Source organism: Cottoperca gobio, chromosome 8, assembly GCF_900634415.1.
Source record: "Cottoperca gobio chromosome 8, fCotGob3.1, whole genome shotgun sequence".
Lineage (NCBI taxonomy): Eukaryota > Metazoa > Chordata > Actinopteri > Perciformes > Bovichtidae > Cottoperca > Cottoperca gobio.
Window position 1 is genome coordinate 16,979,598 of NC_041362.1, and position 143,159 is coordinate 17,122,756.

At 42.5% G+C, this 143,159-nt stretch overlaps 7 protein-coding genes across 13 annotated transcripts in view; 4 read left to right on the forward strand and 3 right to left on the reverse strand.

Moving 5' to 3' along the window:
* Nucleotides 1–253: 253 nt before the first annotated feature.
* wbp11 (WW domain binding protein 11) lies at nucleotides 254–7,116 on the forward strand. The gene is made up of 12 exons (XM_029438646.1): nucleotides 254–448; nucleotides 1,024–1,110; nucleotides 1,226–1,257; nucleotides 1,372–1,465; nucleotides 1,684–1,880; nucleotides 2,290–2,423; nucleotides 3,184–3,350; nucleotides 3,501–3,737; nucleotides 4,515–4,640; nucleotides 4,745–5,026; nucleotides 5,185–5,370; nucleotides 5,872–7,116. Exons 2-12 carry the CDS (start codon nucleotides 1,047–1,049, stop codon nucleotides 6,552–6,554), a joined length of 2,202 nt encoding a protein of 733 aa, XP_029294506.1. The 5' UTR covers nucleotides 254–448; nucleotides 1,024–1,046; the 3' UTR covers nucleotides 6,555–7,116.
* Nucleotides 7,117–7,719: 603 nt separating this feature from the next.
* On the forward strand, nucleotides 7,720–14,494 carry ddx47 (DEAD (Asp-Glu-Ala-Asp) box polypeptide 47). Its single transcript, XM_029436761.1, has 12 exons — nucleotides 7,720–7,902; nucleotides 8,112–8,205; nucleotides 8,639–8,827; nucleotides 8,915–8,986; nucleotides 10,810–10,928; nucleotides 11,118–11,189; nucleotides 11,369–11,485; nucleotides 11,632–11,778; nucleotides 13,064–13,201; nucleotides 13,294–13,364; nucleotides 13,492–13,621; nucleotides 14,090–14,494. The coding sequence occupies exons 1-12, from the start codon at nucleotides 7,771–7,773 to the stop codon at nucleotides 14,282–14,284; spliced, it is 1,476 nt and encodes a 491-aa protein (XP_029292621.1). The 5' UTR covers nucleotides 7,720–7,770; the 3' UTR covers nucleotides 14,285–14,494.
* A 615-nt stretch (nucleotides 14,495–15,109) lies between these two features.
* On the forward strand, nucleotides 15,110–71,314 carry LOC115011751 (myosin-10). 6 transcript variants are annotated; one of them, XM_029436971.1, is made up of 43 exons: nucleotides 15,110–15,357; nucleotides 16,913–17,290; nucleotides 23,885–24,041; nucleotides 43,679–43,706; nucleotides 45,831–45,933; nucleotides 46,954–46,983; nucleotides 49,459–49,551; nucleotides 51,481–51,544; nucleotides 51,888–51,986; nucleotides 52,919–53,062; nucleotides 53,182–53,277; nucleotides 54,010–54,128; nucleotides 54,348–54,500; nucleotides 54,689–54,862; nucleotides 54,946–55,119; nucleotides 56,750–56,864; nucleotides 57,738–57,800; nucleotides 59,676–59,869; nucleotides 60,137–60,258; nucleotides 60,422–60,491; nucleotides 60,584–60,744; nucleotides 60,859–60,967; nucleotides 61,091–61,222; nucleotides 61,312–61,518; nucleotides 61,621–61,758; nucleotides 61,859–61,982; nucleotides 62,119–62,290; nucleotides 63,481–63,693; nucleotides 63,826–63,970; nucleotides 64,089–64,295; nucleotides 64,963–65,067; nucleotides 65,162–65,314; nucleotides 65,406–65,654; nucleotides 65,792–66,004; nucleotides 66,097–66,309; nucleotides 66,817–66,978; nucleotides 67,066–67,194; nucleotides 67,342–67,430; nucleotides 67,830–67,953; nucleotides 68,679–68,887; nucleotides 68,978–69,086; nucleotides 69,208–69,380; nucleotides 69,866–71,314. In XM_029436971.1, the coding sequence occupies exons 2-43, from the start codon at nucleotides 16,946–16,948 to the stop codon at nucleotides 70,026–70,028; spliced, it is 6,042 nt and encodes a 2,013-aa protein (XP_029292831.1). In that variant the 5' UTR covers nucleotides 15,110–15,357; nucleotides 16,913–16,945; the 3' UTR covers nucleotides 70,029–71,314. The 6 variants fall into 6 exon arrangements, with proteins under 6 accessions (XP_029292831.1, XP_029292830.1, XP_029292833.1 ...); XM_029436970.1 differs by lacking the exon at nucleotides 57,738–57,800 and having other exon boundaries at nucleotides 59,589–59,869; XM_029436973.1 differs by lacking the exon at nucleotides 46,954–46,983.
* A 2,513-nt stretch (nucleotides 71,315–73,827) lies between these two features.
* LOC115012355 (serotonin N-acetyltransferase-like) lies at nucleotides 73,828–75,191 on the forward strand. Its single transcript, XM_029437934.1, has 3 exons — nucleotides 73,828–73,996; nucleotides 74,307–74,461; nucleotides 74,556–75,191. The coding sequence occupies exons 1-3, from the start codon at nucleotides 73,840–73,842 to the stop codon at nucleotides 74,922–74,924; spliced, it is 681 nt and encodes a 226-aa protein (XP_029293794.1). The 5' UTR covers nucleotides 73,828–73,839; the 3' UTR covers nucleotides 74,925–75,191.
* A 4,073-nt stretch (nucleotides 75,192–79,264) lies between these two features.
* Nucleotides 79,265–92,486, reverse strand: LOC115012582 (envoplakin-like). Its single transcript, XM_029438269.1, is given in 23 exon segments — nucleotides 79,265–80,456; nucleotides 80,458–82,953; nucleotides 83,067–83,159; nucleotides 83,269–83,397; nucleotides 83,494–83,577; nucleotides 83,672–83,822; nucleotides 83,936–84,129; nucleotides 84,243–84,381; nucleotides 84,493–84,671; nucleotides 84,784–84,956; nucleotides 85,559–85,656; nucleotides 85,769–85,923; nucleotides 86,016–86,162; nucleotides 86,633–86,743; nucleotides 86,848–86,943; nucleotides 87,050–87,157; nucleotides 87,456–87,617; nucleotides 87,723–87,761; nucleotides 88,411–88,542; nucleotides 88,641–88,764; nucleotides 88,950–89,104; nucleotides 89,580–89,679; nucleotides 92,446–92,486. Coding segments are annotated over 23 exon segments (6,081 nt in total). The 3' UTR covers nucleotides 79,265–79,481.
* A 5,159-nt stretch (nucleotides 92,487–97,645) lies between these two features.
* Nucleotides 97,646–103,278, reverse strand: ddx5 (DEAD (Asp-Glu-Ala-Asp) box helicase 5). Of its 2 annotated transcripts, none has more exons than XM_029437469.1 (13): nucleotides 103,124–103,276; nucleotides 102,241–102,436; nucleotides 102,029–102,125; nucleotides 101,820–101,953; nucleotides 101,641–101,706; nucleotides 101,168–101,309; nucleotides 100,931–101,091; nucleotides 100,667–100,839; nucleotides 100,460–100,570; nucleotides 100,287–100,348; nucleotides 100,143–100,202; nucleotides 98,588–98,809; nucleotides 97,646–98,399 (listed from the first exon to the last, which is right to left on the reverse strand). In XM_029437469.1, the coding sequence occupies exons 1-13, from the start codon at nucleotides 103,168–103,170 to the stop codon at nucleotides 97,981–97,983; spliced, it is 1,890 nt and encodes a 629-aa protein (XP_029293329.1). In that variant the 5' UTR covers nucleotides 103,171–103,276; the 3' UTR covers nucleotides 97,646–97,980. The 2 variants fall into 2 exon arrangements, with proteins under 2 accessions (XP_029293329.1, XP_029293330.1); XM_029437470.1 differs by having other exon boundaries at nucleotides 98,228–98,399; nucleotides 98,575–98,809; nucleotides 103,124–103,278.
* Nucleotides 103,279–105,121: 1,843 nt separating this feature from the next.
* Nucleotides 105,122–143,159, reverse strand: part of smurf2 (SMAD specific E3 ubiquitin protein ligase 2) — a 51,304-nt gene continuing 13,266 nt past the window's right edge. The window contains 19 exon segments of the mRNA XM_029437478.1: nucleotides 105,122–107,053; nucleotides 107,241–107,316; nucleotides 108,439–108,640; nucleotides 108,748–109,006; nucleotides 109,671–109,819; nucleotides 109,821–109,850; nucleotides 110,765–110,879; nucleotides 111,148–111,251; nucleotides 113,041–113,242; nucleotides 118,674–118,727; nucleotides 118,841–118,999; nucleotides 120,759–120,843; nucleotides 122,721–122,935; nucleotides 123,489–123,572; nucleotides 123,813–123,897; nucleotides 124,979–125,044; nucleotides 127,773–127,906; nucleotides 132,712–132,820; nucleotides 135,397–135,435. Coding sequence (XP_029293338.1) covers nucleotides 106,954–107,053; nucleotides 107,241–107,316; nucleotides 108,439–108,640; nucleotides 108,748–109,006; nucleotides 109,671–109,819; nucleotides 109,821–109,850; nucleotides 110,765–110,879; nucleotides 111,148–111,251; nucleotides 113,041–113,242; nucleotides 118,674–118,727; nucleotides 118,841–118,999; nucleotides 120,759–120,843; nucleotides 122,721–122,935; nucleotides 123,489–123,572; nucleotides 123,813–123,897; nucleotides 124,979–125,044; nucleotides 127,773–127,906; nucleotides 132,712–132,820; nucleotides 135,397–135,435 — 2,267 coding nt within the window. The 3' untranslated portion in view covers nucleotides 105,122–106,953.

Consider the following 143,159-nt stretch of genomic DNA (forward strand, 5'->3'; position numbering starts at 1 on the left):
TTGAACTACAATAGCCCTTTCACTCTGTTTTTAAGATAGCAAAGAATGAAAAGTATTTGAAACAAAGCCTATTATTAAAACATCTCAATTTATCGGAAAAAGACTCCCTCATACAGTTCTATATTGCTTTTTGTTTTATGGTTGTGTTTTTTTGTATGTTTGCTATGGTTGATTCACGTATAAATAAATGGTGTTAAAAATAAATGTAATTGTAATATTTGAAAAAGAGTCGCTACCACGGCGACCTGTTTGATGACGTCAAATTAGCCTCTTCCGGTCTTGCTCGGCAGTAAACATGGCGGCTGGCTAACGATTTTGCTACATGCATTCAGTCCTGAATACTTTGGATTTATCTTTCTTAGCGTACACAATACGTTTCAATTGACTTTTGATACACAGAAGGGCGTGTGTAGGGCGTTGCGCTCTACGGGTTTTATTTGAATAAAAGGTAAAGTTGTGCCTCCTTTGCTGCTGTCGATGCTAACACGGCACTAGCTACAAGTGCACGCTAACAGTTAACGTTAGCATTTGTTTGCCAAATGCTGCAAGACCCGTTAAGATTAGATATCTATAACGGACTTTTACTGATTATATAATGTTTGATAGCCGCTTAAAACGCACACTGTGTTTGAATACGTTGTATCTAACAGAGATATCTGTTAGATTGACTTAGCTTCGGTGTTAGCCATACGTTGACTGTCAACTTTGTTAACTTGTTAGCTAACAGTAGCTAACCGTCATATCCAACGAGGCGTACTGTGTGTATTTTTCCAATAAGCAGTATATTTCCATTTAGCTAAAATGTTACTAGTAACGCTTTCAGAATGGCAATTCAATGTATGAACAGTTAACGAGTATTGTTATCAGTAGTAACTTTAGGAAGCTAAATGGACCATCCTCTCAGAGATGCTCACACATTGTGAAATGAAAATCTAAAGTAAAGACGTGCATAGCCTTTCAGCGGACACGGGTGGGAAATAACATTACATCTGTCATCATTGCTGAAATTGTAATGCTTTGCAGGGTGAAGTAAACGAACCGACACAATGGGGCGACGTTCAACCTCCTCCACCAAGAGTGGGAAGTTTATGAATCCCACCGACCAGGCCAGTAAGTACCGACCATAGACAAGAACCGACCTGCTGAATGAAGGCTGAAGCACGATCAGTCTTTGGTTGTCAGGTGTCAGAATGATAACTATACTTGTTATGTACCTCTCTTACAGGAAAGGAGGCCAGGAAAAGGGAGTTAAAAAAGGTACTTGTGGTTTTGAAACATAAGATTACATTTTAATGTCTCTTTCATCTTAAATACAACACTTATGTTATTGTGTTGCTAACATTTAGCTTCATATCTAAATGCTCCTTATAGAACAAGAAGCAGAGAATGATGGTGAGAGCGGCGGTGCTGAAGATGAAGGACCCCAGACAGATCATCAGAGACATGGAGAAGCTGGATGAGATGGGTGAGAGGGCTGAATTTGTATTTTGCTGTTTAACTGGTTTTTGTGCAGTTATAAATTGCTGTACACATGTTTACTATCCATAGTGAGTTTATTGTAAAATTAGAAGGAAAGGAGGTTCATATTTCTTTCAGGATTTAAGACTTTCGGACTATTTCAACACTCATTAGCCATAGCTTTTGCTAAAAAAATAAAGTTATTCTGTTACACATTTTCGACAGAGTTCAACCCAGTTCAGCAGCCCTTGCTGAATGAGAAAGTGCTGAGGGATAAGAGGAAGAAGTTGCGTGAGACATTTGAGCGCATCGTCCGTCTGTACGAGAGAGAGAATCCCGACACCTACAAGGAGCTACGTAAACTGGAGTTGGACTATGAGACCAAACGGGGGCAGCTGGCTCTCTATTTTGACTCAGTCAAGGTGTGTTTATGTGCGCATTTGCTTGGGTTCATAATGGTGTTTTGTATTGGCTGTATTACAAGTCAAGGACTTGTATAAATGTATGATTAAATGAGAGGCTGTAGTATGCACACTTTGATAAAAGCGTGTTTACCACTGGTTGGAATGTGATGCAGCTATACGGACATGATTGTGGTTGCAGGCATAACGCTTGTACAGATTTTGATCAATCTTGACCCATTGTGGTTGAAAGATTGGCATGAAGTTAAGGAAATTATTTATTCGGAAGCACCAGCATGTTTTTGTCTTTTGTTTCGTCCTTTGTAGACAGAATGTTGAACTTCAATACTTAATTATCTGCTTTGTTTCCAGTGCTTAGGCTTTGTGGTGACTCTATTTACTATTTTGTGTTTTATTCCCTTTTTTTCAGAATGCCGAGTCAGTGGAGGTCGACAGTATCCCTTTACCAGATATGCCTCACGCCCCCTCCAATATCCACATCCAGGACATCCCTCTACCAGGAGCTCAGCCTCCGTCCATACTGAAGAAGAACGCCACTTTTGGGTAGGCATTGACCTGTGTGTATTACATGTTTCTGTGGGTAAACTTTAGAGATGCACCAATCAATTGACTGCCGATAAGACTTATAAATCAGATTTTTTGCCATGGGTCAAATTTACATAGGTGCCAAATGATGTTGAACGCGAAAGAATGTCGGACTAGCGCGTAACATCAGACGCGATCCGTCCACAATGAATGCATTAAATATGCACATCTGTTGCGTCATGTAAACAAACCGCATACCTATCTGTGCGTTCGAGATCAAACTTTCAGTCTCCCTGACTGTCTCCCTCCAGCCAGCTGTGTAACGTCACAGCAACACACCCACACATGCATTGTGTCTGCAGTGGAAGTTTTGATGTGAATAATATCAGGTGTTATACAGATATGTTTACTTGTTTTCTTCCGTGAAAGTAAAATATGTTCAGGTATATTTTATTTGTCCACTAACCTGGAGCACTGAGATTTGTTTGAGTGAGGAAAGGTTCTGCAACTTGGAAGTTTGGAGAACATTTAATAGTCAATGTTTTATCATGAACAAACAATTGAGTTTTAATTTCCCATGAAAGAAATGTTTGTGTATGCTGTCAATTATAGTTCTTATAGAAAATCACTATCGGCAGGTCAGACTTAACAAATAAATGAATCAGAAATCGGAATCGGAACAAAAAATTGCAATATGTCCATCTCTAGTAAAGTCAGTATATGATGCCACTGAGGTCATCCGTTTTATGAGGGAATTCTGTTTTGATCTATATCTCAGTAAAGGACCTCTGTCGGCATCTTCTGGACCCGTTGTGGCAACAGTGCCAGGCGTGCCACGTTTACCTCCAGGGAGGAAGCCCCCTGGACCCCCACCTGGGCCCCCACCTCCACAGGTCCTGGCACTGTACGGCATTCCTGCTCGACGAGCTTTCGGCACAGACACCGGTAACGCACAAGCGCTTAATGACTACATTTGTGAATGCCAATTTACCTTTTAATAATAATAATAATAATACTTTGCTTTCATAATTGTGATGCTGTTCTCATCTCTGCTTGTTGCCCTTACTAATTTTATTTTATTATTTTCCTGAACAGAGCCTTCCATTCCCGGTTTAGAAAAAGAGTTGGCGATGGAGTTGGGAAGAGATCGGGACAGCGGCAGTGAGAGCGACAGAGATCGGGATGATGTGGAAGACGACGAAAGCGACTCCGAGGAGGACAGCGAAGAAGAGCGAGATGAAGGGGGAGACGGTGACCAGAGAATGAGTGTGGACAGGCAGGATGATGAGAGGGAAAGAGAGGAGGATAGAGACCGAAATGAAAGACATGCTGGTGAGTGTTTCAGAAGTCCTACAACTATATTTCACTAAGTTCTCAACTTAAAAAGATTTCCTTCATGTTTAAATGAGTGGTTTCTGTTTTTCTGTATTTTATTTATTGTGTTTAGGTTTAATGAAGCAGCATTGCACTATTATCACTACAGCTTTTTAGGAAACTAGCAGGTACATTTCCCAAACAATTAGTTGTATTTTGGGTTATTAGAGAGAATTGTGCTGTTATTTGGCAAAAGCACCAAAGGGGTGTGGTAGACATATCTGCATAATAAAGTTCTTCAGTCAAGGATCGGTTCTTGAGTATTTATTAAGAGAGTACATGCACAAGGCACGAATCTGGGAGAGCTGAATTAAGAGTGCTGTGTAGCGTCTGCTTTTATCTCAGTAAGTCACTCCCAGCTAGATAAAGTCTCCGACAGTTCCAGACACGTGAATCTGAGGTCATCCGTGTAAACTTTCACCGTCAATATGTTTTATGAAAACTTATCCATTTATGGTAGTAAACAGTTATACAGATAAAGAAATAACTCTTTCTATTGCATTGAGAGCACAGCTTAAGGCCGCCAGTACATTTTCCACTTGTCTAAGCACGCTCCTAAATAGCACATGTAAATATCCATTATAGGGGATAAATATTTTCTGGGTAATATAATAAAGTAATTTTGTTTTTGTTTTTCTGTGACATGTGATGGCACTGTGCAATGCATGACAAAGTATACAGATTAGATACACTAATATATGCTTTTAATGAATGTTTTAATGTCGATTATTTTAGGTCGCAGTGTACGTTTCGCAGACATGCCTCCAGAGGCACCCCGTGACGGAAAGAAGAAGAAAAAGAGGGTGGTGAAGAAAACCAAGGCCATTACCCCTCTGCAGGCCATGATGTTGAGGATGGCAGGTACTGTAGTGTACCAGTGTCTGCTCCATACAGTCTCATCTAATCTACCACATCTAAATTTTGTATTTCCGATAACATGGCACAATATTTTCTTTTGTCTCCAGGTCAGTCAATTCCTGAAGACGAGGAAGAAGAAGAGGTAGAGGAGGAATACACAGATGAATCAGACAACTCCGACATCGAGGACAGGGGACCACCAGGGGAAAGTCAGCCCCACCTTATGCCTAATCAGCGTCTACCCCCTCCTGCTGGACCAGTGGGACCGCAAGGGCCTCCACACTTGCAAGGTCCACCAATGACAGGGCCTCCACCACTGGGTCCACCCCCAAATCCTCCCATGAGGCCTCCTGGTCCACCCTCTGGCCCGCCTCCTGGCCCACCACCAGGTGAGTTGCAACATTTATTAGCTAGGATACTAGGCTCCAACTCTGAACTTGTCACTAGAATAAATCCCCGTGCCTGTGGCTTTAAGGATGTGCTGATTGTTCTAGGTATCCACATGTACACTATGCAGCATTTAGATTATATATTCTGTCATCTTTAGGTGCTCCTCCATTCCTGAGGCCTCCTGGTATACCTGGAGGCATGAGGGGTCCAATGCCTCGTCTTCTGCCTCCTGGACCGCCGCCAGGTCGGCCCCCAGGCCCCCCACCTGGTCCCCCTCCTGGTCTTCCACCAGGTCCCCCACCACGAGGACCACCTCCCAGACTACCACCCCCGGCACCACCAGGTAGGCATATGTATGTGTGTGTGTGTGTGTGTGTACAGTGTATAAAGGCACATATTTCTGTGTGTGCATGCACACGTGTAGTATTTTCAATCAAAAGGTAAACCTAGTTTGTATATGTTGTACATATTCTGCTGTGTGCATGAACACATGCTGAGCAAACATGACATAATTCTTTGTCGAACTGCATTGCCAGGAAATGTTTATTCATTGTAAATGCCATTGCTGCTCAGCTAGTGTGAAACTAAGGCTGTAAAAATAGACTCCTGTGTGTCTCTCCCGTACTACACACCCATCAGTTCGAACCCATGTTGTATTCCTCAGTTTGCTTTGGGCCTCTTGGTAGTTTGTCATTTGTCTTTGTCTTACTTTGTATATTTACTTTTGTCTATTTATATATACTTGTCTTCACTTGTCCTGTAATGACTTAACCTTTAAAACATTTTTTATTTTAATTTACATACATACTTTATGCTTCAAAATGCATCTTGTGTCTTTTTACAGGTATCCCCCCTCCGCCCCCAAGAGCAGGAGGGCCCCCGCGTCCACTTGCCCCGCCACTCTCTCTCTTTCCTCCACCTCTCAACTCCAACGTGCTCAGTGCTCCTCCCAACATTGTCCAGCGACAAAAAGGCTCAGGACCCAACCTGGATGGCTCGCAGAACAACATGCCACCCCCTGCCATGCCCATGCCCATGTCCATGCGACCGGGTGTCATGCAGATGCCTCCTCCTCCAGGGACTGCTTCCGCCAACACGGGTGTCAATCCTGGCGGAAACCCCTCCAGCCACCACCACGCAGCCACCATCGAAAAGCGAGCCAACATCACATCCGTCGCAGCAGCCGGGGGCAGCCTGGCAGCGGGTGCTGGCTCCGGTGGGGCCACCATCTCGGCAAAACCTCAGATTATCAATCCAAAAACGGAGGTCACCCGCTTCGTGCCCACGGCACTGAGGGTGCGTAGGGACAAGGGTGGAGCAATGCCCGGGGCAGCAGCTGGGCCCCATGAGAGGCTAGGAAGGAGGAAAGATGAAAGCATGTTAGGACAGGGGCAGAAACAGCAGGCAACAGCTGCTTCCATGGGCTACGTCAACCCCTCCCAGATGAGTGCTGTGTCTCAATCCAACATGAAGAGTAAGGACCAGATGTATGAAGCCTTTATGAGGGAGATGGAGGGACTCCTCTGAGACTCTGGAGGGTATTGGGGCAGATGTTCAGTGGGGGCGCTCTGAACAAAAGGAGTGTATTTGTTTTCTGTGCAGAGTTCTAGACGTAGCTGTCTTCAAGGCAGTCAGCTAGATGAGTTTCTCTTCAGTAAGCCAAGGAAAGGCTTCTACACTCAGCACTGGTCTCACCAGGCTCATTTCATTTGGACTTTTATTTGTTGTTTTAAGGAGAATGTGAATTTGATGTATGTAAGAAATCTGATTATGTGAACATTTAGATTGTTTGCTTTTAGGAGTCAACTAAAAAAAGAACACTATTCTCTACAATGAAAAAAATCCAGAGACGACAAAGTGCTTTTTTGTTCTCCAGTCTGTTCATTTTTTTTTTCCTACAACTGCGTTTTTCCTCCGGCCAATTATTTTGTGATTTGTCATGACCAGAAAAAGCATTTTGTATAATTGTTATTTTATCTCCTAAACATGTTGGACATCAAAATAAAGGTGTGGAATGTTTTGTCAACCACTGACAAAATACATGTCTGAAACTGTTTGACCTGCAGCTAAATAAATACTTTTTACCTCATGTTTCAGTGTGGTGTAATAAAGGAGACAATATAAGCAACGCATGAATACAATAATTATACACATTTTATCGTAATTTGTGTCCGGATAACTTATATCTGGTTAAGATTCTCCTGAATTCAGTCAGCGATATACAATTCTTGCTGATATCTCCTCCAAACTACTTGTTTTAATATCTTATCTGTATATATATATATTTATATAGGAATCTTATGTATAAAATTGGAAATATTTAGTTTAATTGCGATTTATATATTTATGTATGTTTTTTTACACACTGACACTATTTCAATTCAGTTAACCATACAATAATACAAATAAGCAGTGACAATAAAAATGTAACAAAAGTAGGTAAACATAAAGGCATACAGAATATAAAAACAATGAACATTGAATGAAATAAAAATAAATGCAGATACAACCAGGGGTCGACATAAAAACATTGTAACTTAAGTAAAATAATTAAATTGGGAGCACAGGTACAGTGTTAATAGTTTTCTCTATTTTTGTCCTTAAATACAGCTCTATTTCTTTCATAAAACATACAATTGATGTATTAAAACAACAATTCCCATCATCCAGTGCGGCTTAAAGCCGTTTCCGCATCTGCGCACTCCGGAGCTGACGACACGTTGGGTCGAATGAAGCATCCAGCATGGCGGACGTCGTAGAGGAAAGCGTGAAGCAAAACACAGATGAAATACTCGGTGGTTCGAGTAGTGATGATGATAACAATGACCTTATTAGCGGTGAAAACGTTGAGGCAGTGAAGACCTTCAAGGATTTGGTAGGTTTATTTCCCAGAGAGCGAAGAAGAGACTTGGTTTTAGCAACATAAACAAACCGCATCATTTCAATTTAAGCTAGCTAAACTAAGCTAGTTTTATTTGCACTTTTATCGTATTAGATATGCTTGTTATATGACACCGTTGTAATTGTGTGGCAAAACATCAGCAACTTACAAAGGTCGCTACCCGATGTCTTTGTCGTCCACAGGGTATTACTGAGGTTCTCTGTGAGGCTTGTGATCAGCTGGGATGGAAGATTCCAACAAAGATTCAGATAGAAGCTCTACCAGTAGCTCTGCAAGGTGAGTGATCACATTACACTCTTACTGTCAGCTGAATCCATTGGAGAAGGTTGCTACCTCTATCTATCTAACTATCTAACTATCTATCTATCTATAAGTTATTGGGATCATTTTTGTTCCCTGTGTACAGCCCATCAAATGTGCATACCCTAAAAACCAGTAGTGGAATCAGATCTTTTACATAAGTACAAGTAGCAATGTACCGCAGTGTATTTATAATATGTGTATTTCGTTTTGAATATAGGACTTTTTCTTTTAAATAAATTATTTAGTTTTTTAATGGAGTACTCAAGTGCAATTACTTGTTCTACAGTACTTAAATGCACATAGTTACATTCCTCCACTGCTCAATACACTTGTGGTGTAATTCTTCACCACCTGAATGCAGTAAAGAACTTCTATGTTTGTCTGTAACATTTTTCTTGGACCACAGGGAGGGATATTATTGGGCTGGCAGAGACTGGCTCAGGAAAGACGGGTGCCTTCGCTCTGCCCATCCTGCAGTCACTGCTGGCCTCGCCCCAGAGGCTCCATACACTCGTCCTCACCCCGACCAGGGAGTTGGCTTTCCAGATCGCTGAGCAGTTTGAGGCCCTGGGCTCCAGCATTGGTGTTAAATGTGGTACGTGTCCATTAAAGGATAACTGGTTTGCAACAATGCAGATGTCTTTATGGGGTTCCTACAAAACATGTCTCTCTTCTGTTGCAGCTGTCATAGTCGGAGGAATCGATATGATGTCCCAGTCCTTGGTGTTGGCCAAAAAACCACACATTGTTATTGGTAAGACCATAAATCTAATTATAATCAGATGTTTGTTTACACAGGTGTCATAAGCACATCAACAGTCAATTAAGGGCTGTACTAAATAGTTAGAAGCCTCAAATGCTTTTAAAAAACTTTTTGTCCATTTCATATTATAAGTCTTATGCTATTTGTAGAATTATATTCCAGTAGTGGCTGTGTAGGATCGTTTCCAACTCGTGTGATTCAAACATTTCCAATAACTCAGAGCGTTTAAGTCTAGAAGTCAAAATTTATTGAAAAAAGATATCAGTTTCATTTTAAAAATTCAAAACATGTTTTTATCTAATGCAGTGTTACTCATTGGGCGACTCGCCAAGCTTTAATTGGTGGCTCGCATGACAGGAGGCTAAATAAAGGGGTGATGGATATGATTATGGAGTCAATACAGATTTCATAAAAACAAGCAGGGCTATTACATACAACCCATTAAAACACTGAAAGTGTCTGCTCTATTAGCCTACAAATAATAATAATTGATATGTAATAATAATTGATAAAAGATGTAAATATAGACTAGAAACAAGATATTTAAACTTGCTCGGCCGACACTGACTCATTGCAGAGTTGCCAGTTTTGGCGGTCTATCAGCACTATAATGGTGAATGTACTCTTGGACAGGTAGATACATGGTGTGCTAGTATAGAAATAAATAAACTTACGGTCATTAAAAATATGTTAACATAAGCATGCTTATGAATATGGACATTTGCTAAAAAATCATTTATATTCGCTAAATTGGAGCATTTAAATTGGAGGATACTACGACCAACCTGGCACTTCATACTTGTGTTAGCTTGGCTCCGGTCGACTCGTTTCACCATTTCATGCTAGTTAGCACGTGTTTCTACAGACGTAAAATGGATCGATTTCTTATTAAAGAGTTGCACACCAGGTGGACAGAAACAAAGCGTGACAAACGAGGAACATTAAGATTTGTCTTTGGAGCATCAAACCACAGCGGAGTCGAGAGGAAGATGCTGGAGATGTGGTTTGTGGACAGACAACAGCTGCTCCCGTTAAAAAGAAAGGTACGAGCCATACAAGACGAGTAAAGGAAAATTCAAGACAAGTGAACAGAGGAGTTTTTATTTGTCCTCCACGAGTTGAAGCCTTCGTGCTTAATGTGCAAACAGACCCGCTCTGGTTTCAAGAGAAGTCATTTGGAGCCGCATTTCTAAACGACGCATCCAAAATTCAACGAAACTTACGCACCTGGAAGAGAAATTAAGAAAATAAATAGAGCAGCTTTCTTCTGTTTCTGGACAACAAAGACTCGTACACAGGACAACTAATACAGCTGAACGATTAACTGAGGCATCTTTTGAGATCGCATGGATTTTGGCTCGGGCAAAAAAACCTTCTCAGACTGAAACATTGTGAAACACTGATTTTTGGCTTCAGCAGAAATATTGTTTGCAGAGTTTGACAACATCATCCCAGTATTAAGTTACCTAACGGCACCATATTTTAACTACAATAACAACAAACCTTTTCGGCTATGACATTATTATTGTAAATGACTTGATTCATTACCAAAAGAAGTTATCTGCATTCGCTTGGTGCTCGGCGCTCCATCAAGACGTCAGTCCCTTTCATACCAACGACTGAAGAAAGAAACGATTAATTAACGATACATATTTGGGGTGAACAGACATTCAAAGCTGAATTTCAAAACCTTAATTGAAGCTTTCAAATATAAAAATCAAACATTCGGTAGAGCCTTAAGTCAATAAATTATAAGTTGTTTCAATATTCAACAATTGTTTCACGTTGATGAAGTGAATGAAATGTGTTCACAGCAACACCTGGTCGGTTGATTGACCACATGGAGAACACAAAGGGCTTCTCCCTACGAGCTCTGAAGTTCCTGGTCATGGACGAAGCAGACAGAATCCTCAACATGGACTTTGAGACTGAGGTGTGTAGATGGAAACTCTTTGGTATCGTGCAACAGTTTGGGCCCACATTTTGCTTCAATGTGTAATGTTCTCTGTATTTAGCACGATGAAACATAAAGAAGTGGGAACGTTCTTTCATTTAACTTGAACATCGCAACAAACATAATACAATGTGTGACACCATGAGCACGTCTTCTTTTTTTTGTCAGGTGGATAAAATCTTGAAGGTGATTCCCAGAGAGAGGCGCACATACTTGTTCTCTGCCACCATGACTAAAAAGGTAGAACACAAACGGACTTATCAATACTTTAATAGCTTTTGATTGTGGCTAGTTGACGCAGCATGTGCGCTTTAGTGTTTCTAGTGCTGCAGGTTTACCAGGAATGATCTGACACCAGAGCGTGCTAGTAGAGCCAGCATGCTTTACTCATGCGCTGACACTCTTTGTTTTGGTTACAGGTCCAGAAACTACAGAGAGCAGCTCTGAAGGATCCTGTGAAGTGTGCAGTATCCACCAAATACTCTACAGTAGACAAACTGCAGCAATACTACATCTTCATACCATCGAAGTACAAGGTAGGGCACATCCTCCTTTCATGCTTTAATGTCTGAAAACTATATGCTGCAAGCTGTTCTCTTAATACTACAATCCCTTTATAATGGTATGTTACTTGAGTTTCTAACGCTGTTTTGTTCTTTTTTTCATGTGTGTTCTGTGGCAGGACTGTTACCTGGTGTCCATCCTGAATGAGCTGGCCGGCAACTCCTTTATGATTTTCTGCAGCACATGCAACAATGCCCAGCGGGTGGCGCTGTTGTTAAGGAACCTTGGTATCACTGCTATCCCTCTTCATGGCCAGATGAGTCAGGTAGAGCTACCCACACACACACACACACACACACACACACACACGCACACACACAGTGGACAGTGTTGCACAAGTACCTCTTTGCATGCTCTGCTTCTCTCTGTTCACATATTTGATGCTGAATCTTCTCTTCTGCCAAACAATCCTTCATAAGGCTTTATCAGTCATTATAGTGCATACACCAACACTAGTGTAGAGATGTCCACTGCATTATTGTTTTATTTAACCAAGTGAGATCAGTGACCTCTTTTACAACAGAGACCTGCCCAAGACTGCAGCATAAGAAGTTACAGACTACAAATCAGGCAGAGAGACCAATTGAAGTGAGGGGAGCAGAGCACATATGTTTTCTTACCCAGTTCAGTTTGTGCACTTGGAACAGACAACAAGACCAAATCATGTGAACTAAGACTATACAGTCAGAGTTCTGTGCAATCAAAGTGCAAATGTATGATGGGAGTTCATGCAGAATGGCTTTTTATAGATGAACATGCATCAGTGACTGAGCCGTTGAGAGTTCAGAGATGGCCCTGGAGTAAAGCCTTGCCTGTATTATACAGTAAAAATCCTTGTTTGATTTCATCGATCAGTCAATCAACAGAAATGTTTAACAGTTTTCTTGCTAGTATTTTTCATAGGCAAAAAGTTATTTTAATGGGATTTTTTGCTATTTGCTGACATTCTTAGGCTATTAATCGAGGAAATAATTGGTTGATTAAGTGATAATGGAATTAATAATCAGTTGCGACCCTGCTTTAGTTACTACACTGTTAGGAACAGCATTCTTTGGGGACATAGTGAAGGAAAGTTATTGGGCCAAAAAGTATTTTTTGCATTTTTAATGAACATCAACAGATCATTGTCAGTATATTTACCATAAACAGATGTTTGCAGAAATTGTAAAACATTAACACTATCTTCTAAAGTAGAGATCTTTAGTGACGAGGATAGACAGCAGCCTTTTACTCATCTTTTTATAGCCTTCATGTCCAATAGCTTTGTCTCTATTAGGACTGAGAGAACAGCACCCTCTTCTGGTGTTAAGCTTTACAGCTGTACAACTTTCCCCCACCAAATCTCACATGGAAGCACAGGTTCTGCATTGTTTTTGTTAGTTTACTGTAATAATAATCACTCCGTCATTTATGTATTTACAAAGACTTTCACATACCGTATTAAGCTTTTGATGAAGCATTTCCATCAGTGCCGAACGCCCCTCTGCAGTGTTTTGCTGTGTATTTCATGCCTTATTCACTCTCTGGATCTTCCTCCCTTTGATCGTCAGAATAAACGTCTGGGGTCGTTAAACAAGTTCAAGTCCATGTCTCGATCGGTACTGCTGGCGACCGACGTTGCGTCCAGAGGACTAGACATTCCTCACGTTGACTGCGTCATCAACTACGACATCCCCACTCACTCCAAGGTACGCTGGTGCTGACGTTCAGCATTGCTGGTTTATTTGATCATTTAATTTGTTTAATTTGAATGGATCTTTGGACCTGTGTGCCCTCACAGGACTACATCCACAGAGTCGGACGAACAGCCAGAGCAGGGCGGTCCGGGAAATCCATCACATTTGTCACTCAGTAAGAACTTCCTGTTTCTCACCAGTGGCCACACTTGATATTTGATTAGATTCTTTTTCTTTTTTCGGGATAAAAAAAAAAAGTAAATGAGTGGACTGCATAAAACAGACATATTCTGTTATCTTAGGTATGATGTGGAGCTTTTCCAGCGAATCGAAAGCCTGATCGGGAAGAAACTTCCGGCCTTCCCCACCCAGGAAGATGAAGTGATGATGTTGGTGGAGAGGGTGAGCGAGGCCCAGAGATACGCCAGGATGGTAAGTCATCCTTTTTCAGATATTACCTCAAACATTGAAAACCATGTTGTTGTGTGTAAATTAAGCTGGGTAAACATTATAGTAGTATACAACTTGTGTGTGTGAAAAGAGATAACTTGAATGTCCTCTCAAAGAGACACATTTAATATTCTATATTGTTAGGAATATACTCATGATTGTTTACCAGCTTAAAGGACAATAGGGGCACGTCTAAGGGTATGAAATATTTAGAAATATCCACTTCTGTATATTTAATAGAGTTAAACAACATGCAGTTTAAAGTAGTCTCAACTAAAGATTATTTTAATTGTCGTTAATCTGTCTATTATTTTCTCGATTTTTTTATTTTTAAACTTTTTTTGGGGAACTACAGCTTTAAAGAAAGATGGATGTCATAAATCAACTGGATTGTATATTGAAATAATCAACCACAAAAAAGTGAAGAAAAATATGTCTTGTCCTCCACAGGAAATGAAGGAGCAAGGTGAGAGAAAGAAAAGGCCCAGAGGAGGAGATAGAGACGATGATGACACAGAACAAGCAAGTGGCGTGAGGAAGAAAGTGAGAGGAGGAGCAGGAGGAGGGAGTGTAGGAGGGGGTGGAGGAGGAGGAGGAGGAGGAGGAGGAGGAGGAGGAGGAGAGGAGGAGGAGGAGGAGGAATGAAGAAGAGGGGTGCAGCAGCCTGGAGGGGAGGACGCTGAAGCCTCGTACATTAACAGACTGTACATAACAATACTGTGCTTTTCTTGTTTTTGATCCACAGTATGTTTTCCAGCATTTGGTATGGAAGCTATTTAATATCAGAAAACATGATTTTCCTGCCTCTCTAATGAGACTTTTCCATTTGTAATAAAACACTTCTGTTAAAACCAACATTTGTGTTTGTGGTAGAGTGACGTATGACTGCAAGAGTTTTGTTGAGCTTAAAATGCTGTTGTTATTGCTTTCCGACACCAGAGGGGGGTGTTTGAGTTTACAGCAGGAGAAGGGGAATTATGCCTTTTTATTTATTCCCTTTGAATGGGATAAAGCCACATGTTTCTCAAAAAGGATTTTTCTTTTTTAAAGGATATTTGAATGGGAATACCTGTGAGGTATCTGAAGGTACCAGCATTTTCAGCAGTGATGATACAACTTATATTGGAACTTATTTGTAATGCAGGCAAGCAACAGTTGCAATATCGATCATTTTTTTCATGCATGTCATTGGTTTGCAGATTGGAGGGATGGTTTATTTCAGCCAATGATGCCGGGGGGGGGGGGGCGCAAAGTGAAAGCTCAATTGTCTCCAGGCTGTATCTAGTGGGTGTGTGCAATGCATAGATATTTGGGGGATAGATTTTAAAAATCGTTTGCTGGAGCATCATTTCCACATGCAAATGCGTATCAAGGGGTTTATTCGTGAGTTAAAATAGATTATGACAGGCGTCAGCACACACACAACCCACATTTGTGCTCTGGTGAATCATCCCAGAGGGTGTTAAAGTGTGGTGTATTGATCTGCACGGTCACTCTCTATGTGAGCACGGTCCATCGTAGGCGGGAGCAGCAACGGTCCAGTGTGCTCTGTTCAGGAGGGGCCCCAGTGTAGAGGTAGCACTGTGCCTGTGTGGTGCATACCGAAGCCTCGGTACCTGCCTGCCTTTCGTTCAGTTGTGTGGAGCAGCTAGTTTCATACAGGGAGATATCAGACTGCTCGGTGAACAGGACCCGACTGCTGCTTCGCTTCACACCAGGTAAATGAGTTATTATTTCACCGCGAGGACGGGGATAAGAGAGCGCGTGCGGGAATATTAGAGCGTCACTGCGGGTGAACGGGGCAGTCTCCAGGAGGGAGAATGGATGGAGGTGTCCCTGGAAACTTCCTGTGACTTTAAAGTTAGTCATTATTTAAGTAACGTAGTGAGTTAAAAACTCACATTTTAATGTGAGGTAGCCCACACTTATTTCCTCCTATAAATGTTAATGAGGTAACAGACACTCATAAAACATAACAGAATAAGTGGTATTTAGCTGTGTTAAGCTAGCTTTATGACCACAATTTTTGTATTAACATAGCCAAATAGTTTTATTTTCTTTACTTAGTTTATGTTTATCCTAACGGCCGTTCTCCCGTTGATAGCTGCACTTTTCGCTTGCGTAATAACGTTATTCACCATATCATGGCTCATTCCGCTTACCTAATTTAGCTACAGTAGTTAGCTTGGCGCAAGTTTATTACTGCAGATATTAGCCTAATATTTGTAAACGGCAGCAACTTTTCCCCCTGCTGGTTTCTGTTCATGCTGTGCTTTGTTGGGCACTTGTCATTACACAGGCACCTTATCTGTTGTGTAAGCTCCATCTGTGTAGACAAGTGCAGGTTGTAGATGTAATATGGAAGACGGGATATGCGTTATTATTTTATATAGCCTACCGCAAGATTTCTAGACGAAGAAGGGGGCTCGTGATGTGCCGTTCACGACGTCGCTCCGTCCCGTGTGATCCGCCGTGAGAGCGGTGAAGCCTACGCAGTATGCGCATTGTGCACACCATCAGACCTACACTGAAACATGGTTATAAAATGTAGTCCGACTTTTTGTTAAGCACTAGTCATGCTCTGAACTGCTGACATACGGTTCCTCACTGTGTGTTTTGCATTACTTTGTTATATTAGATATACAAGAGATTTATTATATAAATTATATATTTATTCATGCCTTGGTCATACAGTTAAGTATATTTGCAAAAGAAATAAGAATTACACAGCGTGCACAACATTTTAATAACACTAATCATGATAAAGTGAAGGTAAGAACCATTATCCATTATTGAGTCTGTACTGATCACAGAGTGAGATGTCGAGGGCTATTTAGAGAGTTTTAAAAGGTACATGAGGTGTGTATTATGGTTCTGATATTTCATATCCTACATGAAGAGCTGCAATGATTAGTCGACTAATCGATTAGTCGATAGGTGGAAAAATAATGGCCAAAATTTTGATAATTATTTGTTAAAGTCATTTTCATGCAAAAATGGCAGAAAATGAAATCTGCTTTCTCTGTTTTATATCATATTAAAATGAATATCTTTGGGTTTTGCACTGACACAACAAGACTTTAAAGACATCACCCTGGACCTTGAGACACTAGGATGGACATCTTTCACAATTTTCTGACATTTATAGACCAAATGATTTATCTTGAAAATAATCAGCGGCAGAGTAATCGATGATGAAATTAATTGGTACTTGCAGCACCAGTACATGTAGCCTAATGTCTGAAATACCAAACCCTGCTCTGTCTGTTCTAGGTGACCACGTTGCTCTGGTAAACCCCAGGTAAGATGTCTCATCGGAGTGGGCAAGAGGACCCAGAGCGGTACCTGTTTGTGGACCGGGCTGTCGTTTACAACCCGGCCACACAGGCCGACTGGACGGCAAAGAAGCTGGTGTGGATACCCTCAGAGCGCCATGGCTTTGAGGCGGCCAGTATTCGTGAAGAGCGTGGCGAGGAGGTGCAGCTGGAGCTGGCCGAGAACGGTAAGAAGGTGGTGATCAACAAGGATGACATCCAGAAGATGAACCCGCCCAAGTTCAGCAAGGTGGAAGATATGGCCGAGCTCACCTGCCTGAACGAGGCGTCCGTGCTGCACAACCTGAAGGACCGCTACTACTCGGGACTCATATACGTGAGTGACTTAGACCTTTAAAGATTGTCTGCGTTTTTGTAACAGTTTATACACACAGGGGAATGATTATCCTTAAAACTCCCAGATCCCCTGATTCTCACAGCTGTAGATTGAATTTCACCCCTAGTTGTTATAATTTAGAAATGATGGGCAGCATTTCTGCTCGTATGCACACTAGTCTTAACTTTTAGCCTTCTGTCTTTTGCACTCTTGTGTGAGTTGTGAGATATTCATCAGTCTATATTTAGGGACTGAGAGGCCATTAAGCCTTTTGTTCTGTATGAATCATGACCACACACACACACCCTATGATTGACAGATTTTGCTAGTCTTTCAACCATTGCCAGAGTTTTACCTCCACTGGATCATCTCTCCTTAGTGCCCCCCCCCCTCCCCCCCCCCCCCCCCCCCCCCCCCCCCCCCATGGCTTCTCTCTCACCTCAGCCAAAGGCAGGCCTCTTCCATAAACACGACTGGTTTCAGTTTGTTTGTCCTGCTCTGGGCTCCTACCGGTGGGCCTTATTTGATCACAGAGATGACTTGACTTCTCTCTGTTTTTTGTGGTAGTCCCACTGCGTTAAACTAAACACGTTCGGCCAAAAATGTAGGGTAACAGAATTGTTTTGTAACCTTGTCTTTTACCCTTGAAATCTTGTGCCATGTAGACACTAATTCAGATACAATTTGAAAATGCTGTTTACATGCAGAAGCTTTAAAAGTTCACCATCAGCTTTAACCCTGAGCCAGTAGCTATAACCCAGACAAGACAACCATGTATCAGTGTTTTAAAAGCTCAGCTTTCCATATCCACATGGCAGTACAAGACCAATGTTTTTAAATGTATTCAGCTTGTAGAGTAGTTTGGAGAAGCTCTGGTATCTGCGGTCAATATAGCACGTACTAAGGAATGTATTGCTTCAATGGACTACATTCACCATCAACCCTGATCCGACATTTACATAACATGTGGGGAATTTTCATTTAAAGTGTTGTATCTCTTAATTATATGCTTCTTTCTTCATTTATTACAGCCAACATGTGTAGTGTTCTGTATTACTGCATTGCCACTGTTCCCATAATCCAATTACCCTACAGATGGAGCTGCTCTGTGAGGATCTAGTTGTGATCTTGACCCATTTAATGACATGTTTTCCAGAAATAGAATGTGGGTTGGTTATCACCTGAGACACTGTTTCAGGGCCTGCAGGGGGAAACATGATAAAAGCTCACCACTAACTCTCAGATGAAGTCGATCCCTTTTTGTATGTTAATGCGTTACATGTGTAAAGAATGTGCTTTACATACGAGTCAGTTTAGCCATATAGAGTAAGAACTGAATGCTTCATTAAAGATGGTATTATCCATTTCCCATATGCCAGTCCCCCCTCTTCTCTCCGTTTTCTCTCACATACCTTCGTGTCATGACTTCTTCTTTTTCATGGTTCAGAATTGGCTTTGGAACTTCTTAATTTGCCCCTTGGCTAAGAAAGATTTAAAACATCTGTCTGACTGTGTCAGGTTTTTATCAGGAAGATAATTTTCCCTATTGAGCGCGCTCTTAGAAGAAGAAACCCCCTAAGTTCTAAATCTTTTTCCAGTGTATTTGACTTATCCCCCTAGAGCTCAGCTACATCTACTTCAGACATAATATAATACCTCCTCAGGCTGTGTTCTTAGTTGACTTCCATATCTGAATCTTATAGTGTGATCAACATCTGTTAGTCTGCTAATGGACGAGGCCAGTCCACAGCAAGTCTTTATCTACATCTTTACCTCTTTATAGGTTTGGTTTCACTGGACATGCATGCTGTGGTCCATAGCTCAGTTCACTTCCAGATATTAAAGAGGCTATCCATCACCTTGTAATTAGAACAAATAATGTGCACAGTTGAAATCTCTAGCAATGTTATGTGCTTTTGTCCTCCATTGTTGAATCTTTGAAGATAAAGGTTAATGTATTGGAGCATAGATGCTTTCGCTAAAAGCCACCAGACTCCATTGACAAAAACAGTAATTTTATCTTGCAGAACACGGGGGCGGCTGGTCTACCGCTGCTTCTATCGATTAGTTCGATTGTGTTATTGTGTGACTTTGGTTTGTTTGGAATCGCCAAAGTCACACAATAAAATAAAATGACCCCTGGTGGCTTTGGCAAGAGCATAGATGGATACAACAGCTTCAGTTCCCTTTGCCCATCGGACGGCTCCATCAGTGTGAAGTTAGTCAGCCTGTTGAGTCAACTTATTTATTGAAGCAGCTTGCTATCTGTATGGTGGTGAGTCACAGGCGAAACACAATGCTACAGGCTAGGCAAACCCATACGAGCAGGGCTACAAGCGGGCCTTTGTGTCGTTAGATAAGCCTCAGCTGTCAGAAAGCCTCAGCATTCTTTCATGGCAAAAAGATCGTCTGTCTGTCTGTCTCATGCTGCCCACTTCAGCTCTGCTGCTGCTCAGTGTCTGTCCTGTCTTCACCAACTCTACTCCCTTTCCCACACTCACTCTCCTCCTCCCTGCTTGTCTGGTCCTGGACGATATTGATATGGACTTTGTGTCTTTCTTTCTTGCCTCTTGACCTCATCTTATTTCTTACATTCTTACTTTTTTTTGGTATTTTTTAATATTTCTCCAATGCTAGATTTATACAAACTTAAATATCTCAATATTTGTTCTATTTTCTAATGCAGGATCTGCTGCAGGGCAACACGGTAAAGCAGCATAAGGAAACAAATGAAAACAAAAATGAACAGTCATGCTTATTTTCATATCCCGGTGGAGAGAGAGTTTTTACGAGTTTGAATTAAAGCCACATGTGGTCTCTCTTTCTGCGGGGCCCTGATGTAACCATTTAACATTCTACTTTGCTTTTTGTGTCGCCATGATTTTGACAGACACAAGCACGAATTCCTGAGTAAGAATTGAATATAGAATGCCACTGACTCATACTGCAGTATACGTTTTAATGGCCACCCTGCCTGCTCTACAATTCTGCTAGCAAGAATTTCCAACTTATTAAAGTTGGGAAAAAGCAGAAAGTGTCCTGCTGCTGTCGATGTGATTTGATACCATGCATGTCAGTGTATTGATCATATTTCAAAAGCCGAGTCTGGACTATTCGCAAGCTTTGTTATGAAATCATTAGAGTGAAGCGCTGTCAAGGGAATGGTCAAGGTCTCCTCTCCTCCACACAGATTAATGGCACCGAGGTTGCCTCTGTGTGCACCCAGAGTGCTCTGTGCAGCCTCTGCAGTGGAGAGGGGCCTATCCACATCGGCACGCTGCCTGACTGATCAGAGATGGCAGATGGGGTCGGCTGTTGTGTCTGCTGTTGCTTGTGTGTTGCTCAGCTGTTACTAGGCCACAGCATCCCCTCCCCTGGATCTGATTTCACAGTGGAAATATCACCTTCTATTTCCTGGACGGGGCCAGGCATGCCGGTTTGGCAGGCGGTGTTGAGTTAGTCGTAGGCTCTTCTCTCTGGCAACAGCAGTAGTAAATGTTCTTTTTTTGGTGCATTGATCCTGCGATATTTTTCTCAATAATTCCTGGAGGGGAAGCAGCAGCATTCCAACAATATTTTGATTTTGATGCATTTCAATTTGATTGGTCACAGAGATAATAAGGGACCTCTAACTGTAGATAAAAGCCACAGTCAAGTCCAACCACTGTTGTTATTTTTATAGATTTTGTTTCCCAAGCAATGATAATAAATAAAACCTAACACTGATCCACCATTTCAACTCCGGAGACTATTAAGCGCTCTATGCAGGTTTATGCATCATCATGATGCATAAAGAGACATGATGCATCAAAGTATACTGCCCCCTTGAACCCTTCAGACGCCTGGGACGGTCAGCATTGAACCCACAGGCCAGGTATCTCTCTGCAGCCTCACCTGCTGCCCCAGTGCTGCATGTCGCAGAACTGAAAGAGAACAGAACACAACCCGTATTTATAGCAGCTCCAGTTCCCTGATAAGGGGAAATGAATTTTTCATTAGCTTCGAAAAAGGAGAGTGGAGAGTTAAAATTTCATCAGGGCCTCTCTCTCCGGCTGAGCCCTCTCCTCCCCTCAGGTTGAGAGCAATTTACAGGAAGGCTGAGAACACGGTTCACTGTTTGTTGCACCTCTGCTTCTCCACTGGATTGGACCTGAGGGAGCCCTGTCAGCGGATCATTGCTCCACGCTTCATTTCAGCCTCCCTCTCCTTCCCCACCTGCTTTTCTTCTGTATCAGCGGTGCAGATGCTGAGTGCTGACTGAGGGCACTACCTGAGCTGTTATGTAACAGTTACAGTATGCTGTCTTGCTCTCTGGGGCCCATTTGTGAGCCTATGCCTGCTGAGTCACTCTTGGCCTTGAATGTAGTTTTAATTATGAAGCAGATGTCTGATGCTTTGATATGAAAAGACCACTGCAGGACCTCTAAATATTACATCTTTGAGCTATTGTACTGTTTTATGGTATGATAGCATTTATTGGCAGCGTGAGCAACAGCAGAGGATAACGGAATAGACGGCTCTGGAAACTGAAAGCTCTTTAAAACAGAGGTTTAGTCATTCATTGCAGACTGCAGTCTATAGAGAGCCCCAAGCGCCATGCTGGAAGTCAGAAGAAGAGACTACTCCTGAAAGAATTTCAACTTCATCACAAAACATTTCACAGATCATGCTTCTGATTTTGCTTTTCCACATCGTTTAATTTTGCAGAGCAAATGTTGCTTATAAAAAGGTGTCACTGTAGAGTGTATGGATGGGCCCAGAAGGAGACAGAGCAAACAAACATGTCTGTCACTCTGACCGTGAAGCCAGCAGGGAGCCAGCTGCCTCTGATCCCCTGGGCCTGCAGTCAGTAGGCCCGACTGCCTCGTAACATCCATCAAGCATGTGTGACTTTTCTATTGGGCATTTACAAATGTATTACTAATTGTCTAACTTACTTCCAGTTTGAGCTCTACATTACTTCAATATGGTTATGACTTTCTTTTACTCTTATTGAAGATTTAAGGGCCCTATATTTGTATACATATGCATGAAACTGTAGGGATAGTTTGGATGTTTTGAGGGGTTGTATGAGATACTTATCCAGTGTATAGGTCAGTGTATTACCTACAGTAGATGAAGGTCGCCACATCAGTACCAGCATGTGAGCAAAGCAATGTACTGCTGTGGACATGCAGCAGCTAAACATATGTTAGCCACCTAAAAAAACTAACAATATCAGTTTAAGTGTTAGCTATATATGGAATATTTTCACAGCTTTACCCTTTCAGACGGGGAACAGCTGTTACAGTATCTATGCTCTCTTAAAAGCCACCAGGCTCCATTGACAAATACAGTAAGTTTACATCGCAGAACACAGGAGTTGCTGGTCTACCGCTGCCTCGATCTTTTAGTTAGTTTGTGTTATTGTGTGACTTTGGTGTTTTAAAGGGTTAGTTCGGATTGATCTAAGTTGCACAATTACACAAACTAACTAACAGATCGAGGCAGCGGTAGACCAGCAACTCCCGTGTTCTGCGATGTAAAATTACTGTATTTGTCAATGGAGCCTGGTGGCTTTTAAGAGAGCATAGATGTGAGGAACACTTAAACTGATAGATTTTTTTTTAAGTGACTAAAACACAGCTGCCCCTGTCCACAGCAGTACACTGCTTAGCTTCTTCTAACTGGGGAATGGCCGAACCCAATCTACTGTCTACAGATAAGTACCTCGTACAACCGCACTGCAAAAAATCGGAATTATCCCATTTGGTTTACATTCAAGTAATTACACGCTATGTGGGTAGGCTAGGTAAGTAGATGGGCATTTGCTTAGGCGCCTAGATTAGCCCAACATGCAAATGATGAAAGTCATACTACTGGTAAGCAGCTCTTTCTCTGTGTCTATAGGGGGAATGCAATGCCCCTATAGCATCTGCAGAATGAGACAGAGCCATTTCCCCACAAGGGCCTCTCACTCATTCTCCGCTGCCTTGCCTCCTGGTCGATTCAGCCTACAGCATAGCTGAGAAGCCACACATACTATCTGGGGGGACATTTTCGGGCTAATTATACATCCAAATGCATCACCACAAGTCAGAAAGTAGGATAAACATTTGCAGCGAAAGTTACATAAGCTTGTATGATATTCATACACATTGTGTGGTGCAGTGTTTGATTTGGACACTCGTATTATGACTCTCAGAACATTGTGTTGCTGCACAGGAGAGCGGAGTCTGTTCAGTGTTTCACTTAGTCTGTCTGACTCTCAATCAGTCTGCTCTGCATCTATCACTGTGTTGCATGCCTGCAATGATGATGTAAGCTCCTAAGAAATGGGTAATGACAGGTTTTGCTGCACTGATAGAATGCAGATATGATGGTTTAAACAGCTCTTAACTTGCTTGCTCCTTTTCAGTGTTTGTTCTTTATATCCACCACACAGTCTGAGAGAGTTCATTTAGCCTGTTTTGAGCAGGATTTGAACAATAGCCAGCTCATATGTTTGTATATTTATTGAATATATAGAATTTCTGATGTTGAGCTGCAGCCTCTCTTTGTTCCTTACCGTTTATTAATTTCCCATCTTTGTCTGTTTTGTATATTTTATTACAGACGTACTCTGGCCTGTTCTGTGTGGTTATCAACCCTTACAAGAACCTGCCCATCTATTCAGAGAACATCATTGAGATGTACAGAGGGAAGAAGAGGCACGAGATGCCTCCACACATCTATGCCATCTCTGAGTCAGCATACCGCTGCATGCTTCAAGGTACGGCAGACCGTTGTTTTCCTCAAATTGATCTTTTATCTTGCTTTTAAAACACAACTCACTGTTATTATTGGTCTGAATTGACAGTTTTATAAAAATAATGTGTCATGATGATCGTGCATGATAGTGCTTTACAATGCTTTATCGATGAATCTAAGAATAATTAAGTGTTTTTTCAGTTGTTGCATGACTGTTATCGTCCCGGTGCAGTTAAGATGGAAACCTGCGTGTGCTCATTTAGCAGGGAGTTTAGCTCACTTGCAGGCAGCATGGGGTTTGGCTGCATTGCCCAGGCGATTAGTGTGTGAAGAAAGTGTGTGAAAGGTCACAGGGTCAGAGAGGATGTGACATCATTGATCATGTCTGAGAAGTCTGCAGACATTGACGGGGTCAAGTAGAAGATCTTTCCAGCTGTATCACCAGTGTCAGGTGCTTAATTGTTAACTGCATGGTAATAAGAGGCTGTTCACACCATCCATCAACACTGTAAACTCGGCAAAGGATTTACGATTGAAGTGTAACGTTGCATTGTTCATACTAAGCTTGTTTTCTGTAGTTTTGGCGAGTGGTATGCTATGCTTATGTAACTTTCTGTCTTTTCTCCAAACCATGAACTCAGGTCTTTTTTGAAGCACTGTAACTTTTTTCCAAGCCCTCAAGTTCAAATTCAAAATCAATTCATAGAGATGTCGTTATTTAAGAAGTTGGATTTGTGCAGCTGTACATCCTTATTTGGGGTTTGCTCACAAAGAAAAGGACAATAGTGAGATTAGGGATGCAGGATATAAAGTCTCTCCTGTAGTGGAATAACATATTATAACTGTTATTGTGATAGGCCCACTGGCAGATGCAGACATAACATTTTTAAAATGTACACATTCACTGGGCAAAATAAGAATTTACTTCAACTCAGGTCACATGTAAAGCATATTATATTTATTTATTAATTAATATCACATTGGAGGAATCTTTCATTTCTGGCCGATGCCGATAATTTCATTGTTCAAGTCTCTATCTGCCGATAACGTAGGTCTGGGCGATATGGATAAAATAAAATATCACGATATAGATATTGCGACAATATTGTAGTGTTGACTATTTGTACATTATCATCAGTAATGTGGATATAATGACTAAGTGGGTAAAGGAATATAATAGAACAGCTATGACAGTCTAGTAAGTTCAGAAAATGACATCACTTTACTGTAATGCAGCCTTTAAAACCAGGAGATGACAACACATGTGCGATATCACAATATCAATGTAATATCCTACAATGACGTGCCAATATCTGAGATACTCCTAAAAGCTTTATTTTTGAAAATCAAATGTTTGTGTCTGAATTACCCGACAGCTCGACTCAAAGGTACACTTTTGTTTTTCCCATTTTTTGTGGTGGTCTATATTTGGTTTCTCCAGTATGTCAGCATATACTGCTATGACACTGATATGGAAGACAGCCTCTCTCTGGGCTTCAGATAAGAGTGTCTTGCTGCAAGGGGCGAGGGTGAGATCCATGAGCTCCTCTTAGCGTGGGTGGTGAGAGGCTTGTCTGTGAGGGCAGTGGACCACTGCTAAGCTGGTCCAGGCCACAAACTGCAGTTGCTGCATTCTCAAAATTCTAGCTAGTTTACAGTTTATATTATGTCAAGTCATCCTGATGAAGATAGTCGAAAACAATCGAGGGAAAAAAGTATACTGTATTATATTGAAATGTGTAACTTGTTTTGAAACTTGCACTGGGCTGTGTGTGCATTATCAAGAACATGTTTACAAACTAGAGATCCACAAGAAACAGCACCGTGTCCCACTTTGGGTCTGACTCATTGTTTTTGAATCTCTGATGTAGAAGAACTGCTGTGATAAGCAGAACCTTTCTGACAGCATATCAGTGTTTAGACAGCCTCAGCCTCTCTGCTGTGGGCCATCACTGTCACAGCTTTAGTTTCTCCCTTTGTGTTGTTTCACATCTGAAGGATTTGATTCTTTAAATAGAAATGTTTCTCTTGGCTTTTACTTTTTAATTTGTCCCAACATACTTCCGCCTTGATGTGACATTGTCACTGATTGGCCGGTTGACCTCCGCAGCTGCGGCTGTAAAGCTCCAGTGTGTCTGACTGATGTGCTGGAGACTCCCTGTCATTAGATGCCCTCTGGCAGTTTTTTGGGCTTCGGTCTCAGCAGGCTGGGTCTCCACACAGCAGAGACTTTGACTGGAACCCCTGGCTGAGCAGGGTCACACTGTGCGTCTCATGTAAGCATACGAGCCCCAAAGCAAAGCAAACTATATTAGTTAGGTATCATATGGTGCTAATGTCCAAATCTTCTTAAGTCACTAATGTTCTCCTGAATCATACAACTAATCCTCCTGTTTGCATCTCTAGTGTTGCACTTATCATACAAATATAGCTTTTATAATAACCACAAAGAATAACACACGCACTCCTCCCACCCTATTATCACTATGAGAGATGTTTGTCTGGATATGGTACGCCTGTTTTGCACCACCATTCTTCTCCATGACCCCCTTTTCCCTGTCGCCGGTGTTCATTCTGTGTCCCTGACATGGGGCCGGGCCGAGGCAGCCAGTGGAACGAGGTCATCGCTGTCCCAGCTTTCCATACCATGCTGTGCTAAATTCTACAAGCTGAGTCACCGTCGAGTTGTCGCAGTCGTCCGAGCAGCCCATTTACCCTGCGCAGGGGTGCGTCACCATGGATACCTGCGTGTGAATGTGTGTGTGCGACCAAAATAACCTTCCCCTGGGATCTCAAATAGAGGTGTCACTTGGTGAGTGACAGTATTTTAGGCGGCAGCCAGGAGGGACTTGTGTGTGTTATTGACTGGATCTCCTTCAGTCTGTTTAGTGTGGTTAATGTCCTGTTCAGGGTGAGAAGAGCTGACCGAAGCTTTTGCTAACTATTTAGGATCTCTTACCGTTTTATAATTGCTTTCTTTCTTCTCTCAGTGACTAGAGTAGCTGGCCTCTCTCATTTCCACCCCATTCTTTGCTTTACTTACTAGTTTGCTCAATCTTCTCCTCTCTCCTTTTCTTTCTTTCTTTCCTTCAACCAGAATGTTCTGGCTTGGAAGACGCTGAAGAGGAAAATTCCCCACATCATTAAAGGCATTCTGGTCGCCTTTCACTTAACATGAAAAATACAAATCGCAGCTCTGCTGGAAGCTTTGCAGTGGCTCCGTTTGCTTTGTTCTTTGCTTCTCCTCCTTTGATCAGGAAACACAGGAGGACAAGTGTGTGGAATGTCCACCTTCTCATCCCGCCTCCTCGTCAGGATGCAGCCAGCGTTGCCATGGCTAGGCCTCTGTTTAACTGACAACAGTGTGTGTCCCCACTTTCTCTTATTTCACCCCTCAACTAGCCAGACCACATGGCTTCGTTTCTGGCAGATGCACTGCGTCTGTGTGTATGCTATTGTGTTTGTGTGTTTTGCAGTTGTTGTTTTGTGTTCTTCATTTTTCATTAGTTAATTGTCTGTCTCTGGCTCATGCTGCTGTTTCTCAGTTGACAGATTATGCAGACTTACACTCAGGTGGCCCTGTACAGTCACTGCAGCTGAGTGTACTCAAGAAACCACAGGGTTTTAACAGGGCTGCTCATTATTTTCTGAGGTGAATGCCACAGATAGCTTTGCACATACCACTGTATAATAGCAGACCTCATTTTTCAAAAGCATCAAACATGTAAAACATTTAACCCAAAGGCAAGGCAAACATTGGGTTTGCAGCTTGGCAAAAAAAAGATACTGGAAAAGCACGCACTGCAGTGGGATTTCTCTAGATTAGTGCCAGTCTTGCAACTCCACCCCATGGTCAAGGTTTTGGAGCAACACAGATGGCACTGTTGGCACAACATGTTCAGTAATGTCTGAATAAAGAGAAGCATGACACTGCTCTCGCCAACATGTTCATGTTACAGCGTTGCATGTTTGTGCATAATCCCCATATACACCTGGCAGTCACATGTAATATGTATCTGGATAAAGAAAATCGCATGTTAATGCCAAATGTAAATGCACACAGAGTGCGTTGTGATTGGAATGCGATTGGATCGACCAGACCTCGACTGGAGGAGGTGTTATTGCGTGCGTCGTGATCTTGGATCTCAGCCAGGTAGAAAGCAACTGTGCAGTTTGACCACATTCTTGAGAAGGTGCAAATAGGGCAAAATGGTGAGTTTATGACCGGGAAGAGGGGCCGCATTTAACTTTTATTGCTGCAGTGTGTTCAGGCTGCCCTCCTCTCAATGCACTGGCATCTTTAACTGGTCAATACTGTCGTGTCGTTGTTCGCTCACTGTAGATTTTCAATTTTTTACTAGTTAAACTTGTGGGGTGCAAGTTGCATTTGCTCCCACAGTATATAGCAAGGTCCTTGGTTGGGACAACATTAAACCACACTTGTAATCACAGCAAATATTCTGGTATTTGCCTGCTTTGCCATATTCGCCACCAGTTGTTATGGCATAGAAAATAATACTATTAATGCTAATTATTGCGGAGAGACATGCAATCCTGCAGTGTTCGGAGGTATACAACATATTCTCAAATAACATTTCATACCTGCAGAGAGAGTTACATTCTGTATTTTGTTTCCAGTAAAAATCATAAATCCTGCGTCACAACTGTAGATGCCTCCTATATATGAAAGTCTCTTATCCAGCAGAGCAAGAAGGGGATATTGGAGGTAACACAAGTCAGAGAAGTGGAAAATGTCTTGGAACACAGAGAGGAGAGGGAGGGCCATGCTGGGTGAGACAGGGGGGAGAGAAGATGGAATGTTGAAGGCCTTAATATTGAAGGGGATAGTGGGGCAAAAGGGGAACACTTTAATAGAGAGGGCAGACCCCTACAGACACGATCCACAGGATAGCTAGTGGAGATTTAAGAATAAAGAAGAGAGAGTAGCAAGGAAAGAAGACTGAAGAGCGGAAAACGAGGGAGTCAGGCGAAAGCAAGAGGGGGCAGAAGGGACAGAGTTATAGGGGAAACTGAGCAGAGGGTACATGGGAAAGGCAGAGGGGGCGGCCAGCATTGTGCCTCACAATGGGGGCTTTGTGCAGTCTGAAGGGGGCTGGGACCAGGGTTGTGTGTGTGTGTGTGTGTGTGTGTGTGTGTGTGTGTGTGTGTGTGTGTGTGTGTGTGTATAGACGGAGAGGCCTACAGAGCTCTTCCTTGGGAAATGAGGCCTCTTGTTGGGGCAGTGAGGGCTTGAGAGGAGGGCTGGTTGAGGGCACACCCAGGGCCTGAGTGACAAGACAGGTGGAGGGTCAATGGCGTGTGTGTGTGCGTGTGCGTGTGTCAGAGACTTTTTCCTGGTCTTCAAGAGGACTGTGTACTGGCTACAAGTTCAAGAGATGACTTTCAGACAAATGGGGAACCCTGTTCAAACAACATGCTTGCATGAGTTTACTGCAAACGCACTCTGTCCCACACACACACACACACACACACACACACACACACACACACACACACACACACACACACACACACACACAGGCAGATGCATTTATAATGGCAGACAGCTGTGGAGTTCATACAGGATAAAATCATATTTCTGTTTTGGGGTCATACATCAGGTCTGATTTATGCTTACGTTCCTCCCCACATGCAGACATATTTCCTACCTAACCTGGACAGGCCGTTTATTGGAAAAGCTGTGTGTCATGCATATGTATGTGACTGTCTTATGGAAAGAAAATTGAATCCTGGCTTTATCAATCCTTTTTTCTTCACATTCTTTAGACATTACAGGTTGATAGATTTCAGAGGCTTGGATGAAACAACAGAATAAGTATGCTAAATAGACTAAATCTATTTTACGTCAGTTATTTAGAGTATATATTATATATATATATATAGATATATATATAGACATTAGGTGAAACTTTCTGAGTATCCAGGTGAGCCAGGCCCACAGGTTACCTACGGTCCACCTATATATAAGATATTCAGTTTTACTTTGTGTGTGTGTTTACACATGTGTAGTCAATAGTCTTAGCTCTTAGCTGCCATGAAGCCCTGACCGGAAGGTGTGTGTTTGTGTGAGTGTGAGAGACAGTCGTATAACTGAGAGGTCGTGGTGAGATGATTTAAGGCAGAGCCTCTGTCATGTGTTGCCCTCGTTCTTGGATAGTGTTGTCATGAGAGACACATAGCATCGATTCCAGAAGCCTCGGCAGGACAGATAGTGTTACCTGACCGATGCTGTCACTGCCCTCTCACTGACACCCATAACGTTCCAACCCGCTGCAGGCCGGGAAGAAAAGCAGCTGCACAGCTGGCTGCTTGATCTATACCGGCCCTCTGTTTAATGAGCTACCGATGACATATGTGTATTTATTAATCTGTAAACTGAAGACATTCCCAAAAGTCTGCCGCCTATCCAAGACTGCAAATCATACCAATTCTTTTGTTGCACTTTCTTTATTAGAATTTCAAGAAACATAAACAATACAAAACTATATCAATATACAAACATAACAAGACAAAATAAAATATAATAAGATTACATACATTTTTTTAAGAAATATAAAAACATAAAAAATAATCTTTATTATAAAATGTAGAAGATCGTAAAACACACTTCATTCAAACTCAACAGAAACTAAATAAAACTCACCAGACCCACCTTGGTTAAGTCTTTCCACAGTTCCACCATCACGGTTGAATTAACCCTTTAATTCATTGAGTTAGATGTGAAAATGTGCCGGCTCTACACAAATCTTTCCCCTGCTGTGTCTCTCCCTGCCTCTCACTCGCTCTTCGGGGGCGGACTAATAAATGAGCAAAATAAAAAAACACAACCGGCTATTTTCTCGGCCAATCACCGACCCCATACTTTTTAAAATAGATATTGTTTTCTAAGGATACACATGCAGTTCTTTAAGCCAGTTAGCATGTATATTTACATTTTCCCATGATAGTGTTATCATCCACTGTGCTTGTGACAAGCACAGATCTAAAAAGATGTGCTCTTTCTTCCTTATCTTGTGTTCGTTTGGATAACAACCTAATAAGAAAAGCTTGGGCTCCATAGGTAATTGTATTGATAAAATGTCTTCGGTCATATATTTGACCTCTTCCCAGCACTTTATAAAAGTCTTATTACAAACTAAAATGTTCCCCTTGGATTATCCACTTCTCACGGCAATTTTACTTTGCAGTGACCTACTTTCACTTGTATTAGTCATAAACACTCTCGTGACCTTTTATCCCTTTTCCGATTCTTTTGACTTCCATCAGATAGAGTCAGACACTGCCACACAGTCTCACACTGAAACTGTTTCCCCTCTGTGACTGAAACCCTGCTCCCGCTTGTGTGTCTGGATTCCTGTGGGGCTACAGAGCTTAGCAGTGTGATATTAGAGGTGCCAGCATAAACACACAGGCGTACACCCGAAAACAGCCTTGTCCTGTTGGATTACGGCAGGCCTAGCCATCACAAAGAACCACTGTGGACCAAACAAGCCACCCGACGGCTTGCCATCTGCAATCGATTACATTGCCAAATACTTTCTACCGTATCTCCCGCAACTGCTTTCTCTCCCCTTTCATTGGCCTAAAGGCAACACCCAACAGCACAAGGCTATTTTTACACTCTTGCTAAGCATGCTGTTGTGCAGAATTTACGCTGTCTTAGAATAAACAAATTGTGCATTTGTCAGACTTATTGTGCACACTGCAGTTTAAGATATTCACGGTCTGTTGTATATATTTAGAGGATAACCTCAGCCTGAGTGTGTAAAATCTATCATTGACCGTTCAGCAGCAGTAGTGATTATGTGGATTATATTTCCATGGGACCCTTAACAGCCAATCCTTGTTGACAGTGACAGGCATGGAGAATGGATAAACAGGATGAAGTGTGACAGCAACAGGCGATCTGGGAGTCGTCAATGATGCTTCAAAGGAGTTGTTTCCAGGCAGACGTGATAAAAAGTAGGAAACCAGATTGTGGTCCTTCTGCTTTTTTTTGGAAAACAGCTAAACTCCTCGAACAGGCGGAGATCATGTATTTCATTCAAAAAGTTGATGCCGTGCACAAATCCGTGACTCACTCTGGATCGTAGCATATAACCCACTGTGCCGGAGTAACACTGCCTTGGCTCACACAGCTACGGTAGCCCTGAGGCAAGTGGCAAAATATCATTTTGGTGATCCACAAGTCTGTTCTAAAAACAATATTCTCCTGTGTTTATGACTTAAGAACAGGTGAAAATATGGTTTGCCAGGATAAATCCCTTTAAAAAAATGTTAAAGTCTGTGACACAGGTGGGGAAACAAAGTTTAAATAGTGGAAAAAACAATGTCATCCAGACTACAACTCATTTCGGCCACAAGAGGCCAAAGTGCACAACGTGCTCATGTTCTAAATAGGACTAAAAGCATTTATGTTTTCTTGCAGGTGAGTTTTAATTTCTCTCTTTAACACAAGGTAAATATATTGTGTGTTAGCAAGTTTTGTTGCATTACTGTTATGTCTTTCTTTGGGCTACAACTGTATTGAAATCGGTGCTAATCTGCAGCTTTTAGTCCTATTTTTTCACCTGTTTTCACAGATTTAAAAAAAAAAAACTAATTTAGGAACCTAGAAGGATTATCCTGGCAAAACCTTTTTTTCACCTGTTAAGTCATAAACACAGGAGAGAAAACTATTTATATCACACTCAGAAAATGGTCCATCAGAAGAAAGATACGCTGACTTGCCTCTCAAGGCTTCCGTAGACGCAGAAAGAGACAATTTATTTAATTACTTTTGTGTCTTTTGACAGAATCCTTAATTTCTCAATTGTATCCTCAGCTGGAAACATTTTTCAAAAACTGTGATGAACTTAGATTAACCACAGAGAAAGTAGTAGCATTGTAACAGCAACAAAAGAAAACAACTATAAATTCAGACTCCCTCTGTTAGGAATGTTAGTCTTCATGAGGATGGGTTAAATTGTCAAAGACAACAGAACTGAGTTTATTTGGAGCAATTATTGCTAATGAGTGCAATGTGATTAAAGTTTGTTTAGCCAAGAAAATGAACAATGGTCTGAATAGTGACCGAGTACATCACAGCAGAGAATAGACCCCACACTCCTCTTCGCTATGGTGGGAAATGAGAACACGAGTGTGTGTGTGTGTGTGTTTGTGCTCTGCTATTTGGACATTGTCTGGCTTCACCACTTTGCTCAGTGAACCAAAAGTTAGATGACGTGCCACTGTTGCCATGTCTCCCTGTTCTCCATGTAGTACTCTGTGTGTTTGTATGTTCACTGCCTCTTGCTCTCTGTACCTTATTGCACTTATCTTCATCTACAGCAAACCCAAGCTACACCTATTTCCACTTTTCAAACTGCATTAAACTGTCTGACTCCCACCCACACCAGATGTTATGGTCCCACTCACTTACTCCGGACTGGGAAGTTCCACTCCACCGTCAACACTCATATGTTGTCTCTGCTATGCTGCCATATAGCTGGCACATATCTTCAGGGCAACAGACACTTAATGCAGGGGAAATAGATATATTAAATTTCAAAGACTAATTATGCCAAGAATGTTTACCACAGCAGCCACACCTCTCCATGAGAAACACGTGGGACCTCCACACCTCTCACTCTCACACTTCCTCTCTATCGCTCCATCTATCTCGATACCCCTTTCTTTCTTTCCCAGACTTTTCTCATTTCACCCCTGCGTCAGAAGCATTTGAAAAATGTGCTTTGTGGGTCTTAAAAAAGGGAAACACTCAGACAGTATAACACAAGCCTTACAAGCCAAACTCAAGCCCACAGGACATGGGGCTGAGAAGCTGAATTTAACACGCGAGAGACTTTAACTTCCATATGTGTGCGACACTAATCATAGATTTACTGATTAAACTGGTAAACTCCATTGATCTTATCAAAGATAGCCAACATCAACTTGCAATGTAAACATTGGAGACTTGATGATGCAAAGGAAGTCATATGTCGTGTATTTGAGCTCACGGCTTGTGATAAAGGCCTCTGGGCTCCTGTGGTGTCTCTTGTCTTTTTCTACGGTAGGGCTGCATTATATATCTTTTTTCTTTTTACCGTCATAGCAATATCAATTCAACACACCGCAAAAGATATTGCACTCAGAGAGCATCAGTAGCAAACTGCACTTTAAAATGTAACTCGTTCTTTTTCTGATTGTTGCCTTTTGTGTTCACTTCAATATGTTGTAAAAAATTAGTTAAAATGTTTTCAATTCAACAAGCATTTTGTTGTATTTTAGCAGTATACTGAAAGCAGCAGGACTGAGTACACTTTAATATCACCTCATGTCGTACAGCCCTAATCTACGGCCAGTACCTGGTTAGCCTAGTTTAGCACAAAGATTACTAGCGCCTCTAAAGCTCACTAAATAACACGTTGTATAAATAAATAAATATTTTTGCTATTTTACTCATATCTGTCCATATTTAACGGACATTTATTTATTTGGGTTGAGTCCATTTTTCTTGGCTTCAAACAAACTGAAGTGTGTGTGCTCAACTGGGTGGAAGGTTTATCAGGATCATGTCATGCAGTAAAATCACACCGTCTAAAACCACTGTATGCGTGTCAAGTATTTTCTCTTTAACTTTGATATGCACCAACATACCCTGCTTCCTGTGGTCTGAAAGTGGCGAGAGAAAGAGGTGGAGAGGGAGACAAACAGGAGAGGTTAACATGCACCAAGAGAGGAAGCTCAAGGTGTAAACAGTGAGAATAGCTTCCTCTCTGCCTTTGTGTGTGTGTGTTGGATTTCTCTCTGCCCTCACACGCTCACTCACGTGGTCCCTCACACACTGCTGTCATTTCCGAGAGGTTGGGGACATTCACTAACCCATGATGACAGTCTATTTCCTGCCTGTGATCTCAGCTGCCAACTGCCATAAGTATCCCGAAACTGAATCAGAAGTACTGAAACACACTTAGGATTTCATTTGCAAGTATGTCAGCGGGTGACATGAGGTTATTTTTATCTGCATGCCGTTTTCTCGAATGTGCCCCGATGATCTTTCCCTCTGCTATCTCCATTTTCCTTTTTCATTCTTCTATCTGGTTCCACTTCCTTCCCACCACACCCCTCTCGCCTCACGCTCTTCCCTGTCCTGGGAAGTATTCACTTGTGCCAGATGCACAGGGGAACATTCTTTGACTGGCAGTGGGAGTTATGATGACCCCCACCCATTTGTTGAACATGCTTCATCTCACCTGCATAGTCTACATCGCTGCTTAAGACATTTTTGTTTCGGATGGGCACAAAGGGGGACTGTATTGTGCTTGATGATAAAAACAGCTCATAACCATAAAAACAGACATAACCTCTGCGTTATGACCCCCACCACACCTGCCCCTCATTTCCCCTTAATGTCCCTTCTGTTGCACCGCCAGCCTGCTGAAAACAACGCCTGCTCCACACCCAAGAGGCCCCAGTGCTGGTAGGGAGGGAAACCAGGGGGAATCTGAATTCCAGCACACAAACACACACACACAGACACACACAGACTGGTACACACATATGGCCAGTCAGCTCAGTGGGGCTGTCTGCCCTTCTGTTCGGAGGCTCATGAATGCCGATGAATGCCTAACTGGCAGCTGGTTCAACAGCGTTACAGTGACTAACCCAGTTGAGATGTTTAGTCACTCAGCGGTTGCAAATGGCCATATGCACAGAAAAGTACATTGTTGTACATGCGAGTCAAAATAACGTAATAATGTTCCTCAGCTGATATCATACATGGACCTGATACTTAAACATTTAACAAGTGACACTTTACAGTTTGATACAAATTGCTACAAATCTTATTTCCGTGCTCTTTGTAACGGGCAGAGGACCCGCAGTGTTGTGACCGCTGTAATGAGAGATGTATCTCTTCAACCTGTCACTCACTCTGGCCCGGAGAAATCATGTCGTCTACACTGTCAGTGTGACACTTATTTATATAATTATGACTTCAGTCCTACCTTCAAAGTTCCCTTGAGAAAAGTGATTGATGTGTTTGGACACACTGTTTTCCGTTTTAGACACTTTCAGTGTTCATTTTACACGCAACGTTCAGTTTACCCGTCATCACGGGGACCGCTACTCAACTTGTGAAAACAGTTGTACAATATCTTCTGTGGCTCTAAAGCTGTTCGAACAGAATGCAAGGTGAATTTTAGACGTGACGTGATTACTTACAATGTGAACGGAAAGACACGATTAGACATTTGCTTTTGGCAGTTAAAAATGTCTCAAATTAAAATGAAAATTCAAACAGCTGGGCTTTATAATTCTGCTTCATAAACATATGGAGGGAAGAGGACAGGGGAGAGTGGATGGAGGGACATGACAGAAGAGGAGCTCCTCTTCTGACTGATGTCCCTACATGAAAGATGTTGAGTTGCATTATGGGAAATGTAGGAGCCGTCTTCCTTGAAGCTTAATCCATCACTTATAGACCCCAAGTACTGTAAATACAAAGAGGTGTGATACTTTAATGTCCGCCTTTAGCCTGCCTTCTCCGTTACTTCGCTCCGCACGTGAATGAAGTGTTAGTACTACCGTAATAACTATTGGAGGATTGATTGCTTCTAAGTCTGTTTATCTTATCAAACCTGCTGTTGGAGGATGTAGCACATTACTCTCCCTAACTGTGTTTAATTTGCGTCTTATCGTAATCGGCCGGAAGCTTCAAAGTGACAGTTAAACACTGCAGGTACCCACAGACCAGAACACTTCCCAGATCACACTGATGGTTTGCTACTTCCACTGTCTGGGAATGTGAATGATTCTCACACACACAAACACACACACACACACACACACACACACACACACACACACACACACACACACACACACACACACACACACACATTCTTTGAGCTTTGTTCCTCTGGTTTTAAGTAGCTCTGGATTGTGTCCTCTGCTCTTGGCCTTTATGAGTAAGCAGGCAGCCATTTTTATATTACCTTTCAGTGTTTCCCCGTGGTTGCGTGCGTGTGCGCGGCGCGGTTTCTATTTAGTTCTCCTCTCCTTTCTTCCGCTCTGTAGGTGTGTGCGCAAGTGTGTGTGTCAGCTGCCAAGCCCCGCCCTTCGCAAAACGGAGCGACGGAGAGAATAAGTGAAATGTGAATAAGTAGATAGTACAAACTGAAACATGCACATAAATTAGATCAATAGCATAAGCGTTTAGTTTATTTAATAAAAGAGCACCTGTCAATGTGAAAAGTGAGTTGTGAAAAAAAATAAAAATGATAAGACCATTGTCTTGGCAGGGCGCCACACTGCCTTTGGACTAATGCAATCACCATATTCTACTGCGGCTATGAGGGAGTTGTGTGTGTGTGTAATTGTGTGTTACCCCCCCCCCCCACACACACACACACACACACACACATCTCAGTAGTTTATTAGAGAGCAGCTCTCCGGCTATCACTCAGGATTTCTTATGTGTGTGAAGTGGTTGCCATGGCACTGTACAGTTGCGTTTTACGACTTCATTTTGAAGCGAATTGTGAGAGCTCGAGCCCCAATGTGGAAAAAGTGTGTTACATCCTGCTCCAGAGACCCCAAAAGAGTGAAAATGATGCTTGCAAGGCGACTTCCATTGTTGTAACTCTCATAGCAGCATGTTCCTAATCAGAAAGTTGTGGTTTCTGTTTCTTTTTTATGTAAAATACTTTGAAAAGTGTGAGCATGAAGTGGTCAGCGAGTTTCTCTATACATAAAATAAGTCTGCATAGGAGGGGGCAAGGGCTGGGGTCAACATTTTCTTTTAGTTATCTTAGCCAATGTTATCACCAGCATGAGATTAATGAGAATACGCGTGAATGTAATCATAGATTGTTTGACAGCTGGATGATCAACATGCAGAGTTAACATTGAAACAATTAGGACTGCAGTTTGTGGTTTAGACTTTGGGTCTAACTGCATTAAACTGGAGCCATGCTGCTGAGGACCATTGACAATAAATGGACGTAATTATGATTCTTGTGTGCTAAGAATGTTTTTGTGCACTAAGGTTTGGTTTCAGCCGGCGATGAGGAGAATGTTTTTGGTGGTTGAGGTTAGGAATCCTCAAACCTTTTGAGCCTGGAGCCTAAATGAGAAATTTAGTTTCACACTTATTAAAACCAAGAAAAAAAGAAATGACTGTTGTTTGACAGAATTTCAAGGTTACCAATTTTGAGCCACAATTTAGATGACGGTGCCATTCTTTTTAGCCCATTAACTACAAATCACTTACAGTGAACAATACTGCTGATCCTTTTCTAATGCGTACCATAGTGTTATATAATGTGTGGAGCTTTCATAATACAATATATTGTCCTAATCTCTTGGCCATTTGTTGATCAAAATCACTTCATTTACTAAGAACGGGGAACTCCACATGTGACGAGTTAACAGTAGATTACATGTACAGTGTGTCAGGAGGGGGTGCGGAGGCTGTATAAGGTTAAATGAGGTCGATAATAGGGGGTTATTGTTACGATTGGGGCTTTTGTCGAGGGAGAGGGGGATCTGGAATGTGAAGAATGAGGGTTTGTTTAATCCTCGTGGGGGATAAATTATAAGCAGCAAAGGCAACCCTGCTGTGCAACACAGGCCCGTCTCCTACCACAAGAGTCTAAAGTGAGATTCGTGTATGGGTTTTGTGCACCCATGAAACAGACTGTGTGCAGTTGTTTGAATTGATTGGAGTGCAAAGTCGTCTAAGAAGTACGCAAAGTTTCATCATTCGTTTGAACTAATTAATATTTCATCACGTGCAATATTATTTAGATTCTTTAGACAACTATATGTTGACGTTTGAATGTTTAGGAAGGGGGTGCGCTTGCCCCGAAATGGTGACACAGATATGCCAAGGGAATTAATTAAGGGCGTATCTTAAAGGTGACGATATGTATCAATGTTTTCACTTTGCATCGCAGACATTTGACTGTTGATCATTGAATCAATACGACCATCCATATCAATGTATTGCTACACTCCTACTAATATTAATGAATGCAGTATACTAATTATTTTAATTAGTTTTCAGCCTTTTTGAAAACAGGAAACAAGTGTCACTATAGAACTGGAAATGCTTTGAACATCAGTTCAACGTTTTTAGAACTACTCTATCTTGAACATAGAGGTGAAGTAATTCACCCTAAAGTGAACTGTGGTAGCAATACTGATTGGTCTGAAAGCTGCCTTTTCATGTGCTGCCATTTAGATTTGTATTTAGCTTGTTTCCAAACAGACTGAACTGTGGTCTAACCTATAACTGTATAAATTAATGGGCCAACTTATTTCCATCTGACATTAACATTACCTAAATGATTGGCTGTGAGTTGTTGCGGAGGAAATAACAGTGCGGCTAAAAGTTGTGATGAGGTGATCAAATTGAAAACATCTGTTGGTGTGGTGAAGTGATTCTGTCTGCAGTAAAGTTCTGCTCTGTCGTGGTTTGAGTAATCTGGCTTTTCACCGTTCACCAGGGGAAAAGGGGAAATGAGAGCAGCAGAGTGAAAGAGGAAACACAAAGGGGGTAAAGATTTAGTGAGGCAGTAATGAGCTACTGGAAGGGAAGAGCATGCTCAGTTTGATTGGTCCACCTACGCCTAGCCAGTATGGCACCCTGGGTAAATATGACTCAGCAGTTAGTTGCCGTGGTGATCTAGGAAGCAGCAGCTGCCAAGGTGGGAGCACTGACCGGATGGACGCACGCACTCGCCCACTCAAACAGCACAGGTGACCATAGACAGTTAAAAGTGAATTTTAACTAAACTTCTTCATCACACAAAGAGTAACAACACAGTCAGATGATACAAAATGTAATTTTGAAACAAAGAACATCTTTATAATCACAAAAGATCTACAAGTGATATCAGTCTGATTGCTCTCCACTTGATGGACCAGCAGGTGTTTGATGGAAGAGGACACTTTTACAAAACTACCCTTCAGTCAGTATGTACTTGATGTTGTGTGACCTTACCACAGCCTGTACAGAAGAAGTGGACATAGTCTCCCATTTGTTTGTGCACTACCGTTTTTGAACCCTCGAGTTTGGCATTTCGCCATCTTGTGTTTTGCAACTAGACGTGACTTGAAAGGGTGGAGCTAAGTAGAACGAAAGCTGAACAAGAAGTTTTTGGAAAACCAAAATGTTACAATTAACTTTTATGAAGTGAAAACAAACTTTGAAAGGGTTAGAATAAACTTACGTTGTAAGAAGAAAACACGGACAACACCGTGTGGTAGCGACTTGTCAATCATAAATCAGCCACGCTCTAATGCATATTCCTTCTATATCGTCTATTTTACTCTAGTTGGGACCATAGTTCACAAAATGAACATCATGCTGTATTGAAGAAGACTTGAAACTAGCGATTAAGACCACAAACTGAATAGAAAAAGGTTTACTGAGGTAATAAATAAAGTGAGAAGTCGGGTCTTTTACTCATAGACTTCTATACAATCAGACTTCTATTCGTAGCCAGTGGAGTCCAGTGAGTAGAGAGAATGTAAGTTTTAGAGATCTTTTCAGACCCGGAGACTGCCTCTTGTACCTTACAGAAGAATATAATCACAGAGTAGTTGGTAGATTACAGGATTGACTGTCTATCAGGGAAAGAGCTGGAGGGATTAGATGTGGAGGTGATGGAGGTCAAATGGGAAGTATAAAGAGGGCTTCACAGGTCATTTGGGGAAACGGATGTCTGACGTGCAGAGAATGAAGGGAGAGTAGCTCTAATGGATGTCCAGGAGAGAGAGTGTGTGTGTGTTTGTGTGTGTGTGTGTGTGTGTGTGTGTGTGTGTGTGTGTGTGTGCTTGTGTGCTTGTGTGCTTGTGTGCTTGCTGACCCTTTTATTTTTCTTGTGCCGTTGCCATTCTCTTCCCATCAGCCAGGACTGATAGGTGGCCTGTGCACGTGTCACTTGGTCACAGACACACTCAAACACTCCCCACCCTCACTTTCATAAGTCCATCTGTTTCCTAGACGTTTGCCATTTCATGTCATGATCAGATCAATCAACAGGGGTCAGCTGAGGTCATCTTATGGCCCACACTGTCCAAACATAGCTTCATAATGATGCACACTTGTGAATACTGTATCGTTACATGTGAAAGGCTGGACTAACGTCACACATTTCTTCAGAACTCTTGTTGTTGTAGTTTTTGCCTGTAGAGCCATGTAATATCTATTACTGCTCATGTTGCCACAACTGCAAACAAATGACTGCTATTGCTGCCAGAGGAGCAGGAAAGACTTATCTGTCACATGGTGTTTATTAAGGCACCAGAGCAACACTTGAGCTAACTGCATGGGCATTTGGGCTGACTGCAGTTGTGGGCAGTTAGAAGGTCTAGGGTGGCACTTTAAATACAAATGACAAAATCATAATTTGTACCAGATTGTTTTCTCCATTCGTTGCAGATTGCATTCAAGAGCTAATTTCAGAAGCATGAGGTCACACATGCAAACTGGTCCCCTCTTTAATCATGTAAAGCTGACTTTTCCTCGGAGGCTGTCTACTGAGTGTGTATTGGGTTTTCATACTCGTGATAGGTTACGCAGTGTTGCGTGCCTCGAGTCCGGCGAGGCTGGAGGAGCAAGTGTAAGTGTGGCTGTGAAACACAGACAGGAAGAGTAATCAAACTTTGACCCGTGTTGCGAAGGCTACCTCATCATCAAGGGAGATGGAGCAAGTTCAAGTGAGCAGCTCATTCATCATTCCAAATATTACAGTAACACTAATCCAACACAAGTGTGTATACATTTGTTATATTTCTGCAGTTTTGTGTTTAAGCGTGTCTGCATTCATCATTTTTGGATGAGGAAAACCGACTCTCTCACACACACACACACACACACACACACACACACACCAGCCAAACTCATTTGTTACCAGCGTTGTGTCAAGTTGAACTCACTTGTGGAAGTTCAACCTTAAGTGCGAGCACAAAAGGTAATTTCTTTGTTGAAAGATAACACCTTCAAGACTGATCCGTCTCTGAAAACTGACCCACATCACAAAGGTGGAAGTTAATGTGTTATAGGAGGAACATTTGTTATGCCGTGGCAAAGCCCACAGCTCAACTCTTCACCAATACAGTGGCTATTAAACAGACCACTAATATTATCCTTTAGAGGTTCGAGCTAATCATGGTCTTTTGCTGAACTGGCTTTATTCAAACATAAAGTGAGAAGAACCTCAAAGGAAAACATTTAACGGACACAGTGAACTGTCTAACAGCATAATCTGCTCCCATTGCTCAACAGTGTAGCAGTGTGAGATGTGAGTGGCCCCATTCCTTATAGTTTCATTGAGTTTAGGAATGTGGAGGTGTTCCCATTTTTCTTCTTTGTCAGGAAATGAAAAATCTCCTTACTTCCTGCCACAAGCATGTCAACAAAGGTAGCAGCAGGAGGCCACACAAGGCTCAACAACTAAAACTCTAAAATCCTCATCAAACCTATCTCTGTATTGTTACAGTTACATGATGGAAGATGTCCTACGTGGATCCCAAAATACCATTTCAACTCAAAGAGCCTGTTTGCACACTTTGGTTGTGTGTGATGATCATTATAAAGCAGTTACATTTAACAGAGTCATGAAATCAGGTGATGTTGAGAATTTACCATTATTTCTATTTCTTCAACTGACATTTGGGGTTTGTTGGCTGTTGGTTTCTCTTTATTGGTTTTGTTGTTGACCTGAAGTCAAGTAGGCTTAAGTTTTTACAACAAGGGGTGCGGGGATACTTTCGCAGTTGTACTTGGACAGCTCATTTAACTTAAATTAAACTCATCAACTAAGAAGAAGATGAGTAAATTGAGAAGTCTAAACAGTTCAAAGTAAGGGATAAATGAGCTATTGGGGTACGGCGGACAAAACACATCGGTATCCACTGCTCTACACGTCTTTAAAACATACTGCCTGATCATTTGGAATCGTAAAAGCGGCTGTCTTCACTGACCTAACTCGTCCTCTCTATGAAAGACGCATCTTACTAGCAGGTATATTATGACATGCTCTGATTGTGGCAGCTTCTGTTAGCTGATAAGTGGCTCAGTTCCCTCCAGATTCTGGTCTTTGTCGTTCTTTGCAGCGCGCAGCAGGACCTTCAAAGTGGAGAGGTCACACACTTCAGTGGGCATAGCTAATCCTGTCATCTGGACTTCGGTGTGAATTCCTCTGTGATGAATTATAGAGCTTCGGTTACTAGTCTGGGTGTCACTTTATGGCCGTTACGCAGCATGGCTTTACAGGGAAGTCTGGATGAAGGAGCTGCTGGCTGTAAAATGTGCACACACACTAAATTATTGTGACTTTGGCGTCCATAGAGCAATAATTCAGTGTTTCCCGTTGTTCACAGGAAAAATCAATATCAGTTTATTAATTCCCAAGTGATTCTACAGTCTTACCCAGCATACTGAAGCTCCTGCATACTTTCATGTTGGTGCTGTGCCCTGTACCAAGAACAGGAACTGGTTGAGTTGCATTGCATTTGAGTGTGTTAGTCCAACAGTTTGACCACAAAATGCCGTCTTTGTAATTATTCTAGTTTGTAATGAAGGGTAAAACCGGAGAGAGGATGGAAAGATGCTGACTGTGTTCTCTTTTTTTCTCTGAACAGATCGTGAGGACCAATCAATCCTTTGCACGTAAGTACTGCAACTCTTAACGCTCTTGTATTAGTTCTCCTCTCCTGAGGTCATCTCTCTGTTAGGATTGATGCTTGTTCTGTTTGGTAAGGGGGTTCTGGTGATAAAACAGCTTAATGTGCTGGAAAATGAAAGTGTCTCAAGATGAGGTATATAGCTGCACCTTAATAGAGTTGTCTTCTATAAAGACAGGGTCTCACTTCTTGCCCTGGAAATGTACCTAACTAACAATAGTATATAGTGTACAATGAGAGCAATTCTCAGGATCATCACTTCTGAATTACCTGGTTCCCTGATTGTTCAGTGTCCATGAGGTAACCCTTTCCCTGTCTCCTTTCTCACCCTGGGTCAGTTGGCCAGCTCCCATCATCCCGCTGTTATATTTAAAAATTGTTTTCAAATAGCTTCTTGCGGATGGTGGGTTGCGCAGCAGCTCTGCCCAACACTGAGGGAGTTATGAGTGCGGTTTGGTGCCCTGCCTTCATCTTCTTTGGCAAAAAGTAATTAAGTAGCACACTCTTTCAATGTGGCTTCAGTTGACGCTGCCAATGAACAGACAAACGCTGTTGCATAATCCGTCCTAGATTCAGAAAACGACATCCCCTGTTGGTGACAGTGGAGCCATTTTAGCAGTGTTAATCAAATATGTTGAAACAGCGACAGAGAAGACCCAGTACGTGGAAAGATTTACCCTCTTAGTTGAATCTCCCAGAACAATCTGAAAGACAGAAGGAGAGAATAGATCTTCAGATTTTCATAAAACTGCACAATTAACTTTTTTTTGTCATTTCCCTCCTGAGATCAATAAAGTTTGATTTAATCTTCTTTTTTCTTTACTTATTGTACTTTCGCCATAAGCTACATTTCATTAAAGAGACATAGCATCACGTGGTCCTGGGTGTGCAGCTCAGAGCCTGTTTCTACAGCTCTACTTACACTTAGAATAAAAAACTGCAACAATCATTTTGAATCCAGTTAAAACTCCACAAGCAGTCAGTGTTAGTGTCCATACAAGCCTCTGTCTATATGCTTTATTCCAAAGAGCAGAACAGGGAGCGGCCTGTGAGACCGAGAACTTGTAGAATCTCTCACTTAAGAGTTAAGAAAACTGTTGACCCTCTGACGTGCGAGAGTGTGATCAACAGAAGATGTGGGGCAGGAGATACGCACAGGACTATTCACAATAGCCTCACTTCTTCACAGTACGGCACGTCTCTACTCAACTCGCTCTTTTTTGGTTTTTCATGAGCTGAGGACAGTACCTGCTACTTTTTTTATGAGATGAGCCGACACTAGAAGGTGGAGTTTAAACACTGCAGACCACTGATTGGACAGAGAGAATCGTCACAGCGGCGACATGGGATATCCTGCATAAAACTGCCATTTTTAAATAGTCAAGCTACCGTCAAAGCAACTACAACCAACTCGACCGAGATTTAAAAAACATATCACCCCACAAAACTAAACTAAATGTGTCCATGAGAAATATTCCGACACTATGAAACTATGAGGACATCGAGCCAAACTGGGATGTGTAACTAACTTGACCTATATATCCTGTGTTTGAGGACTCGCCCATCCAATTCTGGTGCGGCAGCTAAAACTGCAGAGGTCTATGGGCAGTAGAGCTAATAGCCAGCTAGACTAAAGCCACCGGTATGTAGATGTTGTGTTGCTGGCCTGGTTTCCATGTTGGCCCTGCAGCTGAGTGTGGGAGCTGTGGATGGTTGCACACAGCTATCATTAGAGACGGCCCAAAAGCAGAGCCTGGAAACTTTGGAGACTGGTCCACCAAACCACAGGGCTCTCCAGTGAAACAGGCCGACAGACTAAGGGATGGATTTAGAAAACAACAACAGATAGCCTGATGGTCGTCCACTCTCTACCTCTCCTAATTTTCTCCTTGTTTATTATTTCCTCTGGTTATTTTCTTCTACTTTGTTTTGTCTGTAACTGTCTAAATTGTAGACAATTAAAATGGCAAACAAAGGGTGTCGTGATTATTTGTTGGAAGTGAAACTAAATTGAAAACACTCTCCCACTCGTTCTTTATTCACTCACACATTAGTTCCCTCTGTATGTGTGTATGTGTTTATCCATGTTGTCTCTCCCCTTTGTTTTCAGAGGTGAATCAGGAGCTGGCAAGACCGAGAACACGAAGAAGGTCATCCAGTACCTGGCCCACGTTGCCTCCTCACACAAAGGACGCAAAGACCACAACATTCCTGTGAGAGCCCCACTGCCTACACTTTCCCGACTCTATCCTCGGCCAAGCTTGGGCCTCTCCTCTCTCTCTCCTCTCTCCTCTCTCCTCTCTCTCTCTCACTCCTCATCTCATTTCATCTCATCTCCTTTCCTCATCTCTCCTCTCCTCTCTTCTCCTCCTTTCCTCTGCTCTCTCCTCGCTCCTCATCTCATTTCATCTCCTCTCCTCATCTCTCCTCTCTTCTCCTCTCCTTTCCTCGTCTCCCCACTGCCTAATCTCCTCTTCTCTTCATCTCCTCTCTCCTCCTTTCTTCTCCTTTCCTCTCCTCATCTCTCCTCTCCTCTCAAATACATCCCATTTGAAGTATCCTAGATAGTTCATCTTTTCATCTCTTAGATATAATAATTAATGACCTTGTTGGTATTGTTAACTGCCTCTGCACACTATGAAAAGGAATAGTTTGACATTTTGGGACATTTCTAGCGGAGAGTTAACGCCAGGCAGATCAATATGACTCTCTTATGTGTCCGTTAAATATAATGCTACAGAAAAGCAGCAGATTTGGTTTGCGTAGCAGAAAGCCTTCAAACCTGGCTCTGTCACAAAAGCGACCGACCAGCACCTCTAAAGCTCAGTAATGAACATGTTTATTTATTTGTGGAGTTTCTGCTGGTTGCTTGGTAACTGCTCACAATAAAGACATAGTCTGACTCTCCACCAGAAAGCAGAAAAGCAAATTTTGCAAAATGTTTAACTATTCAATTAACAACTTGTAATGTTACTGTGTTATAGTCAAAATGAAAGTTTAGCTTAGTTTTGATATTTAACTGATAACAAGTTGTGTATTAAACCACAGCTAACCTGAAATGTTTTAATATAGCCTGTCTGGTCACTCCTCCTGCTTCACGTCATCCAATGCCATTCTGCGAGTGTACCCCCCCGCTGGGCCAAGTGTGTACTGGTGTTCTGTTTCCTGTGGCTTGTGTCTGACATGAGCGCTTCAGGTTTTAACACTTGCATTTGTTTATCCATAACAAACAGCCCGAATCTCCCAAAGCATTCAAGCTCCAGGCAAGTGTATCTCCCGCTTTCTCAAAACGAGTGTGTGGTCCATTTTGGTGTGTGTGTGTGTATGTGCATGCCCTTCTCTGTTTACAGACTAATCTAAGCTTCTCTCTTTATGAGGTATGTGTTTGTGCTGGCTGTCTTCTTACGTGATTATTTGAATCCAATAAACCATCGTGCTCACGATACTAAAACACTTAGTTTCATCAGTTAGTCTGGGTTTATTAGAACACTTGGAAATTGAGATGTTTTATTAGAAACACATGTCAGTCAAATCCAAAAGAATAGATTAAACCTGTTCATGTGAAGTGCTGCTCGAGCTTTAAGTGACTGGAGGTTCATAAGGCCTCAGTTTCTGGGTTTTACATGAAGTGTGAAAGTCAGACCACAGGCTACACATCTGTCACATAAATGTTTCATGTCAAGCTTTTGTACATTTAGAAGTAAATACATGATACTACATTTAAAATGAAGATATCAGAGATTGTGGTTTGCATTTCACTTAATAATTAATTTGCATATTCCAAAGCTTTATATATTTCTGTGTAACTGTGTCCTTCAAACCATATCTGGCTTTTGCCACCTGAGCTGTTTCTTATAGCCTCACCTGGATCTTCAGATTTGTATCACACATGAGACACGTGGTACTGAATCCGTCCTGTCTCTCGGCTCGCTACAAAACTTGATATTTAACGGCTCACCTCTTCTCAGATTGATTTGTCCTGTAGCTATTTTTCTTTCTCGCCTAAACCAATAACCGATGTTTCTGTGTCCTCACTAAATGTAATAACTTCAGAAGCAGAGTGTAAGCTGCGACCTTTAACCTGCTGCTTTGAGCACACACAATCCGGGTGAATGCTAGTTTACTGTGGTGTGTTTCAGTAGCTGTAACTCGGGCTGTAAGTGCTCCCCTGCTAGAGTACATCATCCACACTGACCTCCTTAATGCCGCTTTCCTTCTGCGTTGCATTACGGCTGACTGTGAGCAGAGGCCAGAGGAATGCAGAACCAGGGATTGGGGGAGAGCGAAGATAAGGTGGAGGAGAGGGTTCGGAGGGGGGTTTTACCAAATATCTCAATGTCGTTGCAACGATATTGTTGGTTTGAATTTTAGTGCTTTCACAAAATATTTGTAAGTATATGTGGATATAATGACTTTATGGTTAAAGGCAAAACAGGAAGAGGATAACACTTTTGTTTTCCCTGGTAGCGATACACATTTACCAAAGAGTATCAATGTTTCTAAACCCATGAGTATAAAATGATGGACGGGGTAACAACCGTGGAAACCAACAATGCTGTGTGTCCTGTGCCATGTTATCAACACTTTTCCTATTAAAGTAGATTGCACTAGCTCCAAAATTCCCTAAAAAGTAGCCAGAAAACGTCATACACTCATTTGCATGTTGGTGAAGTCATCGCGCTTTAACTTGCATAAAGTAGTTGTCGTGAGGGAGAGACTCCTTGTTGTTGGCAGACGAGCCGTGGACTGAGATTACTCTGAGCAGCATTGCTAATGAATTACAATATAATATATTTGAATATATTTCTTGCTTTTTCCCTGGTGGTCTGAATGAGTCACTAATTTGGAGCTAGTAATAGGCTCCGATCTGCTTGTCTTGGCGTCAGCAGCGGCAAACACAATACCTCTTGGAACCGCTAGGGGGGGGGGTAGTTGAAAAGTAATTTATCGCCACTTTACCAACACATCTAAATAGGGCTTTAGGTAATCCTGTGTTTCTTTCTATGGCCGTGTCTGACTGGTCTAAAGCATCAGCCAGCCACTCTGTTCCCCCTGGGCAGTCAGAGTCCAGATGTGTATCCTGGAGTCAGTTCAAGGCTCTGATGTGCTGCAGAGGCTATTTCTGTACAGCCACTGCCCTGGATAGAGGAGATTGTGTCATGTGTAGGGGAAGTGGAGGTTTTTGGGACCGTAGGAAAGTCCCCACCGCCTATCTACCCAGGTTTTGAGATTTGGGAGCAAGCCATCATTACCGTTGTGGTGGTACAGTCTTTGTATTTATAGGGTATATCATCACAACCACAGGAATGCGCAGACCGGAAGAAAGCTCTCCCTCAACGACCCAAACTAACCACTCTCTATAGAGCATGTGTCGAAACACTCGCTGCGTTGCCTTTGTGGTTTCACGAGTTCCGTCAAACTCTTTGGTAGTTCTGGCCCGTTGAACTTGTCGAGTTCCCCTGACAAAACTCACATTGTACAGCAGTTGACTAAAGTCAAGCCAACGCAGCCGTGATAAATTGCTGACCGTCTGAAAGATTGGTTTAGCATATTAACGTGGCCACAGTTTCTTCTTGCTGCTCTGTTGCAAATCCTTTTTGCCTCACTAGTGTGCGTATGTTTTGGCAGACACAGGAAAATGTGATTAATTGTGATAAAAAGGTTTCATTACGTGGTGCCAGACATAAGAAATGTTTGACAGCTGCTTGGTTTTCTTACCTCTCTGTCTTTCTCCACAGGGTGAGCTGGAACGCCAGCTCCTGCAAGCCAACCCCATCCTTGAATCTTTTGGCAATGCCAAGACAGTGAAAAATGACAACTCATCTCGCTTTGTGAGTTCACGCTTCCTGTTTGAATGCTCATTTGTTTGATTCAAACATTTGTACAGATACTGCAGAAATGGAACAACAAAGTGTCAAACGGTCTAGTGTGACGTTCAAACACTCTACCATGAAGCTCTACGAACAGAGAATACAATTAGATTATATAGTCACCAAGTGGGTGACAATGTTTACAGACAATCGGCTGTGTAACTACGCACATCCAGCTGATACAAGAGGTACAAGCTGACACATATAGAGATACAGGAATACAAACTGACACATATAGAGATACAGGAATACAAGCTGACACATATAGAGATACAGGAATACAAGCTGACACATATAGAGATACAGGAATACAAGCTGACACATATAGAGATACAGGAATACAAGGGGAACATGACCAGAGTGTGCTCTGGTCCAAGTCACTGTAAGTAGGACAAACATAAATGAGCATACTAAAAGAATAGAAGAGTACAAGTCAGGATAAAAATGACCATTACAGTATCATGAAGGTAAACAGATTTATATGAACTCCACATTGACTATCAGTGCAGTGCACATTTACTTTATAAGAGATGCACACAATCTAAACTCAAGCAAGGTGCACGCTCCTCTCTTCTCAATGTACTGTATAAAGATCTTCATGTTAAACATCTGTAGGAGATGTTTTTCCTTCTACTTAAATATATTCAGCCTATCGATGGATGTTTTAAGGTTAGATATATGAAAAAGATAATCTAATGTATTGTTAAAAGTTTTAGAATAAGTTTACCTTTTACCGAAATTGCAGTATGGAATCGCAATTTTCAAATCGCAGGAAGCGCAACATTTGTTAAAGACCAAATATGTGTCAAAATCTCATTTTATATTAAATATTGTCGTGTGGCAGAGATGTCCCGGCCTACACATCATATTCTACAGACTTAAGAAAACATATTTGTTTGGTACGTAATCATGCAAACATGATCATTCCCTCATTCCCTCCCGCAATAGAATATTAATAGCAATTAGATATTTTTTCTAAATCGTTCAGCCCTACTTTTAACTCTTTCCCATCATTTACCTTTAATACATTTAATAAATGGAATTTTCTTTTGTTTGGGGAAAAATAAAATTAACTGCAAAATGGTGCAAACTGTATGAGAAGATCACGACCTGATCTTCTCATACACAGCGAATATGAAGCTGCAGCCGGTTAGCTTAGTGCAGCTTAAAGACTGCCAAATGGGCAAACCGCTTGCCTGACTCTGTTCAAAGGTAAAAAAATAAATAATAGTATTATTTATTTTGGGGGGGGGTTTCATTTAAATATTTAACTTGAGAATATTTGCATATGTTTGGTTTAAAGGTCCTGCTCCTCTAATACTAACATTTCCTGAAAGGTCTAGCATTACAAAGTGAACTGTAGCTGCAGCTTTAATATTTCGTTACCTCTGATCTTGATGATGCGTTGCAGGAATCACAACAATTGACGCTCTAAGCATTTTAGAATTCTTCCATGACTAAGTAAACCATGTGGCCAAGTTTAACCGCTGTGGTGTTCAGTCCTCAATAATCACCTCACATGAGAAGCAATGAAGACCAGTAGACAGATGTGGGCACACATATTCACACACACATATTCACACACATATTCACACACACATTCACAGACATGCCTCACATTCTTTCTGACATGTTACTCTGGCTTTCCCTAATATAGACATTTTGTTCTCCACTTGTCGTCTGCAAGCATCCACAAAGTTAGGAGAATATATGACATATGCACACACACACACACACACACACACACACACACACACACACACACACACACACACACACACACACACAGTACAGTATACACTGACATCATAGACTTTTTAAATTACCCTGGGAAGTTTCAACGAGTTCAACAACTGTTTTTAACATTAACACGCGTCTTGTTTCCTGCAGGGGAAGTTCATCAGAGTCAACTTTGACGTCACAGGCTACATCGTCGGGGCCAATATTGAAACTTGTATCCTCATAACTGGCTGAAGGAGCAGATGGGCAAAGGGATCGTTTCAAAATCAACAAAGGGAGCTAAAATCACCGTTCTGCATATTCTCCAGGCGGATCCAGAGGGCACTGAGCTCTAAAGACAACAAGTGTTCATTGTTATTCCTCATATATAGATATATAATAGATAAGGCACCTCAGAATAATATTTATTTTGTAGCAACACTTAGATTTTGACCACATTGTTTTGCCGAAATTCTAAAAAAAAATTGTTTCTAATATTTAATTCAACAGTGACAGTATTTGTTTTCTGTTTTTCTCGTGCTGTAATTTCCTGGTCAGTCCTTAACCTTTGCTCTCAGACCTTCTGGAGAAGTCGAGGGCCATCAGACAGGCCAAAGACGAGAGGACCTTCCACATTTTCTACCGCCTGCTGGCAGGGGCTGGAGAGCATCTCCGAAGTGAGTCGGACAACCGCTATAAGGAGCAATAAAAGCATAAAGAAAAGTATCAGAGCAATGACAAGTGGGGTTTCATGTTGGTGCCAGTTTGCTTCAGGCGAGGATTAGAGCTAAAGGAAGCTGCTTTGCATTAGCATCGGCCAACAAATCTTTTTCCCTTGTTAACTTTTCATTTAGCTTGAAAGTGCATTGTTTCATGATGATGTCTTTAGAAAGAATATTTCTCCCATAAACTAGTGGATTTAAAAGATCCCTCCAGGTAATCTCCTGGAGAAGGGTTAAAAAGCTTTTAATAAGATGGCTATGTCATGGAGAAATTCTAAAGAAAAACATAGACGATGCTCGGATACGTTAAGATCTGTGTTACAACTCACACTAGAACAGACTCATACAACGTTGCTATTTTTATACCTTAGACCTTATGATTCTTGATTACCTTATTAAAGATTGTTAGGGTTAAATAAATAAATAAAGGTGTGTCCCATCTTTGATGCAAAAGAAATGTAAAGTGATCACAGTAAAGCACAGTAGAGCACAGTTAAGTGCCATTTTAAGAGTTTTAATTGATTATTGGGATCATGTCGGTGAATCACAATTAATGGCCAGCAAAGTCATAACATGACATTTTCCAATCGCATGCCTACCCTGGACCTTTCTTCTTTTTGGTACTTCTGTGTTCCCTAGCAAAGAGCACCTTCGTTACATTTGTTTGAACTTGTGATCACTCCCAACCTTTTCTTTTTTAAATCTTTTAAATTGTTACTTTTGAGGGCAAATCACTATTCATCACTTAAAGCACAGAAAGTATCCCAGCATGCAGCACTGCACATTTACCGGAAAAAACATACATCTTAAAACTAAAGCATAAATAAGAGACTGCTGGTCTCAATAATCAATAATCAAGATGATCTGAATTTCCTTTCCTCCTCCAGCGGACCTGCTCCTCGAAGGCTTTAGCAACTACCGCTTCCTGTCAAACGGTAACGTCACCATCCCTGGACAGCAGGACAAGGATAATTTCCAGGAGACTCTGGATGCCATGCACATCATGAGCTTCACCCATGAAGAGATAGTCTGTGAGTAGTACTTCCAGATGTGCCTTGAAACACGATACTTTCTTATTCTCTTTCTATGATTGCATTATTTAATTCCCCCTCCTGGGGGGGTCGCTGAAGATTTATCTTATCCTTGCCAGGCTTGTTGAAGGTGGTCTCTGCAGTGATGCAGTTTGGCAACATTATCTTTAAGAAAGAGAGAAACACTGATCAGGCTTCCATGCCTGAGAACACAGGTAAGCATCCAGTCAAAGTAACACAGCACATACACACACACACACACACACACACACACACACACACACACACACACACACACTCGCTCAGTGTCAGCCATGATTCATGGATCCAGGAAATGAGATGACTGTGACGCTTCAGCTTCCACCGCAACAGGTGGTGGAAAACAGAGCAGCATGTCCACAGATATACATACCCTCACAATTTTCTCATTCTCTGTGAGTGACCACATGCTGTATTAGGAACACGATAACACTGAAGTTAGATTGTGTGTCTCCTAATAATGGAACACTTGTAATGTCTGGATCACATCAGCACCATCAGATGCTCCTGCAGTCTAGACTGTCGTCACATACCTCGCAGTGTAAGACAGAAGAAATGAATGAATGTATAATAAAGTTTGTTTTATTAAGTCTGCTGTCTGCGGGTCAGAGCCATAAGAACTCACTTAAAGGAAGCCCCTGACCCATTGTCCTGTCTCAACCCAGCCAGGATATACTGAATTTGGATAAAGTCATCTTCTCTGGATTGCTAAGAGCTGTAGTTAGGCAGCGTTCCTTTCAGACTTATTCAATGTTTGATTGAATTATTTGAACCTAGCATCAAGTTTAAATGAAAGATTCTGAAGACAGTAAAAATGAATGAAATAAAGCCATATATTTGAACTAGTGTGAAGTTTACATTTACATCAAGCAATAAGTCACATGCTTCCTGCTCCCTCGCACTCTCAGTGGCGCAGAAGCTCTGCCACCTGCTTGGGATGAATGTGATGGAGTTCACCAGAGCTATCCTCACCCCAAGGATCAAAGTGGGACGGGACTACGTGCAGAAGGCTCAGACCAAAGAACAGGTTAGGTGCCGTCTAACTCTATCAATGAGGATGTTAATGAATTAGTTTAGCTGTAAATAAGCTAAAAGCCTGTAGCCACAGTCTTGTGCCATACCATTGTAAATCAACACTAAACTATAACATCAACGTGTGGTTAATCTTCTTATAGGTCCGCTCATGGCTAAATGTGCAGTGTATTATTAAGGGAACTTGGTTACTCACTCTGTTTTTTGGCCTCAGGCTGACTTTGCAGTTGAAGCCCTGGCCAAGGCAACATATGAGCGGCTGTTCCGCTGGCTGGTCCACCGCATCAACAAAGCCCTGGACAGGACCAAACGTCAGGGGGCGTCTTTCATCGGCATCCTGGATATCGCTGGCTTTGAGATCTTTGAGGTGCTGATTGTGGTGCTTTGTTACTAACAAACTCTAAAACCTTCTAGACATTGTAGTTTTGTTTGTTTACACATGAACAACACAATCCAATGATCCAGGTTGTCTAATCATTTAAATTAGTTGTTAGTTCAATCAAGTCATCTAAGGGCAAAGTAACTAACAAACTTCTGCTTTACGCCTGCTTTCAGCTGAACTCGTTTGAGCAGCTGTGCATCAACTACACCAACGAGAAGCTGCAGCAGCTCTTCAACCACACCATGTTCATCCTGGAGCAGGAGGAGTACCAGAGGGAGGGCATCGAGTGGAGCTTCATCGACTTCGGCCTCGACCTGCAGCCGTGCATCGACCTCATTGAGAGGCCGGTCAGTGTCCTCTATCCAAGTATGCGACTGACTGCGTGTGTCTGCCTATAGATACGTGCGTTACACATGTTCTGTCTCCTCAGACTAACCCGCCTGGTATCCTCGCTCTGCTGGACGAGGAGTGCTGGTTTCCCAAGGCCACCGACAAAACCTTTATAGACAAGGTGCTCCAGGAGCAGGGCACACACACCAAGTTTCAGAAGCCGCGTCAGCTCAAGGACAAAGCCGACTTCTGCGTCATTCACTACGCAGGGAGGGTATGTATTTCAGGCTCATTGAGGTTTCGTGCATGTTGGCTGCCCTCTTTGGAATAGACCTACTACTTAAGTATGCTGAGAAGAGAGCTTTTAAACTCCGTTCCTGGACCGTTTGGAAGCCTTTCTCGGAGGCTCAGACTCAGCTCCCCTGAAGGCGCAGTTAACCAGGTCACTGCCTGAAAACAATAGCCCAGTTGTCGTACTGCTGCTGTACAAAACCCACATCTGGTTCACATTTCTTGTGCGATTGAGGCTTTGGTGCCTGGCGGTTGCATAACGGCGGTTTTAAACTTTCACCTTTGTGTGGTGGTCTGCCATCTGTAAAGAGAAAACGCTACATTCCAGACAGGACACTTGTCAGTCGCAGCTTGAAAGCTGATATCATCCCTAGAGTGGTAGATTAATTAGGTAATTGGTCTCTCTTTCCCGTCTTGCACATGTGTACGTGAACACAGTGAAGAGCATCAGTCAGTCCAAACTGCAGTCCTGGACCTGAGGCTTGCCATGACAGACAGGTGAAAAGCTCAGATTCGGCTCGGTATCAACACTGGAGCCAGCATTGAATTTGAACTTCATCAAATAAACCCTGCATGACTGAATTGATACTGAAGAGGAAAATAAGTGCAAACATTGTGAGTTTGCTTTTCCAGGATTCTGATGAAACCCATATGGAGATCTAACATTCCTCTTCTCAGACTGCCGATCGTGTCAAATACGTATTATGTCCTGCTCTAATCCAACACTCTTCATAGTACGTTTGACGTTTGAACACATCCAGGTAGAAGCCGTCATGTTACAGAGACTAATTCAATCAACACTTCAGTAAGACCTGACGGAGCTGTCAGTCAAATATAATGTGCAAACAATATACAGTATTGTGTATCACATATCTTCTGAACTTTCTACCTCTCATTATATGTAGTGTCCCACGTAGCACATGCAGCACATCTGGTAGTGCCTGTGGGATAAGACAACTGTGTGGTATTTGGAAAAACACTATTAAAACCAGACCTAGCTGTCACTTAAGACAGATCGCTGCAGACAGGTGAAGCAACAGAGCAGCAGCAATTCATCAGAAACTCAAAGCCCGTCCTCTGAAAGTGTATTTTTTTTAAGTTATATTTTTGGGCTTTGTATGCCTTAATGACGGAGAGAGAAGTGTATATTGTGAAAGGGGGAGAGAGAGAGAGAGAGAGAGAGAGAGGAGAGAAGGGGAACGACATACAGCAAATGGCCACGGGTCGGACTCGATCCACGGGCCGCTGTGGCAAGGACTCAGCCTTTTGTATGTGGGTCGCTTGTGCTACCGGGTGAGCTTCCGGAAAGCTAAAGGAAAATGATTGGATGACATAAAACTAAGTTTATGAGTGAAACCTAATTTGATGCTAAGTTATTTTGCTATTTGCTCGTCCTGATGGCAAACCTTGTGTGTGGTCATTGTTGGTATTTACAGGTCATTAAACGGCAGTTTACTGCCTCGAAAGTATTCTTTATTTTCAATATTAGTTGTAATAAAAAAACACGATTTCTTAAGGCTGAACCTGTCTGTGTTTGAGATTTGTAAGCGACATGCAGTAAAACATTTTGTTGTCCAATCACTACAATACGTCTGATCTCTGTGTTTCTTCAGGTGGACTATAAAGCCGATGAATGGCTTATGAAGAACATGGATCCTCTGAATGACAATGTGGCCACACTGCTGCACCAGTCAACTGACAAGTTTGTGGCTGAGCTCTGGAAAGACGGTGAGTCTACTCGTAGAGTTTTAACTGTACAGAATTTGATCTGCGGCATGAATTATAAATGAACCTTCATTTATTCGTGTCGGTCCAGAAGAATGTTACACACCAGACCTATTGTAAACAAATTAGACACAGAAAGATAATCATTTAAAACCATCCTCTTTGGGGATCGTGTCCATGCTAGCAGCAGTTTGTGAACAGTTTTGGTTGTGCTTTATTTTCCATTTTAATGTGTTCAATTCTTTGGATTAAGACCAAATATCTTCAAAATGAATCGGCCTCGGCTGTACGTTGTGTTTAGTGCTAATTGTATTTGAGCATGTTAGTATGCTGCTGTTAGCATTTAGCTTAAAGCACAGCTGTGCCGAAGCTGTCTGTAGACTCAACACAGCAAATTAGAAAAAACTGAGCTTAGTATTTAATGAAAAGTGGGAAATACATTCTCTCTTCTCTCGCTTCATGGTTTCTCTAATGTGGGTGAGTTTTGCCAGAAAAAACATGAAGTGTAAGGACATTCTTCTCTCAGAGCTGAATGTCGGATTTATTGCTAATCCTGTTTCTTCCCCCTGCGAGTACGCTGTTAATATTTCAATCAGATAGCCTTCATAGTCATTCTTTCAATTTGACATTTGTTTTTTATGAACTCACAGACAGGTCAGAAGGAAAGCAAAATGTTGCTGTATATAAAACTCTTTCTCCTGATTACTGTTCAGCTAAGATAACCCAACACGGCTTTGATAACATGCATGTACTGTATTAATAAAAAGTGTGTAAAGTTGTTTGTTTGGATGATGGGGGTCTGTGTTTGCATGCCCACTTTCTTTTTCTCTCTCACTCTCCTGTCTTCTTCCTCTGTCCGTCTCTCTGATGCTGTAGACATTCAGACGTTTCAGAGAGCCTCTTTCTATGACACTGTGTCTGGGCTCCAGGAAGCTCCAGGTGAATGATAGTAACTCTTCACCTCCATGCACCGCTGGCTTCTCCTCATCCTCTGCACTGGAGGGATCACTGGTTCCCTGTCCTGGCTGCCCTGTGCACCCGTCTAAAGACTCCCTACCGGCTTTGCATGGCAGTAAAAAACAGATACTAAAACATTTCATTCTTCCATGAATGCTGTCGGCTAACTGCCACTTTAATTATTCCAACAACTATTGATTGAACGATAAGCCAGCAGCGTGCAAACATTACGTTTTGCTTTCTAGTACAAACAAGTGTATTACCACAACAGAAAACAGATTAATACAGTTAAGGAATCAGGAAATATTCCTGATTCCATATCCATTGATTCAGATAGATGGATTTTGAAAGTGGCCATGGTCCATTTTTGTCGACTAAAAGGGGTACAGTAAGGAAACTGGGGGACTCCTTTCTTACTGAAGGTGTCACCTCACCTAAAAAGGGCAAATTCCTTCTATCCACTGAATAGATGTTTAGTCTACATAAAGCTGCCGTGATCAGCAGGCAGTGATCCCAGTCATTATGCAATGAACAGATGGAAAGAGAGGGCAGTGCCCAAATACATTTTGAGGAAGAATTTATTTCAGTTCCTGCTCAGTTAGTGCTGGTACTTTTATTTACTGAAAGGAGGGAATATCTGAGGAACCTGCACGGCACATGTCTGATCCAACTCACTGATCTGTGTTATTAAAAGACCAGGGAATACACAAGTGAGATGAGAGATGTTGCGTTCAGACAGTTCAAATCTTAATGGGCTACAAGTCTTCTAGTTAATGAGAAATCTAAGCAAAATGACACAAAGGTAAGGTACGCAGAGTTAAGGTTGAGCGTACCAACACCAGGGCTGCCACCATTGTGCCCCTGAGCAAGGCACTTAACCCTGAGTTGCTCCAGGTGGACTGTCCCTGTAGGTAGTTCACTGTAAGTCGCTCTGGAGAAGAGCGTCTGCTAAATGTAATGTAATGTAATAACCTTTGTTTGCTTAAGAGAAAACTCCACGGAGATACTTTGAGTTTATTTTCCTTTCCTTTATTGGATAGTTGACAGTCTACTGAACCATCAAGATACTGGAACTTTGATTGTCTATTAATTCATTTGGATCTGATGTGGCCAAAAATAAACCATGAACAGACAGTTCACCTAACGAGAAGAAAACAAGTCAATGGAATTTAAATCCTCTTTTAATGGTCACACACAGTGAAATGTAGACTCTGCGTTTAACCCATCCTAGTATTAGGAGCAGCGATTATATTATCAGCAGTGTGGGGGTCCTGTGCCTTTCTCAAGACACCTGGACAGTGCCAGGAGGTGCACTGGTACCTGGCAACCCCCCGGTTCTCAAGCCAAGTCCCTGCTAAATAGGTTTTCTGTTTGATTATTTTAGATTTAATCCACTAGTTGATATAAAATAGCTCTATAACCTCCCTGTTTCTGTGTCCTGGCTGTATTACATATTCTACTCCAATCAGTAAGATCCTGCTTTAAAATCCTTTTTAAATAAAGGTTGTTCAGCGGTGGGCAGGCTGAGAGGAACCAGCTCTGCGTGTTTGCTTGTTATGTTGCCTGTAATCAATGCAGCCGATGGTCTCTGCTCACAGCTGGTGTGACATCATTGTCTGTCTTCATGCTTTATCACAAAAATAGAAAAGAGCAAATCCTGCTCAGCTGAACACTTCAACCTTTATTGGCAACATTTCCTGATGAATATCCACATTGGATTCAAATACAACACTTAAAAGGCTTTTCTCTTTTCTACGTTCATGTAAACAGCTTTGATGCTCTCTACACATTTACCAGTGAAACCAGCATTAATGCAGTTACCTCGCCGTTTCTCTTCAACTCATTTTCCGTACCCAGTCGACAGAATCGTGGGTCTGGACCAGGTTACAGGCATGAATGAGACGGCGTTTGGTGCCGCTTACAAGACCAAGAAAGGCATGTTCCGCACTGTGGGACAGCTGTACAAGGAGCAGTTATCGAAGCTGATGGCCACGCTGAGGAACACCAATCCTAACTTTGTCCGCTGCATCATCCCGAACCATGAGAAAAGGGTGAGCTTTAAAATATTCACAGTGACCCTCAGTACCTGCTGGACTGAGAAGCTGTTGACCGAACGGGCCAAATACAATTTGTCAGCACATTTATAAGTGATGTATGATTGTATCAGTGGGGACAGACGCACTGCAGTGTTTGTTGCTTCAACCAAATTATTGTAAAATGCAGCCTATTTAAGTTAAAGTCAAATTTATTCTACCTTTACCCATACATCAAAAGGTTCCTCCTCTTCATCTCTTTTGTTCTTCTCCCTCCTCCCCCAGGCTGGTAAACTGGACCCCCACCTGGTTCTGGACCAGCTGAGGTGTAATGGTGTGCTGGAGGGGATTCGTATCTGCAGACAGGGCTTCCCCAACCGCATCGTCTTCCAGGAGTTCAGACAGAGGTACTGTTGCAATGTCAGCTTAACTAGTGTGATATAAAAGTACATTATTGACATACGTAGATAAACAGAATTGTCATAAATAGAATATCACAGAGATGGATTTAAAGGATGAAGGGCTCTGGTGTCGTCCTGGTTTCTGATATTCTCTCTGCTCTGTGTCCAGGTATGAGATCCTCACTCCTAACGCCATTCCCAAGGGCTTCATGGATGGCAAGCAGGCCTGTGAGAGAATGGTGAGGACTCAGTTTAGGAAAACATGAAAGAATCTCTACTTCTGCCTCAGAGGTCCCATTTCCCTTTCAATGACCCTCCCTGTCTTTGATAGATTAAAGCCCTGGAGCTGGACGGCAACCTGTTCCGTATCGGCCAGAGTAAGATCTTCTTCAGGGCTGGAGTCCTGGCCCACTTGGAGGAAGAGAGGGACCTGAAGATCACTGACATCATCATTTACTTCCAGGCCGTCTGTCGGGGGTATCTGGCACGCAAGTAAGAGTCTTCTGCTGCTGTCTGCAGTTGAGATCTACTCAAACCATTGCTATGTATCGAATCACAAAAAAGGTAGATTTGACTTTTGTCTCACTGTCGTTGTCGTTGCTTCAGGTCCTTTGCAAAGAAGCAGCAGCAGCTCAGTGCTCTGAAGGTTCTCCAGAGGAACTGCGCTGCCTACTTGAAGCTGCGTCACTGGCAGTGGTGGAGACTCTTCACCAAGGTGTGTGCTTGTGTGTGTGTGTGTGTGTGTGTGCATATATGTTGTCGCAGTGCAAAAGACTCTAGAGGTCACTAATGTCACATACAAACCTCGGAAACCTCCTGTGTTCCTCTGCACCTGCAGGTGAAGCCTCTGCTGCAGGTGACCAGGCAGGAAGAGGAGATGCAGGCTAAAGATGAGGAGCTGGTCAAGGTGAAAGAGAAGCAGACCAAGGTGGAGGGAGAGCTAGTGGAGATGGGGAGGAAACACCAGCAGGTCAGTTACAAACGCAGTAGTACCAAATTATAGCAAGAGTTTTTTTATAAGGTGCATAATTAAATGTTTTAATGTTATTTATGTTTTAGTTAGTGGAGGAGAAGAACATCCTAGCAGAGCAGCTGCAGGCGGAGACAGAGCTGTTCGCTGAGGCCGAGGAGATGCGAGCTCGTCTGGCTTCCAAAAAGCAAGAGTTGGAGGAGATCCTGCATGACCTGGAGTCCCGGCTGGAGGAAGAAGAAGAGAGGAACCAGGGCACGCAGAACGAGAAGAAGAAGATGCAGACCCATATCCAGGTGTGTCCGAGGGATGTGCTAAGTTCCTCCTACTGACAAACAATGTTGTGTTTATTTATTTCAAATATTGTTGCTGCTATTATTAAATGCGTGTTTGTGTAGGACCTGGAAGAACAGCTGGATGAGGAGGAGGCTGCCAGGCAGAAGCTGCAGCTGGAGAAAGTGACGACTGAGGCCAAGATGAAGAAATTTGAAGAGGACATTTTGCTACTAGAAGACCATAACTCCAAGTTCATCAAGGTGAGATGGAGAAAGATCTACTGTGTTGGTATTGTGTTTGAATTAGTTCGCTGGGTTCAGAGGCGAGCTGTGCTAACCTGCATATATCTCTGTCCTTTAGGAAAAGAAGCTGTTGGACGACCGGGTCAACGAGATGACCTCGACGCTGGCTGAAGAGGAAGAGAAGGCCAAGAACCTGAGCAAGGTCAAGAACAAGCAGGAGATCATGATGGTCGACCTGGAGGGTAAAGAACTGAAGCCAAATACAGAATGCATAGAAGAGCAAAGTGGAAGAATTAACCCATAGCATTTTTAATCCACAATGAAAAGACATTTCTTTGTGTGTTATCAAACCATCATATCCTCTCTTTTGTACTGTAGAGAGACTGAAGAAGGAGGAGAAGACCCGTCAGGAGCTGGAGAAGGCTAAGAGGAAGCTGGATGGGGAGACGTCCGACTTTCAGGACCAGATAGCCGAGCTACAGACGCAGATAGAGGAGCAGAAAGTTCAGCTGGGCAAGAAGGAAGATGAGCAGCAGACGATGCAGACGAGGTAGGCGATACTGAGAGCACCGGAGCTGAGCTGAGCTCCGTATGACATAACATCTATGTGCGCTAAATATGTTTGTTGGAGTTCTAATGTTGAGTCACTGAGATAAGTGCTCCATCGCGGTACACAACGCTCATCAGACTAAAGCAAGAGACACTCACACCTGCTGTTTTATATCATGCATTGTATTGGACTGACAACAGGCAACAGTACAGCACTGAGCGTATCCTCCAGTAAAAGAAAGAAAATAGCCTCTGAGCTTTTACTTATTGTTGACATGCTGCCTCTATTTATTCACTGATTTTCCACTGCATTGGAATGTGTTCATGATGTGTGTCCCTATCTCTGCTGTGCATGTAGTTTGTGAGGTATTAATGTACACGTGGGCGGATTATGAGACGCCCGGCCCCTGGGCACAAACATGCACATTTTACCCACAAAACCTTTCCTACATAAAATCAAGACACACAGACTTTATAGTTGTTTAGCCTCTAAGTTTAGTCGTTGTTCTGCGTCTCCTTGTCGTACGGCTGCGATTAACAAATTATTATTTTATTACAGTTATCGGTTAATCTCCTGATTATTTTCTCGATTAATCGTTTGGTCAATAAAATGTCAGAAAGTAGTGAAAAATGTCCAAAGTCCAAGGTGATGTCTTTAAATGTCTTGTTACAGTCGTTATGAGTCTCTGTGTGGTCTCTTTGTTTCTTTGCAGCTGTTTTGGTCTCGTTGTTGTTGTTTTATGTTTCTTTCTTAATTTTGAGTCTTGTCGTTTGGTACATGTCTCTTTGAGTGACATGTTGTAGGTGAAGGCAGGGGCCCCTGACACTTTGGGCCCTTGTGCCTGTTCAGTAACCCATCCTGTGAAAGTCTGTCAAAAGAAAACTGGCATCAACTGCTTTATGAAAACGTGTCTCTGCTGCCACCCAGTGGAGTCTTTACACAACAGAGGGTTTTTTTGTTTTATGTTTTTAAGCAATAGTTTATTAATAAACAAAAAGGTAAATAATACAGAATTATTGAAAAGGTATTTCTGACATATATGGAAAAATGAAAAAGTAGTTAAAATAAATAATTTCTAAAATAACTCGGGCACATCTTATTTTAGTTTCTAGGTTATTTTACCAATATGACAACATTGTGCTCACTTTCCATCTGAGAATCTGTTCTTCAATGTTCTCTGTGGTTAACAGGGGTGAGGACGAGGTTAGCCAGAAGAACAACGCTCTGAAAAATGTGCGGGAGCTGCAGGCCCAGCTGTCTGAGCTGCAGGAGGACCTCGAGTCAGAGAAAGGAGCCAGGAACAAGGCCGAGAAACTGAAGAGGGACTTGAGCGAAGAGCTAGAGGCCCTTAAGACTGAACTGGAGGACACCCTTGATACAACCGCTGCCCAGCAGGAACTTAGGTTCCACACTTTATAATTTACTCTCCCTTATTTTACATTTATATCATAAACAGTGAGACATTTAGCTGATGTTGTTATTATTATTATTAAGTACAGGAAGTCAAGACTTTCCTGTGTCTCTGTTCTCTGTAGGACCAAGCGTGAACAGGAAGTCACAGAGCTGAAGAAGACCATCGAGGAGGAAACTAAAAACCATGAATCTCAGATCCAGGAGATGCGACAGAGACATGGCACTATCTTGGAAGAGCTGTCTGAACAGCTGGAACAGGCCAAGAGGGTAACATAACCTTTCCACTATTTACAATCCTACATCACAGGATTCAAAATCCGCCAAAGAGAACGTGACATCACTTCATCATCTGACCACACTGATGTTTGTTGTTGATTATGTGTAGTTCAAGGCCAACCTGGAGAAGACCAAGCAGAGCCAGGACACAGCCAACAAGGAGCTGGCCGGCGAGGTCAAGGGCCTGCAGCAGGCGAAGACGGAGTCCGAGCACAAGAGGAAGAAACTGGAGGCTCAGCTGCAGGAGTCCACGGCCAGAGTCACTGAGGGAGAGAGGGCCAAGGGAGAACTGGCCGAACGCACACACAAACTGCAGGTGAACGTATTTGATTAGATGCAGTGGAATCAGTCCTGACCATTAAAGAAGGTGGAGAGAGAGTCAATAACCACAACTATACCAAAACAAACAAGAAGAACATCTTTACAATGTCAACTAAGCTTGGGGGAGCAGGGGACGATGTGCATTATTAACATGATATCAATATTTAATGTTTTTAATATCACGGTTATCCTCAATGCGACACCTCTAATGCTCATCTTAATACAATCATCTAAGCACAACATTTAATTTGCTTCTTTATTATAATACCTTACTCTATAATTATATAATTACATTTCTAAATTGTTCATTTCTTTTTGAGGTAGACTTTTGCTTTTTAACAAACAATATGCAAACCAAGAACCTTTGATGAATAGAGACTATAATCTCATTGTTAAAGTCAGCTGTTGTATGAGACCCAAGTAAAACTAGTTTGTTTATGTTTCGTTTCGTTGCACGTTTTCATTCATGTGGGAAACAAATGACAAGCATTCTGCTGGTTTGAATACAAAGAAAATATTTTTTCTAAATGTATTCAATTACAAGCATAATTAAGATTGTATTCTGTCTATTCGTGACTTCTGAATTGAAAAGCCTATTTTATTTGAAATCTTTTACAAATGCATTTGATGCATTGATAACCTGGTTGAACCCCCCCATGCAGACTGAGTTGGACAATGTGTCGACCATTCTGGAAGATGCAGAGAGGAAGGGGATCAAGATGGCCAAAGATGTTGCTGGACTAGAAAGTCAGCTACAAGACACACAGGTGAAGTGCAGTATCTCTGAGCATTAATCATCCATCAACACTTCATGCTCCTTTTCTATGTTTCACTAACTGGACAAATATACATTTTATTTAGGAGCTGCTCCAGGAGGAGACGCGTCAGAAACTAAACCACAGCAGTCGTATACGCCAGCTGGAGGAGGAGAAGAACGCTCTGCAGGAGCAGCAGGAGGAGGACGAGGAGGCGCGCAAGAATGTGGAGAAACAGTTGTTGAGCGTACAGGCTCAGGTAGGACTCGTGCTCTCTGGTGTCAGAAACTAAGTCAAAATAAGATACATTTTGTAGATATTTATTCTGAATTGTGCTTCTTTTCTTTTAGCTGTCAGAGAGCAAGAAGAAGCTGGAGGACGACGTCGGAACAATCGAGAGCCTGGAGGAGATGAAGAAGAAGTTGCAGAAGGACCTGGAGCTGGCCAGCCAGCGTCTGGAAGAGAAGACCATCGGCTTTGAGAAGATGGAAAAGACAAAGACCCGGCTGCAACAGGAGCTGGATGATCTGACTGTAGACTTGGATCACCAGAGGCAGATCGTCTCCAGCCTGGAGAAGAAACAGAAGAAGTTTGATCAGGTGAGAAAACTCTTCATTGAGGAAATTCTGACATTCATAGAAAAAAACTTTGGACGGAAGTTTGACCTATTTTTAAAGACTGTAATATAATCCTTACAAAATGCTGATCCGCAATCTGACGTGCTCCTCCTCTGCAGATGCTGGCTGAGGAGAAGAGCATCTCGTCTCGTTACGCTGAAGAGCGTGACCGCGCTGAAGCTGAGGCCAGGGAGAAAGAGACCAAAGCTCTGTCCATGACCAGAGCTCTGGACGAAGCACTGGAGGCCAAAGAGGAGCTGGAGAGGGTCAACAAGCAGCTTCGTGCTGAAATGGAAGATCTGATGAGCTCCAAGGATGACGTGGGCAAGAACGTGAGTTGGGATCAACACAGCACGTATGAGTTCCTGTGACAATTGAGCCGATCGTCTCACCGCTCATCCTCTTGTTTCCCCCTCCCCGTCAGGTCCACGAGCTGGAGAAGTCCAAGCGTACTCTGGATCAGCAGCTGGAGGAGATGAAGACTCAGCTGGAGGAGCTGGAGGACGAGCTGCAGGGCACAGAGGACGCCAAGCTGCGTTTGGAGGTCAACATGCAGGCCATGAAGGCCCAGTATGAGAGAGACCTTCAGGGCCGGGACGACCAAAACGATGAGAAGAAGAGAGCGCTGGTCAAGCAGGTGCAGAATCACACCTAAAGTACCTCTGCTGGCATTGCTTAAACTCATCTGTGTTCATTAAAATGACATCCCTAAAAAAGATCCCTTCATGCCCTTAAATGACAGACTGAAGCTGATTCTTGGGGTAAGCAGTGCCGTAGAAGACGGCTACTGCAAACCTGAGTTTTCTGTGGATGTTTGGCGGGGACATTGCGATGTATCTTCTCCTCCGTTAGCCCTTGTTTTGCCGTAGTGTTGCGCTAATGATATATAAAGCCCCACGCCGCAAGTTGACAGGAATGGTTCCTTAGCTACAGTGTGTGACGTATGAAACCCTGTCTGTCGGACTCTGTCATTGGTACTCTGCAGTTCCAAGGCAGAAATGCTCCGACATAGCGTTGACTGCTTATCTCCCTGGTGCTATGTCGTGTAGCATATAAAAAACAAACACCATATGGACATGTTAACGAGGTTAAAAACCACAGTGTAATCTCTCCACACCAATGACTTGTGCCGGCTCCCCCTCAGGTGCGAGAGATGGAGACAGAGTTGGAGGACGAGAGGAAGCAGAGAGCTTTGGCTGTAGCTGCTAAAAAGAAGCTGGAGATGGATCTGAAGGATATAGAGGGTCACATAGAAGGAGCTAACAAGGCTCGAGACGAAGCCATCAAACAGCTGCGCAAGTTACAGGTACGGATTATTAAATCAGTTGCACATCTTCATACTTGTTCTCCATTCCAAGCACTACAGCAAGCAGCCGTATGTTTTCTCCTTCAGGCCCAAATGAAGGACTACCAGCGGGAGTTGGAAGACGCCCGAGCTTCTAGAGATGATATTTTCGCTTTATCCAAGGAAAATGAGAAGAAACTCAAGAGTCTGGAGGCTGAGATTGTGCAGCTACATGAGGTACGAGACAATGTTTGTTGTGTCACATGGTACTTGATAGTTTTCTGTATGTCCTGTATATTCAAGATAAAGCATTGAATGGTCTCTCTCAGCATTAGATGATACTCAAAGAAGTACTTGTGTTTAACCTTTGACCTTTCTCTGCAGGACCTGGCAGCATCTGAGAGAGGCCGGCGCCATGCAGAGCAGGAACGGGACGAGCTGCAAGATGAAATCTCAAACAGCACCTCTGGAAAGTACGTTACCCTCACCCACTAGACCACACCATAGTATCAGACCAATTGGGATTATTATTATTTTTATGTAAAGAAAACGAGAATAAAAAAGATAATGATACTATATAACACTAATAAGTGTTAATAAAGCAGCACAGCCTAAATTACAATCTAAAGATCATCCATCCATATTAAGGGTCAAAGTATCATCCAGTTTATTCTACAATATTAAATAACTACAATTGTGCCTCAAGAGTCCCATCAAGCTTATGTTTTGTGATAAATGTGCTTCTAACAGCAATATTATTAAAGAGCTTTCACCCGCTGAGTCCTCAGGATAAACATTTAGACATAATCAATAATTCAACATCCAAATCAGACGCAGCAGTGAAGAGTTAACTCTTTCTCTCCGTGTGTCAGGTCTGCTCTGATGGATGAGAAGAGGAGGCTGGAGGCTCGCATCGCCCAGCTGGAGGAGGAGCTGGAAGAGGAGCAGGGTAACATGGAGCTGCTCAACGACCGCTTCAGAAAGACAACCATGCAGGTGGGGTGTAATAATGGAGGAGTAGTACTGAATGGATTGCGTCCGCTGATGCGCGTCACTTGCAACGGCTATCGTCCCCGTCTCAAGGTCCGATTCTCAAGAGATATTGCACTGATGATATTACAGCGCAAACACGGAGGGAGAGGAGAGGAATAATTAGTTTATCAGTTTATATAATAACCTTACATTCATTTCTTCATTCATGCAGAACTATGACTATGACTATGCCTGGCTACAATCACGGATCACTGTGTGACCCCCGTTATAAATGCGCTTCAGTTTAAGCAAACTCTCTGAAGACGCTGATGATTTCACTGTAACGTTGTGACTATGAGTGGTGGTCGTTGTGAATTGGACTGTTTTTGCATTGAGGCTCATTTGCAGAGAAATGTGTGCATGTTACCTCATCTAAATATGTGCAAGTAGCGCAGGCGCACTGAGACGCTACTCGCTTGGCAGCACAGTTGGGGCTGCATTTCTGCGGGTGCTTTGAGAAGTACACGCTTTCTTTTCGTCTTGTCTTGTGCAGGTTTAGCAGCCGCAAAAGCCGTTCAATCCTTTGTCGTGAATCCGCCCCTGAGTTGGCAGAATAGAGAAAATCTTTAATGATCATCTTTATTCGTCCCTATTTTCATCGGACTTATACTACATCTAGCCATTTGTAAGAATTCTTAATAAACCTGTGCGAAGGTATAAATTACATGTCCCCCCTTCTCTGCCCTCAGGTGGACACCCTGACTACAGAGTTGAGTGCGGAGCGCAGCACATCCCAAAAGAGCGAAAACGCTCGCCAGCAATTGGAGCGTCAAAACAAGGAGCTGCGGGCCAAGCTGGGCGAGCTGGAGGGGTCTGTGAAGAACAGGTTCAAGGCCTCCATCACCGCCCTGGAGGCCAAGATAGGACAGCTGGAGGAGCAGCTGGAGCAGGAGGCCAAGTGAGAATTCAATACACCGTCCTTCAAAAGCTCTACACTCAAATATTAGATCAATTAAAACACATTTACTTCACTTGTCCTCCACTGAAGGGAGCGAGCAGCAGCCAACAAGACTGTGAGAAGGACCGAGAAGAAGCTGAAAGAAATCTACATGCAAGTGGAGGATGAGCGTCGCCATGCCGACCAGTTTAAAGAACAAGTATGAACAAAGAGATCATCCATTAACAAACCTCCATTACTTTCTACAATCCAACCCCTTCCAACGTGTTCAGTCTTTCTTGGTGATGTATTTGTTCTCTCTTTTGTGTGCGCGTGTGAAGGTGGAAAAGGCTAGCTCTCGTATGAAGCAGCTGAAGCGTCAGCTGGAGGAGGCTGAGGAGGAAGCCACGAGGGCCAACGCCTCGCGCAGGAAACTGCAGAGAGAGCTGGACGACGCCACCGAGGCCAGCGAGGGTCTGAGCCGCGAGGTGCACACACTCAAGAACCGCCTCAGGTACGCTTCATTCATCACTGTTCATCATTTCATTTTATGATCTTGTTTTCTTTATGGTTGTTCCTGTAAGTAGATATAATTATTGCTATTTTAAATATGCAACGCAGTTGTTACTAAGGGTGGTTATGTAGGGCACACATGTATGTGTATGAGTTTGAGCAGATGTTACTTCAGTCCTTTGCCTGCAGGATAAAGAGTGTGGTAGAGACGCAGCAACATGTTGCCTTTGAACATACTGTAGGTTGTCTTGATGAGGGATCAACAGCTTGTCCTCTTCAATTTGAATTTATTTGATAGGGACGATGTAGTTTAACATAGTTTCACTCCAGAGCATGAAACTGAAGTGCTGCACAGAGTTTATTTATTAGCTAATTGCCAAGTGTAGTTCAAATATACACCTTTCAATTTCATAAAACCACAATACACTACAAATATAGAATACATTCATTCATTGCCCTTCCCTTTACCTCCTCCTCCTCCTGCAGGCGTGGCGGCCCCATCAGCTTCTCCTCCAGTCGCCCAGGCAGACGCCCGCTTCAGGTCGAGGGAACTTCCTTAGACCTCCTGTCCGATGACGAGCTGGAAAACAAGATCACCGACAACAATGCCAATGAGACGCCGCCGCCGCCGCCGCCCCAGCCGGAGTAGAAGAGAGAAAGCCTTAAACTGTTGCTCTCCCTTCTACGCATCAGCTCTCAGCCCCGACAGAATTACTTAGACCCCCCAGCTTGAATAGGGACTCTTCTAGGTCTGTTCTCTCCAAACACACGTAGCATGATCTAAGCAAGAAAACCCCAGACCTTACTCCTCCACTCTAAACCTTAGCACACACCAGCAGTTGGACCCCCAACGCTCTCTTTATCGCCCCAAGTTGTAAGAAGCACGACTCTGCCTTACCCCACTTTCTCAAGCTGCAGGGCTGCGTAATATAAAAGCCACTTCCATCATGCGCTGAGTTTGGACTACAACAGTTACTCCAAGGCACATAAATTGCATATGTTGTCAACTAAAAGCCCCCTCATCCATTATTGCAGAGATTATAATCACGTAAACCGTCTGATTGAGCTCATAATTCAGTGCGTGCACATGTGAGTGGATGATAGCTATCCTCCGTCGGAGTATTGAGCTGTTTAAAATGCTTCCACGTGGTACAATAACAGCGTTGCATCATGGGAAAGGAACAGATCGTGATGAAAGAAAACAACTTTCTGACTATTTTTGCATCAATATCCAACATATACAGTATGTCCATCATGTGAATCAGTGTAGTTTTAGTTAGTTGAACTGTAACTGAATAGTATTTTCCCAGTCCTATGCTAGGATTGTTTGCTTGCTTATGAATATAGAAATGTGACTGTAAGCCGCCTCAGTGCTTCTGACGGTGTTTGACAGTAGGTCCGTGTTGACTTGTAATTATTCGATGCGAGTGCTGAAAGCGTTCTTTTGCGTATTTCTTCTGCTTCTGTGCCTTTTTTTCGCTCACTCGAAACTCTAAACCCATTTACAACACATATGCTGTTCATATATTGAACCATGCCTAATTTCATGAAGGTATTTTCATAAAATATTCATACATTTGCATATGTAATGAGCTAATAGTGGGAAACTGGTTTTCTTTCATTTGTACGTCCTGCTACAGCTTCCATGTTACCACAGTGATTGATATGTCGAACCGTGCGGGATTCTTTGTAGATGGGTGCTATGACTTTTCTTATTGATAACTTTTATACTTTTTGAGTTATTAAGTTTTAAAAAACAATCCAATAGACATCAACTGTATTTATATCTCTGCTGTTGTATACAGTACAGACTCCATTCATGTTTCAAAATGCTCAGTATTGCACATTGATCAACTGTACCTATGCTTGTTACATGACATGTACAGTTTATGAGTTATTAGGAGCTTTATGATACATTAAAGTCTGTGGAGCCCATTTCACTCACATTATTGCACGTGTTTATAACCCCACTGTTTACACTACAAACTACACTTATTGAGTCAGTGCATGCTGGTTATTAGTAATGTGATACAGTTTCTAACTTTGGCAGAATAATAATACCAATCTGCATCACAGCAATCACAAACATGTTCTTACAGCTTTCAAACACTGAAGTATCGAGCTGAGGACGCTGCAGCTTTATGGTACGCATCTTAGTTGTTCCTAAACTATGACTTGTTCAATATTATATTATGTCTTTCTTATGACATGACTTTGTTTTACTTACTACACTATGAGGTTTTTTATTGAATACAATGTTATGACACTTTGTGACATACTATGACATTTCTAAAACATACTGTACTTTCAGTATGTATATATATATTATTATATATAGACATTTTAATGATATTTAGTTTGACTTTTTTATTGTTTGTTGTTTGAATACAATATTATGTTTTGTGACATACAATAATATGACTTTAAAATAATAATAATTATGCAATACCTTTTTTATGATATTTTTTGACATACTATATAGTATGACACTTTTAATTATATTTTTTATGACATACTATAGTTTGACTAGTTTTATTACATACTATAATATTTATAATGAGATTTTTTGACATACTATATAGTATGATACTTTTAATAGCGTTTTTATGGAATACTGTCCTATATTAATTATCCTTGACATACTTGAATACAATATCATGACATTTGTGATGACTTATAACATTCTGTACTATGAACTTTTATGACATTTCTTTGACATTCTATACAATAACATTTTGATATTTTTTGACATACTATACTTTCACATTTTTTAATGATATTTTTTTGACATACTATACTTTGACACTTTTTTATGACATTTTATAATTTATACTTGTTTTACTTATTCTATTATGTCTTTTTTTGGGACTATTTTTTTCGACGCTTGTGATTCCACCAGACGCGCTGCAGCGGGTCACCGCAGTGTCTCTGCTGCACTAACAATACGCTCCTTTGTGGTCTTTAAAGTAGGAGAAGAACTTAGTGTTCTGCTCTTGCTAACAGGCACTCTATGTGAAATATAGATACCAAATAGTCATGAGGATTAATGTCATTTTAACAATTTAAACACAACCACAATTCTTTCATTTATAACTGGACTTGTGAAGGTATTTTATCCGGAGGCTACAGCACAACAAAGAAGGGAATGAGACTCACTTTACACAATCACAACAGACACAATACAAACCATTTAGCCACAGCCCACTTAGGTAAAAGCACAAATACAAGTCAACAAAATCGGGCAGACATAACGATCTGCTTTTGTAAGCCTAAATACCAATGCATATATAAACTGCTGTTTTTCCACAGATAATTATACCTTGTATGTTATTAAAAATGTAACCACCTTCAAGCCTGAAGTTAGCTTAATTTTTCCGTCATCGTTTTATTTGAAAGCTTCCCTGGCATTTGGCCTTTGTGCCTTCAAAAAAGATAAAAAGTGTCCTTCCCCCTAAAATAACAAAATGCCTGGTAACAGGCGATTTTTCAGAAAACATTCATTTTATTTTTGATACTTTCAAATCACTTTAGCTGAAAATGTTTCAGTACTTTCATTAAAGTATGCATACATACAATAATAATAATAATCCTAAATGACAATTAAAAAAATCTAAATATTGTGAATATGTATTTAATAAGACCTGGTACACCAGTTGATGAAATACAAATCGTTTGACCAACCAGGGCCAAAAGGCTGTAAAAATCAAAAGACTCAAATCTCAATCTCAAAAAGAATCAAAGACAAAGATAATATATAATAAACTGTGTTTACTTTCTCCAAAACAAAGCGAAATGAACGCGTTGTGCTCTGTCAGAGAAGAGATGAAGTGTCGGTAATGCGCCGAGTTGTGGAAACAACTTGTGTAATCCTTCATCATGTGACTCATAGTAATAATCACCTCATAATGAAGAGAGGCGTCTGTGGTGGAGCAGGTGAGCCAGAGAAGAGCTGCCCAGTCCGCAGAACATCCACTTCCCCCGGTAAGTGTGTCTGTATGATGTGGCAAGGTGTTTTCTTATCTGTTTTAATAATTATACTGGGAAGCAATGGTACACAGATGCACATTGAATTTGTTTAACTTAACTTTTGCAAACTGCTTCTGTGTTGATCCCTGTGAACATGCGTGGCAAACCTGCTATACATATTCCGGTAGTGATGATTCATAGATAATGTGTTATTATCTGTCGATGGAGACAAAAACTAAACAGCAACAAAGGACGCGGTTAATTGCAGGGTTCGGTAAATTGCCCCGCACAGTTGTGACCCTCACTCATTCACTGACATCAAATATTCAAATGCAAATGAGCTGGTGACTGACTGCCTGGAGAGCTGACCTATAAATACGGACACAAACCATCCTGCTCTCCTCGCAGGGCCTGACAGAGGTGATCCATCCTGCAGAGCGGGAGAGAAGGAGACAAGAGAAGAAGGTTTTTTAGGAGGGGAGAGTGTTGATCGTATGATGTCCGTTGTTGGCGCGCAGCCTTTCATCAAGCCAATGCAGCCAACGCCTTCTGTATCCCCTTGCATCCAAAGGAGACACACTCTTCCCGCGAGCGAAGTCCGACCGCTCAACACGCAAGATGCCATAAGCGTCTTTGAAATCGAGCGAGAAGGTAAGTGACCAGACTTATCCGCCATATAGTGAAGCAGAAATCCGCTGTGAAGTTTCGCTGAGTGACAGCAAGCATTATATCGATAGAGGACTTTGCGTAAAACCACATCGACATATTTAATTTCCATTTTTGCGTTGTATGTTGTCACTGGTTGGATCTTTTATTTATTTACTTTTTTAAGATGTTTAATATGTTTCTAAGACATTGAGCACAATGTTTAATGGCAAATTTGCGCCGCTTGCACCGTGCGTAAAAGTTATGCCTTTTTTTTTTCTCTCTCTCGCTCGCTCTCTCTCTCTCTCTCTCTCAGCATTCATCTCAGTTTCAGGTGAGTGTCCACTCCATCTGGATGAGGTGCGTCATTTCCTCACACTGTGTCCGGAGTTGTCCATGGGCTGGATTGAGGAGGGTCGGCTGGTGGCTTTTATCATCGGCTCTCTCTGGGACCAGGACAGACTCACTACAGTAAGACACGCTGCACCTTCCCAATTCGACATTTATATCGTCATACACATATACATCCGTATTTATGATCTCTAACACTACCGCTGCCCTCCAGGACGCGCTGACTCTCCACAAGCCCCGCGGCTCCACCGCCCACATCCACATCCTCGCGGTGCATCGCACCTTCAGGCAGCAGGGCAAAGGTCCCATCCTGATGTGGCGCTACCTGCAGTATCTGCGCTGCCTGCCCAACGTGCGCCGAGCAGTGCTCATGTGCGAAGACGTCCTCATTCCCTTCTACCGCAAGTCAGGCTTCAAGGTGCTTGGCCGCTGTGCCATCACCGTGGCCAACCTGACCTTCACAGAGATGTGGTACCCCATCAGCGGCCACTCGTACATGCGGCGCAACAGCGAGGCGATCCGTTTCCCTCAGTATCCCCTGACTCTGCCACTGACAAAGACTGATGAACACGTTGATGTATGACATGGTGAAGCTGGTCACTCAGATATCTGCACAGATTGTCTTTCATTAACAGTGTTGTGCTCTTTTCTCAGTTTAAGTGTCTGCTGACTCTGTTTTGTTGGAATTTTTGCCTCAATCTTGTGTGAAATTATTTTATTGTGTACAATAAAAACAAGAATGTACTATACTGCAATGTGATGTATTATGTGGGCGGATTATGAGACAATAGGTGCCTGGGCACAGACATGCAAAAGGCCCCACCACCTCTTTGAGGTTATTTTTTGTCTCTTTGTAGTGTTTGTGTCTCTTGAGGTTATTTTGTGTCTCTTTGAGGTTATTTTGTGTCTCTTTGTAGTTGTTTTGTGTCTCTTTGAGGTTATTTTGTGTCTCTTTGTAGTTGTTTTGTGTCTCTTTGTAGGTTATTTTGTGTCTCTTTGTAGTTGTTTTGTGTCTCTTTGAGGTTATTTTGTGTCTCTTTGTAGTTGTTTTGTGTCTCTTTGAGGTTATTTTGTGTCTCTTTGTAGTTGTTTTCTGGCTCTGTGAGGTTATTTTGTGTCTCTTTGTAGCTGTTTTCTGTCACCTGTCTTTTTTTGTTGTTGTCTCTTTGTGGTAATTTGTTGTCTCTTCCTGGTTGGTACTTCTCTCTTTGAGTGACATTTTGTAGGTTAAGATCACTCTGACACTTTGGGCCCCTGGGCCTGTGCCCGGTAGGCCTGTTCAGTAATCCAATCATGATTATATGTAAATTCACTCTGTGTCTCTCTCACCTGTGAGGGGAGCAGTGTGTTGACTGTAACTGAAGTCACATTGACGCTGTGTTGCATTTGTAGTAGACATTTGGACTGTAAGCCGTCTCCTGCTTAGCACCTTTCTGACTCCACAACTCTGGACTGACGTCAGCGACCAGGATTTAGCTCCTGCAGCTCTGTTAGGGGGCTTTAGTCATTGTAAACATCAGAGGATTTAGAAGGGGCTGCACTCCTCAGAGAGTCTACACATCCATACTGTATTTTGTGGTGTTTGTTTTTTTAAGTCTGTATCTGTTAAAGTATCACAATTTCAATAAAATGTTTTATATTGTTTTTTAAGATGAAAAATTAATGAGTTTGATTTTGTGTAAAACAGAATATAAGTGTTGTACATGCACTGTACAAGTTTATCTAATCAAACATCCCCTTGAATGCCTCATTATGACTATCACTTAAAGGGTTTCTAGCCTTTCTGTTGTATAATGTCACTGAATGTATGTCTTCAGCTAGCTTTGCACTGTACCTCTGGAAGCCAGCCAGTGTGAAGCCTTATGCTCTTGAATAGAGCTTTAATCCATGACACAGTCACCGTCTAATCCACTAACATGCCAGGTGAGCAGCTCCTTCTCCTCTGAAGGACAAATTTAGTGGTCAACTCATAAATGACCCAGAGCTCCAATTAGCTTCCACACAGAGTGAGCAGGGTGATGCAAACACTTTCAAATAACCAGCAACTAATATATTGAGCCAAACACCCAAAATAGGCATCGTTTTCCCATCAAGGAAAAAGCCACAATGCAGTATGTTGCCTACCGAGTGACAGTGAAGAAAGCTTCAGATGAAACTCAGGTTAAAGCTGAAAATTAAAAATGAACTGAGGGAAAAAAATCTCTGGATGTTTTATATATTGTTTTTTCGTGTAGCTGAAGTCAGAGACAAACGGACTAATGTATCTTTTGAATCCAACAGTATCTTCCATGTACATTAAGATACACTAGTAGCACCAGATCAGTGCTACTGATTCACGTTTCACACATTGTACTGTACACCACTGACTAGAGATGCCACCAGGGTGAAAGGGTGACACAAGTTAACATGTGATCAGAACTCCTCTGTATCAAACAGGGCTGTAACTAACGATTCCTTTCATTATCGATTAATCTGACGATTATTTTCTCGTTTGTTATAAAATGTCAAAAAATAGTGAAAAATGTTTCTCCAAGGTGATGTCTGTAAATGTCGCTTTTGTCTTTGTTTAAAGGTTATATTGATAAAAAATATGTATATACACAAATAATAATAAAACCAATGATGCACACACAAAGAATAAAAGCATTGCTGTTCTTTAAAATTATGATTGGGAATTCATTATTTTAGAAATTAGGGCCTAAATAAATGTTTTGTTTACTTCTGTGTCAGATATCTATCGTGTGGTTGCCACCAGTGAGGTTGCTAACAGGGCCAATACTTTAACGACGTTGGTAGCACGAGTTATCTCTGTGTTGTACACGATCAACAGTCTTAGCAGTTGCCAGTTAGTGTGAAAAAAACTGAACAATGGTTTATTTTGACGCTATGCTCCTGGCTTCACGTCACTAGTCCTAAATGCTCAATGACAAAACGAGGAAGTCAGCTGAAGGAGTTTCAAGGGCTGATAAGCCACACGGAAGCGGCCACTTTTCTTCTTGGCAGAAATGTGCAGAATGAAGATTGCTTGCAGCATTATTGGTTTCAAGCTGATGCTGCCAGCTGCCATCTTTGCCCAATTGACTGCCGGGGAAGTCTGACCTTTTCCTCTGGCAGAGGGTTTCAACCAATGAATGAGCAAAACACTTCTAGCAAATGCATTTACTAGAACGTAGGAGTTTGTCAATGCATGGAGGAAGATGCTTATGACTCATACTCTTTGTTCTAATGTTTATGGGCTTTTATATATATTTCTATTGATGGTCAATTTCCAATAATAATAAAGCGCCTGCCTGACCCAGGAACATATTCTGAATATCACTGAATGATGTCACTGCTCCTGATATTTCTGTATGAAGAGGGAAAATACACAGATGAGTGCTTTAAATACTAGTTGATAGTGTGTTGGCATGATTGCAGGGCAGGCGTACAGGAGGCTTCGCCATTTTCATTTATAGAGCGAGTGAAAAAGACATAAATATGCAAATTCTAATTGTTAGGGTTTAATCCGTCAGCACTGACGTCTAGTATTATGACAATAATAATCCAACGAAACAAAAGGGAGCTGCCAATTACCATCACTCAGGCAATGGTCTATCCAGTGCAAATGTGCCATTTGTGTTAGTGTGTATGTATTGCTGTCATATTCTGAGCTATTTAGAAGAAGTTTCATCAGGAAGGGAATCATCACACACATGTTTAGCTCACTACAGCCATTGATAAAATTTGATTCCAGCATACGGGTGGTACACTTTGCTGTAATATGAGGCCTCACTGCAAGCTGGTTTTGTCATTGCAGAGTCATTCCAGTTAACAACTCTAAGTGAGATGACACTACCATCAGGGAACATCCTTCACACACACACCCTCTCTAGACGCAGAGTGGGGCAACTTCAGCCTCCAGACAGGCTCATGTGCAGTAATCCTGCAAAGTCCTTTCAGTCACCAGGTAATCTGGCAGGCAGACGTCCCAGCAGAGAGACCGCATACGTATTCCCACATCAACACCATTGACTGTAAACTTCACTGTGGGGTCAGACGGGGTCTTTTAGGAAATTCCCAAACAATACCACCTGTAAATCCTTGCCAGGAAAAAGGGATTTTAGACCTTGTTTACATTTTTTGCGAGATGCCCCATGGCAAATAATTTTCCACAGTGTTCATTTACTATGCTGCTGCTGACTGATTCCCAGTCCTAATGTTTTAGTTGTCCACATGCATTTTTCTTCTATTAGACATGTCTCATCCATGGAGGCCCATGATTTTGACCCTGTTAACCTTAACACACTGCATGCATGAGTCATATTTAATCTGTATCCTAATCCATCATTTCCAAGCATTGCCTATGACTTGCCGGGGTTTACGAGAATAGTATATTAAGTACAGCTATTTAAGTATCTGATAAAGTAAAGGATTCACTGGCTGGTGGAGCAAGTCGTTCCTGGAAATGGGTATATCCCCTATATTAATATTAATAGCAAGACTAAGAGTCTCCAGACATGCTAGCAGCTCTGTGAGGCTTTACTAAGGCACAGCAAGGCTTTGAGCTAATTGCTAACATATCTGCATGCTAACATGCTTAAAATGTCAATGCTAACATGCTGAATTTCAGCAGGTATACCATTTTAATTTAGCGTGTTATCATGGTAACGCTTGCTGATTAGCACTAAAAACTAAGTATAGCTGCTGTTGGCATGGCTGAAAGGCAGAGGTCCAAATGGAGACCGTCATATGATACTCAACATTGTTACAAGTGTCTAGTTTATGAATGAAATTGACTTAATTTACACACATATTCTTAAGATTCAACTGTTAATATTTTAAATAACAAAACACAAAACAAATGATGAGGCTTGTGGAGTTTAATAAGCACTTACGAAGGATTTAGCTTGAGAGTGCTAAAAAACAAACAATTTACCATATAAAACAAACATTACCCTCATTTTTACAGCAGAACCAAAAATAGCACTGAAAAAAAGAACATCCACATGTACAGTTTCACCAAAAATGTAGTTTTCCCCAACAGTGTTTACAAAAGCGTGTACAAACATTTTATTTTTATCTTTACGTGGATCAGTTAGCGTTATCACATACCCTCTAGTACCAGGGGCAAGTTAAACATCTAAAAACATCACATCTAAAATTAGTTGAAACGATAGTTTGAGTATGATGGGGCATTTGTGGCATCAGTAGAGGCTGCAGGAAGCAGCAGGAGCCCCGTGCTGTTGTCTCTCTTACACCGATCCATCGCCTGCTTGTATGTTATCTTCTCTTTAGTGATGGGGTCTACAAGCTCTTTTTTGTAGGAAGCCTCATCTTGCAGCTCATCAGCTGATGTGCTGTCAATAATATTAGTGGCAAGAGCTTCTTTGACACTGAGGCGTCCTGCTTTAGCAGGATTCACAAACCCACCGGTCAGGTACTGCGCTTCCATGTACCTCCTGGCATTTTCTCTAGAAATATACCCTTTCGTGGCAGCTGGTCCCACTGCAAGACGGTCTTTGGTTATGGGGTCCTCGACTCCAGTGAAGGCCTTCTGGGCATTCAGAAGCTTGTGCATGTCACTCGAGTCAATGAGACCGCGTTCAGCTGCCTTGTGGACTGACAGTTTGTCCTTTATGGAGAGATCGATGATTCCCCCGGAGGCTGCTTGTGCCTCCAGCAGCTTCAGAGCTGTGTCGGCATCAATGAGTTTGCGGGTCAGAGCACTTCTCACGGACATGCGGCTATTAGTGGTAGTGTCTAAAATACCAGAGATGGGGAAATACTCATCACCTGCTGAAGCACTGAGGTTGTTCAGACTGCCACTGTGGTGACTGTTGAGGCTGGGGTAAGAGGACCTCAGGGAGTTTGGCATGGAGTTTAAGGGAGAGCTTGGAGTGGGTCTATTGGGTGGTCTTTGGATTATTGGAGGAATGAAGGGCTTACGGGTTTCTCCTGCAACAAGGAGGGCAAACTCCGTAATGGATATTTTTCCTTCCTTGTGACGCATCACGTCATACTGGGTCAAATGACCATTCCTCAGAGCATCCTTGAGGGAGTACTGCTTCCCACTTTTGCGATCCTGCAGAATTGTTGTTTCCCCATCTGGACCAGTTGAAGTGATTTCCTCCCATTCAGCATTCCAATTCAGACAGTTGAATGTAGTGGTTGCGATCAATTAGCCCCTGCACATAGGCATCATAGGGAGTCATGTCTCTACCGGTTTCTGGATCCAGGATGCTGATCTTCGTTGAGAGGTTTGTCTCCCTGGTGTGAGTATCAGAGTGGTCTTCTTTCATGACGTTGCTCTGCAGCTCGATGATAAGTGTATCTCTCTGGTGTATTTTGTCTTTTTCGTTGAGGATTTCTTTCTCCAGTCGTTGCATTTCAGTGGATGTCTTAAGACTCCTCTGTCGTCCAATCTGGTTTCTCTCACCCATTAGCTTAGACTGTTGCTGGAAGGTTATGGTGATGTTCTGTTTTTGAGACTCTAACATTTTGAGCTGTCTGAGGAGATCCTCCTTCTCTCTCTGCAGAGCATCTTTGTTGGTGATGAGAGTGGTCTCCTCGTGAGAAGTCACAGACTTTGTTGACTGTATGTGAGTAATTCTGATGTGGATGTTCTGAGTGCTATCCTCCTGGTCACGCCTGAGATTTCTCTCCTGCGATACGAGATCTCTTAGACGTTCCCTTTCAGCCTCCAATTCCGGGTCTTTCTCTACACGAACAACCTCCCTGTAAACAACCTTCTCAATTGACTTCTCCTTTTGCAGAATTTCCAACTTGAGTTTCAGGTTGCGGATTTCTCTCTCGATACGACTGACATTGTGGGCCTCAGTCTCCATGTTGACACGTATACCATCAGTAAGTTTGTCCAGCATAGGATCCCTCTCAACTTTCAGGATCTCCTCGATGATTATCTTTTCCTCAATGGCCGGCGGAGAGTTTTCCAGTTCAAGAATGCGAGCTTTGATCTGCCTGAGCTCTGACTCTGCTTGAATCTTCTTCTGACGATCGTCCATCTGAGCCAAGATATTCTCTTTGTCTTGAATCAGGGCTCTGAGCTGTCTGGCCTCTATATCAAGCTTTCTGCGGCTTTTCAGTTCATCATCCAGGTTCTTGTTCAACTTGTCATGCTCCAGTAACTGCTTGGGATCCTTCTGAAGACGCACCACTTCCTGCATGACAATCTTTTCCTCCGGCTTCTGCCTTTCAAGGACAATGTATTGATTCTGGAGGTCAAAGAGTAACTCCTCCACACTGCGGCGTTGGTTAATCTCTTCTCTGACATCCCTCCGAAGTCTGTCAGACTCTTTTTCAAGAAGAGGATCATTCTCATATTTGATGAGCTCTTTATGGACTATCTTGGTCTCCACCTTGGATTTTTCAACTTTCAGCTCATCTCTTTCTTTACGTAGGCGGGTCAGCAGCTCCAGGGTGGTGTCGTAGTTGACTTGCAGTCGGGAGTCTTGGTTGTTCAGCCTTTGCAATTCCCTGATGACCTCTGGGCTTTTCTCTTCTTTGATCACCTCCTGGGTCACCTCCTTGTACTCCACTTTGGGTTTCTGAGCGCGCAGCGTAGTCAGAGTTGTTATCACTGTCTTGATGTCTATCTCCAAGTCTGTACGGTTACGGCTGGAATCCTGAAGCTCTTTCCTCAGACGCACAAGCTCGACTTCTGTCTCAGGATCAACTCTGTAGATCTCATTGATGATCTCCTTGACCTCAATTTTAGGCCTGAGCTTGTCCACCTCCCCATAACGTAGCTGCAAAGTGGTCAATTCCTTCATCAAGACAACATTCTCGTCTCTCTCCTCCTCCAATGCCGTTCGTAGTTTCTTCGACTGTTCCATAGTTTCTGGATCTTGCTGTACTTGCTTCACCACCTTGGTGACTATCTTGGGTTGGATGGTGGGAATGACCATCTCTAGTGTGTTAATCTGGCTCCTTGTGCTAAAAATCCTATCGTTGAGCGACTTGGAATGGTGATCCTCCTCCGAGATACCACTTTGAAACGTGAGAACAGCTTTCAGCATCTCTGGATCCCTTTCAAGCCTCACAACTTCTTTCTTAACAACCTTCTCCCTGATTTTTTGTTTCTGCTGAGACAGAACCGTGAGCTCAGTTTTCACATGAATTTTCTCAGTATCTCTCGTTTGGAGCTCTAGTCGTATCCTCTCCATCTCTTCTCTGATCTTGGCGGCGTCTTTGTCAAGCTGCGGGTCTCTCTCGTATTCAGTCATTAACCTGATCACCAGTTTTGGTTCAACTTTGATCAGCTGTGTTTCCATTTTGACAATCGTCTCACTGATCATTGTTATCTCTGAATGGGTTCTTGTCCTCTTCGATGATTCATCCTGGATCCGATTTTTCAGAGAATGTAGTTCCGCCTCTAGTTTAGGGTCATGGTAGTATTGCACCACCTCCGTCTCCTGCAACCTCTCCACTCCTTTCCTATTCTTCAGAGACACAAATCTCTTACGGTATGTTTCCAGGTCTCTTTCAGCATGTAAGCGCCTGGCTTCCTCCTCCATTAATTCCCTTTTCAGAATATCACTCTCCTGCAGGTCCTTCCTCTGGCTCTGTAGCTGCAGCTGCTGATTGACCACCACCTGACTAACTTTGTCTTCATTCTGCACATGAATAAAAGGACAAAGGAGATGAACATTTTGGGCAGGAATCACTAGGAATAATTCTTCTATTATTTTAGTGTTGTTGATGTTATTTTGATTCCATAATATCGTACCCTGGCCTTGATGTTCTTCGTCGTTCCCAACTGGTTGAGTAGCTGGTTGTTTTCTGCAGACACCTCAGAGAAAAGGTTCAGTAGATCTTTCTCCTGTAAAAGGCAGAATGAGTTGAGAAATTTAAGATGACAGAGGGAACATTTTAGTTAAAAGGTGGAATATTTTGAAACTCTAAGGTAGAGAGTTTTTCTATAAGTGTACCTTTCTCTGTACAGCCTGAACCAAAGTTGAAGTTTGACGCATCTTTGGGACTGGTTCATCATCGTCGTCGTCATCGTCATCGTCATCATTCAGATTGACACGGTAAGTGTTTGACTTCATGTCATACTCCTGAAAGAAAATGTAATTCAAGATTTAGGCATCAAGTACTTGGAAGTGCATACCTAATCCACTGTAAAGGAGAATAATCCTATTCTCTGAACTCACATTCAAGACGCTCTGAAGGTCACGGGAAAGAAACTTGACTCGATCTAAATCACCGGTTTTCTTCTTGATGTCCTCCATCACTCTCTAAACAAGACATGTATCCACACAGATTTGAGTTAGATTTTTTTTTATAAATTGGAGACAGTTTAATTTATATATGGAAATCCTTCCAACTCACCTTCTGAGAGTTCTGCTTGGCTGTTATCTGCGTCACATTATCTGTAGGTTTGATCGCAGTATTGGGCAAATTCACCAAGAAGAAATCAAGTGACTGAACAGCATTCTGGAAATCTTGGTTTTTATTGTTTGCGTCCTTTAGGAGAGCAGACCTAAAGCGAAATATGAATAACAATCCTCATCACTACAGAAATGCTTCAGGACATAGGCAAAGTTATAAAACACAAATACAGTTACAACAATGCCTGAATCTTGTTTTACTCACCTTTCCTGGAGCTGATTATTGACAGTCGTGTAACGGTTCTTCAGCTGTTTCACCTCATTCTCCTGGCGGCGGATGTCTGGACAGTATTCATTGAAACTCCGCTGCAAGCAGCTGCCTGCTTTCTCCGTCAGGTCCAAGTCTCTGCCTAATTTAGTCAACTCATCCTTCTTGGAGGTGACATCTTTATGCATAATCTGTTTGACATAAGGAGAAATAACTGAGATAAAGACAGGATTGGATCCCTTTGCTCTATCCTGAAATAGCTCAATCTCTGACTTTTTTTTGGTTGCATTATAAAGTAAAACACCTGCAGCTGCTGGTTGCGACTGAGGAGGGCGTTGGGTTGATCAAGAATGGCGCTTTCTTTAGCCAGTTTCTCCTCAAACCCAGAGACGATGCCTTCCACGTTCAGCTTCTGCTTCTCCAGGAACATGGAGGCTGTAGCTCTGGTTGAGAGGAGAGAAACGCAGGAGGTAACAATGAAAAAGATCTCTGAGAAATGGGCTACTTCGTATATTTAAAAAAAGAAATCATATAAAAAGAGAAACTCTTCCTACTTTTTATTATAGAGATCAATGAGGGTGTTGATGTCATCAAGCTTGTTGTTGGCAGCGCTGAGTTTGTGGGGCAGGGTGGAGGCGGTGGGTCCCAGGGGTTTCTTGGCCAGAACAGGCTCCATGTCTCTCTGGACTGCAGACTTCTCTGACTCCAGCTTCCTCACAGTCTGAGCGGATTTCTGGAGGGCAAAGTCATTCGGTGTTACTGATCACAACAAGATAAACGTGTGTGAACATGTTGAGGATAACATTTGAAAAATAAATAACACAATGAATGTTGTTCATGTTCACCTCATGCTCTTGCAGCCTGTTCCCCAGGTCTTGTGTGGGGTTGCGGTTGTCTAGTGGGGCTCTGAGTCGACTCAGGACTTCTTTTTCGCTCTGATCCAGGGCTTTGTTGATCTTGTCTATTTTACTGGCTAGCTCTGCAGCTCTGGGATCCTCTGGAGCACTTTGAACAGCGGCTGAGGAGGAGCAAAGACAATAACTTTACAATGAAAAGTTAGATAATCCTAAATGTTCCATCAAAGACTTGTTCATGTACTGAAGGCCTTTACACACCGAGGGCACGTCAATATATTTAATAAAGGCATCGACCAATCACGTTGTGCCAAACGGACGTCACGTCAAAATGCAAACTAAAGAAGTGTAGCCGAGGGTTATGATGTGCCTATAATTATGAGGATTTTGAAACAACAACACTGTAGTCCGAACCAAGAAGGCAAAACTGTATTACTTCTTTCAACCTTGACAAAGGCAGCACAGACCAAATCCACTTCTTCTTCTTTTCACAATAAAAGCGCTAAACAAATACACTGCAGTCCCACAGAGCATTTCCCTAAAAGGAAGCTCTGGTGTGAATATATTTAGACCTTTTATTGAACAAGTGCCGCAACTGTTGCAAATTAGCATCGCTGCCGGTATGAATAGTTTTTGATATCAAATATTCTCAGGCGAGTGTTTTGCATTTTCGTGTCGTTTATTCGGCAGGCCCCTGGTTTGTATAGGCCTGTATAGCCAGGGGAAACAAAATAAGTCTGTCCTGTAAAGATGTCTTTCTTCTCACCTGCCTTCTGAGGGCGGACCACCTCCACAGTGGGGTTCTTCAAGGAGGACATAAGAGCAGATCTACGGCTCTTTAGATCTGTCAGCGCTCTGTCCAGACTGAACACACATAGATATGCAGTGTTTCATTCAAATCCATCACAGGCTTTGTCTCCGTTCACACAACAATGTAAAGAAAATATACTGTAGGTGGTGAGTTTGCACTCTGTACCTGTTTACTTTCTCCAGCGCCTCAGCATCAGGGGGTGGGACCATAAAACATGTGCCAGGGAGGGTCCTGATCTTCCCATTGCTGCTCTGAAGCTCCCAGTTCTTAAAATCAGAGTTGGACTTTAGGTTTAGCACGTCACCACGCCTCACTGTGTCCTGAACCAGACAGAGAAGATGATAAAATAAAGATGACAACCACAATATTTTGCCTTGAGGAAATCATGTTCATGTATTAAAACACAGCATACATCTTCATCTGCCCAGTCACACAGGGACACTGCAGTGGTGGGTTTGGTGAGCGGGGTTCGGCGTAACTTCAGAGGCACGATGCTGCTGCTGAGCTCCCTGAGGGCAGCCAGGCGCTGCTCATTCCTCTTTACCGCTGGTTCATCTCCCTGAAGGTATTATTGAATTAGAAAAGATGCAACACAATCAAACAAAATATAATGTGCTACATCCGGAACTTTAGCATTTCTTGATTATCTAACCGGGTAGAGGTAGAACTGACTTTGCTGAGCAGGTTTAAAGCAGGCTAGATCTGCAAACTGGCTGCTGTGAAGAGTGCAGCCAATAGCAGAGTTGTGACATACACAAAGTTAGACACTAAAAGACACTAAATAATAAAACAATATAATTATTTAAAATATATAACATTTCCAGGAAACTTTCATTTTTAGGTTACGGGGGAAAGAACAATATTTGAAATGCTACTTGAGATATTAGTGTGGTTAACATATACATATAAATAATATCTCACTGATTATAGTATAAGGTTTTTAAAAAACAAAATAACAAATATAGCAGATGTAGTTCTTCAAGACTCTAGAGCTGCATAGAAACCATGACTTAGAAAACACCGCTGTACCTCCAGCTCCAACAGAACCTGAGGGTTGCTCTTCTCGGCCAGAGCCTTTGGGTTCATCGTGGAGCTGAGCCTCTCCAGGGACTCAGACAACGTGTCTGCATCCAGCTGGAACTGCATTGGACACAAATTTACTTTTTAACAACGAGCAGTAGGGAACCAGACGATTTATCAGAATAAATATTGTCGCAGTCACTCATAGTGTGGCGGCTCGCTACCTTCTTGTAGTCTTCTATGTTGTCCAGGTGTATTTCCTGCGCCAAACACAAGTTGAGGAAGCCTTGCCACTCAGCCTGCACAGCAGCTCTGTGTGCCTGACAAAAACAATCGCCTCAATTCAGTTTGAAATCACTCATTTCAATGTATTTGACAATAAGAAATCCTATCACAGTTATCACACAGATATGGTGACAGATGTACCTCTATTGTTGAGCTGGCAGGATGTTTCTTTTCAGTGAGACTTTCTCCCTCCTGCTGCAGCTTGTTGATCTCCATCTCATGTGCTAGCAGGCCATTGTTTTTGAATTTCTGTACATAGCAGACGAAACATAAATTGATATGTCAGACATAACATAATGATTCAAGGATTCAACTCAAATGATCCCTGCAGCGAAGCGAAGGTGCCATACTGGTTACACCAGTTGTGTCCCGAGCTGGTGCAACAGGCCCTTACAGGATTGTGCTTGAAGGCAAGCTGATAAACAAAGTTTTACTATTCCTCCCTCCAAAATATCTCCGCCCTGCACCTCCTCGAAGTAACACAATGACACAGGAAGTTAAATTTAGTCAATATTGACAACCATGACAACACATGTCGTCCACCCACCTCGTACTCCATGCGGACACTTGGGGCATCCACCATGCGGTCACTCCAGTCTCTCTGGAGGACCCTCTCCTGCTGGCGGGACAGGTAGGCCAGCTCCTTACTGCAGCTCTGCACATACTCGTACAGAGAGGCCAGGTGGCTGCGTCTCTGCTGGGAGCTCTCCTGCACAACACACATTCACATTACACATCCATCTGAACTTAACTAAACTCCTTCAAACACACATTAAAGGCTTGGAGTCGACAAGAGCAACAAAAAACAACTCACATAAAGTTTAGCATATTTCTCCTTGAGGGCGTCGTACTGCTCCTGCGAACAAAGATGAAGAAGAAACAGGTAAATGATTCATCCTGCATGAAGTCCTGCATGTATGTGTTATTATCTCTGCCAGGCGTAAAGCTGTGGGGAGATAATGTGTTCGGGTCATGTGTGTGTGTGTGTGTGTGCGTGTGTGTGTGTGTGTGTGTGTGTGTGTGTGTGCGTGTGTGCGTGTGTGCGTGTGTGTGTGTGTGTGTGTGTGTGTGTGTGTGTGTGTGTCTGCAGCTAATCTCACATACTACTGGTTCCATCAACCTGATGTTTTCTTTTTACTTATTTATGACTGTATGAAGGATCTATTGTGGTCAAAACCATCACATTTGATCTGTGATACACAATTTTTGAAAAACCTATTTTGACTGTTTTATACATTCTTTGAATGCTCAGTAGCTAAAGGCATTTCCATACCTACTCTGTCGCTTGGTCAGGGTTTAGAAACTGACATCCATGAAGAAGTGTGGTGTCATTTTGAAACGGAGCATCTGCAGATTACCTGACATGTAATGATTTACTAAAGTTAGGCACGATACGAGATGAATAAATCCTTGTTTTGTGTAAGGGGAGCCTTTGTTTGGGAGGGTAGAGGGGGGGACACCTGGCGGAGAGCTCTGCACTTTTCCAGTTATGTTGCAGTTACCTGGGAAGCGGTGGTGCTGGGCTGCAGCTGGGCGTTGTAGGCCTCGATCTCCTGGTGCAGAATGTTGTGTTCTGCGATCTGCTTCTCCACATCAGTCAGTTTGGGGCCATAGCCGTCCGACTTTAACTGTTTCTGTAAAATGAAAGCATTACGAAGCAGAAGCTTGTTCAACCTTTGAAATGTATGAATCATGAAGATGTTTAGATCATAAAACTAAAGATTGAACAAACCAGTTTTTTGTCCAGCAGAGGACTCCAATCGATCTTTTGTTTCAGATCCAAAGCAAGCACCTGAGAATACAGTTCCCTGTAGATGGCACAGTCCTTCACCCAGCGATCATGGAGGTTTTTTACACTTAAAAAGGCAAAATCAGAAACAAGTATTCCCAGTCATTAGTAAGAAAGTGGGTGGAGAAAATGGAATGTGGAAATGACACTTTGTGGCAGACATATCTCTCTCTGGTATGCGACGCATCCAGTTTCAGGTGTGCCTGTTGGCATGCGTGTTAGTGTTTGTGTGACACTCCAGAATAAACTCACTCTCTCTCTATCTCGTGGGCCTGCGGGTGCTGCAGCCTCTTGGCTTTGTCCACGTCCATGAAGAGATCCTTCAGCAGCCCCTCAGCATCCGCCAGGTTGTCTGCGTTCTCCCTCTGGTGGATCAGGGTCTGTTTCTTCCCATCACGCTCGGTGTCCTACGAGGGGACAAAAGGAGCGTTTGTCGGATTCATCTTTATCTCCAGGAGTCAAACACATGTTTTTTGCTTAACCTCACACTGAGTTTATCTCATTTTGAAAAAGTTTGTATGTTAGTTTGGAGAGCTGGTTGATGACTTGGCATTAGTTCTGGTAGTTTTCCTTTTAATACCACTTGATTTACATCGAGGGGCCAACTGCTCACAATGTAAATTCAATTAAAAATTAAATAAACTAAATTTCGCAAAAAACACAAGCTTGTCAAACCTTCTACCTTTGACAGAGATGACATACTGTATTTCAGACTCATTTGCTGCTTGTTAGTCAAGGAAACGTGTAAACTCAGCCTTAATTGCTGAGATTTTAGGTTTCAAAACTGATGCAGTGTCTGCTTTCAAGTGTCAAATTAAGGCAGTGCTAATGTACTCAAGTCATAAGTCTTTATTTCTGCGATCTCGGCCTAACTCTTCTTACCACAGTCAGCAGATCCTCTGATGCCAGGATGCTCTTCTCTACTTGGTCTGCATTCTTCTGCATGCGAGACACCACCACAGCCAGGTCATTGGCCTGGACCCTGGATCAAAACACAGAGACACACACATCATCCTGTGAGGAATCCTGAAGATATTACAAAACTAGTACGAGTAGAAAGAAAGATCTTGTTACTGTGATTCAATAGCTTGGTTTTGAACAGCAAATCTACTTTCATGCCTTTAATCTTACAGTTGGGCTGTTCAGTCTTCATGCAGCAGATTTTAGAAGGTGATCAGCTGTTTTGTGTTTATCATTTCGATCTTCAAAGTAGCTGCTGCAGTCAAACAAATGTATAAGACTAAGAGTAAAATATTTCCCTCTGAAATGTAGTGGAGTTGCATAAAGGTACCTAAACATTCTACTTAAAGTACCATACTTGAGTCGATGTAGTTAGCTATTTCCCACCACTGGGTTTGAACTGTCATGTAAAAGTGTTGCTTTAGACAGTGTTACTTGTTGTTCTTCATGTAATGAGAGGGAGTTGAAGTTAGTGTTTCAGGCACTCAACCCACTCGGAGCAGGAACAAAGAAGAATTCCTTCACCTGCTCAACTTCACCTGTCATTCATCTTTCTGCAGACTGTGTGCTCTGTGGGTGTTTGTTCTGTCATTCCTCCTCCAATGTGAAATGAAGAGCAAACTATTTATTCTGACACACCCACATGAGGACGCAGAGGACACACCGAAGAGGAGGGGGGTTGTCTCCCCCCCCCTCAACCCCGTCTACATTTCAACTCCCATTAGCAGTCAGGAATGTCGCCATTTAGCTTTTATCAAGGGAACGGTGTACATTTACAGCAGGGCCAGTCAGACATTACGGCTTGTAGGAGGCAGAGTACTCCCTTTTTATTACTCCTCGTGCTGGAATGTAACTATGTACATTTAGTCTGTGTGCTTTTTACTTCCCTACATTTATTTGACCCTTTTAGTTACTTGTTAAATGCTCTTTTATATGCAAAACATATGACCATTTTATAAAATAATTATGATGTTAAACTACATAACAGTAAATGCAAGTAAAGCTGACACAATAAAAAGTAGATGAATCAACGAGTCCATTGACAGAAAATAAACTACTTTGATAGAATAGAAGGATCTTTATTGTCTCTCAGGGACAATGACATTTCACAAGGCTTCTCCCCATGTAGTTCAAATAAAACAAATAAATAAAAGCTGTAATAAAAACAGTAATAGCAGCATAAAAATAAAAGGCAGATATATATGTTCCAGCTCCCCAAATGAGGATTTGCTGCTATTCCTTTTATTTTATTTTATATTATTTCATTTGGGAGGACAAAACAAACATTATGAAGGTGTCCCTTTGTGTACTCGTGACGGGCGTTTCTCACCACCAAACAATCAACCAGGAGATAATTCTATAATGAAATAATCATTAGTTAAATATTTACTCCACTTCAACTAACTACAAAAATAAAATCCTGCTTTTACATGAACACATGAGTAATAATAACCTCATGATACAATATTGAGACATTTTAATGTAATAAGTACTTTTTCGTTTGATACTTTAAATATATTTTCCTGATTAAACTATTAATTACATTTTTTTACTCAAGTAACATTTTCAATTCAGGACTCAGGAGTTCTTTTTACATTGTGGTATTAGTACTTTTACTGAGTATCTGAATACTTCCTCCTCCACTGATTGCTCCTTCACTCAAACTCATATCTCTGCTGCAAAGGTGCAACATGTGGCTGACTTCATTCATTGCTGACAGCTACGAGCGTGAAACACACACACACACACACGGCTGTTTCTGAGCATTATCATTCATACTCAACCGTGTACATGAGGTGATCCATTCACCGCACTAACTGACTCACTCACTTCCATTCAAACTCAAGTGTCACTGATTAGGGCAAACAGAGCTCGCAGCAGAGAGACCTTGCCCTGCCACTCCCTCAGCCCTTCCTGTCTTCTGTCAGAAACAATATGCCCGGCACACCTCGCTGTCAGGCACTCATTTTCCACAGTATGTGTCCTCTCTGGAGGACAGGACATGGAGGAGATAAACAGTCCCTTTGAGAGGTGTGGGGTGGAGGGTTGTGCAATTTCAAACTCTCTAGAAGTCAGACATTTATTGTCATGTGTAACTTCATAAAACATGATTGATTGTGGCGAGCGTCCCTCCTCTACTCAAACAACCACTGGTTCCACTACATAGCAATGACAACAAGCTGCACACTCTATTGTATACTTTCTCAGTTGGATTAAAGTGTATAAGGCAAACTGTTGACCTATCAGCTTACTGAGTCAGAACACAGGCCTATTGAGTGGCACCAGAAATGAATTTAGTGAGTCAGTTGATGCTACACCCCTTGGGCAAAGACACCAGTAAAGCTGCTGCGGGTACGAGAAGGAAACCAGGTGAGGTGACAGTCTCTGAAGCATTGAAGGTAACATAGTGGTATTCTTATGGTAAACATTAAAAGGCTGATTTCATGTTTCATTCATTTCCCAAAGCTCCTCGTGCTACTTTTGTTTTCGTTTTAAGAATCAAAGACAGATATTTGTATTTGACACAATGTATTTTAGGAGTCCGACCCTTGTTTTCACTTGGCACCTGACTCCTGTGGTGCACTGTATTGTAAACAGTGTGCGAACATAAATGGGATCATGGTACAAAAAGAAAAGGCCTGCATGCAGCATGCAGCACACAAAACCAGACAAGGGACAGTAACATAAGACTAGGAAACCTGACACACACACACACACACACACACACACACACACACACACACACACACACACACACACACATAGAGAGGAAGGTGACTGAACTCACTTGCTGATCTTTACATTACTGTATTCCTTTTGGTTGGACATCTTGGGAGTCTGCTCGAGCCTGTTTGTTGTAATCTGAGTCCGTGTGTCTTCCAGCCTCACTCTCTCCTCTTTCCTCTCACTCCTACTTGACTCTCGTGGCGTCTCCCACTCAGTTAAGGAGCGTCCACCTGTCTCAGCTCCTCCCAGGCCAGCAGGTGTGTCATGAGTAAAAGCAGCGGAGGAGCAGACCGGGCCGACCTGTTCCACGCTCCTGCCTACCTCGTCACAGTCCTGGCTCTGAGCCTAATTATTTTCTTGATACCACACGTTACATAATATTTAATGAGTTTATCTGCAGATATTTGTCTCTGAAACAGCAATTATTTTGCAATTTACCATGAAGATATGTTTTTTGTTTGTTTTTATTTCAATTATTAACCTTTCTTTATATATGATAATGTTTACATGCCATTATGTTATGTTGAAATGTATGTTGAGAAACTACAGTTTACAATGGGAGGAAAACACCATGAAGAAGGTTTTTTTAAAAGCTCTTTGAAGCTGATACAGCTCCTGCTCTAATATCAGCTGCATGCAGACCGAGACATGGCCGGACTTTATAAAGCACTCACTGTTTCCACGTGTATGGTTGAGGAGGAATGTAGCAGAACGGGTTACTCCATAGCGGGATATCAGGAGTATCATTACCACACGCTGCTATTGTTCATTCAGACATGACAAGGACATTTAGATTTATATGAATCATACATCACGTGGTGATGGAAGAAGTGCTCAGATCTTTAACTTGAGTGAAAACACTGTAGAAATACTCACAAGTAAAAGTCCTACATTCAAAATATAACCATATATACAGTGAAGGAAATAATTATTTGATCCCTGGTCGATTTTGTAAGTTTGCCCACTTACAAAGAAATGAACAGTATAATGGTAGGTGTGTTTTAACAGTGAGAGACCGAATATCAAAAAGAAAATCCAGAAATGTATATTATATAAAAGATATAAATTGATTTGCATTTAATGGTGTGAAATAAGTATTTGATTCCCTTGCAACCAACAAGAATCCTGGCTCCGACAGACCAGTTAGATGAGTCCTCTCGCTTTAGGAAAGTACTCCTAATATCAATCTGTACAAAAGACACCTATCTCAACTTGTTACCTGTAGAAAGACACCTGTCCACAGAATCAATCAATCAGACTCCAACCTCTCCACCATGGGCAAGACCAAAGAGCTGTCTAAGGACATCAGGGATGAGACTGTAGACCTGCACAAGGCTGGAATGGGCTATAAGACCATCAGCAAGCAGCTGGTGAGAAGGAAACAACTGTTGCTGCGATTAATCGAAACTGGAAGAAACACAAAATGACCTTCAATCGCCCTCGGTCTGGGGCTCCACGCAAGATCTTGCCTCGTGGGGTATCGATGATTAAGAGATCAGCCAAGAACTACACGAGAGGAACTTGTCAATGATCTCAAGGCAGCTGGGACCACAGTCACCAAGAAAACTATTGGTAACACACTACGCCGTAATGGATTAAAATCCTGCAGTGCCTGCCAGGTCCCCCTGCTCCAGAAGACACATGTACAGGCCTGTCTGAAGCTTCCAATGAACATCTGAATGATGCAGAGAAGGCTTGGGAGAAGGTGATGTGGTCAGATGTTACCAACATTGAGATCTTTGGCATCAACTCGACACGTCGTGTTTGGAGGGAGACAAATGCCGACTATAACCCCAAGAACACCATCCTCACCATCAAGATGGAGGTGGAAACATTATGCTTTGGGGATGTTTCTCTGCTAAGGGGACAGGACGACATCACCGCATCAAGGGGAGGATGGACGGGGTCATGTGCCGTAAAATCTTGGCCGATAACCTCCTTCCCTCAGCCAGGACACTGGAAATGGGTCATGGATGGGTCTTCCAGTACGACAATGACCCAAAGCATACGACCAAAGAACAAAGGAGTGGCTAAAGAAGAAGCACATTAAGGTGATGGAGTGGCCTCGCCAGTCTCCGGACCTTAATCCCATAGAAAATCTGTGGAGGGAGCTGAAGCTTCGAGTTGCTAAACATCAGCCTCGAAGCCTGAAGGATTTGGAGAGGATCTGTAAATCTCCAAAATCCATAATCTCTCCTGAGATGCAAACCTGGTGACCAACTACAAGAAACGTCTGACCTCTCCACCAAGTACTAAATCATGCTTTGCAAGGGATCAAATAATTATTTCAACAACATTAAATGCAAATCAATGATGTACATTTCTGGATTTTCTTTTTGATATTCGGTCTCTCACTGTTAAAACACACCTACCATTAAATGTATAGACTGTTCAATTCTTTGTAAGTGGGCAAACTTACAAAATCGGCCAGGGATCAAATAATTATTTCCTTCACTGTGTATGTATATATATATATATATATATATATATATATATATATATATATATATATATATTATAGTAAAAGTAAATAAAAGTAGCTGCTGTTGTGTTTTTGGTTTGTTTGCTTTTATTGTTGAGTCTTTTGTATTTTATTTTGTATCTCCTGTGGATTAAATAATGTATCTATCTTTTACTAAAACTAATAAATATAAAATATAATATATAATATATAATATAATCTGAATCTGCAAAGTAACTCAAATTATCTAATTATTGTAGCGGAGTAACAATTACAATATCTCATAAATGTCGTGGAGCAGAAGTCTAAAGTAGCATAAGATATAAATACTCAACTAAAGCAAAAGTACCTCAAAATTGTACTTAAGTACTGTATTTGAGTAAATGTACTTTGATACACCACTGACTATTTGTTAGTGCTACATAATAACAAAGATCTATCAGAGGAGTATGAATAAAAACAGATGAGATCACAGCACGGTTCAGTAGTTGTTCAGGCTGTCACACTGGAAAGATGACACAACTATACCAGCACTGCAGGAAAAGGTGCATGTGATTAAATATTAAGTGGAATTATTATAATTATTCATGGCTTGGTCCACCTGACAGCCGCAGATGTTACGGAGTATCAGAGGTTATCGGACACACGCCCTGTAGAATAACCTCTGTGTCAAGGTCTAGAGTGAAGAATGCAAACTTCTCCTGCTGCCAAGAAAAAAAAGTCTGATAACAAAGATAGTATGTAAAGCTGCAGTGCATTCAGAGTATTTCATGTGAGGGGTGTGTTATTGTTAGCACAAAACACAAATATGCACAGTAATGAATGTTGGAGGCACCTCTGCTGGTAGAGACCAACAATGGGACTTCTTTACGCCTCCGTGACAAAGAAATGGTTGAGCATGCTGCTCCGTCTCATGCTTGCAGTGGGTGTGTCACACGCACACCCAGAGCAGTTACTACCCGAAGTAACACACACATACCTGCGGGGAGAGGGAACAGAAGATCACAGAGAGGAGTGAGTGAGTGACAGGGCAGGGGGGATGATTGAGGAGGTTTCACTTGGCCTCTATCACTGGCAGTACTTGAAGCAGCTATAATCCATATTTTTCACAACAATTTCTCAAATGACGTGAAAGGAAGAAAAACAAGAAGCTAGTAGTCAGTTGTTGCAGGTTTAATAATGAACTGATATTAATGTGTCAGCATACATAGTGAGCCCTTCCTACTTAAAGGAATACTTGAGCCACAAAGTGATCGTCTGTATGTTGTTTGCTCACCAGTGTGTTCGTGAGTTCTTGAAGAAAACGTACTATATCAAAACATCAGTTTGTAAATGAAAGAAAAATGAAGTTTTCTTCAGGACTCAAGGACACGCGGGGATGAGTATATGATATACAAATGTTCATTTTAGGGTTGAAGTATTAAAGTACATATTAAACCAGGGCAGAAATAGAAAGTATCTACTAGTTTGTATTGAAAAAGTCTCTGCTAGACCTTGTGTATTGAGAAATAGGTATGGACACAATAACGCGAACACCTGTACATCTCTTTAAGAAATTAAGTCCAAATCACTATTGTTGATTTAACTCTTGATACGTTTCACACATTTTTTCATCATATGGTAAAGGTGTTCATGCTATTGTGTCCACCCCTGTACTTCAATCAAGCACAAGCCACCTGTTTAAACTCCACATTGTGTAATCCAGAGATAAACAGTCCGTGTATGTGTAGATCATGAACAACCTGTCGCTTTGCTTTCCTGTATTTCACAATGGAAACAGAAAAGGCTCACACAAGCTCAACACGTTTTTCTTATTTTATAAATGTTGCTGTCAACAGCAGGGTGTGGCTCCACATATCTGGATGGAGAAAAAAATGAAGCAATCGAGTCAAGAAACGAAGAATGCTCACTATTTACACGCCGTGCGTTCCACACATACTTCCAGGTCACAATTCTGTAAACGCGTAGAAAGCGATTTAGATCAGCCGCACCCTCAGCACTCCTGAGCAGCAGGTAGTGTTCACCGAGAGATCTAATCTATAGTCACCAGGTTATAGATTAGAAATAGATTTGTCATGTTATAGATTTCAGTCAGTGTGAGGTGGAGCTGCAGTTCTTTGACACAAGATCAGGTCCTCTCAAGCTGGTCAGCCTAATAAGATTGAAAACACTTTGTATCAATTGTCTACCAGGGTTAGGGTAACCCTAACTAAAACAGCATCGCTGTAAAAGTCACTGATGTACACGTGAGTATCTGCCAATATTTATTAGTGCAACAACTATTAGTGCAATAGTAGAGACAGAAAATTTGGCAACTATATTGTTAAGAGTATCATTAAAGTAGTGTTTCATGCAAGAATACCATCAGCTTTTCAAATAGGGAGATTTTCTGCTTCAGTTTTGGATCATTAAAGTGAATATATTTGGGGTTTCGAATGACAAGAGATTGAGACATCACCTTGGACTTAATTGTGAGAATTATAAAACTACTGTACTTGTTCAATGAACCAGTAGGTCATCAAAAGATCATTAGTGGCACCCTCACCAGACAGGAAAAACGTGTTACCAATCCCTTTCCACTGCTGGGACACATGGTAAGAGTGTATGAGGAACGATGCAATCAATTTTTTGTTACATCATCATCTAAACATTAGCCAGCAGCTGCTCTCTGCATATTTCAAGTAGTTACTTACACCTTAAAGGATTGGTGTAGCATGACACCTGCTGGACAGAAAAGGTAGTACTGGTGATAATAATTTTAGAGTAGATTCACAATCATGTTAAGAAAAAACAAACCAGACTCTTTTTATGTTTTATTTTGAAAGATCATGCAGTGCACTTCCAAGTTAGGAGCTTAACATCACTTTCAATGATACATGAAAAACCAATACATTTGTAATTACCTAGTACAAAACATAACTAAACATTACCGAGGAATGTAACAAATTAAATAGTAATAGGGAAAGTGTGCAACACCACGACGGCTGCTGCACTGCAGATCTTAAAAGGCTTGATAGAGGTTGATGTTGTTTGTAACCCTGTTGTGTAAATACAAAAAAAAAAAATCTGGATCAAGTGTAGAACTTAAAAGACAAAAAAAAGCAATAAATTACTTCTTTCAAGTGTATGGTGCGTTTACTGCGAGAACTGAGGAGGCATGGGGTATGGCACCAGCGGTGGAGGGTGCTGCTGTGGAGCCTGTGCCTGTGCCTGGGGGAAGGGGAATGGGGGATGACTCGCACCAGTCTGTGCGCCTCCCTTAGCAAGGGCAAATGGTTGGGCCTGGAAGTTCTGGCCTCCAAAGGCCCCAGTTGGGTTGTTAAAGTTGGACTGTCCATTACCATTATAGCTGCCTCCACTGAAGCCATTTCCGCTGCTGTTGTTAGTGCCCCCATAGCCTCCGTTCTGTGAATTGGTGCCAAAAGCTTTGTTTGGTCCGTTGTCAAAACCTCTACCATTATCCCGGTCCCTAAAACTGCCAAAGTCACGCCTTCCAGAATACCTATCCCGCCGGTCATCTCTATAATCACCACCTCTGCCTCCCCTTGAACGACCTAGAGAGGGAAACACAACTTTTTAAGAACATGACTATGTTTTTTTTTTAAAGTTAAAAAATTGCTTAGAGATACAGAAGTTCAAAAAGATAAGCCCATCCCCGTCTCAGAACAAACAAAGGAGAGCAGCAGAAAAAGAGTGCCTGCAGTTCACAGCGCAGTTTCTGTATCTCACCAATTGGATTTACCTCCTCTGTCTTCCGCCATTTGGAGGAGCTTGGGGTTGATTGCCTGGTTGGCCTCGCGGAGCACAGAGATGAGGTCGCTGGCCTGCCTCATGTTGTTTGGAGTGAAGAAGGTGTAAGCTGTGCCTGTCTTTTGGCTACGAGCCGTTCTGCCAATGCGGTGGATATAGTCCTCAGAGTTGTTGGGGTAGTCAAAGTTGATGACAAATTTCACATCTTCAACATCTGTAAGATTGTGTTGTGCGGTGTGGCATAAAGGAAAAGGAGGACAGCACACAAAGACGTGCGCCAGCGCCACCACAACAACCAGATCAAAAACAAAAAGTTAGTTGCGGTCATGAGGTAGGAATGGCTGGCAAATCCACAAAGCTGCAAAAAAAACTAGCATTACTAAAAACATTACTCCTTGGGGAGACTACGGTGGGAAAAGAGAAACAATGCACACTCCATTGGCTTCCAATCCAGTGGGATAAAATAAAAACCCTCCCCTCACTGCAAAACCACCCTCAGAAAGAATGGATCAGAAGTCTTACCATTTGTTGGAGTATGCATTCACTAGTCCATTCCCATTGCCGCACTCGCCCCACATATTGTCAAGTGACCCACAGGTGTTGCTATACAGTAGTGGTGCTATGCACACTACTGCCTCCTAGTGTGCTTGTGCTTGAACTAGCACTTAACCAAGGTCCCTTTTTCACATGCTCACAAGATGCTCGTTATAAAGCTCACACTGCAGTGTCTCTTGTCAAGAAACTGTAGATCTGAACCAATTTGCAGGATGCCTACAAACAGTGCATCCCCACTCTCGGCATGGCAAGTTTTTTCCAGAGCCAGTGTTCACGTGATCATAATGTCTCTCGTTGGCAGGTCTCGACATGACTTAACGCAAGCGAGGGAGGAGTGGCGAGGGAGGAGTGTGAGCTTGGATTTTGTCCAAGTGTGTCCAACTAGCATGTCCCACTGTCACCAAAAGCGCCAGTAGCTATGTCATTACAGAGGTGAAGGTATGAGCGATCTGACAGACTGCTCTTCCGACAAGTTTAAAAACTGCAATGTTATCGCCACCCATGCTTTACAACGAGTCTACGCAACAAAAAGCACCTTCCAAATGACTCAAATAGCTTGCTATGCAGTGTCCAAATGTACATGCAAGACAATAGGAGACAGTGTAGCTGGGCTTTGAGCTGGGACAGTTACAGAGCCTGGGTGTGTGAAGCAGTCAACCATTGCCAGAGAACAGACGAGCTTATGGGAGGAACTGTGTCCAGCCCTCAACTCGCCCCCTTTTTAGGTAGGCCAGCGCGTTATGCTGCACTTGGGCCTGGTCACCACTGTATATCTGCACGACTGGGAGACCCGTGCCTCGCCAGTCAGGACACCCTCCAAGAATCCTCCTTCCCCCTCTGGAGACCTGGGCTTGTCATGCCAAGGCCCTGCCACACAGACTGCTCCTTCAGGTCAGGGGAGAAACTCAGAAAGAAGCAGAAGAGTTAAAGAAAGCAAATACTTTCTTTTTTAAATGCATTAGAGTGGAAAACAGTTCAGGGAGGATACTGACCTAGACCCCTGGAGGCAACATCTGTAGCAATGAGAATCGGAGCCTTTCCATATTTGAACTCTAAAACAAAACAAATCAGACATGTTAAATGTATCCTGTAAATTGCACAACTCTGATTATTATTCAATGGTAATGCAAGCTTACCATTGAGAACCCAGTCTCTTTCTTGCTGGCTTTTATCTCCATGGATACCCATAGCTGGCCACCTAACAGGATTGAAGGTTTCATTGTTAATCCATGAGACTTCAGAACTTTAAAAAAAGCTCAGTACAACAGAAGCAGTCATGCGGTGAATCAGTATTTTCATGATAACTTACCCATCCCTTCTCATCCTCCTGGTGAGGTCATCACAACGCCTCTTTGTCTCTACAAAGATGATGGTCTTATTCTCCTTCTCACTCATAATTTCCTCAAGCAGGCGAATCAGTCTAAAGAAAGAAAGTCACTCGCTCAATAACATTGTAAATCCCAGAATTTATCACTGGCCTAAGCCATTATAAAACAGTCAAAGCCACTTTACTCACTTGTTCTCCTTCTCTCCATCATTGCAGACATCCACAATTTGCAGAATGTTGTGGTTGGCACTGAGCTGCAGCGCGCCAACATTGATCTGGACGTACTCCTTCAGAAAGTCCTCTGCCAGCTGGCGAACCTCTTTTGGCCAAGTAGCGCTCCACATTAGAGTCTGACGGTCAGGCTGCAAAAACAGTAACAGTTCATAACACTCTTTGAGTAATACAAAGGGCATTCAACTGCCACATGAGTTTAGCCCTCCAAGTAAACCTTACCCTGATTTGGTCGACAATTTTTCGAATCTGTGGCTCAAAACCCATGTCCAACATTCGATCGGCCTCATCCAGCACGAGATAAGTGCACCGACGAAGGTTTGTCTTTCCTGCCTCAAGGAAGTCAATGAGCCTTCCTGGAGTGGCGATGCAGATCTCCACACCTTCAAATGGAAAAGTAATTGTGAGAGCTGAACTCACAAAATTAACAAAAAGAAAAAAGGGGGGAAAGTACAATACCTCTTTCTAGATCGCGGATCTGGGGTCCCTTGGGTGCTCCACCGTAGATGCAGGTGGTCTTCAGACGAGAGGCTCTGCCATATTCTGCCGCCACCTGTTGCACCTGTTGTGCCAGCTCACGTGTTGGGGCTAGCACCAAGCACTGTCAAGGGGAAAAATCATCTTTTTCAGTATACATCAGGCAGTCAGACTAAGATTTTACTAGGACTAGTTTCTCAATAGATAGATATATATAAATATACTACAAGTCCACACACACACACATATATACACACTTGTATATGGGGCTACAGCACTTTTGTTTCATCACTGATTGAGATTAGTCAGCCACTGTGTCGCTGCCATCTCACCCACAGTGATGAGGTAATATTCCCTTCTACGACAACTTACCCAGTCACTGAGCAGACAAAGAAAGTGCTTTTTTGAAGGGGATCATAATTTATTAAATAAAATGTTACTGTGTGACTACTTACGATGGGGCCATCTCCCCGCTCCAGGAAAGGCTGGTGGTTGATGTGCACAATGGCAGGCAACAAATACTGCAGGACAAACAAACGCGTGTCAGTCACTATCATGAACATGTGTTATATTGACAACATAATATCCTTTTAAACATGTGTTGAATACTAATGTTTGAGAAGATGAAACTTACGGAAAGTGTCTTGCCAGAGCCGGTCTGTGCAATGCCGACCATATCCTTGCCACTAAGAGCCAGAGGCCAGCCTTGAGCCTGGATGGGAGTTGGTTCAGTCCAGCCTTGTTTGGTGATCACATCCATCACATAAGCTGGAGAAGAGAAAACAATCAATTGCTGCACCAAACTACCTTTGAGATATGCATGACCAATTATTTTATACTTACATGGGAAGCTGGCCTCGTGGAATTTGGCAATAGGATTTGGGCATTCTCGTCCCTTAAATGTAATTACTTTGGTCCTTCTGTAGAGTTCAACATCTTGCTGTAAGAAATTAATAGACAAGTTCAGGAATCATGGCGGATTGCATAACCAACACGTGCAGGGGGGGGCCGCGTTACATAACATGTCATTGACCATGCTGCCTAATGTTACATACCGGAGGCCTCCGTGAAACGTCGGGATGCGGTTGGTAGAAGTTTTTCTCAAATTTAGGAAGCTCGTCCATGTTCCATTGTTTCTTCCTCAGTCGTTCCCCGGGGTTGCCGAACTTTCCGCCACCACCACCACCTCCTCCTCCACCTCCACCACCACGGTTTCCACCAAAGCGAGGAGGACCGCCGCTGCCGCCATAGCTGCAAATACATCAGCCGTTAAGTCTTCGTTTACAAAGTCATTTACGGCGGGGACCGCAGCTGTTCAAAATGAACACTCATCTTAACTGCGTCATTCTGTAAAATTGTATAACTGTCATATACTTTCCAACCAGCAGAGGAACAATGGAAAAAAAGCCGGCATTTTGTATCCGCATTCATGCTGCCACATGGTGAGAAAAAAAGCCGCCCGGCTCTAACGGTAGACCGCGCCGAATCAAAACGTTACATATTAAACTCATAGTGAATATAATCACATAAACATTAGGAGGAATTTAACTAAACTAGACCCCGTCAGTATTGTGAGTAATGGTAGCGAACGGTAACGTCTTGTTAGCTACCGTTAAGCTAACGTTACCCTGGAGCTAATGAAAAGCCGCTGTGCCGGGGCACGAGGCCAAACTAGGCCTTGAGCCAAAGACAACGGGCCCCGTTCACCCATCCGGGCCTTATGTGGATACATAAAGCCAGCCAACTGTCCGCTTTCTAAATAGGTATGTTGTCGGTTACAAGTAATTATAAAAGGCAAATCATGACGGCTTCCTATAATATTTTCGAAAAATGTAATACTATTTAGCGAAGAGCTTCTTGGTAAAGAGCCTTGTCAGCCATTTCAACGTATCACACGAGGTAGAAACTAGCCTAAAACACTTAAGAAACGACACTTACCCTCTGTCTCTATCTCTGCCGCGGTCTCTGTCGGAATATCCAGGCATTTTGTAAACAAGTTGTATAAATAAAAAAAAGATAAATACCCTTCACTGTGGATTGACCACCGACTAAAAAACCTCAACCGGCAGTGGTGCTGAAATGCCGGTAATGTAAAAATTAGAACCGGTTTATATGGCAAGAGGAAGTCCTTCTTCCGATGTATTCATCCGCCACACGGTTCTCATCTTCAGCTTCTACCGACTGACAAAATAGACCCATTGCTGACCAGTGAAACAGTTACATTTTCTAATCGTAATATAAAAAGATCCCCCAATCCTCTACTGAATATAATGTTATAAGTACATTTAGAACAGAAATAAGAACATAAGAGAGCTTTTAAAAATAAATAACACATAAACATCGATTATATAACCTCAATGCCTATCACGAACAAATCTCTAACATTACATAAACGGTATATGTAAATGTTTTCTATTTTCTCTTACACTTAATTCTGTTTCCTTTTGATACATTGTATTAATGATTCAACAAATGTTTGCGGATGGATATGTACGAATGAGACAGAAACTGGTAAACCGGCTCTGACTCTCTTCCGATATATTACGGTAGGTGACGTCACCAGGACCAACCCAAATTTGAAGGAAGAGTCTACTTTATTTCCCAATGTGGCCCATGTGCTGATTGTTTAATCACTTTCTGTTGGAATATGCAGACAAGCAAATGTTAAGGAATTATTAGAGATTTGTTTCGGTACAAAACTGTAATCGGTATCTCCACCTTGACCAGCTGTAACATTAAAGTGATGAACACATTAATCAATCAATATGAATAATCCAATAATAGAATGGCCCATTTCAGTATACTATGTATTATAAGTCTTTTGGTACTTTAAGTATATTATTTTGATGCTGATACTTTAGAAACTTTTTTTTAAGATACTTTCAGAGATTTTGAATGCAGGACATTTGCTTGTAGCAAAGAATTTCTACATTGTAGTATTACTACTTTTACTTAAGTTAAAGATCTGAGTACTTCTTTCACCTCTGGTTTTGACATGCTTATTCCCTAAACACAGGGAACCCTGAAAATATGAACCATTTCCTGAAATCTAACATTTATCCTCTTTCCCGTTTTTGAGACCTTTCTACAGTATGATGCAGTTTCATAATTACGAAACACATTTTGTACTTGACACCTATTTCCCAAAAGCTTCATGATCCATTGTCAGTTTACCTCCTTTCCCTGCCCCCCCCTGAGTCATCTGCCAGACGGTTTAATCCCCAGTGGTATCAGTGAGTGCACAGTGGGGGGTCAGGGGCACGAGACATTCAGATGTAAAGCACCCCCACTTAACATATATTTACAGCCTGTATGTTACTATCAAGCCCCTGATAAATTGATCTAATGTAAATAATTGTTGTGCCAAAGTTCCTGTTAAAGTACTTCTCTGTTGTAAACAATAATTCAGATGAAAAAGCTTTTATGACAACCATCAAACAGGAAAAAGGACAGAATATCTTCGTACAAAGCCTTACATTGTTAGACAAAGGCAAGTTTTAATAGAACTAATAACACACAAAAATAAAATACTCTTACAAAATGATAGTGTTAACATACGTCAAATTGCATCAGTCAGCTATGAGAGATATAGTCCTGCTAGTGGATCATGCTATTAAAAAAAAAACACAACAAAAAAAACAAGAGCAGCATCTCTCAACTTTGACTTGTTTAATAAAAAGTTCTTCAATGAGAGGCAGCTACGGGGCAATGCTGAGCGGTGTAGTGTAGGAACAGACAGTAGGGCCATCAGCTTGTGCACTGGACTTAAAGGCGAATGAATATCCGTTAGAGAAGTCACCATTAAATACACACGGCAACCTCATTCTGCTTGTGTGCAATTCCTTTTCATTTTTCTACTTAAGTTAAAGATAAATTACAGGTAATTTGATCCACACATATGAACAATATCTTATTACTGTACAAAGCACCATCTGAGGACACGTCACTTTGCATACACTTGTCCACATAAAAGATTTTTTTTTTTTTTTTTTGTGTATGCAAATGTTAAGAACAGTCCACGGTCATAGAGATTGCTCGACAGGCAGCATCTTTTGAAAACATTCAAGAATTTCATTTTTTAATCGTAGAAAACAATCCCTCTTTCTCAAAACAAAAACATCACCGATGGGACCGTGTAGCAGGCTACAACAGGGTTCATCTCATTCAGTTCCCTTTCAACCAAAAGCACATATGGACACATGCAACAATTACTGTGTGTTAAAGGTCTGCTGTGGGCAAAGCAATTTAAAAACGACAAGACTTTCTTAACCCCTTTAACATTCAGGAAATAAAGACAAATGGTCAGAATTAGTTCTCGTCAAATCAAAGGACAAACTACATATGACATCTCCTGAGGATGTGGCTAGCTAGAGCTTTTGAATAATGTTTTGTGGCCACTAACAGGTATGAGCACGAGTCGTGTAGTGTGCACTTTAAGCAGTAGTGTGTTAAGGTTGCCAATATAAGACGAATGCTATTTAGCACCACATGGCTAGAAGGTAGTAGAGGTTTTTTTATTTTTCAACAATGTGGAGGCAGCACACAAATAAATGATGATGGATTTTGGACTCTTCAGAACAGAATACCTTAGAAGTTAATGGCAGGTTTCATAGTAGTGATATGAATATAGCCCAGTTACAAATGACAAAGTGTTAATAAAGGGTGATAGCAGGGAAACATCATGCCCCCATATCCAGGATGAAACCAGTAGAATTTAAAGGGTTCACTCAATATCAGCAAAGATTCATTCATTAAAAAGGATTATGGCACTCAGGACATTGTGTGTTCAGGATGAATTGTTTGCTCTTGAAGACAAACCTCTCCCTGTACAGTGTGAGAGGTCGTGTCGAGAAATAAACCACAGCATTCGTAAGTGAATTTCAGTGGGGCTTAATTCTGTTTGCACAAGTTGTCTTCTATAATTTAAAACGGTAACACATTTAAAATATCTTGGTTTTTTTCTGAAACAATGGAAGGGGGTTTCTGAAATATAACAGCAATAAATTATATATATTATAAAGAATTTAATTGTTTATTTTTTCAATTTCCCGTTATATAATAAAAACCACATTTCTAAGCTATTCATTAATTTCTGAACAGGGTTGAGGAGCAGAGGTCTCTGCTGCTGTCTTTGGAGAGGGTTGTAAACAGTCGGGCTCTGCCTAATTTCTCGTCTTGCCTTCTCATCCCCGCTTTCCAGCCTTGGCATTACCGATAGCCCCAATGTGATCGCTCTGCGGCACCAAACAGCACGAGTCATGTACACTCTGCTTACAAATGTAGTGTTTCCAAGTGGTTGTGGGAACCATTAATAACCCTGTGCTCTAGCACACAAACCGGTGTTGCTAACATCGTTTCAGACTGGACTGACTTTGTGTTCTGCTTGGGAAGATGGAGCATTGCTACATGGAATACAGTTTTTAAAACGCTGAAAAAAAAAAAAGAAAAGAAAAAGGCAGAGCCAGCTACTTTTGCAGGTTCCACGAGTTAGTAAATAGTCTTGAGTTATTAGCAGCTGAAGAGATCCTTTTCAATAATTAAAAAAGGACATAAAATAGGGCTGGGGGGTCTAAAAGTCAGATGACATCTGGTCTTCTCTGCCCAACCGTCCCTTAGCTCGGCCACATGTCCCCGGGAAGTATGGTCGTCCCCGGGTGAAGCGATTGTGGATGACCCCCCGCCTGAGTGGATGGATTTGTAGGGGGAGGCTAATCACGGCCAAAACACGTTGCTTCTGGTTGTCGCTGAGCTCCGCCTGCATCAGTGACTCACTCCACAGCAAAGCCGCACGTCTCCTCGATGGCAGTTAGCAACTTGTCGTACAGTTTGTCGTAGTGCTCGTAGGGAGGAATGTCAATCCGGTTGAAACTGGGATAACAAAAGGAGAGAACTGATTTTAAAATCCTATTTTGAAGACCATCTGAACGACTCAACTGCTGCATAACATCGGACTACAGTAAACATAAAGGGGGTTTGATAATACTAACTACCAGGTTCAACACTACTCGGGCACCATGTCAAACACTGTGGAAATGTTAGAAAGCCGTTTCCTCACCAGGTGTGGGCTTTGGGCAGGTTGTTGGTGCTGGCATCGATCTGGTGGATGGTAAAGAGCCGTGGACCAGCAGCGCCTGTACAAACACAATTAGTTTAGTACAAATGGACCTTCACACGCACACCTCTGCACTTCTATTCCCTCGTTTAAAAAGGTAATTTAAAGTTTTTATTGTTTATTCAGGTTCACATATTCAGACTCAAAATGTAAGTGTCCGACATTCTCAGGTTGTTTAGATTCAGTTGGATGACCGGGACGATGTAATGAACTGTGTGGAATTGAACGGTACTGTTTGCAACCCAATAAATAGACTAGAAAATATATGTTCCAGTGCTAACTGAAATAATAACTTCAGTGGTATTTGAAGAAAAGAACATGTATTGAGTAGTGGTTGAATTAAAATAAACTTATATAAAAATAATGATATAAGATAATGCAAATATATAAGCTTTACACTTTAGAGGCCTTAATACTGCTCCATGTCTACATCCCTTAGACTTGATAGTTTGTTTTCCTACAACCAAACAATAAAGAAACAGAAACAAACATTAGTGTCTGTCTGAATTGCTTTGTTTGTACTTAAATCCCTCATTATGGTGCAACCTGCCTGTGTGATGTAATGTACAGTATTTAGACATCAACAGTACTAACTGTTTACTTTGTCCCTGGACTATAGTCATGTGTGCAGCAACTGGATGTTTTGACCAAGAAAGGAAGGCCGTGTTATATAAAAAGTGTGTACAGGTGCCTTCTGCCTGTGGATCACGGTGTTCTCCTCATGCCTGGTCGCTCCGTCTCTGGGCAGCACTGTCTGCCAGGACGGACTCACTGAACCGCTGCACTACACGCAGACTTAGAGTTCATCTCAGGTCGGAGAAACCCAGAGACACAGACGCACACGGAGAGGCAAATAATCCCAAACACACACCCTGGACTGTGTTGACTCAGCCTGTGACTGTGTGTGCAACAAAGGAAAAGACTACGCTACCACACCTTTGTACATTATGGATCTGACATCACATTAACATGTTGCACCTCTTACAACTGCAGAGTGCTCACTCTGGTCCGAGTCCATCTCACAAAGAAGGCAATTCACACAGAGATATTTCAGGAGCAGTTTCATATGTAGCTTTCTTGCATAACAATGCATCATTTACATAATTAAACATGCACAGTTTTTAATCCCGGGTGTTTTTACCTTGGAGGGCCTTGAATCCTTGCAGAGGAACTCTGGAGGAGCCGGTGACAAACTGCAGCAGCCGCGCTCTGCGCTCCTCGTCGAACGACTCCACGGCTTTCCAGAACCATTTGACATTGTTGCTGTCGAGAGTGCAGTGTTTGAGCCGCGTGTTGGACTTCCAGTCGTTGATGTCGATTTTGCCCAGGCCGCATACAATCAGCTACAGGTTGAGGAAAGAAGTAGATTGTTTCAATATGTTGGACTAAATGTACTTGGAGGTAAATCTTGACGTGTGTAGACGTAATAAAGGGAAATCATTTGAAGTACCTCTAGCTCCTTCTCATCGAAAGCCTTGAGCAAGTGTTGGGGGATGACCTCATTGAAGCCCTTCTGCAGAGCCAGGAATTGGGCCTCGATGCCTCGCAGAAAACGCCAGTTGACGTAGAGCCGCACGTACTCTTTCTTGGTGTCTTGGGTGACGGGGACGCTCTTGCCGCTGGGCTTGAGCTCATGCTGGATGATCTCTCCATAGGCATTGTGTTCTACGCAGAAGGTGTGGTCCAGCACACCTGTGATGTCATTGTCCCTGAAGAGAGAGAAGCATTTGAATGACAACGCACTTTTGGTGAAAATACAATCTGCTTTTAATTTTATAAAACCGCAGTGAGCTCCTTTTTGTGTTGTGCGGTGAAACCAGCAGACGTGATGTTAAAGGGATAGTTCAGAGTCTTTGTAGAGGGCCCACCAAAACAGAATAATATCAATATTAGTTTACGTGTACGTGTACGCTATATTTAGAATATTTGGACTGCTTTACCTTCCCTGTCAGAAAGGGGAACTGAAGTCGTTTTCTAAAAAGCAACCAGACTCCTTTGACAAAAACAGTACTTTTACAGATTGTAAAGTGTCTTCTGACGGCGAGGTAAAGCGGTTAAAATATTCTAAATATAGCGTTTACGTACCTCATACAACCCCGCTGCAAAACATCCAAACTTTCTTTTAAGTTGAAGTGAAGTGTGCACGTGGTCTGAAAACATGTGCTTAGGGACAACTGTTGTAAGAAATATTTAGAAACTCTAGGGGGCGCTGTCATCACAGTACGGGAGAGAGGGACTCATACGGGGGAAACGACTCATCAGGGAACTTGTAATGTTTCTTTCTACTAGAGATACTTTGTTTAACTCATATCACATGCAGACTGTGGACAGGAATCAGTTATTGAGATCTATAAAACCGTGTGTTGTACGTACAGGATCCACACGAGGCTGTTGTGCAGGTCAGGGTCCACAGACTCCATGTCGTCCAGGGTGATGGGTTTACCCAGCAGCTGTTTGTAGAAGGGCAGAGTAAAGCCTCCGTCTATGTAGTGGCCGTGGAACACTGCCATCCCCATGATACGGACCCACGAAGTGAAAGTATGACAAGTGCTCCTAAGAGGAGACAAAACATCTTTAGTTTCCAAATGAAGAGACAGCGGTGAGTTACCAGCTGACTGTTTAAAGTATGTTTACAATATTAAACCACCGAGTCTGTTGTCCAGACTTTGATCAGGACTTCTGCAGTGTTTACCAAATCAAATTCACTACTTTTTAGAATCAAATAGAAATTTAACTAATTTAATTACTTAGATGGAAATATTCAAATTCATTTCGCATTTTTGTCAATACTGTATATAATTAATTCCTATAAGTTAGAATGAATCCATTAATAGGACATGTTGTGGAAGTTTTCCTGCTTTACTCTGGAGAGATGTATATAAAATCAAATAAATGGTGATAGAGACAGAGTTGTCTTTGTGCATTTATTTGCTGGCCACAAATAGGTACCAGTTTCACAGAATACAGAGTAAGTCTATGGAAGGGCACGAGTTAGAAGAAGACACACAGGCATTTTATACAATTTGGTTTGGAGGCGAGGTGATGAAAAAACCACAGGGGGGCAGAGCCAAACTGCCCTTTGATGCTTGTGAGGTAATAGTTATGTAAAACAGAATATTGGGTGATACACTCACTATTCTGTCTCAGTGAGTTAATTAGTTTGATCAGGATTTGGCTGTGTCCTGTCTTTTGTTAGTTAAGTCGCATCAGGATGCAGTTGGCCCTGGTTTGATCTGACCGGCACTCCTATGTTAGCATCAAATGGCAGTTGGCTTGTTTAACATAGGAAACTTATATAATTAAAACAGTAGACATTTAAATTGCTATTACAGACATCAACCCAGATAAGTTGCAGAAAATGGATGGATTAACTCATAATTGAGTTTTTTGCTAAAAATGACACTTGAGATGATGAGCTTCTTAGCTTCCTGTAGCTTCCTGCCGTGCAATATGTGACTGTGACTCACGGGGTTGACCGCAGAGTCCGGGTTTATCTGCAGTGTGTAGATGTCATCGCGGGAGTACTGGAACAGGCCGTAGTACGGGTTCAGCATCTCGTGCGACAGCAGATAGAGCCACTCCCTGCACACAGACGCACAGAGGCCAGGCAGGAGATGGAAGGGGAGAAAAAAGACTTACAATACAGAGGATACAACTGGCATCTCAGAGTTCAGAACAAGAAGCGACACCGAACCAGACAAAACAACAGTGAGTGAGTTGTGTTCTCCGGCTCCTCCAGCAGGAGGCAGACTGCCGTTTAAAAAGTGACACAGCATTTACAGAACCAAAGGTCTGTGTGTTTGTATCAGTGTTACATGCATCATGCCGCTCTTTTTCTATGGCTTCTTACCTCGCCACTCCTCCATAGTCGAGCCCCTCCTCTCCTCTGAACTTCACCATTAGCCTTTTCCACAAGTCCTTCGGCCTCATCTTCATCACTTGGCGATACGACTCCTGCAGAACACAAACAAACGCACACGCTTTGTCAATGAGTAACGGCATCAGTGAGACAGCCGTTTCCTGTGTTTTCCAAGCTAGATGCTGATGCTGCAGAACGAACCCTCTGCGGGGAGAAGGAGTTAAAGAGAAGCCATTTATCAGTTTGCCATATCCATGAGGGCTGCAGCTAACGATCATTTTCATCGTCAATTCATCTTCAATTAACCGATTAGTTGTATCGTCTATAAAATGTCAGAAAATGTTGATCAGTGTTTCCCAAAGTCCAAGGAGACCTCCCACAACTCAAATATATTCAGTTAACTGTCAGAGTAAAGAAACCCGTAAATATTCACTTTTAGGAAGCTGGAAGAATTTAGCCTTTTACTCATTACTCAAACCTATTGATCGATCATCAAAGCAGTTGGTGATTCATTGAATAGGTGACAACTAATCAATTCATCTTTACTGCTCTAATAACCATGGGAGGGGTCCCGTCTCTGGGGAAACTGACAAATCATGTGCGACCAGTTCCAGAGATGCACACGCATTAATGGCAACTGCTCGACCAAAGTTTGAGAATATTCTAAAAGTTAAAAGCCAGAAAAACAAAGTATTAGGGCTCTTAAACATTTGCTACTGTAGTTTTGTAAGGAGTGACACAGATGCATTGTGGCGTTAAAGCACTCGTTTCCAATTGGTTCTCTGTTGTGAGGCTCAGATCTCTCCGCCTGTTCGTCCCACGTGCAGACAGCTCACAGCGTCAGGGAGAGGGTTCATTTAAAGTGGATTAGGGGAAGTTATAATAAACACAGCCATAAGACTATAACAACACAGCCAGGTTCCACTATGCCCTGCAGACACAGCAGACAACAGAGAGGTGCTGTGGGAGAAATGGCAACGTCTTATCTACACCGAAAAAGTACACAGAAAGACAGCTCTGACAGTCCACCTGCCAACACTTGCCTGTTCCGTCATAATGTAATGCTTCAGCTGGTCTGGAGACGCTATGCAGCTCTGACTCGCTTAACCTCAAGACGTCCTCTGCACCCCCCCCCCCTCCCCTCCCCTCCCTCTCTCTCTCTCTCTCGCACATTGAGATCAGCCAACAAAAATGTCTTCGTTCAGATTAACAGACGTGGCTGTTCCAGCACATTCCAGTGCATATTTTATGAGGCTCACGCAGTCTGTTGCAGGTGTTGTTGCTCTGGTGAAGGCTGCGCGTCTCCTTAGATGCAGGAAGAAAGAAAAGAAAAACTTCCCAGCTGAGAAAATGTACTTGAGAAAGTCCTCATCTCAAACATGAGGTCTGCTTTAGATTTTTTACTTCACACATCATAGATAACTGTGTGAGAGGAATCATTCTCACAGCCAAACTGCTACGGGCAATGACCTTTATGGGAGTAGACAAGAAAAACCTTCAGGGAATGTTTAACACAACTCGGGTGCGTCAATAAATAACTTAAAATTACAATTACAAGCATGAGATATTTGTGCCGTTGGCTTCAGGCATTGTTTTTTTAATTGGGGAACAACACAGAATTGCTATTGTTTATGGCTGACAATGCCAAATGTAGATGTGTTGCCTGGAGTTTTGGGGGAAATGAGGGCAGGCAGGCGGTTGTGCAACCATTTCCATGTCTTTCTACCGGTTTGTTATGCATTTTTTATTAGTTTCACGCATGCACTGGCTGCGAAGACTCAATTCCCCTCTGGGTTAAATAGTGTACCCATTGAATAACGACCCCCCCTTTGAGTTTCAGATGATATGATGACATGGTTGAGCTCGTTTTCTTTCCATCCTCACCTCGAAGATCTCCTCGCGGGACACCTCGATGCGGCAGTGGCCGGCCTGAGGCTGCTGCTGGGACAGTTCCTGGCGGAGGATCTTAAGCTTCTGAACAAGGTCTCTCTTGTACTTGGGCACCGTGAGGCACTCGGCCTCCTCTGGGAGCTGAGCGGGGGACACCAGAGCCTGCTGGGCCTGATCCTTCAACTGGTTCTGACGACTGGAGAGAGACAGAAAAAAGCGGCATGTGAGAGAGGAGAGGGAAGAAACAGACCGAGAGGAAGAGACAGTAAGACGAGGGACAAGATGTAAGTGCGAGATGTACCAAATACCAAACAAGCTTACTCGTGAGAAAAAAGTGAGCAAGTACTTGTACAAGAACAACAAGGGGAATGCCAAGAAACTGAAGATACAGCTTTCTTAGAGTGAGCGTTCTTTCTCTGTCCTTTGCTGAATGCAGAGTACGAGGAGTAAACACGCTGAGGTCATCTGGGAAGCACATCAAGTCAAACAGCTGCATCGGCCCCTCACACACAGACAGACATAGGTGGAGGTGGGATTAGTGGAGGTAAGATGTCTCACTCACTCACTCACTGCCCCTCTGACGAACTCTCACACACACACAGCTTCCCCTCCACCTGGCAGAGGCCTGGTGGTCTCACACAGAGAGATGTCTGAACTAAAATAAGCTTTTCTACGGGGGAGCAGCAGAATATTATTGAGGGGAAAGAACGTTCCGCAAATAAATCCTCTGTTGCTTTTGACTCATCGTGTACACTTGAGGTAATGAAGGGTCACAGAGGCCGACTGGTACATTTCACAAGTCCAGAAGTTTGTCTTAAGAGACAGAGAGGGAGAATAGTGTAGCAACTGTACTGGATAGAAACTCGTACCATGTACTGGATTACACGCAAGGTTCCTACACCTTTTCCAAATCAAAGTCAAGCTCTTCTCAAGCTTTTGCAGCACCTTACAGCTGTGGTAAATTACATTGTTATATACAATAGATACATAGACACATTTTTTCCCTCATACATCACATTAAATCAGATGTTTATCTGCTATAACCTAAACTAAAATTATGTGTGGCGACAGGAAGGATGACAAAGTCTCATGTTTTAAAATGTGTTTGTAAGTAGACTTGGCGTCACATATAACCCGTCTGAGCCAGTATTAAACAATAACTCAGAAATCACTAAAGAAATAACATAACTTCAATTTCAATAAAATCTTCACTGAAAATGTGCAGAGATGTGTGTCAGCTCCTTCAGCCTTTTTCAATAACATGTATACAAAATATTGTGCAAATCATAACTAATCAATGAAGCTCCATACAGCTGTGGTCCAACACAACACTGACATCTACCCTTTAGATTGATGAGGTCAATTTGTAAGCAAATACGTTTCCTTATTGACACAACCAGCAGTTACTGAGCAGCATTTATTTACCTGATGAATGTAAGTCTAATATTCACTCACTGTTTTGTTGCAGTCTCCCATCTCCTGAGCAAAATAGTTGCTAAATTTGCCACTACGTTCCCCAGCTCATCACAAACTGTGTCTGCCTGCTGTACACTTGAGGGGAGCCATAGATTCAGGTGATCATTCTCTGTAGCCACAAGAGACCCCTTTTACATTGTCAATTGATACAGTTAGTACACAAATGGATTATAGCTACTTTAAATGTGCTTAATTGCAGATTACTTTATTGTTAATAATGTGCCGTAAACATTTGATAGTAGACAGACTCTCTCAAAACGGCCAAATTGACTCCCTCTGAACTATGGAAATGATCAAAATGAGTTAGTTTAGTTCAAATGCACAAGAATAGTGAAAGAACACATTTACTTTGTCCAAAGGCAGAGTGCAGTTTCTGCATCTTTAATGTCTTTTGTAGTATGTAGTTGCCGGGAAGCGTAATGTTTTTCACTGCTTCCGTAGTTACTGCTCTCTGCGTTTGAAGGGCAGTCAACGTAAAAGGTTCAAACATTTCCTGGAAACCTTTTCAGTTGAAACTTTTCTGCCTTTCAAGTATTTTCTCACAGTTGTCTTCTCACTTTTTGGGTACTCTTAATGAAGCCACAAGTGCTAAAAACAAAAGAAAGAAAGCAGCATTTGATGAAACATTTCAAACACGGTAACAAAAAAAGAAGAGCGGTTAACCACAGTATCAATAGTGTGGCTGTGAACATCATCTGATGACAGAGGTCTATACTTTGGATGGAGAAGAATACGTTTTGAACTAGGTGCTGTGTTCGGGGAGACAGCCGCAGAGGGTGGCACACACACAGAATCAAAAGAGCCTTTATGGGACTGCACTAAAGGATTATTTGCACAGTGGCCTTTTGCACTGTGGGGGGCAGCAGGGTCATGAACAGCAGACTCTAGAGTCCGAGCACAGAGGGTGGTGGAAGCCTTACACATGTAAGTCTGTGTGCATGTGGTATGGATATGTAGGATATAACACCAAGTGATGCCAAGGTTCAAATAAATCAATTTAATGGAGCCAACAAATACAGGAGGAACCTTTACGCAACACGAGGTAACACTGACTCGCTTGTTGCTAAAGTAACCATAACCGCTCACTGTTGCTAACTGTAGCTGCTGTCAGCTAGGTAGCCGTTAGCTCAGTTAGCATCGGGGAGTATTGCTGTTCACACCACCAGCACTAATATTACTGAGCCGGCAACAGACCCGGGTTAGTATTATTAGCAGACTTGCTTTGACTTGTGTTGTTGCACTCGCTTGACGTTTGGCCGTGTCAGCAAAGTGGTCAACTCGCTGCTTTTTGATCATAAGTAATGTAATCAGAATAAATGTATGTGTAACGTTACAGCTGTCCATATTTACGACAGCGGTGAATACGTGAAGTGCAGAATCTTACAGGACGTTGCTTTAACTGTCAGTCAGTTCACTTCATGACAGAACACAGTCCGAAATGTCTCCGCCCTATGATTTGCATTCTCCTCGACCACAATGACAACGTCTCCTCAACAAAGTGACTGACTTTGGTTTCTGGTGTCTGCCCAGTAGAATCCAGTTTGGGTTTTTAAATCACTTCCTGCTATCCCAGAAAGCCACAGGGCCCCATAGGACACTCGAGACCTCCTCTTGAATCCCTTTATTTCCTGCAGACTAGACTCAGATGGAGGGAAGGTAAGGGCGGGAGAGGGGAGACAGGGAGGGGGAGAGGGAGGGAGAGGGGAGGCAGGGAGTGCGCTCTCCGTCCCGACAGCACCCAAACACTGTAGACAACTCTGAGGGTGGGAGAGGAGGCATGGAGCATCTCTTCCTGCACTTTCACCCATAAATCAACATTCCTGCTCTGTCTCTGTTGCACTCTCTCTCTTTCTTTCTCTCTCACTCTCGTTCTCGCTCTTACTCGCTCGTTCTCTCTCTTTCTCTCTCTTTCTCTCACTCGCTCGTTCTCTCTCTTTCTCTCACTCGCTCGTTCTCTCACTTTCTCTCACTCGCTCGTTCTCTCACTTTCTCTCACTCGCTCGTTCTCTCACTCTCTCTCTTTCTCTCGCTCTCACTCTCTTTCTCTTGATCTCACTTTCTCTCGCTCTCACTCTCTCTCGCTCTCACTCTCTTTCTCTTGATCTCACTCTCTTTCTCTTTCTCTCGCACTCTCTTTCTCTTGATCTCACTCTTTCTCTTGCACTCTCTTTCTCTTGATCTCACTCTCTCTCGCTCTCTCTTTCTCTCTCTCTCGCTCTCTCTCTTTCTCTCACTCTCTCTCTCTTTCTCTCTCTTACTCTTTCTCTCGCTCTCACTCTCGCTCTCACTCTCTCTCTTTCTCTCGCTCTCACTCTCTCACTTTCTCTCACTCTCACTCTCTCTGGCCCCAGAGTTCTCTCATCTCTTTCCAACTCCTTACTGATGAGCACGGCTCCGGTGCATGTTACCTGAAGATGCTCACAATGTTTTTACAACGCCACAAACGTCTGGGAAACAACATTTCTCATGCAACTGTACAGAGGGTAATGCTGCAGCCAGGTCTTAAAACCAGACAAGGATTCAGTTACCTATTGAACAGTGACCTCGACCAGTCAGATTGAATTTGGGACAAGATTACAACATCATAGGGGAAATAGAACCAAAAAACCTGGACTGGATGCTCAGGTATCGTCTTTAGCAAATAAAAAAGGCAATATGCTGTAACTCTGACAGACATATATATATCAAACATTTTTGTGGGATGACGGCACACGAGGGGTGAACATTTCTAAAATCCCTGACTTGATAAAAGGCAGATGTCTTGATGGAAATCCATGACGACTGATATCTTTTCCAGAGGTTTGTCACGAGCGAGAAAGTCACTCCAAAGTCTTTTCTATTAGCGGTAATAGAGCAGCTTCAGTTGGGACTGAAACTGTGAATAAATAGATCTATTACAGCGTTCATGAAATAAGAATGGATTGAGGTCGGCGCAGGTTAAACCTTACTCATGCACAATTTATAAACAGGTCATTTCACAAATCTCAGGCCAAGGTCCATGTTTCCTTGAATAACTCGGAGATGTCTGGCACTCTCCAGCCCAAATTGATCTTTTAGACGAATAAAACCACATAACAACAAAGTACTTAAGGACAACTTCTCAACATTAATAATACTAATATAAAGACATCAAGATTTCTGTCTGTGTATAAAATCATTCCTGTGATATTACATTAGAAAACGTGCCCACTTCCTGGCTTTGATGTGCACTAATTATCCTACCAGAATAAATATACAATACACATTTTATGCATGAGATTTTCACACATCTGGGCATAGTCATGACAAATTTCCTACATTAAAAACAAAAGTGGCGTGCCAGGCTACATTTTTATAAGACTTTTCAGAGCGCCGTAGATGAAAAAAAAAGCAAAACGAAGACAAAATCCCAAACACGTTCTTTGATCCATCAGAACAGGAAGAAAAAAAAAAGGAAACCTGATCTCTCCGTCGATGCATTCCGTCTCTCTCTGCACGGAGGAGGAATGAGGTCAGGCGGAGGAGGCCCACCAAGGCACCCATACACTGCTCCACCTTTGTGGAGCACAGACCTAAGGGTAATTCTATGGCTATCGTCGCACAGTATGTGTTTGAACAGCTGCACAAGGGGAAGAAATTCTGAACACGTGCATCCATGCACCCAGGCATGTACCGAGCACAGAAGCATGAACTAACACACATGAACCTACACAGATGGACACACACACAGTTCATTCATTGACTTGGGCATCAAATTTATGCGCCGTTTCCTGGATGTAAGACGCTCCTCAGCCACAGACACAGCAGCCTCGGTTTCCACTCCGCTATCTGATGTCTGGCCAAAGCCAGCTTTGTGACGGATTGTGTGCTAAAACGCCTTTATGATCAAAACCTCTGCGGGGCTGAGGAATTTGAATTTGTGTGTGGAAAAGAAGGACTGTGGGGGAGTGCACTGCGTATGTTTTTCTCTGTGTGTGCGCGCACAAGCGTCTGCTCAGCAGAAGGGCTGCTCTGAGTGCTGAACCTCTACAGGTGGCGAACACACCTTGGCACAGGATCCCACTCTGAAACATTGACTGAGGGGGAGGCAGGGTGAGCAAGTCTGTGAATGTCTGAGAGAGTGTGTGCTTGTGTGTGTTCCAGTCTGCTGGCATGAAGCCCAAAAACCTTACCTGACATTGTGATTTTCGATGCTTCCTCGAGAACCATTGGGGCTCGGGCTCGGACTACAAAACAAAGATAAAGTGAAGACGTAAAATAAATCTCTTTGCTTTTTATGTACAGTCTAAATGTATTTCATGGTTACATTTTTCTGGCTCAAGGGTATTGTAGCACTCACTTTAGGACTAGATGCAGGTTGGCGGAGAGGCGCGGGTCTGTGAACTGCGTGGTTCGGTTGTTGTGGTCGACAAAGTAAACCCTCCCGGTGGCAGTGTTTCGTATCTCCCATCCAGGAGGTAGAGGACCCAGTTCCTCACAGTTCACATTACTCAGATCTCTGCAGAAGAGCCCACAATAAAGCATTGGTACAAAGGAATTTAAGAAATACAGCATAGGGTGGGACGGGGGAAAAGAGAGACAAAGCACACACATCAAATTGGAGGTATAAAACATACCAAAGCACTGACTAAGTGCAGGCGGACAGCAAGATTCCGAGATGTCTGAGAAATCACTTTTATTCTATTTTTCTTCTTCCTCCCATCTAAATTATTTACTGCTGCCCTGCAACCCCTTTCAGCTGGACTCCATGGAGACAAAAAGATTCAGAAATTACAGCAGGCTCGCTTTGCTATGCGCCGACTTCTCTGTTTTGCAGCGTTAAAGCCAAAAGGGACCGGGAGCCTCACGAGCGATGAGAGCTTGGCAGCGAAGCCATTTGCTAATGTTGGAGCTGTCTGAGGAGCTCCCGGCGAGGTGTGGCGTGACCAATAGCCTCCTATCAAGAGCAATAAAAAGATCATCCATCACTCATATACTGATAGAATGTAAGCAGTAGGCCAGGCATTATAATATCCGTCATGGTTTATTGATAGCGTCTGGAGCCGCGCTTTCCTCATGCACATGTAGATCTGCGTGCGTGTGCATTTCTTTTGCAATATGATAATCAATAGGACACACATGCTTGACTGAGTATTGCCCGAGAGCCTCTAGCATGTCTGACTGAGACCCGTGTGCTGCTGGCCATGTGTCCCACAGCGAGGCCTTTCAGCGCTCGCGCCAGAGCTCCGGATCCCTCGGAGCTCCGTGACATGGCTCTTCTCACAGCATGTCAGGCTCATAATCAGCTGCATGTTTACGGCAGACTACAAGAGGACCTGGACTAAGAGACCATGACACAAGCTGTGTGTGATGTCAAGTTATGTCGGTGACGGTCGGTAAATTCACGAGGACCGGGAGGAATGGTAACTGATCTAAGCATCTGTGGATAGCCCGATTTCTCATGTATGTATTTTATTATTCTTGCGTTTGATATATTTTACAGTTTATATGGAGGATAGTAAAAAGAGAAAAACTACACAAAGTAGCAATGGAGAACATCATGTTGGCGTGTTCCTGTCACTGTTAATATATTTAACGACAACAATGACTAAATATGTTTGTCAATCTTTTTTCCCCCCATGATTTAAGACGAGACGACGACGTCATTAAACACCAACTGTGAGGATATCAACAAGGACGACCATCGACGGGAAAAAAATAAAAACTTCTACAAATCTCTCCAATACACACACACACACACACACACACACACACACACACACACACACACACACACACACACACACACACACACACACACACACACACACACACACACACACACACACACACACACACACACACACACACACACACACACACACACACACACCGGTGCTCAGTCCGTCTCCATCTGTCGTCAGTCCAGACAATTATTCTACTAAAAAAGTTGTTTGGTTTGTGGGCTGGGTCGGGTTCAGGTGGTTGAGTAACATAATGTGCTGGGTGGGTGCGACTGACTCAAGGTGCGCGTCACTAAAAAGCACGAAGGACTTGGAGTAACCAGGTTCAAACTACAAAATGACACTATTGGTTTTGGCTAGACTAGATTGACTGAAATGTTCAATATAATCTGATGATTAAAAAAAGACATTTGACACAAGACTAAGACCAAATAAAAAATATATCTTAAACTATAAAAGGATAAAAATGACTCAAATGTGACTAAAACTAATACATGTAAGCATTTTTGTCTCTTGTTCCTGAGGAGGACTAACCTTGGTACTCTGGGGTCATGCCACGTGCTGACACCGGTCTGAGTGTGGAGAAAGTACACTTGGCCTTGCTGCGTGGTCCTCTGTTCTGCAGGAAGACATTAAAAAAAGAGAGCCTTGCTTATACAATGATGTGAATGCAATTATAAACAGATGAATTTCCACCATGGTGTCAAGTGTTCACAATATATGGAAAATGAAATTGAGTATAATTCATGTGCCACATGCAGACAGATTGTGCTCATAATCTGTCTGCGTAAGAGAGAGATCACACAGATGGAGATAAAAGCACCGTCTGAGTCAGTAAAGATCCTAAAAGGCGGCCAGGAAGAAGTGGAGGAGGGGGGGGGGGGGGGGGGGAGGTGAGAGACAGGGTGAAGAACATTGGAGAGGAAAGGAGAGGAGAGATGGGGTTGTCTGACTTTTGAGTTGGTGAGCTCATTCATCACCGCCTGACAGAGATATTTCCATGAAACTGTCTGCCAGAGAGCTCTTCTCCCTTTGGACCTACCGCCCTGCTTTAACATGCATGTACACATGACCTTCCAAAACCCCACGCCCAACACGATGAGTGCACGATATACATTCGACACCCAGGGTGACATCTCTTGGCTGGTGTGCGCTCACATGAGGAGAATAGGAGGTGCTGACGGGATTTATAGGAGCTGCCCAAGAATGAAGAAAGTACGGGAAGAGATGGAGAGACAAGTGCAGTGAGGCTGGACTGGGAGCTAAGATGTGATATGCTTCTTACAGCCTTCTCTGGCTCCCTAAATCCTAGGATGGTGAGGATAAACAAAACTCCCTTGGGCTGTGTGGGGGATTGCAGCTTTTGTGTGTGTTTGCTTTTACATGAATGCATCTGATTGTTTGACTGCGTGCAGAAAGGAGAACAGGGCGAGGGGGGGGCAATGAATGGCTGCCGCCAGCCTTTAACAGCCAGATCAATTCAATTAGATTGTCTAAAATGGAGCCAGTATTTCAGGCTCCTTGTGCGGCGCTGCAGCGTCATCAGAGCTGAATGAGGACACAGATTAGCGGAGTTACTGAGCCCAGTGTTGAGCACGGTAGAAACGAAGCAATACCACAACAGCATTACAATAATGACTCACTTCATAGTGGAAGTAGAGATGGCTTTCATAGAGGATAAAAGCCCAGCACACTCTAGTGCAATCAGAATATTAAATATTTATCTGTCTCAAGATAGGAAAGGCTGGACATACAGTATTGATAGCACAGTGCCGTGGTTTCCAAACTTTCTTTTCAGATGCACACCCACATCCTTGTCAGATGAACTCAAGCGCCCTTCATCGACACCACCAATACGGCACAAAGCATCAGAAAGTGTAACTAGAAAAGTGCACTCGCAGTGCAGATCTCCGCAAGGTGCGTCTCCCTGTCCTCTACCAAACAAAGAAGAGTTGAATCTCACTCTCTTACAGTCCAGATGTTTGCGAAGATAACAAAACCAGGGATTTATTAATCCTGTGCCGTGCCTAACTTTAGTTTATCATAACAGATCGGGTATGGAGTGAGTCTGCAGATGCTCCGGTTCAAAATGAGACCAAACTTTTCTATGGATGTCAGTTTTTGAGCAACGACAAAGGCCAACATGTGGCCTGCAACAGACCGGGAAAGGCCTGCTTTTCGTCTAGTCGACTGCTGGAAATGACTTTTTCTACTGAAGCAGTTGTTGATCACTAGCAGCAGGTTAACACTCAGTGACGGCATACAACAGTAAAAAATAAAATATTATTGTGAATCACCACAACCATGATTTTTAACATATAAATGTGCACAAAGAAATATTAGACTGACGGGTCCAGTAGTGTGAGATTAACACACACACACACGCACGCACGCACGCACACGCACACGCACACGCACACACACACACATCTTAATGAAGGCTGAACAACAGGGCTAGATGATGCACGTTCTCTGTGGTGCCGGCATCCGACTAACCATATCCCTCAGGGAGGTCCGGTGGTGTGTGCAGGTGGGTTCTGCTCATGTAGTTGCGGTGCCTCTGGGAGCGGACCCGTCTCTCCTGGGCCCGCTGTTCACCGTTGATGGGGGGCAATACTGTTGTGGGCGTGGCCCCGTTCGTGCTGACGGGCGTGTTCTCATCCACGATGCAGCTGAGAGGCCGGCCGGGGCTGGAGTACTCTGATGCAGGCCTGAGAGGGGCAAGAGGGAAGGAGAGAAGACCGAGCAGTAAAAGTAAGGAGACGGTACATCAGTGTAAGACAGAAAGAGTACAAGAAGGTGTTAAAAGGATTGAAAAGGAGAAAGTCATATCTATAAACACCAACAGCAGCAAATCAATAGGAAGCATTTAGGAGCTAACTGGGAAATCCATACTGTGCAGAACAGAACACAAACACAAAAGTACCGACACTGCCGGAGGTAAGAACTGATAAAAAGAAACATCAATACAAAAGACAGAGACAGAGCAGGGGAAGATCTGCCTCCTTTTCCGCTCTTGTTAGCTACGTGACCTCCCTGGCTCTTCCACATCATTAAACATGGCTGTCTGGAGCAGTATGTCTGATAGCTTCTTTTTTTTTTGAGGAGCCCACTCCAGTTCTGTACGAACCCTTACCCCCCCCCCCCCCCCTCCCCCCCCTAGTTTGGGAGCACTGAGGTCAGAGATGCGGTCTTCCATACGTCTGCTTCTGCTTGATTTAAGAGGTCTGGTTTGAGTTTCTGTGGGCTGCAGAGTGTACTCACCTGGTAGGCCTTTCCCACTGCGTGGTGCGTGTGATGTGGTTCAAATACTGGATTCGTCCAGACGCCGTGCTCCTCTCCTCCCAGCTGGCAGCAGAAACATACACAGGCGCAGCAGTGAGCGGACATGGTTAAGCAGCCGCAGAACCATGGCGTAGTGTTCAGTCTCACTGCGCCGTCTCACCACAAACATCCTCATGCAAATATCATATTCCGTACATCCTCACCCCGTGCTTGAAGGCAGCATTTATCGTTTAGGATTTACTACAGACTCTCGGAAAAAAAACTCCTTCTGAGATGATAAGAGATTTCCCCCAAGTCACTCACCCATCTGGGAGATCATTGTCAAACAGCCGACTGCAGTCCACCACGGGGCCTCCTGTGCCTATCCGGTCCCTCGACTGCAGGCTCACTGCAGCAACACATGGCAGACAGATGCACACGCCGTTACTAGACAGCAGATTACAGGACAGGCACAGATATTGTATGCAAGCACAAAACAGAGCGATATATCTTTATGAGTAACAGGAATGGGGTTGAATGTTTATCATCAGTGGTATCCTGGAGGGTCTGCTTAAAAAGGAAGTTGCATTTTCATCTTTTCCTTCTGCCGGGAGGGTCTGCTATTAATCCTGCATTTTATATGAAGACTGCGATAAATGTGAGGGATATTTGAGCAACGAAATTGGGCACACTCGAGCATTTCTGCCCTAGATACTCGGCATATTACTGTTCATTTAATCAGCTATTTATTTTGTTTAGTCTCGTTTTATTTTACTACTAGTCTCCGCATTTTAGTTTCATCTTAGTCAAAGAACTATTTTAGTTTTGTTAATAAAAACTGTTGACATTTAAGTCTTTAGATTTAATTTAACATTTCACTAAAATACTAGCATAAAGAGAAATATTTGTAAAGTTTTTATATTCTGAACTACATTTTAGTCTCGTCTTTTTTCCTCAACAAATATTGCCTGTTGATATGGTTACAGTTAGTGTTTCATGGTCATCGTCTCGTCTTAGTCGTGGAAAAATAGGTTGTTTTTTGTTTACGAAAACAATAAATACAGTATATAGATATATACACAGAGACACAGACACATATATATATATATATATGCATATATGTCATTACAAGCACCATGATTACTACGAGAACTGTCAGCGCAACGAATAAAAGACGACGAGATAATTTTAAGGAAAATACTGAAATGACTTTAAAATAGTTAACCTTGGCATTAACTTTGTTTCCTTTTGCTGTAAATGCTGCCCATTAGTGGTTAGTATACCACCCTCCTTGAATATTTCATACAAAGTTAATGAAGGACAACATGCTGTACATCTGACCTCACGGTGAAGCCGACGGTCCGTGGAAAACATCCCAGAAATGCTATTTTAGGTTTTAGTGCAACTCCACTTACATTCTAATCAAAGTGACAGTTTGTTCTAATCTTTTTGTGCCACCGTCCTTGTTTTGTGTGTCCATACGTACTTACCCACTATCTGGCCTCTGACCGTGTCACTGTCACTGGGACTCAGCTTGTTCAAGTCTAGTCTCTGGTCTGTACAGAGAGGATGGAAAGAAGAAGGAAAGAGAAAGAGAGACAACACCGTGAGACAAACAGGAAGTGAGAAGAAAAGATGAAAGAGTAGAAAAGAGAGGAAGGAGGATTCATCAGTGTCAGAGATTTACATGTAAAACAGCATGTGTTGCATTTTATTCCTCCATGGACAGGTCCCATAGCTCTGTATCATTTACATCACTCAGAAGAATGAGAGACGGATAATGAGGGAGAGAGGAATTGACTCTGTCTGGCTGTGCCCTGGAACAGATGGTCTGCTCTGTGGAACAGCCACGGGCTGTAAAAATCTCACTGAGCATCGGTACAGAGCAGGCTGCAGTTCAAATGCAGAGGTCAAACATTTGACAAAGGACAAAGCCTGCACTATTCCACTCAGTCTTAGCATGGACATGAACTTCTGCCAAAGTCTGGAAACTCTTTGTCTGAACTTCTTAAAGTCTGCGGAATTTGAGAGTGAGGGAGAAAGAGAGGGATCAGGCGAAGAAAAAAAGAACAGACTTAAAAAAGAAAAGAAAAAAAAGAAATGTCCAAGTTGCCTGCAGACATGAGAAATGCCACTATCTGCTCTCTGTTGTCTGGGTGTCATGCAGATCAGCTCAGGATGTCAGTCTAGACTAAACATGGACCAAAACAGGCAACGGTCAAACCGTTACAAGGCTGGCCGGGGGTCAGCAGCCACAGAGAAAACATGAACACACACACACAGACACACACACACACACAGACACACACACACACAGACAAACACACACACACAGACACACACACACACAGACACACAGACACACACACACACACACAGACAAACACACACACACACTTTGAGCTGCATTAAAGTACATACATCTCAATGCAGTCATATATACATAAGACTCTCTGCACTAATACATAAATGTCTCTACGGCCGGTGGGGGGGACAAAACTGAAACCGCTGGTAAACGCTCACACAAAACAAAAGAATGACAAATACTCACGGGGGGAGAGTAACCACAACAGAGCGAACGCAACATATCTACGCTTTACACTTTAATAGCTCTACAATTATGCATGTCTGCTTGAAATGACCGGTTGTCTAGATCGGCAGACGGAGATAGAAGGAGGTTAGTCACAAGGGCATTTGGTGTGTATGTGAGCGCATGGCTGCCAGTCTACGGAGGAGACTGAAGGGGAAACTAAAGGGGTGAGGAGGAGGCCAGGAGAGAAAGGAAATGCAGACGCAAACCACTCACAGCTGTGGCACAAGGTTCAGGTTTCCTGTGTTGCTCCAGCAAAACAACAATGTCAGGGGCTTCAAGGAAAAGCTGGTGGGATTCTTTCACGTTTCTGCCAACAAAGCCGGCGGGCCCCGGCGAGCAGGTACCGGCTCACTACGCAGGGAAAATCACTCCAGACCGTTTTGTTGAAGCTACAACTGTCTGGCACTGCTTTTACTAGGAGCCATGTACTAAAGCCTCCGTCTCATTTATCCAGTTAGCTTCTGACGTGAGACATTTCTACTGTAATTGCAGGGTGATGTTGATTGGCCCTTCCTGTTCTGGCAGGGGCAGAGTGTTGACCCCTCTCACACACAGCTCTGGCCTCTGTCAGACCTAGTGAGGGGGACAGGACACTAAAAAGGAGTTACTCTATGTTCTGTCATTTAGGCTTGACAGCAGCACTGTGGTATTCACTTCTGCTTCTTATCACAGGCACAAGGCTGGCTTGATGGATACGGACTCATTTTACCATTAGGGCAATTAAAGATTCAAGAGTTGGTAGAGAGAATAATGAACTGACAAATAGCTCGCTAATGTAAAACAAAACTCGGCATGTGTAGTTTGGCAACAAAGTCTGTGCTGCAACTTTACAACAATTTAATTTTCAGAACAAGATAAAAGAGCTGAGAAATAAATAGTCTGAACTTCAGCACAGCTGACTGCATACTCAGTGATTTAATCATCAGCACAATAAACACAGAGTTCTGTAAAACAACAACTTTGACATGAAAGAGCACAAACAAATGTGTGTTTGTTGTCTAAGAAAAATACAATTACAGCATTTTACCCTTCCGGACATTCCCATGCACAGATATTAAGGCGTCGTAAGAATCCAAAAGAGGGTAATATCTTAGGATTCAAACTTCGCACAACTTAATCCATTTAAAAGTTGAAGGAGTTTTCTTTAGTATAGATTTACAACTGGTGATTGCCGATATATATTGGCGCAGGCGTGTATGCAGTGCATGCAGAAAAGCTCTGGCAGGGTGCTGGGGAGAAAGAGTTTTAACCAGAAGCGGCTTTACAAAAATGTTGCGCTTTGAAACAAAGACACTGGGTGCAGCACTTTCCCTCTGGGACGGCTGCATGCTCCCTTTACTCATAGAAAACAATTCAAAAGAGACATATTCGTTCAAATTCCCCTATTGTGTGCATCCTTGAGGCCTTTGCAGAGCTGCCTTTTGGAATATTTTTAAAATGTGCCCTCGTTTGGTGCATTGCTTCCTTTCGGTCTTTGCTTGTCGACTATCGTGGGGGCGTGTCTGTCTTTGTGCACCATACATTCACACATTGTAAATACATTGATCTTAAGAGCTACTATTGGTCAAAAACTCCACAGGGTGCCTTTGATATGCAACGTGGCTCCTTCTACTGGTGTCCAACCAAAGTCCCATTCAGCTTAGAGATTTCAAAATGTAATAATAAGAAAATGGAGTAATACTGACACTTACAGCCTGTGTCTTTAAGGCGGTTGATAGCGTTGGACAGAAGGCGGACACAGCCCAGGAACCCAGCCCCTTGCTTCTTGTGAATCTTCTTGTGATTCCACACGCTGATGGTGATAGAGTCCGATTTCCCGATGTATCTGAGGAGAAAGGGAGAGGAAGATATAATTCTTATTCAATGGCTCTCTCATAAGACACCATGAGAATCACGGTGACTGCGTGAAACATAATTGCTAATCTAATCAAAGCTGTTTAGAGATGTAACAGCTGACGTGTTGACAAGAGTCAGGATGTCCCCAGCAGCGCAGGAGAGACACACATCCCCCACAGAGGATACCACGTCACAGGGACACATTACAAGACAGTTGGGACATGGAGGCGGAAGAGGAAGAGGAAGGAGGGGTGCCCGAGAGGGATTTTCCAGACGCTGTATGTGAACATGTAATTCTGACCCTGAGTGGCTGCGACTGAGACGGAGCACCACAAGCAGACTGTGAGCCTGTGAATCATTTATCCACAGCAGCCCTCCCCACATATCAGGAGTGAGAGAGGAGACATGCAGTAGAGAGATGACATGAAATATATATACAGTCACATGATGAGCAGCAGCAGACTGCTGCAACTGTGAACGTATCTCAAAGTATCTGTCAGACTGTGGAGAAAGTGTCTAAAAATGGCATTTTAAATAAAGGGGGCAACAAGCGAACTGCTTTTGGTTCGTGTTTACGGGACATGTCAGGACAAATGAAGGCAGATATTTATAATATATGAAAAGCACAAATGACCAGCTTGATTAAAAACAACTCCAAACAGCTTAATTGGAAATGTAATGGGGTATAAACAGTCAGCAATCATGCTTTCTAAATATTACATAATTCAAGGGATGTTTGCTTCTGAATAAACTATTTTGAATCAGTTCAGGAGACATTTGTAAACTATACTGTAAACATATGAGACATACTGCATTCACATCAGCTGGAATATCACAGTAACTGCTACATGTTCATGTTAACTGAAGACGTGCTGGACAAGTTGCATGAGGTAGGAGACGATTGCTTATTATGTCCATATATGTACTTTGCTTTAGACGCATATTAATTCTGTATACAAGATAAATAAAACAAAACATGTCATAACGTATGGCTGAACTAGTGTGGATCACATAAGCCCGGTTTCCATCCAAATGAGACGCAATTTTAACCAAAATTTGAGAAAATAGCAAAAAGAAAACACGAATGAATGTTTGTTTCTATCCACTACCATTATTATCTCAGACGAGCAAAGATATTTCAAGATTTATTTAAAATGTTCAGTTTTCCCACCAGGGTTTTTAAATGTGCAAATTGAAAATATTCCTAAAATATAATTATATTATATATATATATATATATAAAAAGACTACAATTTTTACAGAACGAAAGAATACAAGAGTCTACAGCCAAGCTAGCTTCTCTGAGTCTGTACTAAAAGCGTGTATAATGATGACAATCTTAATTTGGTGTGTTAAAATGCTAATATTTGCCAATTAGCACTAAAGACATGGTACGGATAATGGTGATGGGAATGTCATTAGTTTTGCAGGTATTTGTTCATTAAACAAATTATTGAACAATTGGAAGTTTGACCTGATGATGGCGCTAGATAAAAAAAGGGAACATAAATATGTGAACGAAATGTAATGACAAGTCATTCAATATTTTTCGAGATGGTGTCGCTAAACAAAAAGTCTAGGGTAGGGATTAAACGATATAGATTTGACCACAGAGCACAATAATAAAACAAACACTGAATAAGTTGATCGAGGTAAATTTCCATCATCGGGATAATCGTGAATATCCTCACACGGGTTATCATGGTACAGAAGTGAAAAATAATGCCGTATTAAAAAAATACACACATCAAAAAGATCAAACTCACACAATGTTGCCATTTTAATTTTTCCTTTAATCCATGAATTTCTGTATAAAACTTCATGCCGACCGCTAGCATGGCAAAAAACAACAATTCCAAAAACAACTTGCCCACTATGCAAGTAAAGAACATGGTCAGGTGACTATATCATATACAGACAGCCTATATGTAGGGAATAAGATCAGAGACTGTTTCCTGATCGTCTGCCTCCTCCATGCTCTCGTCGCTCCTTCTCGTGTGTCCGGCAGGGTTGAGGGTGTGATAAAATCTCACCATGTGAACCTGTTGTGGCACATCTGCTCGGGTGGGCTCCCTCTTTCAGTCGAAAACTAATCATCTGTACGGTTCACAAAACTGCTTCCCACTGTAATTATCATGCTGCTTACCAAAAGGGTTATGAAACAATGGGGCTGTGAGTAAGACGTCTGGACATTTTGAGTCAATGCCAAATGCCTGTCTGGGGTGCGATGTGAGAGAGCTGCAATGTCAGACAGACGTGACGGGAGGGAAGTATTACAACCGAACCCCAGTCATCTGGATCACCCTCCACGTAATAAAATTCATTAGTCTGGCTAAGATTTTTAATACCAGTCATAGGCAATCACACACACACAATCACACACACACACACACACAATCTCACACACACAATCACACACACAATCTCACACACACACACACACACACACACACTAAAAGGAAAAAGCTGCAGATTTAAAGAGTCAGATGTGCTTTCCAAATACATCCTTTTATTTGGCAGACTGCATTCATACAAAAGGCATCTTTGGCACTGCTTTTACTAGCTTTTCCCTGCAAGTTTCTGCCAAGAACATATGGTCAAAGTAAAAGCAAAACATTTAATTACAGCAACACTAAAGTCACAATCTGAGATACAAAGAGAAGAAAAGGCCCCATAATAACACTCACTGCTTCGGACTGTGGCCTGCTGATCTTCTCAAGTTGATTGACAGCTCTCTTATGCTTGCTCTGCATTGTGCCACATAGTTTCCTAATTCTACTACACAGTAACACCGAGGACCTAATAAAGCCAATAATGGTGCTTAACTGAGGGTTTCCATAGCAATTCAGCTTGGATGGTGAGAGGAAAATGGATGGATGAGTGGGCTGTAAATAAATTGAGTCTAGACTGGGTACTTAACATTGCAGATGTATAATTTAATAACACCATATTTGAAGAACTCCTAATTAACCAAATGTGATTGAGTGCACATTAGAGGGAGAATCCAAAAATGCTTGAAAACACTTCATGACACCGACTGTGAAAATGAAGGTCCTCTAAAAAATTAAATAATCATTACAATAGCAATGAATCAAAGTGTGCTCGTCCTCTACAACTCAGGAGTGGTAGTTATGCTAATCCTTCCTTCATTTAAACCATATCCCGTCGTTAGTGATGGTCTGTTTTACACACTTGGTGCTGGGCAGAATGAGGCTGCGGTCGAATATTCAAAATAATGTGTCTTTTCCACTTTCACTCGCGCCATTTTCCATCCAGGTGAAGGGAAGATGTAAAGGAGAATTCATAAAAAGACAACCGCGGTTTTATAAACACACAGAAAATGAGCACAGTGACTCAATGCTGTACAATTCAAGGATTCCTGTCCAAAGCAGAATCACACATCCTAAGAAGAATGTTTACAATGTATCCATAGTGTAAAATTTAACAGCGACGGCTGATGTTATCGACGGCCGAATGGTGCTTCACTTTAAATCCTGATGCCGCAAGGGATTGTGGGACGGCACAATCCTTTGGTGAAGGATGGTCCAGTGTATCCAATGCTAAAGGAGATAAGAAAGGAAGCATTGAAGCACCTTTCCTTTGCATTTAGAGACTTCAAACAACTCTTATCATGGCCGCCACTGAGTTACTTCTGGCTCATTTCACTCAGTTAGGAACCTAAGCAAAAGAATATTCCACCGCAGCCTGAGTGTGAGAGGCAGGCAGCCACATAGACTGTCTGCTATCCGTGGCATGCCGGCCACATCCTGCAACAATGCTCAAGGGTCACAGTTCACGGGCCAGTTTGCTGTTTCCTGGACAGACACACACACACAAACAAATGGAAAAAAGATTCCCTGCCAACAGCTTTAATGCACTCGGAACACCAGGTGTTGCAGGCTCTATTTTAATAAGTGAGAGCCAGCCAGACTGCTCAATTAAAAATCTCTCTCCTCCAACATACCACCTGAGAGTCCTTCTGCTGGCCATGAGGATAAACACTACAGACCGTAAAGGGGGTATCACTGGCTGCACATAAACTCCAGTCAGCGACGTCTGCAGGCTCTTGGGACACATTAGCGCAGAGAAGCTCCACTGAGCCGCGAGTCTGTGTTCTCCTCTCCATCGATCCATCTCTAAAAAGGTGCGTGTGACTTTTTCCCCTCTTGTCAAACGTGACACAAGCACCTAATTTAACAGCCATGTCGGGAGAGGGTCATGTATCCCCAGCAACCAAACAAACGGAGACATGTGCTTCCTCTCGCTGTTGGCTATGCACGACGGTTGGATAAACACCGGGGCGAATACTGGAAACTTTCACTCTCACATTTTCACTCACGCGCTCCATCTCTGTTTTTTTCCAGGTTGCTTTCACAGGACAAACCATCTTTGGGAAAGGCAATCAGGGTACAACAAGACATGCACGTGTTTCACTCAATGGAAGAAAATACTATTGAGACGCCCCTCCTTTTCGGTTTCTTTAAACACTGCTCCAAGGAACGTTTTTTTAAGACTATTTGCTGGTGCTGAAAGGTTATGTCATTACAGAGTATGTAGATAAGTGAGAGAACAGATGCAAGATCTGTTACTGTTTAGGTCCCGTTAATGACATAGCCTGACACTTCTCAGAGTGCTTACTTATTGAGGTTAATAAAGAAAAAAGCAGGGCTTCAAACTGCCGTTTGCAATCAGATTAAGTCTTTGGGAAGGTGGGAGGTATTCAAATAAACAGAAAAGGCATCAGATTGTTGTTCCGTCTTTGAAAACAAATGTGTTAAAGTGCCTGGGACTCACAGGTCATAGTGTTGATTCCACTTGGGGTCAAGTGTGTTCCTCACAGTGTCTGTCGAGTGGCATTGACCTGAACCGTCCACAACAACCTTGGCAAAGGGATCAGGGAGGCCTGCAGGGAGAGAGGAAAACAGAACCCTCGCTCAGCCTCGGCCACATTCATCAAGAACAAATAACAGATAAACAACTTAACAAGACACAAATGACAACATTACACAGCGGTGTTAGCTTGCTACATGGCAGATGCTGTGGTGTCTACAACACTGTTGTTCCGCTATGGGAGCAGTCACAGATAACTCATTGTTTACTTACACAATTTTTCTTGTACTTTGATTCCAAAATGAGATCCTTTGGAGACAAAAGTACAGTTGTGGATGACTAAAGATGCATTGAATTTGTTGCTCTCAATACATTAAAGGGATAGTTCAGATTTTTTAAAAGTGGGATTTAATGAGGTACTTATTCAGAGTCAGTGTATTACCTACAGTAGATGGATTATGGAGAAACGGACAGGAGTACTGGCACAGGAGCTAAGCAACGTACTGCTGTGGAAAAGGGCAGCAGCAAAACATATCTTAGCCACCTTAAAAAAAAACTAAATCAGTTTAAATGTACGCTGTATTTAGAATATTTTGACCGCTTTAGCCGTCAGCCCTTTCAGATGGAGAACTGAAGATGTTATCTATGCTCTCTTCAAAGCCACCATACTCCATTGAAATAAATATTCTCACAGAACACGGGGGTTGCTGTTCTACCGCACTAAAGTCACACAATTACACAAACAAACTAACAGATCATGGCAGCCTGCATGTTCTGAGAGGTAAAATGACTGTTTTTGTTAATGGAGTCTGGTGCCTTTTTAGAGAGCATAATTGGACGCAACGGCTTCAGTTCCCCGTCAGAAAAGACTGATAGTTTAAGTGTACGCTATATTTAGAATATTTTCACCTAATATTTAATTTTTTAGGTGGGCCTGCTTTTAGGGGGCTAAAACTATTTCCTGCTTCTGTGCTGGCACTACAGTCCATTTCTCCAAACTGGGGGCGTGTTGACCGCCATCTACTGTAATTAATACACCGAATATGGAAAAGTACATCAAACAACCCCACTTAAATCATCCGAACTATCCTTTAAGCTGGTCTGGTGTGGAAAGAAACACAAACACCACATGATAATAATGAAACTATTAGCAGATTCAGTCACAAAAATCTATCGGTTATAAAGTTTGTTAGTGAAACATGGTATGAGTTGGCTGCAGTATTGTGTAAAGGTGTTGGCTTTTCTCCATTTTTGATTATTGGAAACAGAACGGCAACATAATGACAAAACAGACAAACGCATAATTGATTAAGTTAAGAAATAAGGACACAGACAGAAGGACACACATCTATGGTCTCAGTCCTGCTCTACACCACCTCCCTAACAGAGTGTTTGCTCAGCTCCTGAGCGCTGGAATGGCAGGAATGGGCACCACAGAAACCACCTGAGTGAGCAGAAGACATGCTCATTCACCATGACAGCCCGACCCAAACACACCCAAACACTCCCAACACCAAAGACACCCACACACAGGAGTTATTAAGTCTTAAGTGGAGAAAATCAACTGGGTGTGTTATGCTAAGTGGTTGGGGAAAAGTGGTCCAAAATGGAAATATAGTCACTGTATGTTATATGTTATAACCTTTCTCAACAACATTAGAGCGTAAATGAGTTGGGCTTTTCAAACATGGGAAATCCTGCTATAAATAAGCAATAGATTCCTTTTCCATTGCCAGTAGACCGTGGATAAGAGGCGAGTAGAGAGCAGTAGACTGTTACTTATTCAGTCTCTCTTTTCAATTCTCAACCAGTGTTCGTGATTGTTGGAACAGTGGCAAGAAATAACTTGTTTTTTCAAACTGGTAAAATTATTTTAGAAAAATAAGTGAGGAGGATTTAAAAAGCACGGTTCATTTAACAATCAAAGCATTTTTCATTTCAAAACTTGTCATTCTTTTTTGGACATTACCATACGAAAGAAGTATAAATACATATTGTTTTTATCTTTCAACACAGTTCCCACCACTAAGTCAGTGTATTCGCAGCTTCGTACACACAGTAGTGACGGTTGTGATGAGCTTTACGACTTGTGAATCTGAGGAGAGCATATTAATTGTACGTTTTTTACGTTAATAAAATTAGAATAATGGTATTATATTATATTTAACATACATTTACTTGAACACATGTCATAGCATCATGCTGGAAAACGCGGGAATATTTGCCACCCTGGCGTTATGTTTCCATCACTGCCGATCGGAGCGATAAATGCCCGTGACTACTGCGGAGTCATTTGTCCCGGGTATAAATGCTGATTGCAACATTTTTCACTGAAGACTAAAAACTTTGTTATGGATACAGTATGTCAGGAACTATACTTGCACTGGGTGTTTATGTTTAAAGTAACAGGCCTCTATGTAGACGACACTCTCCTACCTCCAAGGTCATATGTAGTAAATCATCCACATCTGCTGAAATGGCTAAAAGAGGAGATCGTAGTGCGTCGTTGAAAGCTTGCAGGAGCTAAACTTTATCGCCCCAAAGTCACGTTTCTTTTCTCGATCTCAAGAGGTCATTAGTGTGCATGCATCATATACCCACAACCACAAACAGCTTCATTATAAACAGCTGCGATTGTCAGATACTTACGGAAGAAGTCCTTCTTCACCAGGTTTTTGGCGCAGAGGACTGAAAAAAAAAAAAAGAAAGGAAGAATTGAGCATCAATTATACAAACATTAAAAACCCAAGCAGTAAATCAGGGTTTTATTTTTCAAATTTAGACGTGTATGCTAGAAAAGTAGTGGGGATGTGTATGGGTGGACCGCAGCAACTGTCTACTTCAGGATTCAAGTAGGAAAACAACTGCATTGTGTCAGAAAAACACAAACTTTGTCTTTCCACAATGTGCATCAAGACTCCCCATCACCAGCAACAGCAGAGGAAACAACTCCTTAGCTATAGGTTTGAAGTCGAAGCTTTACAGCAATCAACACTTATTGAATCATTCGCACTTATACAAATTCAGACTTTGAACTAGAGGAGGGCATGTTTTGTCTCCGTCTCCCTTCCCAGAGCAGCAGCCTGCCCGAAGCAGAGAGCTTGACCCTGTTGATCTACTCTGAGCCGCGGAGACGGAGGCGGTTGCTGAGGTGATGAGGCAGAGCCACGTACACCCTCCTCCTGTGTACGTGTGGATGGATGAGGAAGCTCAGTCACCACCTGGGCGTCTGGAGTTGCAGTTACAGCCTATGAGTCAGGCGCATGGTAATACATTTTTGGCTGAACTTCTTTCTGTGTAAACATTTTCTGAGGAACAGACACTAATTGGTCTGGATATTGATTTGGCTGAGTTATTAGTTTGAAATAGGATGGTACTACAATAATATTACTGTGCTGTGTAACAGTATATAGTTAGTTCAGTTATAGTATAGTTTTATATTTAACACTGATTTTGTTTCTAATAATAGTTAATCGTTTTTCTAGGTTTGTGGCTTCTAGGTTGTGTATGTAAAAAAGAAAAATGCATTAAATACATATTTTGGGAGTGGAATGATGCACCACTGTTTAATAAGCCATTCATTATTATCTCCGCCAAGGTTTGTCTTACTGTCGGCAGGATTATGTAAAAACTACTGGCCTGATAGAGCCCATTACATTCTGGAGCGGATCCGAATCACGGGACAAATAAAACACATTAAGTTTCACTTTTGTTAACGTTATGAAATAGGGCCTTTGTGCTACATTCATGTGGCGTTGCAATTATCAGAAACATTTGTTCCGGACTGAGAAAATTCACAGAAACGGCTATCAACGTATTGTTTTAACACTATGAGATATAAAATACCACCACTTTAAATCTTGTGTTTACCAGAGATGTGTTTAAAAAGAAATCAAAAAGTCATTCAGCATGAAAAAACATAACAATCTGCTAAATCGACAAAATCAACTAAAACTAAAAGGACCAATTCATTGACTAATCCACAAATAAGAAGGGCAGCCCTGGTTGTTTGTGCTTCCTCTGGCCTTGCCCACTCCCTTCATGTGCAGGTGAGAGTGCTCAGACTTCACTTTGTGAACACAAATAGACAAAGGCACACCCATAGTGGTAGACTGCAGCCACTGCCCATTCATCTGCACCTCTCACCTCATGCCACACACACACACACACACACACACACACACACACACACACACACACACACACACACACACACACACACACAACACACACACACACACACACACACACACACACACACACACACACACACACACACACACACACACACAAATCACTGGCTTCACCCGTGTGAAACACACCATCTACATATGCATGGTGTTTACAGATGCACAAGGCGCACACACGCACACAAGATTGTGGATGCACACCCTCCTGGGGGGATGGGGGGGTGCAGAACATGCTCGACAGACGAGGAAGAATTTCTTTCCGCAAACATCCCTGGGAATGTGTTACGTTCCAGTGAAACCCACCTCATTTCTAAAACATCTGGTATGCATCGCTTTTGGTCGCGCTCTTCCTGAACACACAGACGGACGTGCACATTCACACACACACACACACACACACACACACAGGCCCCCTGAGAAAACTCGTTCTCCACTAATCTAATTAATTACTAAGAGGCACAGAGGAATAAGTGTGGATGTGTGTGTGCGCATGTGCACCCTATGATGCTTTAAGAGGTGAAAAAAGTGCAGTAATGTAACAGGTGACCATTGTCTTGGTGTTTCCAAAATGCTTCTGCCCACACGCCACAGACAACATGAGCATAATGTGAATAAAAACAGTGATTTGATGATGTTTCCAGAGGGGGAAAAACAGAGCAGTAGAAGTCTAGAGAGTATAGAGAAAGAAAGTGAACCACTGGGAAATGAGACTCTAAACAAGGTAAAGCCGTGGCAACAAATACCTGGTACAAAGAAATTACACTAAAGCCAAAATGTGACCAGAGTAAGGCATTACATGGCATTACGTGGCATTTCATGGCCCACACTGACATCTTTAAGCAAACTAAGCTGTGCAAAAACCTGCAGACCCTCCTGTGAGTACATAAGCAGTTGTCAACTGGCCACACAGCAGGAAGGCAACACTACAATTATACCTATATAGGATCCTTATGAAAACATGCATGGGGCCCGGATTACAGCTCAAACCAGAAAATGGAGAGAAAACCGCTGGAATGGTACACGCACGGAGACAATGGTGGCAGGGAAGCCAATTAGGAGTCTGAGGCTGCATAAGGAGAGCGAGGACAGCAATCAGGAACCAGTGGAATCCAACCATCACAATGCAGCTTTCATTACACACCGACTAAACAGTCATTATAAAATGTCAGGATGATCTACATAAACTTAATTTCAGCTTTAGTTAAAGATGAGAACAACGGTGCGCCAGTTTATTTTGCCAAAAGTGTGATTTTATGTAATTTATAGGCAGACCTCAGAGGTAAGGCTAACCCTACACTACCACCTCAGCAGACTTACCCTTCTTAAGGACAGACATGTAGATGCAAATGTGTATCATTATATACGCACACAAAACACACAGCAGCATGAAAGCAACTTACCACAGTGAAAGGTCTCACTCTTACCACAGCTATGTGAGCCTCCTGAGACAGCGCTATGCAGCTAAGAGCGTTTCACCTGTCACAGATAGCAGTTTGCTTGGAGAGGTCACAACGTCCACAATCTCTGTAAGACAGGTCCAGGTATGGAGGAGACAAGTCTACTTATTTTAAAGCATTTTTAAAAAACGTTTCAAGTGTAAGTCGTTCCTTATTAACAGTTGTTGGGGCAGAGCGTGACAAGCTTGTTTCATAAGAACTAATCTCTTTAAACAACATAAACTGGAGGCAACAGGACAAGATATCGCAATCGTTTGTGCTCGCATTGTCTACACCGAAATATTGGCCGTTGCCTCCAGAGCCTAAATCGCCATCAGACCGAGATTGCATCAGAACTAGCTAGAAAGACGTGTTGTCCATGTTGGAAATCGAAAGTGTTCAATAGTATTGTAAAGTTGTTACGAACAGCCAAAGTCCAAGTGAAAAGCCAGTCGTCAAAAAATATATTAAGCAGACTACTCCCTTTAGCTAATCTAAAAACAAAATGATGTGTTTTTCCTGAGGTAGAGGACTTGATGCTGCGATTGTTGAGGACTCAAAGCATTCTCAGATCTCTGACATGCAGGGTGGGGTGGTTTTTAGGGACCCTTTGTTGGGAAAGATTGACTTTATGTTTGATGGAGCTTCTGGGGAGTCTCTGCTTCCACCTCTCTGACTATCCTCTTCGCCCTTTGTGTGCATAAATCTAAACTTCTAACTTGCAAAAGTCTCTCTAATGATGTTGTGTTTTATTTCGAACTGCGATGCTCTGAAATTACAAAGCCGCTTCTGAACATTAAAGAAATAAATAAACAGAAAGAGGAGCGAGGGGGATCTGAATGTAGGGCAAGCAGGCAGGAGAGTGGAAAGTGTAAGGAGGGAAACAATGAAAGAAATATCTTATCGTTTTGATCCAATGATGAAAAAATGTAACTCTGTGGCACCGAAAGACTTTATTTTAGGCTCATAATTGAGTTTAGCCTGGCCTACAGATTGCAGTGTAATGGTGAACTCCTTGCAGAGATCTATCATCAGTAGCTAAATGACCCAACATACATTAAGGGGCATTACGTTTTCTTTCCCAAACCAAAAGCTTTGTATAATGACATTAATAGAAAATGGTGGGGCCGCTTTACCTGCCGCCAGCACACAAAAATGCCCCAAAATGAATGCCGTTGTGGGAAATGCGGTCGTGATGACAGAAGCCTTCCCCAAGAAAAGGAAGCGGGCGAGCTTTCACCTACAGGGCAGCATCGTAAATCTGTTGTTTTATTGGTCACCCTGGACCGCCTTTCTCATGCTCACACACCGACAAATATAATTACGTGCTCCCTCTCTCTCCCGGTACATTAAAATGGAAGAGAGACACATATGTCAGCACACACACACACACACACACACACACACATACAGTCAGCCCCACGCATACACATGGCCCTAAGATTAAACAAATGATGGCAAAACTAGAAACATTAAAAGCTCATTTCAGACGCCAGCTAGAATCACATCATTTCTGTTCCATGGCTACACTGTACACAGCGCTGTTCTCAGGGAGTGGCGACTAAATAATGGAGCGGGTTGCCAGAGTTAATATGAGGTGAGGGGTTAGACAGGACACATTCAAAGCTCCGAACTTCAGAGCTAACCTTTGACAAAATTCATTATTATTCCATGAGTAGTAGTAGTAAGTGTGGTGGTGCTGATGGGGATATTATCCGGTCCTCAACATAGAACCACTAAAGCTCACTTTCCAAACTGTTTCACCCTTAATATTAGGGCACGATGTTTCACAACACAAAAATGTGACAATATGCATCATAAAACAAAAAATGGGCTGCTATAGCAACTCAAGCCTATGTTTTTTTTGCTATGTTCTTATCCTTGGAGGGAAATATAAAAGCAGTTTCTCTAAACAACCAATATCTAGTCCTAACATATAGCGAGCAAGCAAATTCTTGGTTTTGGGAAAGACTGAAACAATCTGATGTTTGCTTGTTCTCATCGCGTCCAGTTAGGACGAGGTGTTCAGTGTTTGGAAAAGTCTCCCCAGCCAAGTTCTCACATTTATCTCATCTGTCGATAAGATCGTTTTCATTGCTAATCAATTGATTAATCGTTTAGTCAATAAAATGTCAGATCTCAAACATGTATAATTTACCTAATTTTAGTCTAAGGTGACGTCTTCAAAATTGTTGTTTTAGTCGACTATTATCCAAAAGCAATTACTATCATATATGACAGAAACAGAGCCAATGATCATATTTAAGACCAGAGATATGTCTGGCTTTTTGGATCAATCGACTATCAAAGAAGTTGCAAATGTATTTTCTGCCGAATGAAACCGACTCATTGCAGCTCTGATCTAGTGAATTTTCCAATTTCAGATTTCCTTGATAGATAGAGATATATATATAGATATATAGATATATATATATATCTAGATATATATATATATATATATATATATATATATATATATATATATATATATATATATATATATATATATATATATATATATATATATATATATATATATATATATATATATATATATATATATATATATATCTAGATATATATATATATATATATATATATATATATACTTAATTTAGGGATTTGCTATTTGCTTGAAAAAGCTATGAGAAAAAACTAACATTAAAACAATTAAACTGTCAAAAGACAGTTTAAAAATGAGAATACATTTAATGCATAGAAGAAGAAAAGTCTGTATGACTAGATTCTCTCTCTCTCTCTCTCTCTCTCTCTCTCTCTCTAAAAGCATCGCATAACCCCCCCGTGCATCTCGGCCCATCTAAAATCCTCTGTCGTCATAGCGACGGCAAGTATCAAGGCAAAGCTGAGAGAAGGGTTTCTCTGTGTCGCCTGCGTTTCTCATTCCGGTCGCACTGCCTCCCACAGCCAGGGACTGCAGCGCTGAGACGGGTACTGACATTTAAAAAAAGACAATAAACAAAGAAAGTAGCATTAAGAGTCTTCCTTCACTTGCAGCCATATTTTAGACCAGAATAGGCTTAAGAAAACAAAAAGGCACGAGTATCTGAATGTATCACTAAGTAAACATAACTACTCCGTATTGCAGCTAGACTAAAAGCACATCTTTCCCTAATTGGCTCTTCTGAGCGTGAACAGGAATCACATACTATTCCCTCAATCTGATAAATGACCAAAACCTTTTAGGCTGAAGGCCCACTTGTGACTCTAAATGTGATGGCACGCAGACAACCACACACACACACACACACACACACACACACACACACACACACACACACAACTTGGCAAATGTGTCAGTGGCTAAGTGGAAATATAACCCGGTGGCTCACATTAGGAGCAGGCGGTGTCGTGTGTACGCTCTTGGTGGCTGCAGCTTATTAGTCACATAATGGTTTTCCACATTACTTCCCATACAGGGCTGCTTCCCCAAGGACAGCAGTGAAAGCTTAACAATCACCACACAAACATAACTAATCATCAGCTCCGATTTGCTTAGCGCCTTTCTTTGCCGCCCTTTCTGTTAATAAAAATAGTGGTGAGACAGAGACCTTGGGGTGAAGTTGAAGTTCCACCTGTGGGGATAGGACGGGCCCAGTTTCTCACAGGCTGCCACACAAAGAGCCCTACTGTGCAGGCGAATCAATGAAGTCCGCCAGACGCAAGCCAAACACCTGGCGAGGGAGAGGTCACGTGACGCCTAAAGGGACGGAGGGGAGGGGGCGTTGTCATGGTAGCAATCGTTGGTCGAGACAAGATGGAACTGGGAGTCTACTTTCGTCTGTTGTGAGCAGACACATGCAGCCCACTCTCAGAGTCCCGTTCACACACACAGTAACATGACGAAGCATGGGAAAAGGAAAGAGCACCATGGGGAAAAGAGGGTTCAGTGTAGTCCGTTGCTCTGCGGTTAACCATTACACTGGAGCCCACAAGGTGGAGGAAATGGGGGTGTTGGAAAAGGGACAACCGCCTGGTAATACTCCTCCATTACCATCCCAAGTCAAAACTGTCTGGAAACACAGCCTAATAAAAAGGGAGGAATTTCAGAATATCAGCAGATCTTCTTGTTGCGTGAAATCATAACTGCGTGTGAACGTAAACAAATCTCTTCAGGCCCACAAGCTCAGGTTGACCCCAATCTGAACCTCCCTTCCTGTCCACCTGGTTCCTCCAGTCCAGTGCACTGACCCAAGACGGCAGACAGTCTGAAACATCTTCAGGGAACCCCCCCCCCACCACCCGCCCCATAATCTTCCAGACTCCAACCTTTCCCCTGCCTGCCTGCTCTGTCTGCCTGTCCTGTCTGCCTGTCCTGTCCTGTCCTGTCTGCCTGTCCTGTCTGCCTGTCCTGTCTGCCTGTCCTGTCTGCCTGTCCTGTCTGCCTGTCCTGTCTGCCTGTCCTGTCCTGTCTGCCTGTCCTGTCTGCCTGTCCTGTCTGCCTGTCCTGTCTGCCTGTCCTGTCTGCCTGTCCTGTCTGCCTGTCCTGTCTGCCTGTCCTGTCTGCCTGTCCTGTCTGCCTGTCCTGTTTTGACTCCAGGCCCAGGACCGTGCACTCTGGCGCAGCATTGTTCTTCTATAAACAAAAGGCTTCCTCCCTCCCCCCCACCTTTCACTTCCCCCTACCCTCTGTGGAACGTAAAACCTAAAGGGGAGGGAGAAAAAGCAGAGATTGTGACTGACAAGTGCTGGTGGTTGTGCTGGTGAACCTGTTCATTAACTGTCTTTCTGCTAAACTCCAAGTCCTCTCCTGATCGACCAGCTATGA

What these genes read in the sequence shown, in the direction of transcription:
- wbp11 (XM_029438646.1), top strand. Translation starts at nt 1,047, where the DNA reads ATGGGGCGACGTTCAACCTCCTCCACCAAGAGTGGGAAGTTTATGAAT. An exon ending in GGAGAAGCTGGATGAGATGG is followed by an intron (nt 1,466 to 1,683) that starts GTGAGAGGGCTG and finishes CATTTTCGACAG; the next exon opens with AGTTCAACCCAGTTCAGCAG. An exon ending in TCTATTTTGACTCAGTCAAG is followed by an intron (nt 1,881 to 2,289) that starts GTGTGTTTATGT and finishes CCTTTTTTTCAG; the next exon opens with AATGCCGAGTCAGTGGAGGT.
- ddx47 (XM_029436761.1), top strand. Translation starts at nt 7,771, where the DNA reads ATGGCGGACGTCGTAGAGGAAAGCGTGAAGCAAAACACAGATGAAATA. An exon ending in ACATGGACTTTGAGACTGAG is followed by an intron (nt 10,929 to 11,117) that starts GTGTGTAGATGG and finishes TTTTTTTGTCAG; the next exon opens with GTGGATAAAATCTTGAAGGT. An exon ending in CTGCCACCATGACTAAAAAG is followed by an intron (nt 11,190 to 11,368) that starts GTAGAACACAAA and finishes TTTTGGTTACAG; the next exon opens with GTCCAGAAACTACAGAGAGC.
- LOC115011751 (XM_029436970.1), top strand. Translation starts at nt 16,946, where the DNA reads ATGTCTCATCGGAGTGGGCAAGAGGACCCAGAGCGGTACCTGTTTGTG. An exon ending in ATAACTCCAAGTTCATCAAG is followed by an intron (nt 61,759 to 61,858) that starts GTGAGATGGAGA and finishes TCTGTCCTTTAG; the next exon opens with GAAAAGAAGCTGTTGGACGA. An exon ending in AACAGAAGAAGTTTGATCAG is followed by an intron (nt 65,655 to 65,791) that starts GTGAGAAAACTC and finishes CCTCCTCTGCAG; the next exon opens with ATGCTGGCTGAGGAGAAGAG.
- LOC115012355 (XM_029437934.1), top strand. Translation starts at nt 73,840, where the DNA reads ATGATGTCCGTTGTTGGCGCGCAGCCTTTCATCAAGCCAATGCAGCCA. An exon ending in CTTTGAAATCGAGCGAGAAG is followed by an intron (nt 73,997 to 74,306) that starts GTAAGTGACCAG and finishes TCTCTCTCTCAG; the next exon opens with CATTCATCTCAGTTTCAGGT. An exon ending in ACCAGGACAGACTCACTACA is followed by an intron (nt 74,462 to 74,555) that starts GTAAGACACGCT and finishes GCTGCCCTCCAG; the next exon opens with GACGCGCTGACTCTCCACAA.
- ddx5 (XM_029437469.1), bottom strand. Translation starts at nt 103,170, where the DNA reads ATGCCTGGATATTCCGACAGAGACCGCGGCAGAGATAGAGACAGAGG. An exon ending in AAGAGACTGGGTTCTCAATG is followed by an intron (nt 100,203 to 100,286) that starts GTAAGCTTGCAT and finishes GTTTTGTTTTAG; the next exon opens with AGTTCAAATATGGAAAGGCT. An exon ending in TGTTGCCTCCAGGGGTCTAG is followed by an intron (nt 98,810 to 100,142) that starts GTCAGTATCCTC and finishes ACAATCTTACAG; the next exon opens with ATGTTGAAGATGTGAAATTT.